Source organism: Ambystoma mexicanum, chromosome 9 (genome assembly GCF_040938575.1).
Source record: "Ambystoma mexicanum isolate Mex_15411 chromosome 9, UKY_AmexF1_1, whole genome shotgun sequence".
Lineage (NCBI taxonomy): Eukaryota > Metazoa > Chordata > Amphibia > Caudata > Ambystomatidae > Ambystoma > Ambystoma mexicanum.
The window spans coordinates 1494635689-1494779867 of record NC_090931.1 but is presented as its reverse complement, the minus strand read 5'-3'; the positions used below and the strand labels follow the sequence as shown (position 1 = coordinate 1494779867).

General features: G+C 48.5%; 1 protein-coding gene across 1 annotated transcript; it reads right to left on the bottom strand.

Moving 5' to 3' along the window:
* Positions 1-60980: 60980 nt before the first annotated feature.
* Positions 60981-142026, bottom strand: LOC138489288 (zinc finger protein 420-like). Its single transcript, XM_069616989.1, has 2 exons — positions 141767-142026; positions 60981-63207 (listed from the first exon to the last, which is right to left on the bottom strand). The coding sequence occupies exons 1-2, from the start codon at positions 141788-141790 to the stop codon at positions 61696-61698; spliced, it is 1536 nt and encodes a 511-aa protein (XP_069473090.1). The 5' UTR covers positions 141791-142026; the 3' UTR covers positions 60981-61695.
* Positions 142027-144179: the final 2153 nt, after the last annotated feature.

The following is a 144179-nucleotide window of genomic DNA, read 5'->3' as shown; positions in this document are numbered from 1 at the left end:
TTGATACATACTCTCAAATAAAGTCAATAAAGGCCCCAACCAGACCTCTGGATCTTGCTTTAGGAACATCGGGGGAATTCTGTCAGGACCTGGAGCTCTGGAGGCTTTGAATTTCCCTATGGGCCACCAAATGGCTTCTACCCCCCATGGACATGCACCCCAATCCCTGTGGCCATTGCAAGAGACGAACACTCAACTTCCCCCTCAGGCAAAGCAAATCTCCCTCAAATATGCCAACCAAATATGTTCTGTTATTTTACAGCTTGTCAGTATAGAGGAGCCATCCACGGCATTCCTAACTGTGGACCAGAATTTGGCATGATATTGCCCACCAGAGTTTGGAGTATAGCTTGGTTCAATGCAATATGCACCTCTCGCTTGATTGATCTAACAAACCCCTTTTAGCAAGCATGGATTTTATTTTTCCCTATCTTATACTCAGAGAATGAGTGTGTGACCAGCCTCAGGTTTCTTAAATCCTACCTTTTTTTACTTTTTACCCAAGCTATTTTACCATCATAACTGTGGCAATTAACGTTATCGCAGATATACTTTCCTTTCTTAGTCAGTAGTCCAAGACAGTCATTAAGTGTGTGATTAAACGCCTCTGCAGAAAAACGTCCTGTCATGTTTCCCTCAGACTTAGCCAATTGGTCTAATATGTTCAGGACATTTCCGTATGCTGTAGCATTCATTTCACCGTCGTTCCACCCCTCATTGGTGAAATGAAAGCCACAGCAGGCACAATCGGGAGGGGTTCAAAGTTTACTCGCAGTGTAAGTATCAAGGGCACGTGGTCGCTACCTAGAGGTGGCCCCCTGTCAAGCGACTCAAAAGACAGCAAGGACATCGACACAAAAAATGATCAGCCCACAATCTCTTAATTCCCCTAAAGCAGGGATTGAACGCTTGACCTATAACACCCACCGCCGGAAAACAGATCTCCAAGTGCCAGTTGTTCAAGTGGGTTACCCACACAATCGCCGAAGACCCCTCTCTCAAGGGGGCGTCCCCTGCTGCCATTGCTTGCCCCTTTGCAATACGTATGGAAACCTTCAAGCATAATAGGACTGGTAGCAATAGACTCCTGAATTAGATGTATACTAGCATCTCCCAAATATCTTTGTATGCTCTTAGCTATATTTATAAAACCACAGACATTCCAATACATTTTAAGCCCCCCATCATAGATAACATTTATTGCTAATTTAATTATGGAAAACATTTGCACAGCTGCTTCCAGCCAAAGGTACAACGTTCTTTCTCGTCATAAAAACACCCATCATAAAAACGGGTGTCGAGGAAATGACATAGAACACCAGTCAAGTCCAATCCTCTAGCGATACCACAGTGAATCCTGCCAGTATGTTTGTACTCAAAGACTAAGCTTCCAGGTGGTGGACAAAAAGTCTGTCATCGCTGTTGCTGCGTTAAGATCAAATAATTTGTAGCCCCCCGATTTCAACAGTTCTCGTTTCTTCTAAACTATTTGTGCAATTAAGTTTGTTGTAAAGTGACACACAGATCTATTATTCCCCGATTTGGGTAAAACCACACACACTATGTCATCAAACCGCAGAGCATGCAGTGAGGGGATTTCCTGGAAACCCCTCAACATCTGCGTTCTGTTCATGGTCTGATGTCCAGAGCCCTGTGCCACAAATTCCCATCCCATGGTAGTACCTTGAAATGTATCTTCCCTACTTTGGTTGCAAGGTTGATTGGGGCCAGGCTCTTGTGTGCGGGACTCTGTAGGCATTGCCAATACCAGTGCTTGTGCCACCTTTGGACTTAGGATCAGACTCTCTTGTGGCACTTGAGCCGGCACTGATGAAGCCTCCTCTTCCACCTGGTCTGGAGGACTCCTTGGCTGGACTAGTGTAGTTGGTACAGAATTCCCCAAAAATGTTGTGGTCTTGCTTTGTTTTGAATGACCCTTTTTCTTAGATCTCCCAATTTGAGTCATGCAGGGATCCGTGAAACCGTTTGGTGCTATGGGCGAATGGGAAAGGCATTGGGGTTGTTGCTCTGCTGCTAAATCCTTAATTGAATCAGTGTCCGATACTGTGCTTATAAAGTTCTGGAACTTTTTTCACCTATTCTCCACATTTTCACACAGTCGCTTGAAAAAGTTATCCAACACCATGGACACCTCCAAGACAGCCTCCTGGACTGTCGTGAGAGCTGACTGTGGGCCACTCAGTTCTCTTTCTTCCACCACCGTGCCCGCTTTGTGCCTCTGCACCCTTCCTTTATCAGGGTCATGGTGCCAGCCACCGGGGAGTGTGAACTTGAATTTTATAGTTCCACCAGCAGTGTAGAACGATGTTTAGACCCAATGGAACTAATCCTACCACTCTTTTCAGGGGAGGATTTACTGCATAAATATATACTTGCGAGGGTGCCAGTGTCTGTTTTTGGACCTTGATTGATAAAGTACCCACCACCTTTGAAAACAAGGGGTGGTTGGACGACTAATTTGAATATGAACATACTCCCTGCCCATCCTAGCTATGTTCCAGCTTGTTGGAATCTGCACTATTCAGTTCCATAGACTCCCGTGGGTGAGGCATATGTCCTTTTTCCCTGTCCTTAAGCGCTGCCAAACCCTTTTCAGTAATAAACAATTGTCCACTCTGCAATTTGGGTATTGACATAACACAGTTGTGCACAATCGTTTGACTAACAATGTCAGTAGCTAACTCACTCCTCACCATGCTTACCGTAACACAGGAAACACAGTCATGGAAAACCTATCAACAAATACTTTGTTTCTGCTTCCCTGCGCCCCTCGAGCCACAAGATCATAAAACCACTTGCCAATCCACTTCAAAATCCAACACTGTCTGTGCGCCCTCCACGCTGTTAAGGGTGTTATAAGCTGCTCGGCAGAACTCCGGCAGCAGTGGCTCCTACCTGTGTGATGAAGAGTGGAAAAAGACTTTGAGCGAATATGCCGTTCTCTGTAAATGTGCCTGTGAAGCAATCTGCCATCATAAGACCACTTGTCAATCCACTTCACATTCCGCCACCATCCGCACGCGCTGGCCGCTGTTTTGGGAGTTATAAGCTGCTTGGCAGAATGCCAGCAGCAGTGGCTCCTCCCCGTGTGATGAAGAGTGGAAAAAGGCTTTGAGCGAGTATGTCCTTCTCTGTAAACGTGCCTGTGAAGCAGTCTGCCACCATAAGACCACTTGTCAATCCACTTCACAATCCGCCACCATCCACTGTTACTATTTCTTTCTACAAAAACACAAAAGGATTCGGCCCTCCCCAAGAATTATAGACCAATTTTCTTAATTAATCTGGAATGTAAAATCTTTGCTAAAGTACTCGCTATTAGGATCAAATCATACATCCCCAGATTGATTCAAAATGATCAAGTGGGTATGTAAAAGGAAGGAATATTTCAGCCAATGCGAGACTTCTACTGGACCCTATACATCTAGTTTCAAAAGATAAAAAAGATAAAAAACCTCCACACATTCAGGGAGGTGGGGGTAATTCCCCACCATACCTGGAAGGAGGGATGAGAAAGATGAGTACCTCCCTGTGCGAAAAGTGGAGTACAAGGGAAATTACCCTGAGAGCCCACAGCACCACAGGGGAGAAGAGTCCAGACCCTGCAATTCTGGGAGGTAGTCTTAGTCTCATAGAGGTAGGGAGCACCTAGAGGACAGGGAATGGACAACCAACAGCAGCTCTGGGTCAGAGGGTTAGTGGACTCAGGTGGAGCGGAAAAGAAAATCTGCCAAACAGAACAGAGGTCTTGTGAAAGACCCAATTCAGCAGATAAAGGCCATAAAGAGCTTTATGACTCCCTACCACTCGAAAGCCAAATATTCAATGTGGGAGCATCCAGAGCTTTATGAGCAAATGATGACTTAATTTGGTATTAAGAATGATAGAAACTCCATTGAGTTTGCCAAATAGACATTTTCCAGTGAATACTCCAGACATCATCATTATTGGCAAATGACGGTCAAACCCCTAAAAAAAAAGTTATACATTGCTCATATCGATTGGTGGACACTGCCGTGGCAAAAATAAAACCACCCACCCACCATTACCTCAATCCCCCTGGTCAGCAGAAAATGCACCAATCCCATATTTTCCAGCTAATTTCTTCAATTTCTTCAACAAATTGGCCACTCCCTTTAAATGTGTTGGAGCCACAAGTATGGCCAAATCTACTGTACTGACCTTTGGCTGAGGTCTGGTCACAGAATGGCGATACTCTCGCTCATACCAACTACAATTACAATGCACACTGCTAAATGTTGGTCCATGTGCTAACTCCTACACTCTGAAAAGCGTGCAGATGATTAAGTGCACATTTTGTCAAATGCACAAACCTGATCGCAGTGTGCTTTGCGTGCATGTGTGTGTCTGTGTGTGGGCCTGAAAAAACACACTGGCCAACAAAACACTGTGTCCTGGGCCTCATTGCATGCAGTGATGTTGCTATCCGAGGTGCTGTGCGCTTTTCTGGTGGTGTCTGCGGCATGACGGAGTGCAATGTTATGCGGTGTACGCCTTTTGCAGCTCCAGAATATGGCGAAAAGAGCTAGAGTGGAGCATTAAGCCAGTACCTGTTTGAGGTCACTACCTATCACTTTCCAAAAACTAAAATGTCAGTACAGAAATATAAGGTCACTCTAGAGCAAGCTACCTACATGATAAATAAAACACATTTTCGCCTATCTTAGTACAAACCACATCCTCCATAGCAATCAACAGGTCCAATACTTATCTGTTCTGCAACAGCATCAGCCTCGCCGCTCTAAGCTCTTCTCGCACTGCATTTAACCCCCTCTCAGTCACTTTAGCTAGCTGAAACAGCTCCCAGCATGTAATCAGGAGCCATTTTGCTGCTGCCTGAATACTAGTTCCAAGAGAGACGCAAAAAGGTAGCAGTCGATGAAAAAAGGTGATACTGTGGCATTTCATTGTCATGTTCATAAGCAGAGTGCTGATACTTAAAAAAGACAGGTATTAATCAACCATTCTGCCAGAATACGATAGTTCTTTTCTGGGTTGCGAGAGTTTGTCCTTATAATTCGATAGTCCCTCAGCTTCGTGCCTAACTCCCACTTTACCAACACTGCTTTCCTTACATGTCAAACGTTTACTTCCCGGATGTCTTGCATTAAACGAGAGCCCAGCAATCTTTTTCGCATGTACTGGAGTCATATCTGTGTGGGGGACGACCAGGGCTGGTGAGTGTAAGGAGACGAGAATACAGACGCCATCCCAACATGGTGGCAACTGGGAGCAGGCATTGCCTTCCCAACATGGTGGCAACTGGGAGCAGGCATTGCCTTCCCAACATGCTGGCAACTGGGAGCAGGCATTGCCTTCCCAACATGCTAGCAACTGGGAGCAGGCATTGCCTTCCCAACATGCTGGCAACTGGGAGCAGGCATTGCCTTCCCAACATGGCGGCAACTGGGAGCAGGCATTGCCTTCCCAACATGCCGGCAACTGGGAGCAGGCATTGCCTTCCCAACATGGTGGCAACTGGGCTGGCAACTGGGAGCAGGCATTGCCTTCCCAACATGGTGGCAACTGGAAGTAGGCACTGCCTTCCCAACATGCAGGCAACTGGGATACGATCTATCAACTCAAGGGCATTAGAGCGGTCCAGAAAGGGTCTGGCGGAGGTAGCATGCAAGTCCACAATTGTTTATCTTATTTGAATTAATGTTAGTAAAATAGAATTCAAATAGGGTGATCAGTTTTAACAAAATAATTTGGCTGTTTAACTGCTACCTCAAATCTTTCAAGCTCATCCCTTGTCTCAGGAAGGTCTGGGATGTTTCCAGGCATGTGTTGGCAAGGAAATTAACCTCTCCCACCCCGCTAGGCGCTTTAGAGTAAGGCGAATCCCACAACTATACTCGCAATGTACCAGAGGGGACGTGGCGTGCTAAGAAACCCTAGGGAGCAAGGGGGGGAGGGGAAACACTTACAGGTGTAGTACACTACGCATGAAACAGACAGTAGTACTTGAGATCTGTATTTTCATTCAGTAGATCACAACCTTTTCTGTATAAATGGGTGAGAAAGCCTAAGTTAAACCTATATGTAAGATGGGAGCAAGCTACAACCATGACATAATAATAAGGCAGTCCTAGTGGCTTCTTGTCAAATAAAAAGGGCCTATATTAAAAAACCTATTGCCAATCCTTACCGCTAGGTTACAATGTTAGTGTGGGATAATGTTCACCAGAAAAGAAAAAAGTGCTCACAAATGATAAGTCAGGATGGTATAACAGGGGTCTCCTTTCCCCACCTTTTTTGCACGGGACAAGGCGGGGCTCTCGCGCACAGCACACTCCTGGGCTTCCCCAGCACAAGCTTACACTTCATTTCCATAATATCAGGGCCTTCTGTCACCAGGGGTGTTGCTAGGTCTGGAAAAGATCTGGGGCTAAGCTAATGTCGGGACTGGCAGGATTTGGGGCTAGCTATAGCCTTTTGGTTGTAGCCCCTGAGCTTCTATCCGGGGCTACAAACAAAAGACCTGGAGCTATAGACCCCTCAGCTCCCCCCCTAGCAACGCTTCTGTCTGTCGCCAAGTCTCTTTTACACCAAGTCTCTTGCCTCAGAGGGCCTGATGTACTATAAACAACAAATAAAAAGTTCCTTTCAGTAATCTTCTCGTCGGGTGATTTCCTTTCACCTGTGGATCCCCCTCAACTGGGCTTCAATTCTTTTGTAACGTTGGCTTCCCTCAGTCGGGTTCACATTTGCCAGTTTCCCACACACAGTCAGGCTTTCTCTTAATCCCCCAGTTAGGCTTTCCAAATTTATCGTTCGTACAGTGCTTCCCTCAGCCGGGCGCACATGCCAGTTTCACAATGTCTAAACTTTGCTAATGGGTTAAGGACTTTGGATTGTACACAGCATTTTGGCTCGACCCTTGTATGACCATCTTAACTCTATATGCTGGCCTTTCCTACGGCCTCTTGTTACTATAATATTCACAAGAAAAGGGGACCAGCTAGAGTCTTTAGAATGGACACCCACGTGGTGCCGGACCACACTGCAGCTGGTCTTTCCCTGGGCTTTAAAAGTTGACTTGTACGCAAGTATTAATAAGTTGCCGTTTGCAACCATTGCTCAACACCATCCGGTTTACTATCGGTTCTCCCTCCGACTCACCGGCTGTGCTGATCTCCTTGTCGTTTCTTGTCTCTGGAGTCAAGGACGGTACCACAGTAGCAAGCACGCCTCCCTGCCTCGGTTATCATTGCGGGAGGGTCCTGTGCACCTTTGACATCGGTTACACCACACGTCAGTTGTAGTTCCCAGTCTTATGATTCCTTTCACAGAGGCTTTGTGGGTTTGGTTCGAAAAGCACACAGGCACTTCCCTCCTTGTTGTTCTTTCTGGTCTCGCCGACCTTTCTTCTCCGTTTGAACTGCTGTCCTGGAATAGCTGCTTTCTTGTGCGTTTGTCCTTGCTCAAAGTGTGCTCTTGTGCTCTGCCTTTTATCCCTCTGGGGAAGGGAAAGGGCTGTCAGGTGTGTGTAGTGATTGTCAATTGCCTGACTCTGCCTGACCCTCGTGTTGGGACAAGTCAGGTAAACAGCTCTGGTGTTAGTCCATTGTCTTCCACGGTGTAAGAAAGTGTGCGTGTCGGAAAGAGGCTCGGGGGGTATAGCTTCCAAGTATCCTACGGAGTAGGATGGGGAAAAGGGATTACAACGAAGGGGGTACTGCGTCTCGACTGTCGGTGTCCCACTTCCACTACCCGAAGACCCCCCCATCCAGGTGATCCTCCCCCACTGGTCCACCCCCAGGAACTGGATCCAATAGCGATGGCTGTGTCCTGGCCACCTGGATGACAGCTCTCCGGGGACTAGCAAATGAGACACATTCAGGTTTCTCACATACCCTTCCTCTATGCAATGTAGCTGCAGCTGTTTCATAGGGGAACTGGGAAAGTAAGTCTACATTCCCCTGGTCTTTTCCTTTTCAGTGGTCCACATTAAAGCAGTCAGGTTGTAGGTCTAGAAACCATTGCATGCCGCAAGGTTTGAAATCTTTGCTTTGGCTAATCCAAACTAGGGGCGAGTAGTCTGTAACAAGTGTGAACTTTCTTCCTAATAGGTAAGTATCTAAGATGGATAATGGCTCACTTGATGGCCAGGGCCTCTAGTTCCAACACAGAGTAATTTTTTTCATGTGGGTAAAAGCTTGCGACTTGCAAATAAAATGGGGTGTTCTAATCCGTCGCACACTTGGGACAGTATTGCTCCCAACCCCATAAGGGAGGAGTCTGTAATATAAACTCTTTAGAGAAGTCTACTACTTTCAGGATTGGGTTCTGGCACAGAATTTGTTTTAGGGTGTTATAACACATATGATCCTCATCATTCCAATTAAGTTCCGGGGATTCAGCATTCTTGAGTTTGTCTGTCAGCCGAGCTGTTTTGTCCAAAATGTTAGGGATAAAACTACAGTAAAATCCTATTAACCTGAGAAAGGCTCTAAGATCTCTTTTGGTCATGGGAGTTGGTGTATCTAAAATGGCTTTTAACTTCTCATGCTGAGGCTGTACATTCCCATTTCCTTTAAAGAAGCCCAGGTATTTTACAGCTGACTGGGCCTGTCTGCATTTAGCTGGATTAGCAGTTAGGCCGGCCTCTCTGAAGACCTTCATGATGGTAAACAGATGGAAGAGATGGTCCTACCAGGTCTTACTATATATGACAGTATCGTGAAAATAAGCCCCACAGAAATCAGGATATGGTTGCAGGATTTTATTCATGAGACGCTGGAAAGTGGTTGGCGCACTGTTTAAGCCAAAAGGGAGGACTTTGAATTGAATCAGTCGTAGGGGCGTTGAAAATGCAGTCTTTTCCTTATCTGGCCAGTGTACTGGAACTTGCCAGTACCCTTTGGTTAAGTCTAGGGTGGATAAAAAGATGGCTGCTCAGAGTTTATCAATTAGGTCATCGATGCATGGCATGGGATAGGCATATCAGTTGGTCTTGAGCAGCGAGAGGAAATGTTAGAAACAATATTGAATGACCCCCTCAGTAATGCCCAAGATGCGTAGGCACTGCTATCTGATATTGTGAAAACTTCGACCCCAACCGCGGTTTGGGTTTGTAAGGAACTCATGTTGTCAACAGTAAAGGCAGACACAAGTGATCACAGTTCAAGGGTGTTTATTAAACTGCATAATGAGTGAGATAACGGCTAATCTAAACCTAAATATAAGATGGGAGCAAGCTATGACCAACAAATAATAATAAGGCCGTCCAATTGGAGTCTAGTCAAATCAAAAGGGCCTATACTAAAAAACCTATTGCCAGTCCTTACCGCTATGCTACAAAAATGGTGTGGGATAATGTTCAAAAGAAAATAACGAAGTGTTCCCAAAATAATAAGTCAGGATGGTATTTTATTTTAAAATATTTTTATTGCCATTTGTAAAATAGTTACATTAGTTGAACAATTTGCATATTGCCGCTTTTATCCATACATGCCTATAATGACTGATTATAAACAATAAACAACATTAACAAACAATGAACTGTCTCCACATTATTAGTAAGTGGACGATTCCCTGTGTCACCCTCATTCTCAGTTGCTTGGGGGTACCATTGATAACAAACACTACTCCTGGCTGGGGAGTGACCTTCGGGCCAACATCATCTTCTTATTGTTTCGATAGTATCATGGTAGTCGTCACTGATGAGTCCTGCGTATGTTCAAGGGAGTTTGTCATCAGATGGATGAAACATGTCCCAAACCAATGATTTCCAGGATTCGTATGTATTGCTCACGTTTTCTTCTGATCTAGATACCCCATCACCCCATACCCTGGTCTCTGCCTCTGCCCAGTGCTCAAAATCTCTGTGTCACGTTACATACTGTGGGCTCCCTGCTGATTTCCATGCCATTGCGATAGATGTCTTGGCTAGTATGCACACCATGTCCATAAATTTTAACACATGTTTAAATTTGCTAATTCTGGGGTATGCGCCCAGTAAGCACTCCTTCGGAGTCCAATCGTACCGTACACTTCTAGCTTTTCTACAAGCCTGTTCTATTCTGCCCCAGAACTGCTGCACTCGTACACATCCCCAGAACATGTGTATCAGCCCTGCCTCCCCCATGCCACGCCAAGGGCACAGTGGCCGTGTTTTAGTACTGAATTTGGCGATCCTGTATGGTGTCATATAGGTGCGATATAAGACGTTCAGTTGGATCCGCTGAAATCAGGCATTTCTAGACACTTCGCGGGGGTACACTAGTACCCTCTGCCATTCCTTCTCTGTTATAGCTACTCCCAGATACATTTCCCACCTCGTTTTTAGTGTTATACTTTTGGGATTGGGTCTATCTGTCAATTGACCATATAACCTGGACACCAGCTTCCAGCCATCACTCAGGTTGCGCATTATGAGTCTGGGGAGCATAGCTCAGCGGCAACATGCTCGCCTTGGAAGCAAGACGACATGGAGCAACATGGGTTCGATCTCCGGGTCCACGCTTAGAAACCCCTGGGTATTAAGCGCGTTATAAATAACCTATCATATCATATCCTTATGGTCATCAAGGGGACTGCTGCCGGCTCCTCTGGCAATTTCTACCATCTCCCTTTTGCCACTTGTCGGACCCTTTGGTACCATAGAAACGGTCCTTTAGGCAACCCCTCCTTCTCCTGCAGAGATTCAAACTCTCTAAAAGTGCCCTTATCATGTACATCACCCCAAGTGTAAATACCCCACATTTCCCAGTACCTCACCACCATTAGGTCAGTCCTGTCTTTACAAACATCAGCAGCGATCGAAGTCTTGGTGAGTAAGGATGTTTGTATCGTAGCAGTGCCGTGGCTCTGTTCCACACCTGCCTTACCAATAATACTATCATGGGGGTGCTCCCCAAGCAGCCCAGTGGCACCCACAACATTTCTTTTAGGCGTGCTGGAGTTACCAGTTGCCATAGTAGCTCTGTTTTCGATGTAGCCTCATGCAAGAGCCATTTAGCCACATAGCTAAGTTGTGCCGCCAGGTAGTATTTCTCCAAATCTGGCAATTGTATCCCTCCCTCCCTGTAAGGCAGACTCAGTGCAGCAAGCAACAGTGCGTGGTGGGTGGTACCCCACAGGAACCCCACAGCAGTATTTCCGAAAGAATGAGGCGTGGATGTAACAGTGCACATTATGGAAGTAGTATAAGAATCTCGGCAGGATAATCATCTTGGCGATGGCTGCCCTGACCGTCATTGATAACGGTAGTCTGGACCAGAACTTCATGGATTTCGGTAAGCCCTTAACTACAGCTACGGTATTACTCTCATGCATCTGCTCTGGCGTGTGCCTGATGTTCACTCCCAGGTACTTAAATGATTCTAGCTGTCACTTAAGTCCCACTTTCGGTAGGTCTTCCACACCCTTCCCCTTCAGGCCCTGAAGCAGATCCCTGGCACCCTCGCATAGTTGTCCAGCACATCTAGTATTACTGGCACATTTAGATGCGGGTCTCTTAAGTACAGTAGTACGTCGTCCGTATATAGTGATATCAAGTGGCTCATTCCTCCCACTCAGATTCCCACATCGAAAAATTGCTTTCTAAGATAAACTGCTATCAGCTCGAGCCCCAGTACGAATAACATGGGTGATAGCGGGCATCCCTGCCTGGTGCCTCTTTGCATATCCCAGATCGGTGACACTACCATCCCCGACTTAACTCTCGCCACTGGTGTGGTATATAATATTCTTATCCACTTAATAAATTGCTCACCAAATCCAAATTCCCTCAGCACTACGAGCAACCACTCCCAGTATATCGAATCAAACGCCTTTATTGCGTCCAGCGAGATTATTGTGTACTGCCGTTTGTGCCATAACATGCTGCAGTCTGCGCAGGTTGACCGCTGTGTTACGGCCTGGTATGAAACCATTTTGATCGTTGTGTACCAGGTCACTGACAACCCTGGATAGTTGCTTTGCCAATATGGTTGTCAATATCTTGAAATCGTAATTCAACATTGCCAGTGGCCGGTATGAGTCACATTCATCAGTGGCTTTTCCTGGCTTGGGTATGGGGATCACTAGTGTTTCCATCATACTCTCCGGTAGCACCCCTTTTTCGTATGCTTCCCGGAATACCCCATGCAGCACCGGGGTCAGAGCCAGTTCGTATGCCTTATAGAACTCCGGGGGGAGCCCGTCACTCCCAGGAGTGTTGCTAGTCGATAGTGATTTTATTGCCTCGCTTACGTCTTCAGCCGAGAAGTCCCTCTCTAGTGCCTTGCATTGTGTCTTGCCTATTTTGGGCAAACCTATTTCCTCCAGTGTTCCCAGTATGTCTTCTTGGGGAACCAGAGTGTCGTGGCCATACAGGCATGAATACAATTCCATGAAGGTATCATTAATTGCCTGCTGTGACTTGTGCACTGAGCCTGCTTCATCTTTCAGTTCCATTTTTAAGTGTCTCGGGTGTTCCCTCTTACATAGCCATGATAGTAGCCTGCCCGGCCTGTCCCCTTCCGCATGCGCTCTGGTGGTTTTTGCAATGTGGTCGAACTTTGATAGTCTCCCCCAGGCATCCTGGCAACTACGCCTAACTTCTGCTAATTTCACTTCCTCCCCTCTGGTTCTCTGGGTGTTAACTTCCATTTGCTTAATCTCCTCTTCCCACTTCTCCAAGTCCTCCCTCAATGTTTTCCTTTTGCCCCCTGCGCCAGCAATGACCTCACCCCTCACCACTACATTCAATGCCTCCCAGACCATGCTCTTGTTTTCCACACTACCCACATTTCTCTAAATGTATTCCCCCAATTTATTTTTGAGATCTTCTCTGAAAGCCTGCTCAGTTAGTGCATCCACAGGCATGCTTCACAGTGGTATGGTGGGCCTGGGACCCTGCATCCTCCATTCCAAGAGTAGAGGCGAGTGGTCAGAAACCAAACTGCCTAAGTACTGTGCCAACTCCACCTGTGACAAGGGGGTTTTGCCTATAAATAGATGATCAATTCTGGTGTACAGGCCATGGGGCAGAGAGAAATAGGAGTAGCCTCGGCCTATAGGGTGCAGCTTCCTCTATACATCCACCAAGTCTAGATTTTCTATCATTGCATTCAGCGCAACCGGGACTGCCCCTGCTAGGTTCCTTGGTGGGTCGTCCTATCCAGATCTAGATCCCTCCCACAATTCAAATCACCCCTCCCCAGATAAAAAAAGCATTCTCAGTATGGCATTATTTTGGCGCATAGTGGGCTGAGGTGCACTGGGATCCCATGATTCGGGAAATAGGAGTTAACTATGCAAATTTCCGTTTGCTCAATGGAGCCTCTCAGTATTAGGTACCTTCCACCTACATCTGCCTGCATCCCCAGTAATCGGAAGGGTACTGCAGCATTTATCCACGTAAAAACACCATGTGCGTATTTAGAGTATGCCACTCCGTATCCCTGTCCCCCCCAGTATTCCTTTACCTTGGCCATAGTGTTTTCCGTAAGATGGGGTTCTTGCAACAGTGCAATCGACACTTTTTTCCTGTTTAAAAAGGATTTAACACAGTTCCTTTGCAAGTAAGTGCCCATCCCTCGTATGTTCCACGTTAACACCCTAATATTAGTTAACATGACTGTGCAATGTTATTTTCCTTCGCTTCCGCTCATCCCCCCACAGCCAACTCACTTTTCCATCCCAGCAAGCTTAGTCCCCTTTTGCTTCCCATCGTCGCAAGTGACAAATTCCCCACTTCTACCATTTCATGTGAAGAACACAAAACATTCCAAACAACAAACAGAACTAAACAACTACGCCCACTGATGCTTCACTCCTGCAGCGTTTGGGTGCCCCCGCACCACTCTGACCCATCCGCGTCTTTGTGTGCGAGTTACGCCGTGCCAGCAACAGGCCGACACTAATCGTCTCGTGGGTTAAACCTATAAGGCCTGGCCAAGTGGCCCAATAGCTCTCCCATCAAATTTAGTTTCTTAACATGGCTACAATAAACCTTAGACACTTCTTAGTTAACTCAAAACAGTCTTGTTGGTGAGCTGCCATATACCCCAGCTCCATCCATCCCCTCTGGACAAGGCACAGCTCATGTAATGGGTCCCTCCCCCCAGCCAAGTTGTTGTGCTCCAGCCACATATTAGCTGCTGTCGGAGTCTCCAGGAAGACAGCCCTTCCATTATAGATCACCTTGACATTAACATGTATTTGAGGTTTAACTGTCTGAGCCTGGCTTTGATTGGGACAAAGGAGTTTCTCGCCCTTTGTACTTTGGGTGTGTAATCTGGTTATATAGCTATTTTGGAATTATCCCGGGTGATCTCTCCTCCTTCCCTTGAGTATTTTAGTATAATTTGTCTGTCCCGGAAGTTCAGAATCTTTGCTATCATCGGCGAGGGTGCGATACTGGTGGCAGTCTCTTTTGCAAGGTTCTGTGGGCCCTCTCCACCACAAATCCCTGAGAGAGCTGGCAGGTGCCAATCTCTTGTAATAGTAGGGTTTCCACGAATCCCGTGGGGTTCGGGCCTACCAACCCCTCGGGAATTCCAAGCAAACACACATTGTTGCACTAGGCATGTCCTTCTGCATCTTCCGACCGTGCCTCTAGTACTTTAGTTCTCTTCTCTAACTCCTTCACTCTCAATTTCAGGTCTTCTGTGGTCTCTGTTGTTTCCTGCAGCCCAGTCTCCGCAGTGGCTACTCTTTCTACCAGGTTGTGCAAGTCTTGCAGCATTAACTGCATGTCAGTTTTCAGCTCTTCAATTTTAGTGTCAATGAATGTTCGCAGTGCCGCTATAGCCTCTAGCACCTGGCCATCTTTGTTTCCGTCCTCCACAGCCCTCTGTTCACTCTGTGCCCCATTGTTGCATTGCACATGTTCGCGGGGTTTGGTTGCAGCAAAGGAGTCCATGATCGTAGACTTCCTTTTCCCTTTAGGTGGGGACATTCCCTTCTGTGTTTATGTAGGAGTAGGCTAGAGTCTATAGACTGATGCTTTATTCATCTTGCCGCTGTGTAGTCGCGCTTCTTGACATGAAGGAGACTTTTACTGGCCGTATCAGCTCTCGGCAGTGTTCACCAGTGCCAGTGGTAAGGGTACCTCTGTGTTCGAGCTTGGTTCCAACTGTGTGTTTGGCAGTGTCTCTTTCGGTTCTGCTCTGAAACCTGTTGGGCCTTGTGTGTTGCAATCTTGTGTGGTTCGTGACATGGGGGTGGCCATGAGGTGAATTAACTGCTCTGCTACCCCTCTGTCAGAGGAGCTCCCCTGGCTTCCTGTAGCGCATTGCCACCATTCTCCCAGTTAGAGCACGAGTGCCCACACCCCTTGTAGGTTCACCTTTCTCTACTGCTTCAAGTGTGTGGCAGTTCAGGTTGTGCGGTTTCACACATCCCTTTCAGGTCTGCTATCCTCATCACCTCAGCTGTTTGTCCTTGCCGTTGGGTGTATCAGTATGTTGCCTCTCCACAGCGCACCTATTCAGTCCTGAGCCGCGTGCGCAATGCGTCTGTCCTAGTATCTTGCATGCCCCTTATTTGCTTTGTCCTTTACCCAGCCTCTGCTTATCGCACAGCAATGCAGCCATAGGCATCACCTAGTGCCCTGCTACACCTTGGGATGGCAGTGCGTCCCCCAGCGCTATACTGCAGCGTACCTGTTTTCCAGCCTGGGGGTGTGTGTTCCCCTGGTTGTGCACGGTCTGAGGCATCTCTCACTCTGTGTCAGGCACGCTCCCTTTCTGCATTCTCCAGCTGCCAGCCACCTTGCCTCACCCTTTGTGCCTCTTGGACCCCACAGTCTGCTGTGCTAAGAGGCAAGGATCTAGTAGGAACTGCCGCGTTGCTTCCTGGTGATGTGTCCACCCCAATTTTGGCCGTCAACAGGAATGTTGGGCTCTCCGTTTTCAGTTTGCTGTTTCACCGCCGTGGTCGCACCATCTAGTGTTCCATTGCGCTGCTCACCTGTGTACCTATGGCGCCGTGCTGCGGGTTGCTTTAGGATCACTGTGTTTAGGTTGCTTCCTCAGTATAGTCCGTGAGTGTGTCAGACCAATCTGGGGTGGACAGTCCTTCAGTGGCTCTGCACCCCTCCCGACATCTCAGAAGCATAGCTTGGACTCCCCCTGCGCTGCTTACCCGTGTGCCCGTGTCTCCGCACTGTGGGTTGTTTAAAGGGTGTCGCAGTGTTCAGGATCCATCTCCTTAAAGTCAATGAGAGTGCCTCTTTGATGTGTGGGGGGAGGTCCTCTCGTGTCGCTGCTCACTGCTCACAGCTGTCCCACAGACATGGGCGAAGGGACACTAATTCAAGGCTGCAAGTCACAGGCACTGCTTCTTGGGGTGGCTCACCATTCCTCTTGTAGGTGTCAATGTCCCAACGGCTGACTCTTCATTGCGCTCCTCTCCAACCTCAGCTATTCCTCATGGACGGCGCGGCCCGTGCTTCGCACTGCCACTGCGTTCAAGTCCCGCCTGTGGCCGTTTGTGTGGATTCCCGGTGCTGCAGTGCAACTGCACTTCTCGCTTCAGTCAGAGTCACCACCTCTTCCGCACACCGCGGTTACAACCGCCTCCGTCCCTCACAAACCCACCTCTCTGTGTCTCAGCGGTCTGGTGTTCCTGTACTCTTTTCACTCTGCACCCTCCAGACTCTGGGTAGCATAGTTTCACTTCTTTTTACCCGATCACTTTTTGGGCATTCTGGCACTATGCGCGGTCCACCCTGCCTTGCCTTCTCCTGGTCGGGGATGCCTGCCACATGCCGCCACTCCTTACTTCGGCGTCACTGTGCACTGGTGCCTATTTCCAACCGCACACAGCACCTGTTGCGGCACGAGCCGCACTCTAAGCTAGGGAGGATCTGGATCGCCCAACTCGGCTGCAGGTTCCGCTAGGTTCTGCCCTGATTGAGGCCCCTCCTCCTCTCTGCTTCAGAATTCCGGCGGCATCCGCCATCTTGCCTGTCCCGGGACTCTCCCTTTGAAGCTCTGATCCTCGGTGCCGGTCTTTCGCAGGAAAAATGGGGAAATGCTTACACATTTGTGGGTGCGATTAGTGTCTCATGAATCTTTGCATGCCATTTGTATTTAGGTTCGTAGCTAGGATCTTCACGGGAGCTCTCTCCAGGCACCTCCTCACTCCATGGACTCAGGCCACGCCCCCTAAGTCAGGATGGTATAGCTGGGGTCTCCCTTCCCCACGTTTTTAGCACGGGACGAGGCGGGACTCCTGAGCACAGCACACTCTTGGACCTCGCCAGCACAAGGTTATAGTTAATTTCCAAAATATCAGGGCCTTCTGTGGCCAAGTCTCTGTCACACAAAGTCTCTTGCCTCAGAGGACCTGATGTGCCATAAACAACGAACAAAAAAGTTCCTTCAATAAATCTTCACAGGGCGATTACTCTTCGCCTTAGGAACCCCTTCTGCCAGCCTTCAATCGTTCTTGCCACATGGGCTTCCCTCAGTCAGGTTCACTACGGCCTTCTTTTCACAATATCACCTTCTGCAAGATTTGAGAGTCTTAATGTCTTTTTAAACAATCATTCACTGTGGACATCTCTCGATCAGGTTCACTCTTGTCGAGACAATGTTCACTGGTGTATTATACTTCACCCCAATTCGCAGATATCACTCAGCCGGGTTCATGTTTGTCAATTACGCAGTTCACTTTGCTTTATCACAATGCGGGATTCACTGCCCTTTACTTTCCTTCTTGTCAACGTGTCAGAGACTTTCGATTGTACAAGGGGTTTGACTTGACCCTTGTATGACCCCCTCTGACTTCTCACTCTGGCCTCTCCTAGGGTCTCCTGGTACTTTAAGTTTCAACAAAGGGGACCAGTCAGAGTCCTTTGAATGAGCGCCCCTGTTGTGCCAGACCACTCTGCAGTCGGTCTTTCGTCTGACTTTCTTTCAAGCTTAAACACACCACGTTCTTTGTTCACAAGTTCATACAATGTTGCCGTACGCAACCTTGGGCTCAACACAGTCCAGTTTGCTATCAGCTCTCTCCGACTCACCGGCCGTGCTGAACCTGTTGGCTTGTCGGTTCCATGTGTTAATATCCCCGCAAAAATTTGCGATACAAAAATATTGCCATATTTTTGCGGTGATATTGACCCATGGACCCTGTGGTTACACAACCCCTGCATTATTTTAAAATGTGTGGGGGACACCCCCGCGACCCCCGCTGCCACAAATTATCCCCCCCAAAAATATTGCCTATGGCGAGACAAACGCCCATATGTACGGCGATATTTTTGGTGGGGATATTTTGTAGGGATACCGGCTTGTCTTGCCTCTGGAGTCAAGGACGGTACCATGGTTGCTCTGTTCGTCCATCTCTGTCTCTACTCTCTCCAGGTTTCCATTTTTGGTGCCAGTGGTAACGACACAATTATTATCAGCATTTTCTTGGCAATCAAGATGTTCTACAATATGCATTTTCAGTTTCTGAAGCATGGTGTGTGCTTGGAGTCAGCTCTCGGCAGCTGTCACTCACATGTCCTGCGCCCATGCTTTTGGGATACACATCTGGCCAGCTGCTGTTAGCTATGCTTGCAATTAGTGGCTAGTAGTAGGAGTATCATATTCTATTTGAGAGGGGTTTTATAGATCGGTCTAATACCCATAGGTCTCTCAGCACTGGAGACATAAGGAAAAGCATGTAAATATGTACATTAGGAGGGCAAGAGACAAGTCCTGAAGGCCTTCTGAAAAGGAAAGTGGTTCTTGATATTTCTGATGGCAAATGGAAGAGACATCCAAATACAGGAGGGGGACTTAACAGAGAAAGTGATTCCACTCATTCCGTCCCTGGCAAACCCGGGAATCTGGAGCATAAGGAACTTTCTGGAACATAGAGAGTGGGAGGGAATGTAGTTCTTCAATTTCTCAATGATAAATGCAGGATCCTTTCCAAAAAAAACTCTGTGAGTGATGCAAAGTGCCTTGCAGATAATCCACTCTCTTACTAGTAGTAAGTAGAGCTGTCTAATTACAGGGGATATGTGAACTCTTCTGCAGGACTTGAGGCGAAGATGAGGGTCCTCATCACAAGGTTGGCGGTATCCTGGCGATAATACCGCCGGGATACCGCCAACGCAAATAGCGTTACCGCTACTCGGTCCGGCACTATTAGTGCTGGATCATGAGTAGCGGTTAAGCGGTTAAGCCCCATTCCCCATTGGGTCAATTGGACCCAATGGGGGTTTCATGGCATTATTAGAGCTGCTCTAAAAGCTGCCGGTAAAACTCTCACTTACCGGCCAAATTATAATAGGGCCAGCCATTAAATGCAGTGGTAATAGCGTTACCACCTTATTTAAGGGCTACCGCCCAACTCGTGATGAGGCCCACAGACTTTTCAACTTAAAAGTCTAGATTATTTACACAAGAGGCTGGAGAAGGGATTCCCCCGTGGAGATTGGCCAGAAAGACCAGTTCCATTAATCTTCGGGGGTCACCTATGACCCATACCCGTCATCTGAGAGTTGAATTTAAGTCATTGTTTGCTCATTGCCTGTAAACTGTGATGCAGCGTCTCAGCCGAGGAAGTGCCTATTTGTAGTAGGAGCACCAGCCCAACACTCCTTATACGTTTAGCCAGATGTTGCATGTAAATGCTAAATACAATGGGTGATAGAGATGAGCCCTGAGGAACACAGCAGTTAAACAGAGTGGGGCTAGAGGTGCAAGGGCTCAACATTACTGATTTATGTTGGTCAGCAAGAAAGATAATCCAAGTCAGTGCTTTGTCACCAATTCCTGCCTCCTGCAGTCCGCACCCCTGGATACCATGGTTGATGTGTCGAAGGCTGCCAAAAGATCGAAAAGCAGCAGCATGACAACACTGCCCCATCGATAATACACCTGAGCTCATCCCAGACTGACATGAGGCTTGTTGTGAGTCAAGGAAGGTGGATGAGTCTATACAACTTTAAGAGATGCAGGTAACTCTACTGAGATGAAATGGGACGTGTGACAGCACAGGGATCATAACTTCCAGAAGCTGGTAGCTATTTAGTTCTTTGCTGTAAGCCTAGAGAATCCTGGTCAGCTTGACACTAACAGCTTCCAGGAGCTACCTTTGACACCAAAGCAAGTGTGCTATGGGACATTAACTCTGTGTGTTTGGGGATGTGACTAAGAGGACTTCGGGAAAAATCTAGAAGAGGGTTACATGGTATAAACAGATTAGGTTTGGGACAATTGGAGGTGCATGCCTGAAATTATTCAAAATGGACTCAAAATACTATTGTACTTTCCTTTTCACAAGTAAACCTCATATAAAAGTGACATGGGTAAATGAATGTCTTTATATTAAAGAGGGTTAAACAGCAATATCCCTGCTGAAAGCTAACCAAGTGCGAGGGGTTCTTCTCAACCTGCGATATAGCAGAGGTGATTGAGAAGTTAAAGAACTCCAGAGCGCCAGGAACCAACGAACGGCAAAAATGATCATGAAAAGATATACTATGGAATGGGTCGAGAGCCTTGCAATTATGTTCTGTAAGATTATGGGCCTCATTATAAAGAAGGCGGTAAGGGTTAACGGTCACTGGTAATGGTAACAGTGACCGTTAACCCTTACCGCCTGATTACGAGGTCCCTTTGCGGGTTGGTACTTTAACGCCTGCTTTTTAGCAGGCGTTAAAAACCAACCTGCAAAGGGACCAGGGTGCTAATTACGGTACCGCAATTTGCGTTACCGTAATTAGCACCTTCCCCATTCCCATTATGCCCTATGGGGCAAAAATTGGAATGGGCAAGGGCAATGGGGGAAGGGGGAATTACCGCCCCGCCAACCTTTGAATAGGGCGGTAATTTCCCTTTCCTCCAAGGCGGTGCCAGTATTTTACCGGCATGGACCAAGGTGCTAACAGCACCTTGGTCCACCGCCTACCGTGTAATGAGGTCCATCTGGCTTAATTCTGCCCGGACCTGGACTGTATCTTTGCTGGTCATGATTTTCAAAAAGGCAAACCAGCGGATCCAAAATGCTACAAGACAATGGCTACAGGCTAGCAGCTACAGGCCAATAGCTACAGGCTAGCAGCTACAGGCCAATAGCTTTTCTAGATGCACAATATTGCATTGCTCATACTAAAGGAGCCAACTAGCTTAGGTAAGACTAATAACTTCACTACAACATATTAAGCAGGTTTTCCACAAATGGCTGGGGACTAATATTAATGGCGCCATCATCAACAAACTGATAGCACAGACTAGTGTGACATTACCAGACATGTAACGCCCCTGGCGGCGCCCAATAACGCAGTAGTAATAGCATGTAAAAGGTGGCTCATAATTAGTGCCCAGTGACTGATGTCTATTAAGCAATATCACACTCAAATTGTGATTCTATTTCAAAGGTAAAGGAGCATCACACGGGCAAGCAGTATAACAGATGTTCAATAGCACCTCTGGTGGGCAATAGCCCATTTCTCTTGATGTAAAACATAGATCCTCTTCTTTAAACTTTATTTTGGTTTTAAGGAACCATAAAAGTACAGAACAGAACAGAAAAAAAGTATTGAATAAAAGACTGTAAAATCTTAACACTTACCGATACTTTTATAGGGCAAGACATGGGCCTCATTATGAGTTTGGTGGTATCTTGGCTTGTAAATCAAACATATTTACCGTAGCCACCACTTGATCTGGCGAAATTACAGCTGGATTACAAATGGCGGTATGGCGGTGTAAGTCCCTATGTATGGCGTCCATATGACTGCAAGGGGATTTCGGTGGAATTACCACCGAGGCTAATTCCACCGTTACAAATTCCACCAACATTTTGTAGGAGGTTCTTCCTCCACCGTACCGCCAAACTCATAATGAGACCCCATATGGTCCCATGGCTAATAGACCGGGTAATCACACCAAGTATCATAATTCATAAGTGGCTATGAAGAGAAACAACATTGAATTGCAGTATTCAAAATACATTTAAATAGATTACTAATTAAACCAACAATAAAAATAACGCCCTAATTGAGGAACTATTTTCCATGTGCAATACCCAATCAATAACACCAATTATTATATTTCATTACTAGAAAACTGCAGAGTAATATGAGATTGCGTTATTCAAGGTACACTTAAATGGAAGAAAAAGGATTAGGAACAGCAGTGGAGAGTAAACCCTTACCGTATAATAGTCTACTATCACGCTGCAAACAGGCTCTATAATTAATTATTTCTTGGATGAGTCCATAATGGCTCATGGCAATGCCAAGATCCTACATCCTATCCACCAGGCCTGGGCCAAATAGGTGGAAATCACAAAGATGACATCTACATTTTTCAATTTCATGCACAGAACTTCTGCCTCATTGAAAGACTGTATTCCTCTATTACTTAAATATACGTTTACATTTTTGTTGCGTGTCCCTTTATCCCTATGGCACAGAAAGAGAAAATGTTGTAAGCTTTCAACCGCTTCAGAAGAAGATGGAGATTGATCTGACTGGTTCTTATATCAAAAAGACTTAAACAGGGCCTTTGGCAAAGTACCCAATCGCAATTGTATGTATAAGGACCTTTCAAATAGATTGTTAATGAAGCACAGATGCGCTTGTGTGATATTTAAGTTAGAATTACAAAAACAAAAATACTTGTTGATGTTCTTCCCCTTGTACCACTCTACATGAGCTTCGATAACAGTTCATCTACTTTTCAGGGTGATCACAGAGGGATTAATCCACAACTCCCACAGATGTACCCGGTGTAAGTGATCCCTTAGGCGTTTACACCATGGGAGGGAACTTCCCTATATTCAATCAAAGGTGGATTGCTGGACCAAATGCGTACCCAATAGAATACTGGTTTCTATTGGATATGAAAGCCAATAGATGGTAGCCCATGTTCTAGATGTAGCAGGATATTTGGTGTGCTGGGGGATGACTGAACAGCTTTTTTATAAAAGAGTTTCAATTACGCTCAATATAGAGATGTTGCAATGCCCCACAATTCTGCACTGAGCATCACCACTGGTAGGGTCTGCATTTCATAGATATCAAAGCAGAGAGGAGAATATTTTTACCATAAGATTCAGAATAGGTCAAGATTGCACTGCTCCTTTTCCTTAGGATCAGGTTGGCTTTATCAATATGGTTTTGCTAATTCATGTTTCACCCAAACCTGATTCAGAGGTAATCAAAGAAAGGGACATCCTCGATTCTCGTTTCCCTTATACATAGTTTCATGCAGGAGCAAAGGGGCCTCATCATGAGGTCGGCGGTAAGGGGTTAAAGGCGCGGGTAAGGATGCCGGTGCCGTTAACCCCTTACTGCCGCATTACGTGGGCCTTTAGCGGGTGCCGCTAGGGGCAGCTGGAGCCGCTAAAGGCCCAGGGAGCTAATAACGGCCCGTTATTAACATGCCTGTTATTAGCTCCCTCCCCATTCCCATTGAGCCCTATGGGGGCTCGAATGGGAATGGGGATGGGTATTTTGAATGAGTAATTACCGGGTCCTCCTAGGTTGGAATGACCCAGTAATTCCTCATTCAAGGAACCTGGACCCGGTATGTGGTATGGGGGTAGCCATGGCGCTGATGGCACCATGGCTACCTCCATACTCATAATGAGGCCCCTAAGACTTTTCCCCACACCTCTGCAATTTGCTCTCATCTTTGTTAGTTGACAACATGCACTTTAAATTCATTAGGCCCTTGGGCTGGAGGTACAGGAAATGAGGACACCATCATCCTCAAAAATGAGCAATTCAATCTTTTCAGCCTGTGCTGGGAATGACAGATGTGTGTGTGTGGGGCGGTACATTCTTAGGTACCCGAATGAAGAACACATTAAACAAGGTGGAGGCTAGAATACACCCTTGACTTACATTCTTACCAACAGAAAAGGGTTTACAGATTCACTGTGTCATTATCCATGCGATTTTGGATTTCAAGTGCTGCAACTAATTCATTTATTTGCTTCATGCAATTCTCGTCAAACCAGGACTCCCTCTTCAATTGGATTGAGGGCACTGGTTAATGACTTTTGGTAAAAAAGGCAGTAAAACTACAGGTGACCCTTTCATATGAACACCATATGACACCAGATCAGGATGTAGAGTGTTAGAAATAATTTTAAAAATGGAAATCAATTTAGGATAAATCAACAGAATAATATTCTTGAGGTCACAGTCTTCCCATCTCAAACGCCTATTATTCATTGATGGACGTAACACCTGGGCCGTCTCAAACAATACAAATTTGCCAAGTCTGGGGATAGGGTTATAGTCAGGGGGTAGTGGGCACTTTCACCTCTATGCACAACTTCTAATGACTCAAGTCCTCCTCAATAGGAACCAACATTTCATGTAAGGGTTCACTGAAGGTTTAGATCTCCCACAATTAACAAAAGGATTTTGTTTAATTTATCGCCAGCCTAATTGGCTAACAAATGTCCTCATACCCTTTAAGTCACAGGGTCTGTTACTGGTATAGATGTGGAATAGCAAACAAGTATCAGCTCATGGGATTTCAATAAATATGTATATCTGGTGAACCTGTAGCAATACTTTTTATGTGGGCATTCAGTTTTACACTAACCCACATACATAGCCCCCCGCTTGGCCATCCTATCTTATGAGATGGACATACTGCAGAACCGTGAAACACATTTAACCCTCCAAATATAGAGGCTATGGGTCCATGTTTCCTGGAAACATATTAAGTCTAACGATCTAATGAAATCAACCCAATTGAGGTCACCCAGATGTTGGTGCAGGCCAGCTGTGTTCCAAGACACCAGAATCAGCTCCTGCATAAGGTCCCTGTCATGTGTTAATTCAATAGTATTGCAAACTGGAATCAGGGAAGGGAATGTCAAACACTGACTCATGCGATGTGAAGGGTATCGGTTCTGGGTTATGTGGCTTGATGGAGGAAGGAGGCTGACAAGGTGATATCATTTTAGGTACACACTTTTATTAAGTAAAGGAAGAAATCTATCTCACCCTACCTCTAAAAAACAGAGTTTCCCAAGCTCAACCTAATATAACTAGGCTAGTCATCAGGATGAAAGTGAAAACAAATGTATAGTCTCTCCAAACCAACAGCTCTATCCCCGAGACTAAGAACGTAAACCAAAATCATTCAGCAAAGTTCTTATACAGATACCAGGAGAATGACTCCCTTTTCCTAGTGAATTATTCCACTCCCAGACTGCTTCAAGAGCTGCTCTTGAAATAGGGTCCGATTTACCAGCCAGACTTAGACCAGGAGAATGACTCCCTTCTCCTGGTGAATTATTCCACTCTCAGGCTGTTTCAACAGCTGTCTCTTTAAACAGTTAATGTTAATGGGTCTAGTACTGTGCAATAGAAGGATGGTGGGGGTATGTAAGTGGGATTCAGAAGGAATAGAGCAAGAGAGCTTTGATGCGCTGTTGGCAGCTTCAGTTTGGAGAAACCGGTCACTGAGCGTAGGTGCATTATCAGTTGGTAGCCGTCATGTGGTGTTGGAGTATGATTGTGTGGTATGGTTTTGTGTTCTGTGCTGTTAAGTGTGTGCGGTTATATATATTAAGTGTTCGATTTACCAGCCAGACGTAGACCAAAAGAATGACTCCTCTCTGCTGGTGAATTATTCCACTCTCAGGCTGCTTCAACAGCTGTCTCTTGAAATAGGGTCTGATTTACCTGCTAGACCTGGACCAGGAGAATTACTCCTGGTCCATCTGGAAAAGTTACATAGATTGATTCTTGAGAGTTCTGGTCACAGGTTTTGAAATGTCTCTATAGTTCATCCCAATGATGAGTGACGAATCCCATGATGTCATCAGTGCTTCTGAAGGGGGAGCCCCTTCCTGTGAGGCCAGGGTGGTCAGGCTGCTACCCAATAGTCCCACTTGGGGGTGGTACTCAGTGGGTGGATCTCATGGAAGGAGAGACCGCCATTGAACCAGTGATGACTACATAAGGAGAATGCGGTATTCCCATCCAGTACATAACCCTGGTACCCCTTTCCAGAGTTACCCCACCTTTCCTTCCTCTCCTCATTCCTCTTCAGAAGAGGAGTACTAGTGAGTTACCATCCCAATACTCACCTAGTACTGAGATGAGGAGGGAATGATATGATATGATAGGTTATTTATAACACGCTTAATACCCAGAGGTTTCTAAGCGCGGACCCGGGGATCGAACCTGTGTTGCTGCGTGTTGCCTTGCTTCCAAGGCAAGCACGTTGCCCCTGAGCTATGTGGAGCAATAGCGAGTATGCATTTGAACCACTTTCCTCAGTCTAGTGGTTCACGAACAGTGATTGACAGAAGTAAGATAAAAACCAAGGAAGGACTTGACAATTTGTAAAGCCCTTCCAGGAGGAACCACAAGAGCTGAGATTAGCCAACCGTGCAAACGGACACTGACCGGGATGGTGTGCAGAAGGAATGACGATGGGAGTACCACATGGCCCAGAAGCAGGTGACTCCAGGTGCCCCAGAGACCAGGGGACAGCAAAAGCACACCAGCAAACCAACCCCTAGCATAAGAAACCTGCGGAGCCGCTGCAGGGGGAAGGAAGCTCCGGAAAGTTATCGGAGTACCGTGAGTGAGCCGAGCCGCCTTGAGCGACCCAGCACTGGCATACGCCATAACACAATGTATACGGGTAGCCACAGGGACTCAGATACCTCAAGGTGGTTGTTGCACCCAAATCGTATATGGACTTGTTCTAAGGCTTGGCATGAGAGTGAACCAAGTCTACAGAAAGAGAGAAAAAATCCGGGAAGTTGAGTCTGGGGCTCGCACCCAAATCGTACATGGACTTGTACTAAGGCTTGGCAGGACGGTGAACCAAGTCTACAGCTTGGAGACGGCATCCAAGCAACACTTCTTCAGTGAAAAACTTGGTGAGATGGAACCAGGTCTGCATCCAAGGGTCAGAGACCCAGAAAGCTTGGAGGGAGCATCCATGCGACGCTTTTGCAGCGCAGCACTTGGTGAGAAGGAACCAGGTGTGGACCAAGGCTCAAGGACCCATGACAGCTTGGAAAGTGTATCCCAGCTGTTCCGCTTCAGCGCAGTAGATGGTGAGGGTAAGCTAAAGCTACCAACCAGGGCCTGGGACCCCAAAGAACTGATTTGTAAGCTGAGGAAGGCTGGGGAAAGAAAGGCATTTCTCTGACAGCCAAAGAGTAGCTGTAGTTAGTGTGATGAATCTAGCAATGTCATCACTCCCTTTCAGGGCAACTCTCTTCCCATATGGCAATGGAATGGCACGTGTTACCTCATCTCAAACCTGGGGGTGGCTGCCTGAGGGAGGACCGTAGGGGGAAAAACCTTGTGGGAGGGAAGGAGACTCACTAGCAGGAACATGGTATTCCCCCTGGTCACAGGTTTCCCCCTTCTCACCTGTCTGTGTTGTTTGTTCGAGTTCTTCGATGAAGTCTTCTTTCGCACCGTTCGGGTCTTGTATAACCCTGTGCGTGGGTCCTCGCTTTCCAGCATGCAGTTCGAATCCCGTCTCCAGGGAGCGTTCAGATGTCTGGGAAAAAAGTCCAGGAAATGGCGAGGAGCACACTCGGAAGGCGAGTGCAAAGGAACTCCAGGAATGCAAGGCGAGGACAAAAAGGGGAGGATGAAGGAGAAGGAAAATTAGGAAACCGGGAAACAGGAATCAGTGGAAATCGCTGTACGAACTACGGCAGCACACGCCTGACTACTGCAAGCGGTAGCGTTGAGACACACAGGGCTGCGGGGGCATGTCTGCTTTGTAGAACGCAGAGAGTACAACCCGGAGATGGGCAAACAGCGTTTCACGTTCAGCAGCCATGTTGGGAGTACTGCTGAGTTCAATCCCCTATGGGACGCGTCCGGTGATTCATGACAGCATGCCTCATCCGAAACCCAGTTCCTCCGGGTTTACCCGGGTGTATAAGGTGGTACCTTCGGAGTAGTCTGGGGGCATTTATGTTTGAGACTGGTTCCCAGGTGCTTTCACTGGGAGGGTACCCTTGCCACTCGACCAGATGCTGCAGCTGACCACATCTGTACCTAGAGTCACATATTCTGGACACTTCGTATTCTAATTGATCATTGACAACCACAGGGGTAGATCTTGGAGCAGTCCGGGAGGACTGGAAGTATGGTTTCAACAGAGAAGTGTGAAAAACTGGGTGGATCCTCTTCCAGGATTCTGGTAGTTTGAGTCTGAAGGCCACTGGGTTAACGATTTCCTTTATGGTAAAAGGGCCATAGTACCGGGGAGCCAACTTATTAGGTCATAAGTGTCAAGGCAGTATTTTCGAGGATAGCAAGACCTTCTCACCCACTGCGTATGAAGGCCCTGGTCTTCTTTTGGAATCCGCATAATGCTTGGTGTTTGTTCGGGCCTTTTCGAGGTGTTCTTTGGCTTCTCTGTATACGTTGATGAGGGTTTCAATCCAGGAGTCAACTGTAGGAACTCGGGTAGGATGTGGGAGTATGGATGGTAGAACCGAAGGGTGGAATCCTTTGCTACAGAAAAAGGGGCTGGTTTTGACAGCCGAGTGGTTCGAATTATTGTATGCGAATTCAGCCACAGATATTAGAAGTGACCAATCGTCCTGGACCTTGGTGGCAAAACAGCGAAGATATTGCTCCAGGGTTTGGTTCACGCGTTCAGTAGCTCCATTGGTCTGTGGATGATAACCTGAGGAGAAGGCACGTTGCATTCCTAGTATATGACAAGTGTTTCCAGAACTGAGATATGTACTGAGGTCCTCTGTCAGATATGTTCTTGGAGGGTGGTCCATGAAGTCGGAATATGTGTTCCAGGAAGATTCCAGTGAGTTCAGAGGAGGATGGTAGTTTATATAAGTGTGTGAAATGAGCCATGTGAGTGAACAAATCAATTTGAACCATGATAGTTGTGTATCCCCTGGAAGGTGGTAGTTCCACAATGAAGTCTGTAGTGATGAATTCCCAAGGTCTTGTTGGCAGCGCTGGTTGGAGCGGGAAACCCGCCGGTTTCTTGTTATCATGCTTATTTTGAGTGCAGACTGCACAGGTTTGGATGTTATTCTGGACATCATCTTTCATTTTCGGCCACCAAAACTGTCTTTGTATTAAATGGAGAGTGTTGGTGATGCCACGGTGTCCTGAATGAAGGGTGTCATGACATAGGCTTGTGATTCTTTGTCACAGTCTCTGCGTGGGGATGACCAGGCCATTATCCTTGAACAAATATCTGTCCTTTATTTTGAGATTCCATCGATTCTTCCCAGTAAACTCCTTCCAGATCCCAGAGGACTGGGTTTGAATCCGAATGTCTTCCAGGAGACTGATTGCTTTGGCAACAAATATTGTGTGGGGAAACATCTTTGGGAAGGATCGGTCTTCAAGAATTTCGTAGTCGGGACGTCGGGATAAGCGTCAGCAATTATATTGTGTGTTCCAGGAACATGATGGATTTGAAAATGGTACTGGGCAAAGAAGAAGGCCCAACGGGCCTGACAACTGTTCCTACATTCCAGGGATTGCAGAACTTGAAGATTCCGATGGTCCGTGCGGACCTGAACAGGATGTTTCGCTCCCAGGAGTAGATGAAGCCAATCTGTGAAGGCTTGACGGATGGCTAATAGTTCCTTTTCTAGAACAGAATAGTGGGTTTCGCTAGGTGTCGGGGTGCGTGAAAGATAGGCAATGGGGTGTTCTAATTTGTCATCAAATTCCTGCTTTAGGACTGCCCCGATGGCGTAGTTAGAGGCATCCATTTCCACTAGGAAGGGTCGATCAATGTCAGGTTGAGCCAAGATGGGGGTTTGTGTAAACTCCGACTTTAATCGTTGAAACGCCTCATATTGGACTGCTGTCCAGTGAAAGGGAGTATCCTTCTTCAATAATGTAATGATCGATTGCACTATCTCCGAAAAGGAAGGTATGAATTTTCGGTAGAAGTTGGCAAGCCCCAGGAAGGATTGAATCTGTTTCACAGTAGTTGGAACAGGCCAGGATAGAATGGAGTCTACTTTCGAGCGGTCCATTCCAATTCCTTCTGGGCTAAGGACGAATCTGAGATAGTGAACAGTAGACACATAGAAAAGGCATTTCTCAGGTTTAGCCAGGAGCTTATGTTCACGTAGACGCTGTAAGACTGCTTTAACATGTTCTTCATGCTTCAGATGGTCCTTGGAGTATATCAGTATATCGTCCAGTTAAACTATGACGAAGAGGAATAGCATATCAGAGAACACCCGGTCCATAAAACGTTGGAAGACCGCTGGGTCATTGGCGAGTCCAAAGGGCATAACCAAGTATTCAAAATGACCAAAGGGTGTTCTAAAGGCTGTTTTCCATTCGTCACCCTCCTTTATACGGATCAGATGGTAGGCACCTCTGAGATCTAATTTTGTGAACACTACAGCTCCTCTCACTGCTTCCAGGATATCTGAGATCAAGGGCAATGGGTAGCGGTCCTTGAGGGTGCATTTATTAAGACCACGATAATCAAGGCAAGGCCTAAGCTCCTTGGTATCTTTCTTGGGAACAAAAAACAACAAAGCTCCCGCAGGGGATTTGGATGGTCGTATAGTGCCATTTTCCAGGTTGGTATCCAAGTATTCTCGGAGGGCTCTTTTCTCTGGTTCTGATAGAATGAACATCCTTCCAAAGGGAATCACTGCTGAGGGTTCAGTATCAATAGTGCAGTCTTCAGGTCTGTGAGGGGGTACGGCCTGAACTATGGCAGTCGAGAACACATCAGTGTAATCCTGATAGGCCCTGGGAACCTGGATGATATTTGAGACCGTGAATGGACCTTGCTGGTCTGTTTGCCTATCTTCAGAGGATCTTGACGAGGAATCCAGGGATAGACAGTGGGACATACAGTGTTCTGAACCAAAGAAACAAGGATCCAGCCGCCCAGTTGATGTAGGGGTTGTGCTTCTGTAACCAGGGCATACCCAATACCATTGGATAATGGGCAGATCTTATGATGTCAAATTTGATCCTTTCTTGATGGTGGTTTATAGAAAGCAGGATCTCTTTGGTTTGCAGGGTTATGGGTCCTGAAGAAAGAGGTATTCCATCGATAGCCTCTACAGGTTGCATGATGTCTTGTGTTTCATAAGGGATGTGGTGGGTAGTGACCCAATCATGATCTAGGAATATCGCCATGGCCCCACAATCCACTATTGCCAGAATGGGATAAGCTTCTTTCTTGGAAGGCGATAGAAAGGCCTGCAGAATCACAAGATTGTTTTGTCCAGGAGAGTTCAAGGATGGAATAGATGTGGAGCAAACATCTCTCTCCCGCAGCTGTGCTCCATCTAGGATCGGGAGCTGGCATTTCCCGAACGCCGTGGAGGGGCTAAAGGACATTCTCTCACAAGATGTTTATCAGAAGCACAGTACATGCACAGCCCGGTGTGAATCCGTTGCATCCTTTCTTGCAGAGTTATGGGTCCGCGGAAGGCTCCTAGTTGCATGGGTTCTGGGTCTATGGTCGGTGAAGGAGCGGGCTCAGGTCTAGAGGAAGGTTCTGTACAGGTCTTTTGGTAGGGCATTTTAGTCTTCTTCTTTTCCGCCTTCCTTTCCTGGATACAAAAGTCTATTTGTAAAGAAAGGTCCATGAGAGCCTGGAAGGAAACTGGGCGAGCTACCCTGGCTAGCTTGTCTTTTATCTCTTCATTCAGCCCTCTTCGAAAGAGGGTAAAACAGGCCTCAGAGGACCAGTCTACTTCCTTGGCCAGTTGCTTAAAGCGTGTTACATAGGTAAGCATATCCTGGGATCCTTGTTGGAAGTCCAATAAGCATTCTTGGGCACTGTAAACCTGTTCTGGGCGGTCAAACATGGTCTTTAGCACCCGTACGAAACCATCATAGTCATCCAGGAGGGCATCACCCAAATTAACTAAGGGCTTTGCCCAAGTTAATGCATTCCCGGAAAGATGTGAAATCATTAAGCCCACCTTTGCCCTGGGGGTGGAGAAGTAGTAGGGCTTAAAGATAAAGTGCACTAAACACGAATCGAGGAAACCACGAAGGTTCTTTGATGAGCCATCATATTTATCCGGCACTCTGCCCAGCAACAGACTTTAGTTGGTCGCAGAATCACGTGACAGGACTAGTTGTTTCAATGCAGCATTCTCGGCCTTAAGATTCTGAACTTCTGTTGTTAACTCCTGCATGCCGCGCATGAGGTCTTGAACTGCAGCCTCCATGTCAGTAACTGTATCAGTTTGTTGGTGTCTCAATCTGTCACAGGTTTCCCCCCTTCTCACCTGTCTGTGTTGTTTGTTCGAGTTCTTCGATGACGTCTTCTTTCGCACTGTTCGGGTCTTGTATAACCCTGTGCCTGGGTCCTCGGTTTCCAGCATGCGGTTCGAGTCCCGTCTCCAGGGGCGTTCAGATGTCTGGGAAAAAAGTCCAGGAAATGGCGAGGAGCGCACTCGGAAGGCGAGTGTGAAGGAAATCCAGGAATGCAAGGTGATGACAAAAAGGGGAGGATGAAGGAGGAGGAAAATTAGGGGACCAGGAATCAGTGGAAATCACTGTACGAACTACGGCAGCACACGTCTGACTACTGCAAGCGGTAGCATTGAGACACGCAGGGCCGAGGGGCGTGTCTGCTTTGTAGAACGCAGAGTGTACAACGGGGAGACTGGCAAACAGCTTTTCACGTTCAGCGGCCATGTTGGGAGTACTGCTGAGTTCAGTCCCCTATGGGTCAGGGACCACGAAGTCCAAAAGGGACGCGTCCAGTGGTTCATGACACCCCTTTCCACTCAGGGTATGACACCAACCCCTTGCATTCCCAAACCTGTATGGCATATTGTGATATAGATCCAGTCCATCCACTTTACACTGACAGTAGGGCTCTTTCCTATAATGTTTGCAAAAGGACTGAATTGAGTAAGAACATGAGAGCAATGCAGAGCACTGAAGTTGCAGAACAAGAGATGCGCTCTATTGGTTGGATGAATCCAATAGGTACCGGGGACATTTAAAATCCTGGTACCGCGAGGAAGAGGGGGAACCACTATAACCGAGGTGGGTCGGGAAGCATGGAAAAAGCCCACTGCAGCAGGAAGCAGGAGAGCTCTAACTGGCGCCGTCACGAGAAGTACAGGTGTTGAAGGTACACCACACAGAGGCCTACAGTAGCAGATGCTGTGGAGAGGAGGCCAAGGCATAGCGAGTACGAGAGAGCAGATGGGACGCCAGCAGAAGGAGGATGTATCCTGCTAGAGAAACTGATGACCGCAAAGAATGCTGAAGCAGCAACAAAAGACTGGTGAGCCCATAAAGGGGAATTGGGACACTCAGGTGCTTCGCAGTGTATACCGCACACCGAAGAGGAACAGTGATATTCACAGAGCGAACCCGAGCAAGAGAGATGGGACGCCGAGTGCATTGTGGAATTCAACAAATGAAAGCTGGTCGAATTTTTACGTGTGGAGGAAATCCTGGCAGGAGACTATACCAGACAACATGTTGCAAGTCTGGGACCGTCACTCAGTCATGAAGTGAACATTGTGAAAGTCCTAGCAGGAGAGGATACTAGGCTGCCTGTTGCAAGTCTGGGACCTGCACCCAATTGCAAATAAACTGTGAGAGTCAAGAAGAGGAAACGCAACCTCTTGAATGTGTGAAATCCAGGGGAGGGGAACCATACCCCCTGGTTTGGAAAGTTGAATAAATTGTGAAAGTCAAGGAATGGAAGAGAACCCCTTGAATGTGTGAAATCCAGGGAATGGGAGTCATAGCCCCTGGACTGGAAAATTGCATATTTTGGTAACAAGAACTGTAAAGAACCTGAGAAACTCAGGGGAAGGGAACCCCTTCCTGGGCATTGTGGAACTTTAATGATGTGTTTCTTTTTCCACCTTTTGGGACTTTGTGTTGGAACTTTAAAAAGAACTACAGATGGCCTGTTAAAAGACTATGGGGCTCATTCCGAGATTGGAGGTAGCCATGGTGCTATTAGCACCATAGCTGCCCCCAATACCGGGTCCGTGTCCGGTCTGGCTGAATAGGGACTTTCTGGGTCATTCCGACCCTGGAGGACCCGGTAAGTCCCCATTGAGTAAACCATTCCCCATTCCCATTTGAGGGGGAATGGGGAAGGCGCTAACAATGGTACCGCAAATTGCGGTACCGTTAGTAGCTCCAAGGTCCCTTAACGGGAACCGCAGAGAACCTGTGGTCAGACCACCCGTTCCTTCCGGGACCCACTAAGGGACCTCGGAATAGGGCGATAAGGGTTTACCGGCACCGGCATCCTTACCGGTGCCCGTAAACCCTTACTGCCCAACTCGGAATGACCCCCTATATCCCTTCGCAAATCATGTTGAGTTTAGCATGTACGGGTAAGGTTAGAATTTTAGACACAAGACGGAGTATTCTTTACTTTTGGATATTCTGACACTGACTTCCTTCAGTTTCGTTGAGGCAGGGAAACCCCTCATTGCAATACGGTGATAGGTCTTTCTCCAACCATCTTTTTGCTTTAATAAACATCTATAGCAACCATCACAATGCGCCTGTGTCCAAGTCTTACTCCTGATTCCTTACATTAGATAAAGAGAATCTGATTAAGACAAGAACTAGCTTTTGTCCAGTGGAAGGGAGTCACCCCTCTGGATCAAGAAAACTTCACCTTTGATTTAGTTAGCTCAGTGTGTAAGGGACAGAGTTTGAATTTTGACACTGGACAGTGGGACTTTTACTTAGGACATTCTGACACTGGTTATTTACGATGAGACAGGGAAATCCCTCTTAGACTTACGGGGGGTTAGGGTTTTCTTATCCTTTTCACCTTTGAATACAAGTTTATAGCCAACATCACATGTGAAGACGTTATGCACTCTTCTCCTTGTATTCAATACTTTAGTAGGAAAGTCCCTTTCAGACAGTTCTTTGTCTCTTTGATATTTCTTATTATATGATATGATATGGCATTTATAACGTGCCTATACACAAGTTTTTCAAGGCGTGCTGAGGCAAGGGTGGGGAACAGAGGGAAGACAGAGAAAACGATCCTACTAGGCCAGGTGACATTGAGATCGCGCAAGTGCAGCCGAAGGGGGAAGGGGATAAGGAACAAGTTACTTACCTGTAACTGTTGTTCTCCAGCATGGGTCTGGCATGGATTCACATGCTCATGAATATTCCCCGTCGTCAGGCTGGGAATCCTCGGTAAAGAAAAAACCAGTATCAGTTTCGTTTCTGATCTGTCTTTCGTAGTAATAACCAATCACTGGTCTCTGCGTCATACTGACCACAGCCAATGACTGCCCTCTACCTAAGCACCGCCTCTGGCAGCCATCTTCAGATTTGGAAGCACGTGAAGTGGCAGTATGACCAAGTGAAGAGCCGCAGAGGGGTAGGCGGGAGGGTTCGCATGTGAATCCATGCCAGACCCATGCTGGAGAACAACAGTTACAGGTAAGTAACTTGTTCCTTCTCCAGCATGGGGTCTGGCATGGATTCACATGCTCATGAATAAAGAATACATAGCAGTACACACATGCACAACCACGGGAGGTGGCAAAGGCTCAACATTAAGCATCACATCAACTCAACATTAAGCATCTTACCTCCTCACCAGGCTCACCTCAGGCGAACAGGTTGCGCAGCACTGCTTGGCCGACCCTGGACTCCTCCCTGGAATCCCGGTCGACGCAGTAGAATTTCGTGAAGGTGTGCGTCGACCTCCACGTAGCAGCCCTGCATATGTCCAGCAGGGGCACACCAGATAGGAACGCCGTGGTAGCTGCGATCGCTCTGGTGGAATGGGCTCTCGGACGGCCAGGCAGCGGTCGGTTTGCCAACCGGTGACAGCACATGATACAGCCGGAGAGCCATCTGGAGATGGAAGCCTTCGAGAGAGCCTTCCCCTGATTGACAGGTCCAAAGTTCACAAAGAGTTGTGACGTCTTCCGAAAACCCTTCGTGCGGTCCACGTAGAACTTCAGCGCTCTAGCTACATCCAGCGAGTGCAAAGTCCTCTCAGCCGGCGACGAAGGCGACGGGAAGAACACAGGTAACACCAAGGGTTCGTTGAGATGGAAGTCCGACGGTACCTTGGGCATGAAGGAGGGGTGCGTCCTGAGCACTACCCTCGTGTCGTGGAAAGTCAAGTACGGGGCCTTGCAGGAAAGGGCCTGGATCTCTCCCACTCGTCGTGCGGAGGTGATGGCCACAAGAAAAGCTGTTTTCCACGATAGAAACTTCAACGGGGCCGAGTGCAGAGGCTCGAACGGAGGTCCCATGAGCTTGGTCAGCACCACGTTGAGCTCCCACGCCGGGGCCGGAGCCTTCACCGGCGGGAACGATCTGAACAGTCCCCTCATGAACTCTTTCACCAGACGATGAGACCACAAGGACGTCCGCCCCGTGGTTCTGGTGTATCGGGAGATCGCAGCAAGATGAATCTTGATGGACGCGTGTGCCAGACCAGCTTTGGCCAGCGTCAGCAGGTACGGCAGTACTTGGGGAGCCGTAATCCGTAGAGGGTTAATCTTCTGTGCGCGGCACCAGACAGAGAACCTCTTCCATTTGTGTCCGTAGCATTTAAGAGTCGAGGACGCCCTGGCCTTTGCAAGAACCTCTCTGCAATCGGCCGGTATGTCGTATCCTCCAAACTCTAGCGCTGCAGGAGCCAGGCCTGCAAGTTCAGCGACTTCGGGTCGTGGTGGAGGATGGCGCCTCCTTCCCTGGAGAGTAGATCCGCGTCCGCCGGCAGCTTGATCGGCGGGGACGCTGACAAGTCCAGCAAGTCCGGGAACCATATCTGCCTCGGCCACGCAGGTGCGACGAGGATCATCCTGCACCGTGACCTCTTGAGCTGGTTGATGAGCCGGATTAGCAGAGGCAAAGGAGGGAACGCGTAGAGGAACAGGCCCTCCCAGGGGAACGAGAAAGCATCGCCCATGCTCCTCGTCTGGGGAAACCTGCTGGCGAACCTCCGGCACTTGGTGTTCGTCGCCGTCGCGAACAGGTCGATCTGGGGTGTGCCCCACCGTCGGAAGAGGCGATCCACCAGATCCTGCCGTAGTTCCCACTCGTGGCACGAGCGCAGCTCCCTGCTGAGTGAGTCGGCGATGGTGTTTTTTATCCCTGCCAGATGAAACGGCACCAGAAAAATCCCTTGGGCGACGGCCCAATGCCACAGGTCCTGCGCCTCCTTGGACAGCGCTGGGGACCTGGTTCCGCCCTGTTTCCTGATGTAAAACATGGTGGTGGTGTTGTCGGTTAAGATCCTCACCACCTTGCCCTTGAGGGACGGAAGGAAGGACCTGAGGGCCCAAAACACTGCACGGAGCTCCAGGACGTTGATATGCAGGGACTTCTCCGTCGGGAGCCAGAGTCCCCTTGCGTGCAGATTTTCGGTGTGCGCTCCCCACCCTTCCAGGGAGGCATCCGTGGTCACAGTCTCCCGGTGGGCTGGGGCCTGGAAGTCCATGCCCGCCGTCAGATGCGCGCGGGTGCCCCACCACCGTATCGCTCGTCGGAAGCTCTCGTCGAGCTTGATCCTTTCCTCGAAGCTGCCCGTCGTCTGGATCCAGCGCGCATCCAGGAATTCTTGCAACGGGCGCATCCGGAGCCTGCACATGGGAATGAGGTAGATGCAGGAAGACATCATCCCGAGGAGGGACTTGATGGACCTCACTTTGGCCGCGTCGGCCACCAACATCCGTTGCACCTTGCCCAAGATGGTCCTGGTCCTCTCCTCCGACGGGGAGGCCAGAAGGGACACTGTGTCGAGCCTCGCTCCCAGAAACAGTGCGACTTGCGCGGGCACCAGGTGGGATTTGGCGTAGTTCACGGAGAATCCCAGGTCCGTGAGGAGTTGGACGGTCCTTGCCGTGTGGACCACGGCGAGCTCCCTCGTCTTGGCGCGGATGAGCCAGTCGTCCAGGTAGGGGTAGACGTGAATCCCCTCGCGGCGCAGCTGCGCCGCCACCGGTGCGAGGCACTTGGTGAATACCCTGGGTGCCGACCGTAGTCCGAAGGGAAGGGCTTTGAACTGGTAATGACGCCCTTGGACCACGAACCTGAGGAATTTCCGGTGCCCCTTTAGGATGGGAATGTGGAAGTAGGCATCCTCCAAATCCAACGACGATAGGAAGTCTCCTTCCTCCAGCTGACCCAGGACGTGCTGGAGGGTGACCATCCGGAACTTCTGCGCCTTGATGAACTTGTTCAGACGTCGCAGGTCTAGGATGGGGCGCCATCCTCCCGTCTTCTTCTTCACGAGGAAGTATCTCGAGTAGACTCCGGAGCCCCGAAGCCCCTTTGGGACGAGTTCGATGGCGCCCTTCCTGAGCATCGCCTTTACCTCCAGGAGAAGTTGAGGGGCGTGAAGTTCTTTCCTGGCCACGGGGGGGACGCGCGGGCACCTTCTTTGAAACTCGAGCGCGTGGCCCCGGGCCAGGGCGTCCAGCACCCAACGGTCGGTGGAGATGGACTCCCACACGCTGACGAAGCCCGCCAGCCGGCCTCCCACCGGGGTGCTTCGGTGGGGGCCCGACCCCACGGCCGGTTCAATCCTGCTTGGACGCGGCCTTGCCGCCCTGACCTCCTTGGCGACGACGGCGGGGTCCGCTAGACTTGCCTCGTCCTCTGTAGGCCTCTTGCGACGACGAGCGGGCCGCTTGACGGTAGGAAGCGAAACCGCCGCCGGAACCTTTGGAGGCGCCCTTGCCTCCGCTGCTCCGAAAGGGCGTCCGTCGTTGCTGCAGAACTCCAAGGGCCCGGGCCGTCTCAGTATCCGCCTTGATGGCCTGAAGGGAATCGTCCACTGTCTTCCCAAACAGATTGTTCCCGTCGAAGGGCATGTCCAGGACTCTGGTCTGGACGTCCTGCCGGAAGTCCGTAGCTTTGAGCCATCCACGACGTCGAAGGCAAACGCCGTTGCCCAGCTGGCGGAACCCAGTGTCGGCGATGACCGTCGCCACGGTGATGGCGTGGTCCGAGGCCACCTCACCTTCCTGCAGGATCTCCAGGGCCTCCGCCCTCTTGTCGTCCGGCAGAAAATCCAGCAGGGGAGCTATCTTGTACCAGAGCTCCCTGTCGTAGCGAGCCACGATAGCCAAGGCGTTGGCCGCTTTAATCGTCGTCGCTGCCGACGAGATGACTCTACGTCCCATAGCATCCAATTTCCTTCCCTCGCCGTCCGGCGGGGAAGTCGATGTGGAGGCCGCACCCCCCCCCGCTTTCTTCCTGGCTGCCGCGGAGACGACGGAATCCGGGGTAGGCTGCGCCCGGAGGCACAGGGGGGCCGTGTCCGGGACCCGGTACTTTTTCTCGTACCGGTCTCTTCTAGCTGGCGTCGTGGAAGGGTTCTTGAGGAGGGAAAGGCCCTCATCCCAAATGTCGTCCAACAGAGGCACTGCGAGGACCGTCTTCCTCTTGGCCTCGCGCCGCTGATAAAGGAAGCCTTCCTTTTTCTTCTCCTCAGGGCAGAGTTGGAAAAGCTCGGAAGCCCTGGAGATCATGGAGTGGAAAGATCCGATCTCGTCGGGCGGAGAAGCCCTGGCGGGAGGCGACGACGGAAAATCCTCGTCGTATGCCTCGTCGTCCGTACCCGTCGCTGCCGTGTCAGTCCCCGTATCATCCCCTCGGGTGGACGGGGAGGAGGGCTGGACGGGGCGCGACGGTTGAAAAGGAGGTGGTGGATGGATCCTTCTTTTCTTGGTAGGGGGAACACCAGAAGGTCCCGGTTCTGGATCCCCCGACGGGAGAGGTTCCTCCGTCGGTAACGGTAGCCTCGTCCTTATCTCGGAGCATAAGGACTGTATGGCCAACAAAATGGCCGCCGAGTTGTCTTGCGGCGCTGGCAGAGGGGAGTCCGACGGGCGAGCAGGGGCCCCGTCGGTATCCTCGACGATGTCGTTGTCGTCACCTGCGTCGGGGTCCATTCCGACGGGCTGGCCTTCTTCCACGCCTAGGCCGTGGCTTAAGACCTCGATCAGCTCCTCTTCTGAGGTTGAGGCCGAATCTACGACGACGCCCTGCCCCCCCTTCTTCTTCCCCACGGAGGGTTTCACGGGGGTCCTATCGATGGGCACAAAAGAAGACTCCCTCCGAGGAGGCAGGGAGATTCTGGGCCCCGAGGTCGCCACCACTGGTGCAGCCTCCACAGGCTGAGCCAGGGCCGCCGCGACCGTTTCGATAGAGGGCTTGGTCGGATGGATCAAGGCCTTCACCACCTTAGGTGCGCTCACCGCCTTATCCTTGAGGGAGGGGGCACTGCCACGCTCCTCCTCTGCCTTAGAGCTCGACCGGGGCCTCTCCAGGAGCTTCGCCGGGTGCTCGGCCTTCCTCTTACCCGACCCAGAGCGTTGGCTCGTGGTTGATGGTGCCGGGGAGGGTGCGCCCTGCCTGGCGCCCGTAGAGCCCGACCGTTTGGCGCTCCCGGTGCCAGCGGACTCGCGGTGCTTAGCCTTATGTTGGGCCCCCGTCGCCGGGGCGCCCTCAAAGGTCTTAGAAGACCGCTCGGATTTCTTCTTCTTCTCGCCAGACGGGCTCTTACCCTCCAGCCAGTTGGCGAGATGTTGATGGCGGTCCTTATTGGTCCGTTCCGACATGTTGCCGCAAAACGCACAGTCCTTCTCCACGTGCGTCTTGTCCTCATGAAGGCAGTAAAGGCAGAAAGAGTGTTCGTCCTCCTTAAAGACGTTCTGCAGCTGGCATCCAGGGCAGACCCTGAACAGCTTTCCGGGCGTCGAGCTTCCCTTCTCCTGGGCCATCTCCGAGACCGGGCCTGAGAAGCTTCTGGAGTCCTCCGAAGTGTAGCTCGACGAAATCTTCACCCTTGAGGGGCACAGACGAATCCGACACGGGTCCCCGTTGATCGGATGTAGGATCGGTGGAGCTTGAGGCTCTTTTGACCGAAAGAATCGAAGTTTTTTGTGAAAAAGCGCGAAAAATAGCACTAACGCTCGAGAGCAATAGCACGAGGATCCCAACACATGAACGTGCGGTAAAAATCTGAAGATGGCTGCCAGAGGCGGTGCTTAGGTAGAGGGCAGTCATTGGCTGTGGTCAGTATGACGCAGAGACCAGTGATTGGTTATTACTACGAAAGACAGATCAGAAACGAAACTGATACTGGTTTTTTCTTTACCGAGGATTCCCAGCCTGACGACGGGGAATATTCAGGAGCATGTGAATCCATGCCAGACCCCATGCTGGAGAACAGTAAAATAAATAAAGACAGTAAATAAAAGTGCAGCCAGCTGGTGGCAAGTGCAAGGTAAGTGCAGACATCATGTGTCAAGTGCCATTAGGGGCTTTAGGGATACAGAAATAGTCCCTGAGTGAAAGGGTTCCCAGGGGGGCAGTGCAGGTGTGCAACTGGCGGGGGGGCTTGGGCACGAGAACAGGGGGTAGCCAGGTAACCAGTGCAGTATCAGATTCAGCCAGGAGATCAGCCGGGGAGAGGAGGAGAGAAAGCAGAAGAAAAGAGGAAGGTCTTGAGGTGCTTCAGGAACCAGAGATGGTTCTCCTCAAGTTTCGTAGAGGCACGGAGGCTGTTCTAGAGGGAGGCCCGGCAGAGGAAAGAGATCTAGCACCAACTCGCTGCTTGGAGAAGCGACTAACCCCGAGGGAGTTGGAGGAGGATGAGCGAAGAGCTCGAGAAGAAAGATATTTAGGAAGAGAGAGTTGCAGGTATTGAGGTCCCAGGCCCCAGAAGGCCTTGTGGAGAATGCAGAGGGTTTTGAACTTAGTCCTCGCCACCACTGGGAACCAGTGTAGAGATTTCAGTCCTGGAGAGATACGACCCCTGTGCTTGAGGCCAAGGACAAGTCTTGCAGTCCTATTTTGGATGAGTTGCAGATGGCGGATAGTAGAGGCAGGCAGATTTAGATAGAGACTGTTGCAGTAATCCAGCCTAGAGAGAACCAGAGCTCTGGAGACAGTGAGCTTCTGGGGGAAGGAGAGGAAAGGAAGAATACCTCTGAGGAGGTGCAGCTGGAAGTGTGACTTCTAAGAGATGTCAGAGATGTGAGGAGAGAAGGAAAGTGTGGAGTCGAAGAAGACACAGAGGTTTTTAGCCTCACAGGTGGGAGCAAGAAGAAGGCCAAGTGAGGCCGGCCAGAGAGTGACAGGAAAGGAGGGAGCAGATGTGCCGATGAAGAGAATCTCAGTCTTATTGGCATTAAGGCAGTGATCATTGGCGGCACACCACTCCTGAATGGCGGACAGTCAGTCAGAGATGAGAGAAGGAGAAGAGGTGGCTGAAAGGAGTCTGAAAATGATCTGAATGTCATCCGCATAGCACTGAAAGTTGGGGCAGAGAGCAGCAATGTGGTGGGCAAGAAGTGCCAGGTATTGGTTAAACAGACAGGGAGAGAGGTCCTGGGGAACACCACAGGTAGAGATAGATGAGAGGAAGGACCCAAGTTGGAGTTGGGAGGGTCGATCAGAGACGAAGGAGGTCAGCCAAGCCAGGGCCTGATTGGTGATACCAGGTTATCACAGAGATGGTTGAGCAGGAGTAATACAAGTATTAAAGCTCTCACTGTGACAAGGGAGTTCACTTCCAAGGCACTCCTCTAATTTTTGGCTTTTTATGTTCGTACTTCCACAAGGAAACCTATTCCCAACGAAGACTTGATTCTTGGTTTCCTGTGTATCAGTATAGTGATAAGGGGGAACACTCCCAAAGACCACTTGACTCTTGGTTCTATGGGTATCACTACTGTGATGAGTGACACCACTTCCAAAGAATACTTGAGTTTTGAACTGCCCCAGACCCCACCCGGTGCTTGCAGAGCTCCTGTTACCTCTTTTTAATAGTTGCAACATTGCCAGTTCTTCTGTGAGGTCTTATCTTGGGGTTGCTTCAACACGCATCCTCTGCATGTACCTCTCTGGCCTCTTCCTTCTCCGTGCATCTCCGCAGAGCTGATGCAACAGTCTCAGCATTGTTCATAGACACGACGATCCAGCTCCTAGAGGTCATGCCACAGTCAACTCTCTCTTTAGGCTGAATTTCCTAACCTAGTGAGTCCCCCAGCAGCTTTGCGGGATTTCTGGAGTTTTTTTTTCTCCTGCCAAGAGTGAGACTCTTTTTCTCCCACTCATGGACATGATTTATGGTGTTCCTTTGACTGTTAATGTGTTTTATGGGCTATGGGGTCCTTTACTCCATAGGGTCTCATGTGTTTTTACTATGTGTGTTACACAGCACCCTCCGTGCAGTAACACAGGGGTGTCATAGTGACACCCCACTATAGACTCTATACCCTGGGACTGACTACTGTCTCCCAGGGCATGTAAAGTCACCATTGGCTTTACTAGTCCCAAATTATTAACAGAAACCAGTACAAACCGTCATATTGTGGATGTACTGGTCGAGGCAATTTGATTGTCCCGGGGTCTGTTAGTCGAGGGGGCACGTTGCCGTCCCCCCTGATCGAGTTTTGGCTGGTGGCAGTGGAAACTACTTTCTATATTCGACCGCAAATATTTCCCTATGCGATTTTCCCATTGTTCGAGGCTACCAACTTTAATTATTTAATTCTCATAGCCTCGAACATACCGCCAGTTTATTTAATTAATATTAATTCACTGGTTGGTATTTTTTGCCAAGACTCGATTCTAAAATGGCGTTTGTGTTCTCTTCTGTGACTCCAACCCAAGTCGAGCCCTTTGTTCCACTTTTTGGCGGGCTTCTCCACAGAAGCCTCCAAAAGTGGTGACACTCTGTCTGGGTACCACAGGGGGTGTGGGAGGGGGTTTAGGCACCCTGGACTGAGTTACCTTGGTAACTCAAGTCGCAATCTTGTGTGATTGGCCCCAGTGTTGAGCCGGCCGGCTCACCACTTAGCATGTTTGATTGACAGCTAGGCTGAGTGAATGGGGGTATGCTGCATAAAAGCAGGGCTTTGGGGACTGGAACTTCAGAAGTCGCCACAGGACGGACCTGAGAATCTGACGAGGGAGAAGCTGAGCCGACCTACCACGACGACACCACCGGTGGAGCCCTGCGGAACCGACTCACCACTTCCCGACGACAAAGAAGATCTCCCGGCTGGAGAGGCTTCTTCCCCTGACTGGTGGCCACAACCAGTTTACCTTCTTCTCTTCGCACCCCAGACCGGTTTGTGGTCGAATTGCCCGTGCCAAGCACCCCGGCAGCTGGATAGCCACTTACCACTGGACCGCGAATCAACAGACCGCTCCTTGTACCTGAGAAACTCCGCAGCTGGTTCTTCCCTGGCAGTACAACGGACTCCTGTTTTCCTCCCCGACGAGATCCTCTCTTCCCCGGACGAAGCACCGACTTGCATCCGCTGCCAGGAACAACTGCCCCCGCTGGAGTAATCTCACCACTTTAAGGTACCATGTCCGCCGGGCCTCCCTTTCTAAAGATTGCTACAAAGTAATAATAACCCCTTAACCTTCTGGACTGGGCTGGCCGCCTTGACCCTCTAACTGGTCCCTTTCTTTGGTCCAACTCCTTTTTGAACAGTTACAAGTCTTTTGTGCACTGAAACCATGTGACCTTGGACACATTTAGTTTTGATCCTCTTAAAGCAGATCCGGCCTACTGACTCTGAATTCACGTTGTTGCTTTGCCTTCCTCTCTTGTTGTATTTGTGAAAAAGTGTTGGGATCTGTTTCAATTTATTCTCTGCTTTTCTCTCCCTTTTTAAAACAAATTATTAGAGTACCATCTACGTTAAGCGCTCACCGCTGTCTGAAAATAAGTGGGGCTTTACTTAAGACTTGTCTAATATTCTTTTAAGGGAGTGTATATCTTTTAGTGACCGTGTTTTTGAATTTCTTACTATTAGTGCCTGTGTGTTTTTTCTAGATGTGGTTTTATATAAATAATTATATCTCTTTTACACCAAGCCCTGGTCAGTGTTTACTTGTTCTATTGTGTTCTCTTGACCTATTGTGAATACTCTGTATACTGCCTAACTCTTCTTGAGGGAAGTCTGACTGCTCAACCACAGCTACCAAGTGAATCTGTGTGGTACAGTCTGCTACCAAGTGGGTTTACTGCCAAACACCTGTAGTCCTAAATCTTTTGCAGTGGTCCAAGAGGGAACTGCACAGGTTTCTGCCTAACAAGGCTGCACCCCAGATTCTCTCAGTGTTCTTCCTGTTTCTCCCTCCTATTAGTCCTCACTTGCTGCTTGCTTAATATGGCTGGGCCTGCCCTAGCAAAGCGTCAACTTTCAAAGCTAATATCTTTGGGGTGATCTTCATGTCTTCCAATGCCCACTTCGTCTCTGTTCTTAGATGACTCCTTCCCCCTAGGAGGCCTATTGGGTAACAGCCTCACCTCCCTAGGCTTATAGGAAAGGGATCCCCACTGGGGAGAAGTGACAAGATACAGGGAATCTTCACAGTTGGGCAAGGGTTGTTGATGAATTGAATCGATTGAGGATTAACATCTGCTCTCAATGTGAAGGCCTGCTGGAGTAATAGTCTGAGGTCAATTGAAAGAAGACCCTATGCAAGTTCCGCATTACGGAAGGTAGTTGTGATATAAACTTGTCTACCTTACCTTAGAGCGTGAAAACACCTACCTTCAATATTATCATCTCTCACAATTGACAAGCAGTGTTTCTGATAGCTTATCCAATAGATACATTTATTGATAAATAAAAATGTATTGATTTATTGATTGGGGAGGAAGGATAGCTCAGGGGCAACACATTTGTCTTGGAAGCAAGAAGACACAGCGCAACACACGTTTGAATCCTGATCCTGCACTTTGAAACCACTCATCAGTATTAAGCGTGTTATAAATTAACAATAAATAAATAAGACTGTCTTTCCCCTCCTATTTTCCTGATACTAATTTAGGTACATTAATATTCCTCCTCTATGGTTATTATCAGGAGATGTTAATAGGGATTTAAGTCTTTTTAAAACGTGGTACCTAATCTCCCCAAGACCGATAACCATTCCCGACAGTATGGTGCATCATCTGAGGTTTGGGGCCTTTTACCACATAATTTCTAGGTGGAATATGCCCCATGTTTGGGGATGGATGGCTTTTAATATGATTTTCAATCACCTGGAAAATGGGATTTGGTTAGCAGGCATTTGATTAGTTAGCGGTAAATGGGCAGCTAAAGCGATTCTAGGTTTTGACCTACCCACTGGTGGATTCATCAAAGTAGTAAGGTTTTTCAGACGTTGCTTGACTATGTCAAACTCCTTTTATAAATAACCCATAGATTGAAACAAACCTCTAATTTCAGCCAGTAACAAAAAGCAATTGAAAAAATCCCCCAATGTGTGCACAACGTGAGGGATCTGGGACTTGATTTCCATTTGGCTCATCATGGTTCAACATTGGGGTGGCAACAATATTATCTGGGTTAGGGGCCGCTATTCTAGGTCACCGCTCTTTGACCAAGGAGTCCTGATTGACCAAATTAGTTAGTGGATCAAAATGAATGGACATTGTGATTCCTTCAGAGATAACAAAAGGGACTTGCAAGGAGTCTTCCGCCTCCGATGGTCCAATTGATGGTTGATTATTGGACAGTTGGTCACTTAAAGGAATCCCTGGGCCCAGCCTGGTGCAATGCATCTCAACTGGAAGGACATAATTACATCTGGCCATTTGGTTAGACAGTCTGGGGGTCAAAATAGGATTACAGTCGAAGAATAATGTCCTTTGGTGGTATCTTTATGTGGTTTAGATATAGAAAATTGTAACTGGTGGGTTTTCACAGAGTTCGTGCATGCTGTGCCCTTTGGTGCTTCTGTTTATCGGACACAGGGAGTTTGGATGCAGGTGCTCCAGGCTGGACTATTAATATTGTCTAAGAGGCACGCAATCTTGTTTATTAACAAGTGTATCTCTGTTAAGGGTGCCACTAGGAAGGCCACTTTCTTTGAGCCATTGATGTGAAATGTGTGGCGTAGCCTGATGCTTCAATATCATCTTTGAAGTAAAATTCCAAGTGTATCATAACATATGGTACGAAGCTAGTAGGGCACGCTCGACTGGCTCAAGGGGCAGCTTTAGTCTGTCTCCCCCGTGCCACCCCAAACAATGTACATTTTTTTAAAGTAAAAGCAGATGCGCATATAGGCCACCCCCACTAAAGATGGGAAAGATATGAGAAAGTAATTAGATGCAAATTCACAGATGTATTACTACAAGTTAAAAATAAGTTGCGATTGGTCAACCAGGTTTCAGATCACACTATAAATCTGTAGCCGAGTCAAGACAGCAAGAAAAAAACGAGACTTGAATTTCATTGATATTACTATTACAACTGAAAAAGAGAGTAGAACACTGTTTGTGAAACCCTTTCACAAACCGACAGACCGTAACTTGCTACTCCACTATGACAGTTTCCATCCACGTCACGTGAGAGATAACCTTGCCCTAGGACAATTTTTACATCTCAAGAGGAATAGCACGAGGAAACAACATTTTAAAGAAGAAGCTGTTGATCTAAGAGAAAGACTACCCCAGTAGGGGGGTACCCTATGAATCTAACTGCTCAGGCCCTCAAAAGAGCGATTAACAACAACTGAGACTCGCTCTTGGAATACAAAGTGCCACAGAGAATGAACAAAGGAGAAGAGAAACTGGTGTTCGTCAATACATTTAGTCACCTCTCGAATTCTATCAAAAAGATCATTAACAAAAATTGGCAGACCCTGTAAATGGGTGTAAATCCACTTAGTAGACCAATAGTGGCATTTAAAAGAAGTAAAAATCTGAAAGATCAGATCACACACAACAACATCAGTATGAAGTCAGCGACACAGTTAAAGGATAGTTCCGGGACTATTTTTTTATTGTCCCTACGGTTCGGCCATGTGTTTTTAAGCATAAATCGGTAGATCGTAGAAAACTTTCCTATGGACCTTACCCGACTTTTCGTCCATTAACGCACTCGAAATCAGCCGCCATTTTATGATAATCCTATCATTTCCCCCCATCGCCCTGGCTCACCTGCTTTTGCAGCACTAAATCAAATCCCCCGCCCCTGAAACAGACTTTATCAAAACATTCATATTCCCCGCCTCTATCCGTGACGTGACTGAGCTGCGTAGGCAAACGCGCCCAGGCGTCTTCTACGCGACTCTACACAGAACCCGGAAATCAACACAGATTAGCTCACAACACAGCGCGCCACAATTCGGAATATGAAACTGTACTTTTAAATCAAACCGCAAGATTGTAAATTTGGTAAAGTACATTTATTTGACATCAAATGTTTAGAGAATATTCAGCGATTTTCATTTTTATTTGCTCACGTTCCAAAATGTTCGTTTTGAGGCACGCGATGTTCCTTTGCTGTACACAGGGTCTTAGATCATCTCACAATACAGCGCCACAATTCGGAATATGAAACTGTGGTTTAAAAGCAAACTGCAAGATTGTACATTTGGCAAAGTACATTTATTGGACATAAAATTTTTAGAGAATATTCAGCGATTTGCATTTTTCTTTGCTCTCGATCCAAAATAGTTCGTCTTGAGGCAAGCGATGTTCGTGTGCAGTACACAGGGTGTTGGTTTACGATAAAATAAGCTCTTCGGTCGCACTGATAATCGCATGGCTGTTCCAACAACGAGGCACTAGGCCACCACAACGGTCTGTATGTTGCATCTAGCCGTTAGTACCGCGTAAGGGCATACTTGTACTTGGCGATCGTCCCACAAAATGGTCAGGGTGCTAACGTTGTTCACGCGGATAAGCAATTGGCGATTATAGAAGCCATCCGCCGGTGTCTGGTACTCGTGACACAGACAGTAATGGATGAAGTACCTGTTTGAAAAACATAAAAAATGAAATTAGTCTCACCATCAGATCTTTATTAAAATTATTCATTTTATATATTAGGTCGGGAAATTATTTCATAGCTAGGACAGTGCAACTGGGTTTTATACGTCAAGGGGGGGCTGTAGGATACTGAGACAGTCCCCCAGTGCAGGGGTTGACAGGGAGTGCAGGTGGAGAGTGGAAGGGCCCAGGACCGAGATCGCAGACAGTGGACCAGTTGTAGCAGGGGAGAGGGGGAGAGAAAGCAGAAGCAAAGAGGTAGGTTTTGAGGTGCTTCCGTAAAAGGAGACGGTTCTAGTGCGCGGTAAGCTACTGTATAGTAATTAAATTGCGGTATAAACTCATCTAAAGAGTTACTTACATTATATTTGCATTTTCCATTGTGTCTGTGCGTAGGGCAGCCCCGAAATACCACTCCTTCTATGCCGACGTTATTTCTTCTAATGAACGAACATGAAATGGCTTTCGTTTCTGAAATTATATTCATTATCGTTTCTTACGTGGTCCCGGCCTGTCAAGGTCAAATAACAATAGAACCTTATACTGAGTCGTGGGCCATTCTGGCACCCGAGAAAAAATCAAAGCAGCTGACCTTCACTTTGAACGAGCACACATTCCTAGTTAGCTACATTCAGTTTAAGGCCATCTCACAGGACTTGAAATTTACACTCCATCTTTGCATTTTGTCTGCGTGCTTTGCAGCCCAACAGAACCATAAATACGGAGACATTCTATATTTTTTGAAAAATGATTTATATTACTGTTTGGTTTAATTTAATGCGCAAATGAACAAGGTTGGAGAGACACATTGCATGTACACTGAGCAATCACTTTTATTTACACAATACATAGCTACACATATTCAATGGGCCTGCGACATGAGGAGACTCCAGAGCAAAGTCACAGGTGACACCCGGGTGGTTCGCACAACTGCACAGTGAAGGGAGGGGCAACGGTGGAGAGACACATTGCATGTACACTGAGCAATCACTTTTATTTACACAATACATAGATACACATATTCAATGGTCCTGCAACATGAGAAGACTCGAGAGAACAGACAATCAAATTACAATCATTTAAACCGTGATGTGTATTTCTCAATGAGCTCTTCTTTAGGTGGACATGGAACACAGGCAATGTTGGGTGGCAATGCAGTTGTCCCCTGCACAGGTTCGTTCACAACTCCATTTATGTGCCTATCTAGGACGTCAACAATAAGTCTTTCAATAAACTCATATTGCATATCCTCAAACACTGGTTTGATCACCCATTGTTTACTTCTTTTAGTGAAGGCCTTATTGTAGCGAAGCGTCCCTAAAGTTCCGGTCGTCCTACTTTGTTGACGGCCAACATTATGGTTATGTGTCAAGACCGCTAGAAGAGTCCGATTTATCATGCCCTCCATGCCAAAATGCAATCGTTTTGGCCTGTACTTTAGGCACATATTGTGGAACACCTCCAAATCTCCTGTGTGGCAGAATTCCGTGAGTCCCCTCAAAGCTTTTGTTATAGTTTTATCAAATACAATCTTTTCAATGGCTTTGTGAGTGGGTGATGAAGGAATCAACCACTTCTTCTTCCGTGCCTCCTCTGTGGACAAATGGCCATGTTCACAATTGTGGAAATGTTGGTTCGTGTTCCATCGGTGAACGTTTGTACAGTGTGGCATTACTGACCGCCATTTTTCCAGTAGGATTTCCAACGACCCTCCACATGTTTTTGAGCTCCACCAAAGATGGTTGCTGATTGACTTGGACCACTGTGAAATACCTTGCGTTTCTTTTTTTTTACCTGCAGCCGACAATTTTTTATTGATTGTTTTTGCAAGATGCCAAACGTCAAATTGGTGATTTATATTTTTGTACTGTTCTCTCATTGTCTTGGCAATTGAAACGTGTCTGTCCGTGGCTATCAGGTCGATCACCATTCCCCGCGATTGTAGTTCTTGCAATGATGCTACAAAGCCAACTTTCTCCATGGCCACTGAGGATGTACTTTGTGACACCTGCACGACCACCGAACTCACAATTTTCTTACTTTCCATGTCCTGAAAGTGGTAGGTGCAGTACTTGGCTGAAAATCCTGGGCTGTCGCACTGTCCATCACCGGCTAGCCTGAACCGTTTGCCCGCGAATGTACTATCAATAGACATTTTTTCCATTCTCCAAGCTTCGCTAATGGCTGGAAATAGATAATCGGTTTGGTATTTGTAGAACTGAGTTTTCGCAATGAAATGGATTCCCACAAACTGAAAGAAAGACTCTAACTTTTTAAAACTTGAACCACTGAAAAGTGCAGCCGCTGCACAAAGTAGATTGCCTGCTGGCAGTTGCCCCAGCATGGGTTGTGCAGACCATGAGAAAGGATGATATTTTGTACAGGTGGCATGTATTTTAAGGTTAGTGCCTCGAATTGCACGAGTCACATTAATCAATGGCTCCCCACATACTTCCCCACCAACCGAATGCCCACATTTCATCCGAATAATAATATCAATCAAACAACTATCGAATACAATGAATTTGGCCTCTTTCCTTATACTGTCACTCTGCATCCCAGCTGGTTCGGCCTGTAACGTTGAGGACATGTCACTCACATGAAAGGTAGAATCTCTGATATCATCTTCCGCTATGTTCAGTGATATTAATGGTGTTTCATTGTCGTCCACTTCATTCTCTTCCATTGCAACATCTGTTCCTTCTCCGGCGATGGGTGAATAAAACAATTTCTTCAACTTTCTCGCGGTCTTAGTTTTCGCGGGTGTGGATTCTGTGAATTGATCTCCGACTGCATCCGAACTACCAGGAGGACATTCACTATCAATGGCTGGTGGTGGTATAGCTCCGTTGTCAATCACTTCATATTCTTCCCATTGGCACGATGCATCTCCAGTCTCAAGTCCCTGCCAAAAGGTTTGACAAGCAACATCTCTCGTTCGCTTCACTGTCTGTGTAGATCTAGTTCGTACACCCACTCGCAACTAGAGGACAGATTGGAAAAGGGATGTTCAGTTTAAACACAACTTACAGTATTGAACTATTAACAGTGAAAAACAACATAATATAGTGACCAGGACACTAACCTTCTTTTGCTTTCTTTTCTTTGAAACTTTCTTGCCTCGAACTTCAACATCAGGACGCTGTTGCTCCGACTCGTGTGTGCATGTCTCCACTTCCTCTTGCACTGCAACGACTATATTTTCCTGATAAGCACATCCATCACGCACTGACGCTCCATCGACTCCCTGAAACATAGAACTTTCATTAGTATGTATAATAATATCGAAAACACAAAATGTACTTGGGGACCAATACCCACGTACATCTCAATAGCAAAACACGAATGAACGCTTTGTGTAGAACATTCAAACGACAATTATTCACGCATTGTTGATCTAGTTAGATGGAACTGTCAAGATCCATACCTCGGGCTCCTCATAGTCTTCCATTGATGATATTATTGAAGATGATGCTTCAGTGACTCCCTGAAACACAGTAATTGCATTAGTATGGTTTTCTATTTTGATAAAAAGAACAGAAACTTTGTGCAGGCGTGAACGGCTCATCTAAATAGACCTGCACAAACGATCAGTTGTCTAAAATAAATAATGGATATGTAAATATGATTCGATTTGCTCGATCGTTGGAAGTGTCACCACCCAGAGATCTGCATCAACTACTAGGGGTGATGTTCTTGTAGAAGAAGCTCCGTCATCTCCCTGAAACATAGTACTTGCGTTAATAAAGAAGGAAGTATAGCGGATGTAATCACCTCATATGATTTCGCTTGATCGAACTGTCAGTATCCATACCTCGAAATGCATAAGAACATCAAGGGACGATGTAACTGCGGTGCACACTTCTGCAAGCTGTTGCGCCGACCCGTAACTGCACGCTCCCCCATATTCTTCTTGGACTAATGCTCCATCGACTCCCTGAAACATAGGACTTTCATTGGTAATGAACACAATATTGAAAAAAGAAGACACATAGGAGGGCGACGACAGAAGGACATATCAATGGCTAAAAACTAAAGAAACATTGTGTGTAACAATCACGCTACAAGAATGCAAGATCTGATGATCTCCATCGATGGAACTGTCCTGAAACGTACCTCGAGCATCTGAGTGACATCAACGGTAGTCGTCAATACGTTGGACTCCTCAGCATCTCCCTGAAAGACAGTACTTGCATTATTTTGGATAACAATAATTATAACTGAAAACAAAGACTAGAGGACGAGTACAAGGGTGTACCATTAGGTAAAATAATTACACGATAAATTAAAACTATTGATTTACATGCCTAAAACAAGTCAGTGGCAGAATAGCCAAGTAAGATTACCCGATAGGCGCTTGAAGTGGCTGATGACTGCAATAACGACACGGATGGAGAATCTTCCGCCTTCATATTGAGTGGATACATAAATGGGGAAATTATTGTTAGCTAATGCTACACACTACCGCAAGGCCGAGAGATAAATACATAAACTTGACTCACCAGTGGAGGGATGTGGACGAATAGAGTGGGAATAGCGGTTGAGAGCAATTTTCGCCTCGCTCGCGGTGTGTTCTTCTTTATTAGCAATGATGTGGAGTACATGTCTGAGCTAAAGTGCCTGCTGCAGATGCGGTATCGATCACCCCTCTTGTCCGCAAAGACTTCTAGGACTCTACTTTCAAGCTCAGACGGTGGATATCCGCAATATCGGACCCATTCTCTTATCTGATCTATTGTCTTAGGGAAAACATGCATTATAATACCTTCAGATTTATTATGGGTCTTCGAAGGGCAACCGCCAATGGAACAGGCAGGCATTGTGGAAAGTTCTGAAAAGTAAAGATCAACAATTCTCTATGAATACCAATGTGTTAAAAAATTAAATGACACATAAAAAGTTCAATGCAAGGTTCGTTTTGGTTCTTGGAACTATACACGTTATTCACATGCGGATAAGTATTTGAATAACTTTAAAAAAATAGAAAAATAATTTGACTAAACTCAGAACATGTGACTAGTTACTTGCATGTACTGTCTTGAACGAAAAGAAATTGCACGCAAAATGATTATGGTACATGGCCTTACCTTGACGAACAAACAGTTAGATGCAGGGATCAGAGTAGTTTCTTGTCGTAGAACAGGGAGCAGTTCACAGGTTGCAAACTGACGAGTTTCCTCGAAGTGGTCACGGAAGTTCACAGAGACGAAGAGCAGATAACCAGCACCTTCACGGGTTGACTAGCAAAGCGCAAAGTAGTTCTCATTAGAAATATGAAGTGGGTTATAAAGAATTCGAAACAGGGGTGTGTTTGTGAATGAATGACGTGTATATGTCGTGGCATTATGCGGTTTGCAGGGGGCCGTCCAGCGTGAGGGGGGAGGCTTGGCAGGAGACACGGGGTCTGGAGGTAGACATGGGAACAACAACCCATGCTCTATAGACCACTTTGAAGTGTACATGGTCTTTGGCACCTCTTGGCCTTTATCGCTCCCTGACAGCTCCACTTGCCAGCACAAGTACCCCGGTGCGAACTGCCTTTGATAGGGCGGGGGGGGGGTGGATTGGGGCGGTGGTCGTGCAGACAAGACACAGGAAGACTCGTGAATGGAGACACACTTATGTGGATTGCAGGGGGCCGTCCAGCGTGAGGGGGGATGCTTGGCAGGAGACACGGGGTCTGGAGGTAGACATGGGAACAACAACCCATGCTCTATAGACCACTTTGAAGTGTACATGGTCTTTGGCACCTCTTGGCCTTTATCGCTCCCTGACAGCTCCACTTGCCAGCGCAAGTACCTTGGTGCGAACTGCCTTTGATAGGGCGGGGGGGGTGTATTGGGGCGGTGGTCGTGCAGACAAGACACAGGAAGACTCGTGAATGGAGACACACTTATGTGGATTGCAGGGGGCCATCCAGCGTGAGGGGGGATGCTTGGCAGGAGACACGGGGTCTGGAGGTAGACATGGGAACAACAACCCATGCTCTATAGACCACTTTGAAGTGTACATGGTCTTTGGCACCTCTTGGCCTTTATCGCTCCCTGACAGCTCCACTTGCCAGCGCAAGTACCCCGGTGCGAACTGCCTTTGATAGGGCGGGGGGGTGGATTGGGGCGGTGGTCGTGCAGACAAGACTCGTTTGCCGCAGGGCCTCACCAAGGAGAGGCCATCTAACTGCATGTAAGAGGCAGGCTGCAGGATGCTGGCCGGAGACATGTGGTGTGACAAGACAAGGCACAGGAAGACTATTCAATGGAGACACACTAGATTCATTTAAAAAATCCAAACAACCATTGTTAAAATATATGTTGGGTTTTATTTTAGATCTTAATTTCAATTGAACATAAATAATAAACATTACACATTGTAAAGTTCCGGTTGCAGCACATCCAGGGAAAATCCGCGGTATTGTCCACTGTCGCTGGGGAAATGTTGTCTAATGGCAAGTACCGCACAGGCAGGTATTACTCTCCGAACGCGGTGTCCGAGCCTCCCGTGAAGCCACCAAGTGAAGCAACGATAGGCCACCAGCCTGTACCACCTGTGAAAATGAAAGATGCAAACTGTATTAAAATGACAAAACTTTCTTATCACTGTCGATTCAGGTAAAAAATGTCATTCTGCTTTGAAAAAAATTCTATCTAGAAAATGCACAATATGGAACCAGTTTACATGCATTCGAATGATATGTAGATGTAATTTTATATGTGGGAGACGACCATGACATAGTAGTGGCATCACTGACATCAAAACCAGAGTATACTTACTCGTTACTCGGATTACGCGGACGAACAGTGCCGCGAAGTTCGTGCATAAGCACCATCATCATCCTCAACACGGTCCGTGAGAGGCAGGCTTCCCTGAACTCTGGCAGCTCGGTGATGCATTGCGGACTTGGCTCGCCTTCTGAAATGTAGGCCAAGCACCCGGAATTTTCACGGCAGCAGCAGTTCTCCTCCTCAGTTGGCATTAGCTCGCACCGATTGCACGTGCACCAGGTGGAGACGCCGTCCATGCGACATGGTCCAGGCTCTTCATCCGTTGACTGGTCCTCCCAACTGCCGTCCGAATCCCCATCGTTTTCGCGTGCTTGCCTTTCCAGTAGTTCTTCCTTGGTGTACTCGGGCTCGTACATATACGGCATTATTGTAGCCATTGTGTGGTAAAGAAAGTAAAATAATTTACAGAGATGGTACAGGTGTTCACAAGGCCTAGAAGCGGCGAAGGTAGCTGACCAGAGCACAGAAACGAGTCACAGAATACTCAAAGTAACACAGAGAGAGGAATGGAATCGAAAATCTGCTGCTGTGTGTTGTGAAACGGTGTGTTTATACTTATTGAGGAAAGAGGCGTCCTGCCATTTCCATGGCGACACTTCATTAGCTGAGGCGCAGCGATTGTTGACACGAAACGTGCTTTGGCGTTGGGAAATGGGCGGTACGCGTCTGCTGATGTCAGGCTCAGGGGCGGGGGATTTGATTTAGTGCCGCAAAAGCAGGTGAGCCAGGTCGATGGGGGGAAATGATAGGATTATCATAAAATGGCGGCTGATTTCGAGTGCGTTAATGGACGAAAAGTCGGGTAAGGTCCATAGGAAAGTTTTCTACGATCTACCGAGTTATGCTTAAAAACACATGGCCGAACCGTAGGGACAATAAAAAAAAAGTCCCGAAACTCTCCTTTAACATTACCAGAGAAATGGGGCATGCCCAAACTTAATGAACATTACCCTTGTGGAACGTGTTCCTGTTGCCAATCAAGAACTAAACGTATTGATGTAGACATTGTGTTACGGCGGGTCTTCGGAAAACCTCGCTCTTGCATCGTTGGCGGCTACAGCCAAAAACAAGGGTCTGTAGCTACAACATGGAGCCCGAACCGCGAAGGAGCGGTGTAGCTTATCGGAAGGAGGACGAGAGCGAGGCTCCTCCTCTCTCTCCGGAAGCACTATATGAATCAGAGTCGCCAGGAGTGCTGCGCGTTGCTTCTGTTTTCGACAGCTACGCGAGTTATTGTATCTGCGATACGCGTTTCACACTGTTCTGTATTTGGTTCGTTATTCCTTACTCACCTTTGCCTACATTTCTCTTTAAGGACATTCTGCCTTTCCATCCCTATTTCGCAGCCCCACCATCACTCACCGGCCTGACTACACGGACCAAATCCTCTTCCGACCATAGTAAGCAACCCCTTTCCCCTGACGTTGAATTCACCACCAGTTTGCACTTTCCTTCTACTATTGTTTTGCTTTCTCTCCTGGCAATATTCAGCACATACCGGTCACGTCCTGGTTCGGTCACTATTTCCCAAGGTTTCATCCTCATAGCCCATCCACCAGTATACTCCCAGGTAGGATCCTCTAGCAGTTTTTTCTCCACTCTGAATACCTCCGCATTTGTACTTTCTACAGAAACCCCTTTTTCTTTTCTTTAAATCTGTACAGACTGGACTATGTTTATAGCTACCGGATTCTCTCCACAATAGCCCTCGGGAAATCCCCTCAGGTATCTTCCCCGCTGTTTCTCAACATATTAAAAGAGTTGTTATTCACAAAGACTTCTGGGGTAACACTATTCTTTCCAACCCTCCAGAAAGGGCTGTTCGACTAGACCATTCAAGTCGACTTACCACGACACTCCCCTGCAAGGCTTTGTAATTCATCGCGAAGGATCAGCGAGACCAGTCACTCCTTCAACATTCGACAACCGGGTTTTTTCCCCAGGAGGGTTTCCCGGAGGCCTCCTTCCGGCAACTGTGATGGAAGGTGTGGCAAGGGGGGTTCCGGTAAACTTTCACACTCTCCTACAAACCGAAGACAAGGTAGGAAGTTTCTTGTTGTTGCCTGCAAGGTTGTTTTTGTTTTTCACCAGAAAAAAAAGGAAACATGGTTAAAAAATAGCGTAAGTCTTTGGCAGACATTACACATTGGCCTCCCTAAAGAGTGGAAACAAACAAGCCTCATGAACTGCAACTCTGCTATGGTTATATATGGGATATGGTGCCCTTGTAATAAACTCTGTGTTGGTAAAAACCGAGAGAAAAATCAAAACCAGTATAATTGAACACAAAAGCTGCATCAGAAACCGGACTCTGGACACTCCACTTGTAGGCCATTGGATTGAATTCATACATAGACCTGAAGAATTAAGGTGGACAGTAATATTCCAACTTAAAACAGAGAGAGACATAAACCTGGATAAAAGGAAACTACTTAGAAAAGAACAGCAACTCATCTTTATGGGCAAAAGCGTAGAAAGAGGCCTAAACGAGAAAATTGACTGTCAGAACTCTAACTCTTTAGAGAGCCTGCAGCTATCCTACAAGACTGCAGAGATATGATAACGACCCAGTCATAAGAGTAATGTGTACCAAACCAGTGCATTTGAATTAATCTAATTAACGTATTCGAGTCATCACAGAGTCCAATACAAAAACGCTGTCAGTTAATGGCTCGGAATAATAACATTAGAACAATAATGACAATATTATTAGAGATCTTATGGTGCGATTCAGGGTCTACCAATAACGTGGTAGCTAGCAAAACACAATCGTGTGGACTAGATGTTCCGTGCAGTACTAAAAAATGGACGGGCAATAACAGTGCAGTGTCCACTGGTGTCATTGATCTCCTGCTGTAAGTGAAATTAATTCAGAGTTGCTTCAATTATTTAAACAAGTGCATCTTATCTTGTCAGATGTCAATTCAAAAAACATTATTAGCCAATAACACTCTGGATGCAATCATGTGATCACACTATGGAAAAGAATTTCAAAGAATTTAAAATGTTATTTAAACTTTTATAACAATAATTGAAGCAACTCACTTACAGCAGCGTGGACCTTTATGTTATGTTCGTAGTTCAATGTCCCAATCCACAGCTGCCCACTAGGGACTTTCCCCATTTTTTCTGTATGAATCATTGATCTCCTTGGCAACGTTGTTGAGACACGGGTCCATGCTGCTGTGTCCATAGCAATCGAGACAATCGAGACAGAAAAATAGAAAGAGGACTTCCGGAAATCCTGTCCCTGTCTGGACAACGTAGCACTCCCATCCCTTTAAACAATGAAACTGGACTGGGAGCACTCATTTAACAGCGACGCAGCTATTTAGATTGGATGGAGACTTGTAGCCTGAGCACGCTTTAAGCTCATCAAATTATAGACCAGACCATCTAGCTATGATAACACGAGATCCAGCCAAGGGAGCCATTATGCTCGAGGACTGGAACGGTGAGCAAGGCAATTTTTTTTAAGCCCCCTTGGCATAGCTCATGACAACGTCCCACTAACCGCCATCGCCCTAAAACGGAACTAATGTGTTTTCATTTCTAGTGTGAGTAACCTCGGCGAGGCCCCCGCGCTGAAAACAATCACAGCGGAATCAGGCTCAATTTCCTATCAGTAGAACTAAGACGGAGACTGCACAGACACATTTACTTGGTAAGAACGCTGCTACCCCCTTGGGTTACAAAGTGCTGTTTTAGGTGCTGTGTATGTTGATTTAATCCACTGGGGCCTAATATTAGGGTTTCAACCATGTTTTTCTGCATTATTTTTCACTATACAGACTGTTGCAAGTGACCTGACCGGTGGTGACATTGGGCTACGACGGCAGCATTGTCTTTACCCCTATGGACGAAATGTCCGCACATGCTGATTGAGTGCTTTTAGTGACGACACAATATCGAATTTGAATTTTGATACAGTCCAGATAGACATAATCCATGTTTGGGTGCATTTATGAGGCCGCGGCTGTAAAATAGACCAATGGCTTTGTGTGAAAGTAATGGTTGCTGTTGACAGAAATGCAAGCCATAGTAGAGGCTGGCGGAATCAGAATGCTAGTAGTCTGACCCGGCATCAGCACGCTAATAATCTAGCTCTGTTTAAATGTTTTTGCTACACATGGAGGAAATCCGACAGGCAGGAGTATGTAGTGCTAATTCCCACACGTGTCATAGAGCAGTACTCTGGTACAGTTTGTACTGCCGATTAATAATGTTACAAATACATTGAATTAAGGTTACATTCTTTGCATATTGTTTTCATGATCAGTGGACATTTGGTACAACTAAACCAATGTTCCTACTGTTTCAGGAGAGTACTTTGGGTCAAGCAGAAGCATTCAGAGCTTTTAGCAGTACAGAGAAGAGAATGGAGTCCGTTCAAGAATAAAAGAAACTGAAGGAATTGTACAGATATTGCTACATTGAACAGAATATGACAGGTACCCACTGATGAAATTCCGACTATGTCATTGGAATAACAGACACTAGGGAATGAAACATGTTGGGTTTTGGCCTGTTAAAATAGTATGAATGTGAAAGACTGAGTATGGTTATTGATTGATTGACGTGTGTATTTGTTTACATATTATTGCAAAGCACATAGCACTTTATTAACCATTGACGTGTTGTAATCCTGTGATTGTCCTGCAATGTGTGTTATGTGTTATTTGAAACTGTTTTTAAATTTAAATATATCAATAAAATGTGCATTTTTTAACTGCTGTTGTTACCGGTTGTATAATTAGAGTTTGTACATGATGGAAACATGCTTGAATTAACAAGAATCAATTGTAACTTTTGACCTTCATTCCCCTGAAACAGTACAGACCCAGAAGCACTTTGTTAGTCGAAGAATGATGCCATTTGGTGGTATCTTTACATGGTTTAGATTTAGAAAAAGGAATATCTGGACCCTGCCTGGTGCAATACATCTCAACTGGAAGGACATAATTACATCCCCGACTTGGTTAGACAGTTTCGTGTCACAATTGGATTGAAGTTGAAGAATGTTGCCATTTGGTGGTATCTTTACGTGGTTTAGATATAGAAAAAGGTAACTTTGTGTGGTGGGCTTTCACAGAGTTCTTGCATGCTGTCCCCTTTGGTGCTTGTGTTTATCTGAAACAGGGAGGTCTGATACAGGTACTCCAGGCTGGACTATTAATATTGTCTAAGAGGCATGCAATCGTGTTAATTAACGGGTTTGCCTATTTTAAGGGTGCACCAGGGGAGCCACTTGACAGGTGAAATGTGTGGCGTAGCTTGATGCTTCAACATCCTCTTTGAAGTAACATTTAAAGATTATCATAACATATGGTACGAAGCCCGTCTAGCTGCAAGGGCAGCATTAGTCTGTCTCCCCCATGGTACCCCAAACGATGTTAATTTCTTAATTAAAGGCAGATGCACAACATAGGCGACTCCCACTCAAGATGGGAAAGATATGAGAAAGTAATTGTGATTGCTCGACCAGGTCTCAGATCACACTTTAAATCTTTAGTTGGGTCAAGACAGCAAGAAAAATAATCTTTTAGAAATAAATGGACTTCTAAGTACTTTTACTGTTAATTGTCCAAAGATCTGTATGAAACGAAGTAAGGCGGCAAAGCAGGGGCTGTATAAAAAACATACAACCTCGGAGGCTCACACTCCTTCGCAGAGTGACATGGACTCCCTCGCCGTTGTCCTCTGGCTTTGCTGAGTGCTTGATATCCAGTGTCTTTTGGAGCAGGGTTGGTCGGGCCAACAGAACAGCAAAGCTGCGGGACAGAGTCCTGTGGATGTGGCAGACTGCCTCACCTTAGTCCTCGGGCTTCGCTGAGTGCTTGATAGCCAGCGTCTTTTGAAGCAGGGTGGGGAGGGCCAACAAAACAGCAAAGCAGCAGTACAGGATGCTGTTGAGGTGGCGGGCTGTTGCAGACTGCCTTAGTTTGTCCTCTGGCTTTGCTGAGGGCTTGATATCGAGCCTCTAAATTTCTAATGCAGTTAGACAACCTGCTGAGCTATATCACCACCAGACTTCGAATGGAACACTTCCAGAACTGTTAGGAATATACACGTTTCTCTGTGCAAAATATCTCTTGATTTTCTTTACATAAATAATGCACCGTTGTAATGGAAGTCCTTGTCCAACATACACATGGCTTTTAACTATATGAATGAAGCTTCTCCTGCTCTGTACACTAGTATGATCAGTCTCCATTATGGCAACTCTGATGACTTTGAAGACATGTTCTCTGAGTGAAGCTCTTCTCACAATCTGTACACCCATAGGGCTTCTGCCCTGTATGGATTCTTTGATGGCACCTCAGAGTTGATTGGTCACTGAAGCTTCTATAACATTCTGTGCACACATAGGGCTTCTCCCCAGTATGGATCCTATGATGGTTGCTCAGGGCTGAGGGGACACTGAAGCTTTTCTTACATTCTGCGCATTGATAGGGCTTCTCTCCTGTGTGGATCATTTGATGCAGGTGCAGGTGTGAACTCTGAGTGAAGCTTTTCTCACACTCTGTACACTGGAAGGGTTTCTCTCCGGTGTGGGATCTCTGATGAGTCATCAGGCTTGATGCACGATTAAAGTGCTTACCACATTCTATACACCCATAGGGCTTCTCTCCTGTATGGATCCTTTGATGCAGGTGCAGATGTGAACTCTGAGTGAAGCTTTTCTTACACTCTGTACACTGGAAGGGTTTCTCTGCAGTGTGGGATCTCTGATGAGTCACCAGGCTTGATGCACGATTAAAGTGCTTACCACATTCTATGCACTCATAGGGCTTCTCCCCTGTATGGATCCTTTGATGCTTGCTTAGGGTAGAGGGGTCACTGAAGCTTTTCTTGCATTCTGTGCACGCATAGGGTTTCTCCCCTGTATGGATCCTCTGATGCTTCGCCAGATCTGAGCTACAAGTGAAGCTTTTCACACACTCTGAGCAGTGGTATGGTCGCTCCCCAGTATGGATCCTTTGGTGCTTTTTCAGGGCTGACGGGACAGTGAAGCTTTTCTTACATTCCGTGCATTCATACGGGTTCTCTCCTATATGGATCTTTTGATGACTGCTTAGGGCTGAGAGGTCACTGAAGCTTTTCTTGCATTCCGTGCACTCATAAGGCTTCTCGCCTGTATGGATCCTCTGATGCTTGACAAGATCTGAGCTCTGAATGAAGCTTTTCACACAATCTGAGCACTTATAGGGTCGCTCTCCTGTATGGATCCTTTGATGGAGGTGCAGATGTGAACTCCTAGTGAAGTTTTTTTCACATTCCGTACACTGGTAGGGTTTCCCACCAATATGGCACCTCTGATGCTTTATCAGAACTGAGATACAAGTGAAGTTTTTCACACACTCTGAGCACTGGTATGGTCGCCCCTCAGTATGGATCTTCTGATGCCTCAGCAGATGTGAGCTCTGAGTGAAGCTTTTCTCACACTCTGCACACTGGTATGGTCGTACCCCAGTATGTATCTTCTGATGCAGGTGCCGATGTGAGCCCAGAATGTCAGTATGGATCCTCTGATGCTCGACCAGAGCCGAACTATAAGTGAAGCTTTTCTCACACTCCGAGCACTTGAAAGATCTTTCTCCTGTGTGAGTTCTTTGATGTATTCCAAGGTGTGACGCCCAATTAAAGTGCATATCACATTCCATGCATTCGTAGGACTTCGCTACAGCATGCATCCTTTGATGGCTGCTTATTCTCTGTTGAAAGAAGCAGAGGTACACTTTATTATTGTATGTCATCGTACAGCCTAAGAAACAATAAACAATAGTTCTATCGCTGAGCTGTTAATTCTCATTGTGCACCCTGCTCTGCCATGGGTGATCTTGTGAACCTTCACCAATCAGGAGAGACCAGATCTGAGCTACAAGTGAAGCTTTTCACACATTCTGAGCACTGGTATGGTCGTTCTCCAGTATGGATCCTTTGATGCTTGTTCAGGGCTGACGGGACAGTGAAGCTTTTTTTACAATCCTTGCATTCATAGGAGTTCTCGTGAGAGAGACATGGAAAAAATGTACTTGTTGAGAGAATCTGACACAGACTTACATGTACAACTTTTAGTACAAATCTAGTCCCCCGTACATGAACAGATGCGACCTGGGCATGAATTTCACTTTCACTGTTTGATGCAAGCATTTTGTAAAACAGGAAATTCATTGGGGAAATAGACTTATCAATGAGTAGCTATCTACTATGGGACTATATTCCATCCGAGGTTCTGAGGGAAAGCTGGTAGACAATGAAAGCAGAGCTCGAGTTTATGATGCCATTAGGTACCCAGATATGGAATATACCCCATGACTTATAGCTGCCCAATCATAATGTTATGTCGTCTATGCAGTGGTGTATTTAGGATTTGAGCTGACCTAGGCCCAACAAAGTGCTTGTGCCCCTGCTTTACTCCACCCCATTTACCAGACTCCGCCCCTTCACAAAACTCTACCCCCTTCAGCCCTGATTACCTTAAAAGATATAGAAGGATGAATAAAATGTAACATATTACCACCCAGCCCTCCAGATAAGGTGTGTATAAGGCCTTTTAAGCACAGAAATGTTCTCAATACAGCCCTTGTAATTCTTCATTGCGTACCACTTACACAGGCTATTTGTGGCAGCACCCCCATAAATCATGGATCTCACTGGAGACAGTCTGGCTAGCAGCAGCTTGCAAACCCACTCTTTACTTTAGTAACAGACACAGTTCCTTGAAACAAGCAACTGGGATGAGTCCTGGTCTGTTTAATTTTTTTAACACTCTCCTCTGTTAATGATTCTATCAAGAAAATACTTTCTGAGTAATGTAAAAGGGAATTTGTGTTGTGTTCACTTTGTTCACCTGCCTGCATTTTGTAGCTTACAGTGTTATTAAAGCATCTCGAATCATGAACATGGTTTTCATTTTGCTTTAGGAGACAGGTACTATTGTATATTGGGACAATTGTCTTAAACAAGGGCCGCATTTCTGCTTAATTGGCTTTAATAGAGGCAGTGCAGTTGCAAAAGCATGGGCATGTCATATTTGTTTTCTTTTCATCACAGAAGCACTCCAATTATATAGCTAGTCATGTGGTCTGAAATGTAACTCCCTTTCTGACCACCCACTGCAAGCAGGTATAATGGATACAGGTAGAAGCAGTGGTGTATATGTTTTCAGTGGCACAGATTGCATGTACATCTCATCAGGACTGCTATATATTCAGGCAAAGCAGCCTAACTTATCAAGAGAGCTGCTATACCATACGCATGTCATAGCACAATACCAAATATTCACATCAGGGCTGATTGCATCATGCCCACATGTCTTAGCGGAACTGCTATGTTTTGGGACAGTACGTGAATTTCTTAACACAGCTGCTGTTAAGAAAGCACTAACATGTGTTGGCATTGTCTGCAACAAGCTAAAGTATAGAGCAAGAACAGTGTCTGAGCTATTCCCACCAACCTCCGATAGTGTGAGAAGATGGCATTGCTGTCATATCAATCCCTTCTACGCAGTCTTGTGCTTTTCAAAACTTCTGCTTCTCCCATTTTCGATTACTGAATCCCACTGCCAAAAATCTAGCACATTTATAATATTTTGCCAGTTTCTGCTGGTGCCCTGCTTCCCGACCGTCTCCCCGCTTCCCTTCCCCTTCCCTCCCTCATCCCGGGCCCCCAGCCTGCCCCCTACCGTGATTGGATAAGCAAGTCCTCTGTTGCCTGCCTATACCCCGCACTGCTCCCTGCTTGCCGCTATAAACCTTGGCAAGCGTAAGTGTGTTTGTTTGGTGACCCTCCTGGGCCTTGTTTTATAATATTTTGCCAGTTTATGCTGGTGCCCCGCTTCCCGACTGTCTCCCACTTCCTTTCCCCTTCCCTCCCACCTCCCGCCTCCCAGCCCGCCATCTACCGTGATTGACTAAGCAAGTCCTCTGATGCCTGGCCTATACCCCGCACTGCTCCTTGCTCGCCTCTTTAAACCATGGCGTTGCAGGTGAGTGTGTTTGTCTGTTGACCCTCCTGGGCCTTGCTTTATAATATTTTGCCAGTTTCTGCTGTTGCCCCACTTCTCGACCGTATCTCTGCTTCCTTTCCCCCTCCCGCCTCCCAGCCCGCCCCCTACTGTGATTGGCTAAGCAAGTCCTCTGTTTCCTGGCCTATGCCCCGCACTGCACCCTGATCGCCTCTTTAAGCCTTGGCGTTGCAGGTAAGTGTGTTTGTCTGGTGACCCTCCTGGGCCTTGTTTTATAATATTTTTCAGGTTTCTGCTGGTACCCTGCATCCCGACTGTCTCCCTGCTTCCTTTCCCCTTCCTTCCCTCTCCCGCCTCCGAGCCCGCCATCTACCGTGATTGGCTAAGAAAGTCCTCTGATGCCTGGCCTATACCCCGCACTGCTCCCTGCTCGCCTCTTTAAACCATGGCGTTGCAGGTGAGTGCGTTTGTCTGTTGACCCTCCTGGGCCTTGTTTTATAATATTTTGCCGGTTTCAGCTGTTGCCCCAATTCTCGACCGTATCACTGCTTCCTTTCCCCCTCCCGCCTCCCAGCCCACCCCCTACTGTGATTGGCTAAGCAAGTCCTCTGTTGCCTGGCCTATGCCCCGCACTGCACCCTGATCGCCTCTTTAAGCCTTGGCATTGCAGGTAAGTGTGTTTGTCTGGTGACCCTCCTGGGCCTTGTTTTATAATATTTTTCAGGTTTCTGCTGGTACCCTGCATCCCGACTGTCTCCCTGCTTCCTTTCCCCTTCCTTCCCTCTCCCGCCTCCGAGCCCGCCATCTACCGTGATTGGCTAAGAAAGTCCTCTGATGCCTGGCCTATACCCCGCACTGCTCCCTGCTCGCCTCTTTAAACCATGGCGTTGCAGGTGAGTGCGTTTGTCTGTTGACCCTCCTGGGCCTTGTTTTATAATATTTTGCCGGTTTCAGCTGTTGCCCCAATTCTCGACCGTATCACTGCTTCCTTTCCCCCTCCCGCCTCCCAGCCCACCCCCTACTGTGATTGGCTAAGCAAGTCCTCTGTTGCCTGGCCTGTGCCACACACTGCTCCCTGCTCGCCTCTTTAAGCCTTGGCATTGCAGGTAAGTGTGTTTGTCTGGTGACCCTCCTGGGCCTTGTTTTATATTATGCTGCCGGTTTCTCCTGGTGCCCTCTTCTCGACCGTCTCCTCGTTTCCTTTCCCCTTCCCTTCTTCCTCCCGCCTCCCAGCTCGCCCCCTATCATGATTGGCTAAGCAAGTCCTCTGTTGCATGGCCTATACCTCGCACTGCTCCCTGCTCGCCTCTTTAAACCTTGGCGTTGCAGGTAAGTGCGTTTGTCTGGGGCGCTAGAGAGCCCGCAGCCAAGATGGCCGCACCACTCTGAGCTCAGCGCTGGCTCTTTAAAGAAGGGAGGCGAACACATATCCCATCGGGGGCCGAGGGTAACCAAAAGTCACTGAACATCTGCTTAGTAGCCCGACATAAGAAGGCTTGAGTGTTGGGATCAATCGTGCCCCAGAAGTATATGCAGGAGGTGGAGACGGCACAAGCAGCGGAGGCCTGGGAGCGCGGCTCAGTGCAGCTTGCACGCGAGTGCATGTGCGCAGCTCGAGTGACGGAGGCCGAGTGAGATTCAAGCCTGACGAGGACCTGCAGTGAGGTAACCGTGTCCGCGATGAGAGGCGTCCCTATACCTGGCCCGGAAAGTGCTGCAGGGGCCAAGGACAGCACACTATAATTGCTTTGATTCCGCCCCCAGCCTGAGAGGTAGAGGACAAGCCGGAGGGAGGAGAGCGAGTGGCGGGAACCAGTGATACGCCGGGGGTAAGGGAGCAACTGGCTTGACCCCGTTTTGCTAAGAGGTAAAGAACCAGAACAGCAAGTGTTGGGTCTGCAGAGCGGAAAAGTGGCGGGCCCGCCCCTGGTGACCACCTGAGGCCCCGGACAGCAGTGCAGGCGGCTCCGGAAAGGGAGAAGATCTGTGTCCCCTCCCCGGCCTACACTAGTGAGTATGAGGCATTGCTTCCAGCAGCACCCAAGTAGGTAAGGAGCACCCACTGTGGGCAGTCCAGGAGCACCCCGTAGCTGGCATACTCCCTGCCCCCAATGCGAGACTGCTGGTAATTGCCACAAGGTTAACGCTGGCTCCCCAGTGACAAGGAGGGATAAAGCAGCGAGCCCCATGGTTAGAGATCCAACAGCCCTGCTACATGCTGTGTGCAAAGCCAAGAGAGGCATAAAGGCTGTCACCCGGGGCCTCCCTGTTGCAAAAATGCTACCTCCCCTGCCTTCAGGAGATCCCACTGTGGGGCGCCCTTGGCCCTCAAACCGGGCAGGATCCCGCGTCCAGCACCGCAGTTTTAAACTGAGCCCATTTTGAAGGACATTATCCCATAACGGGAGGATAGCTCGGCGGCAACGTGCTCGCCTTGGAAGCAAGACGACACGGAGCAGCACAGGTTTGATCCCCGGGTCCACGCTTAGAAACCTCTAGGTATTGAGCATGTTATAAATAACCTATCATATCATATCATATAGCGGGCAGCAAGCCCGGACTCACGGAACAGGGGGAATAACAACCCCGAGACTTGGCAAGAACACTTAGGAAGGGGCAGCATCCCAAGGTACGTAACAGGTAACAATCAGAAGCGCCCTACAGGTACCAACCTAAACTGCATAGAAATAAACGGGGGAGAAATAGCCTATCATAAGCAACAACGTCTGGTGAGGTTTCCATGTAATAATGTGCCCTCAAAAATATCAGCATGCAAGAAAATCGCTGAAAAATTGCCATTTTTTGTGGGGAAGTTTTTACATGGAACATGCGGGGGACACCCCTGCAACCCCCAAACCCTTTTTTATTTTTCATGGGGAGCAGGGGACACCCCCACAACCCCCACTTTCACTGTCCCTATATATATGGATATATGGTCACCTATATAAAGTCGCCACAACCTTTTCCGGGCAACATTATATACGGCAACCATGTATATAGGGATATTATTACATAATACCCTGGTGAGCAGTGGGGCGCCCTGGGATGGATAGGGGCTGGGACAACTGAACACAGAGGCCCCTCAGGGCCGGCAACTGACCCTCAAGCTGCAGCAAGACTAGGGCATGGAGGCTGGGCATCCGATAAGACCAAACGCCATATTCCAGTCAACGGTGGGGCATGAAGGGTCATGAAAACATTGCAGGACATACAGGATCCAGTCCAGACAATGCCCAGGAGTGCCCCCTTTCAGCAAGGAACCCAGGCCGGGGGACAAATATAGCAATCCCCATCAGAAGCTATATGGCGAAGGGTAACAAGCGGCAGTGCCGCTTACCGTTTACCCCAAAGGAAAGTACTGGCAGGGGCAGTAGCACATCGACAGTATCAAAAGAAGCTCCTACAATGACGACCACAGAGATCAGGAGGAAGCGACAGCTGGACCGAGCGGGAGCAGCCCACCTTCAGAACAGAGTCAGGTGTTGGCAGAAATGCGATCGGGCTTCGCTTCCATTAACACAAAGCTGGACGGGATGGCTTCCAAAGTGGACAGGATGCAAGAACGCATTGACAAGGAAAGCAGCAGTACATCCGAGGTTGAGACCAGGGTTAGTGTGCTTGAAGACACCGGTAATGAAACAACGCAAGCAATCAGGGAAATGCGCGGGGAGATGAAGTCCATTAAAGACAAGAACGAAGGCTTGGAAGCGAGGTCAAGAAGAAATAATATCAGAGTGGTGGGAATTCCTGAGTCAATCTCGCAACAAAACATGGAGGTCTTCATGGAAAATGTTATCAAGGAGGTGTTACAAAGGCCACCACTATCCTCCCAATTCCTCTGGTGGAAAGGGCTCAACGGTGGTCACAAATCACCCCGAGACCAGGACAGAACCGTCGCCCGATCATTGCACGAGTCCTTAACTATCTGGACCGAGACACCATACTGCGATTAGCCAGTGAACTCAGAGACCTTACCTTTCAGAACGCTAGAGTGTCTTTTTACCCGGACTTCACCCCAGCAGTCCAGAAGGCCCGCATGTCCTTTTTGGCGGCAAAAAGAGCGCTCTGTGATCGGGAGATTCGCTACTCAATGCAATATCCCCCCAAATTAAGGGCCCAACACAACAGGCAGACCCATTTCTTCACAGAGCCGGGGGCAGTGCATGACTTTATAGAATCCCTTCCGAAATGATTTGCCAGGATCTACAGAATGCTCCCGCTGAGCAGGACGATGGAGGGGCACCACCATGGAACTCTCGAGAGCTCTGCTAGGTGTAATGTAGGCCAAACAAAAGTTATCAGCGGGTCCTCCCCTTCGAGATCTGATGCAGTGGAGGTCACTTGGGTGGAGGCGTCTGGTGCCCACGGGCTGTAGCCCATGATATTGTGTTTGTTGAGGGGTTTTGGATGGGGGATCTGTTCACTGCGGGTTGTGGGAAGGCAGTGTGGGAGGGGGACTGGGGGCATGGGGGTGTTGAGGAAGAAAATGGGGGTACAGCGGGGTGTTGCCGGGGGAGTTGGTTTTAGTTATTTCAAAATGATTTGCATCGCTCAGACTTAGCCAAGAGCCAGACCATCGATCAGTTGAGTGGGCAGGGGGAAGCTGCCTTCACTTACAGCTCTCACCCAAGTAATGACGCATAAGATTGTCAGCTGAAATGTTCAGGGACTAAACGAACCGCGCAAGGCACGCATGGTAATTGAAATTCTGTGAGAGACACAGGGCCAGAATCGTCATGCTGCAGGAAACCCACCTCATGGGAAGGAGGAATGAAGGGGTCGCAAGAAGCTGAGGAACCGGAAAATATTAGACCTCGTTTTCAGCATACTCGGCAGGGGTAATGACACTTGTGCACAAATCATTGGTATTCCGCATGAATGACATTGTCATTGATCCACGGGGAAGGTATGTTATTGTATCGGGATGTTTGGGAACCACGATGCTCACACTTGGCAATATATATGGTCCAAACGTGGACGACCCTTTTTCAACTCCTTAGCAAGGCAATGGGGGTCATTCCGAGGTTGGAGGTAAGGGATTACCGGCGCCTGTAAGGGCACCGATGGCGGTAATCCCTTACCTCCGTATTCCGAGTTCCCTTTGCGGGTCCCTCTTTACCTCCTGCTTTTAGCAGGAGTAAATTACGGGAACCGCAAAGTGACCTTGGAGTAAATTACGGCACCGTAATTTACGGTGCCGTAATTACCTCCTTCCCCATTCCTATTGAGCCCTATGGGGCCAGAAATGGGGATGGGGAAGGGCTAAGGTGAATGGGGAATTACCGGTCCATTCAACCTTGGAATGGACAGGAAATTACTCCATTCACCATGCCGGTATTCCATGGAGTAAATAGCTCCATGGTTGCCAACCATGGAGCTATTTACTCCATGGTGTAGTCCCAACTCGGAATGAGGGCCAATGTCAGAAATACTTGCATACCAATATTGTGTGGGCTGGGCACATAAACGTGATAGTAGACCCAAGGAAGGACAGAACAACCGGGGGCGATGCTCCAGAGCAGTAGAAGAAATCCTGAGTGGTATGAATGTGTTAGAATTGGATGATGTCTGGAGAGTGGTAAAACCGTAGGGAGAGAAATGTTCACACCACTGGTTGGCTCACAACACCTCATCCCGGTTAGATTACATCCCGGCATGCCCGTATCTAATACATCGAACTGATGATTGCGTGTTGCTCCTGAAAACGCTTTCTGAACACTCCCCAGTGATGTAGTCCCTGCTGCTTAACCTGACACCACCTCGCCCACACTGGAGGTTTAAGTCAGCGGCAATGTCAGACGTGGTGTTCAGGAGTAAGGTTCATAGCCTGATCAAGTACTACTTTAGCACAGGGGTTCGGTATCAAAAATGGGAACTATGTGGGAGGCCTTCAAGGTGGTGCTTCACGGGGGTGATTGCCCTTAGAACTGGGAGTGCTAAAATTGATACGTAGGCTACTGGGCTATACTGAGCATGAAATCAAGAGGTGGGAAGGGGAAGTGGATAAGGGAGGCATGCCGGGTGCACTAGCCAAGTTAAGGGAAGAGCTAGACCGCTTCAATGACTTGGCTGAGAGGGAGGTCAAATACCTTGCCCAACCGACAATGGCCTGTCGATATGGGGAGGAGGGCAGACCGGGTAGATACCTGGCAGCTATGGTGAGACATGAAAGGGGATACAGGGAAATAACAGCCATCAAAACAACAGTGGGGGTGGTGGTGAGGCCGGCCACGATAGCTGACGCCTTTCGGAAGTACTATGAGTCACAGTATCCCTCACGCTGGGCACTGACAGGATGACAGCAGAGTTCTACAAGGAATGGGACCCTGAGATTTCTCGGCACATGCTTGCGGTGTGGGAAGAAGGGCTGACGGAGAGGCACCTCCCCCCCTCGATGTGTGAGGCAGTGATAACGCTCATCCTTAAACCGGGTAAGCACCCTCTTGAATGCTCCTCATGTCGCCCGATATCTTTGCTGAACCTGGACACAATAATATTTGCCAAGGTACTAGCGGACCGATTGCTTCCGCACCTATCCTAAAATGTGCATATTGATCAATCTGGGTTTATCCCAGGGAGGTCGACCTCATTAAATTTCTTGGGACTATTTGCAATATTAGCCACTGCTGGAGATGGAGAAGGCTTTTGACTCTGTGGAATGGAATTACCTGTTTGTGGTACTAGTCCAGTGCGGGGTCCCAGAATATTACCTAGCGGTGGTACAGCTCCTATACGCTGGCTCAAGTGCCCAGATAGGCATTGGCAGCACACGTTCCTGTGTCTTTAAACTGGGAAGGGGAACCAGGCAAGGCTGCCCACTCTCGCCCTTACTCTTCGCCATGGCGATCGAAGTACTAGCAGCCAGATTACGCAGAATACATGGTCATAGGGGCCTGGCGATGGGGGGCGGTGGGGTTTAAGGGAGCTAATATCCTTGTACACGGACGCGCAATTGTACATATCAACAATCCCACTAATAACCTAGCCCCAATAACACAGGAGGTTGAGGGATTCGGTGGGGCCTCTGGCCTCAGAATAAACAGGGCCAGGTCCTCCCTTTTCCCCCTAAATGAGAAAACGACTCAGCCTCTAAACACGGAAAGATACGGGTGGCAACAACGGGTGGTCACATATCTGGGGGTGCGGGTGAACAGAACTGCTTGAACGCTGCTAGAAGATAACCATAACACATACCTACAGTTCCTGAAGTCCAGTGCGGAGAGGTGGTGCAGGCTCCCCCTCTCGCTTATGCGGAGGGTTGCAGTAGGCAAAATGGTAGTGATCCCCAAGCTTCTTTACTTCTTCCAGAACATCCCGGTGTGACCGGGGGTGGAATACTTCAGGGAGATACGCTCCCTACTACTTAACCTCGTCTGGTACCCGAAGAGCCCACACATAAACTGGGAAACGCTGTCCCAGCCCTGGGAGTACGGGGGAAATCAATGGACTAGATGTTGAACTGTACTTTCTGGTGGCACAGTTGTCCTTTGCAAAATTCTGGATGCCTGGAGCTCAATTGACTCCCCATGTGCTTATAGAAAGGCGATCGGTCCCTCCGTCCTCACTCCAGGGCCTGCTAATCTCTGGCCAATCACTAGACAAATGCAGATTTGACCCAGGCACGTGTACAATACATGCTTGGAGGAGAGCCCTGAAACGGCTGGGGGTGGACTGCCCGTTTGACCCAGGAATCTCACTATGGAATATAAAAACCATGGCACCTACCTGTCATGAGGCAATCATACGGGACTGGCGGGGGGCGCGCATTATCGGTATGGCCGATATGTACCCAAATGGGACGTTTGTCACTAGTGAGCTATTTGGGGAAAAGATGGATAGTGGTTTACAGCGCACATTACAATAACTTAGACACATCGTGGTGCCTTTAACTCTTGGCTACAATTAATCCAACTCAAGACGCTGCACAGAGCGTACAACTCCCCAGCACACTCACGCCAATACGACACCACAAGACCTGCCAATTGCCCAAGATATAACGCTGATGGAGCCGATCTGAAACACATTCTCTGGGCCTGTGCTAACTTACGCCCCTTTTGGGTGCGAGTGGCTAGCCCCATGTCGAAGATACTGGGGCAACTAATGCTGTGCGAGCTAATGTGCTGCATGTTTGCGTGGCTCCCTGGGACTCAAAAACAGTGCCGAAGGTTGCTCTCGACCTGCATGATAGTGGCAAGAAGGTGTGCCTTGATGAAGTGGACGAGTGCTACCCCCCCGGAGGTAAACGGGTAGGTGAAAGATCTGATATGGTTAAGTGACATGGACAAAGAATATGCAAATGTGGGCTGCAAAACCAGCCTAAAAATATCTGCAACCCCTTTACTACATACCTGCTAACCAGAGAGGGCTCCCCGGACGGGCCATCCAGTGTACTGTGATCCCTATGCCAATTGCAAAAGTTCTCAATGTGGGTCTTTGGACTGCTCGAGTAATGTACTTGTAAAAATGGAAATTACATGCTGTTATTTAAAGGGTAATTATGACGCAAAGCTTGATAACTATGTTTGGCTGTTACTGATGTGATGCGAACTGATCAATAAAGACATACCTGTTAACCAGAGAGGGCTCCCCGGACGGGCCATCCAGTGTGCTGTGATCCCCCTGCCAATTGCAAAAGTTCTCAATGTGGGTCTTTGGCCTGCTCGATAATGTACTTGTAAAAATGGAAATTACATGCTGTTATTTAAAGGCTAATTATGACGCAAAGCTTGATAACTATATTTGGCTGTTACTGATGTGATGCGAATCGATCAATAAAGAAATTTTTTTAAAAAGTGCGTTTGTCTTGTGACCCTCCTGGGCCTTGTTTTCTAATATTTGGCCAGTTTCTGCTGGTGCCCTGCTTCCCGACCGTCTCCCCGCTTCATTTCCCCTTCCCTCCCTCCTCCCAGCCCACCCAGTACCATGATTGGTTCAATCAATTGTCTTAACTGATCTTCCCAGGGCAGCCCTCTGCCCGTGCAGCCCCTGCGGCTAAGGGCCCCAAAGCAAAGGGCGCCTCCCACAGTGGTGGCTCTAGGGTGTGTCTGCAGGTGTCAGCAGGGGAAGCCAATGGCCAGCCGTCAACCAGCAGCAATTACCACAGTAGGTGTGGCCTGGGTATGGAGTAGAACAATCACTGTACTCCGGGTGCTACCTACCCTCTGAACTTATCAGGTCAGGCTACTAATACTAGTTGGCCTCACATTTCGTGAACCCATCACCATTTCCGAGCAACCATTAAACAGTACTGCATCGCACTCTCGAGAATTGTTAGTATCGTAATGCCTCATACCTAGAAAGTACCACACTGTGACAGTACTGTGAATTTTTGGCCTGTGTCACACACTTGAAGACTGTTAGCATTGCATTGCCTCTCACCTAGAAGGTGCCACACTGTGATAGTACTGTGAATTCTTAGCCTACGTCGCACTCCTCGAGAATGTGTTAGTATTGCTTTGATTCACACCTAGAAAGTACCACACTGTGATATTACTGTGAATTCTTGGCCTGCGTCACACACCTAAAAATTGTTAGCATTGCATTGCCTGTCACCTAGAAAGTGCCACACTGTGATAGTACTCAAAATTCTTGGCCTGCGTCACACACTTCGAGAATTTGTTAGTATTGCTTTGAATAACACCCAGAAAGTGCCACACTTTGATAGTACTGGGAATTCTTGGCCTGTGTCACACTCTTGGGAGTTGTTGGTGTTGCATTGATTCACACCTGGGGGGTGCCCACTGAGATAGTGCTGTGAACTATTGCCTTCGTTGCACACTTGCATATTGTTAATATGTTATTGATTCACACCTAGAGAGCGCCGACTAGATGGTACTGTTAAATATTAGCCTGATGTCGCACACTTAAAAGATGTTAAGGTTACATTGAATGACACCTAGAAAGTGCCACTTTGAGATAGTGCTGCGAATACTAGCCTGCATTGGCCTCTTGGTGATCTGTGAATATTGACCTGTGTCACATGCCCTGACAATTGTTAATACTGCATCGTGTCACATCTATAGAATGCCATTATAGAGCTCCCCCCTATTTTAGGCCCTGTCTCCCTCTGTCCAGGCCTCTTAAATCTATAAACTGCTACTCAGCTACGGTTTTGGATCTACTGTTACCTTTCCTGCTGCCCCTGTGTTCTGTTAGGCCTCTCTCCCTCTCTCCAGGTGTCCCAGGTTTAGGCACAGCTGTTACATCTAGGGTTACTGTATTCTCTATTACTGCATTTTCTTGTGTCCCCTCTTAAGCATTCTCCTAGATGGTATTACAGCAACGGTTTTGCTTATACTGTCACTTTTACTGGTAACCCCTGTGTTAGGTATCTCTCCCTCTGCCCTGGTGTCCCAAGTCCAGGCGCTGCTGTTGCATTTAGGGTGATTGTATATTATTTGCGACTTCACTCCCTCCGCTCCCAGCCTCCACCCCCGCTGTTGTCTTGACTTCTCACCCAGTACACGTATCCCCCAGCACCCTCCAGACTATAAACAAGATGCATCCCGCCTGAACCCCCACACCTCAAGTGCTCCACCCACCACCCTCTCAATCCCCCCTGATCCTCGCCACCTTGTCTCTCACATACCTACCTCGCCCGCCTACTCTTCCAGCACCCCATTGATGTAAGCCTCTCACCTGACACTCAAAGTGCTCAGACATCCAGTCGCCCCTCCACCCCCCCTCAACCAGTCTCAACTACCCAGAATGATCCTACCACATCCCCCACCTCATTGGGCACCCATGTCCACCGAGCACTCCATGGGATGAGCGTCACGAAAACCACCTCCCCTCACAAAGTCACATGCATCCTCTTTAATGCCCGCTCCTTAGCAAGAAACAAACACAGCGTCTTTGACCTCCTATCCTCTGACAATTCAGACCTCATTTTTATCACCGAAACCTGTTGCACCGACTACCTTATCTTCTCTGACGATTTTGCGCTAGTCGCCCATGAGGCCTTCCCCCCTGGCTACTCGCTTATCGCCCACAATAGACCCTCCAGTGGTGGTGGAGTTAAAATCCTCTACAAACCCCATTTCTCCATCTCACTCGTGGAATCCCAGACATGCAACACTTCATGCAAATCCCTTCTGGTAAAACTCTTGCTATCATCGACTCTCATCCACAGCTTCCTACTCATCGACAGACATATTGCCAACAATCTCTGTGACTCAATAGCTACCATTCAGGTAAATCACCCACCTCTTACTCTCCTGGGAGAGTTCAATATCTGGGTTGATATGCCCAAAAACCCCATGACCCATCCTCTTGTCGACAGTATTGATGCACTCAACCTCTGCCAACATGCCACTGATCCAACTCACTCAGATGGGCACACCCTTGATGCGATTTTCAGCTCCTATGACCAGGTCTATATTTCCAGTCCCAAACCACTTATCTGGACAGACGACTTTGCCATCCCTTTCTGTATCCACAGACCAGCCCGCCTCCTACAGCTCCCCCTGCCTCCACCTTTGATAACAAATGCTGGAACAAAGTCAAGATACTTCCCGACCTAGCTGAAGCCCTCGTCCTCCGTCCCCCTTCAACACTGTCCTGTGGCAGACCCTTAAACATCGAATCCTTCGACTCTTGGCTTAAAGAATCCCTAATTCCTCTAATCCCCTTGCGCCCCGCAACCTCGCGCATTGAACCGTCCCCCAAATAGATCACGCCCCACCTGAGGACATTTAAAAAACAAAATAACTCTCTTGAATGCAAATGGCGAACATCTAAAACCGATCCCAGCAGATCCATGTTCGCCCTCCACCACCTTAATTACAAATCTGAGATCCGAAAGGCCAAAAAAGCATATTACAATAATCGAATTCCGAACTGTGGCAGCAGCAGCAAAGAACTCCACAAGAGCATCTCTGAATTCATGAAACCTACTTGCACCTCTGCCCAATCCACCCCCACACAACCACTCTGCGACTCCCTCTCACTACATTTCTACAACACTGCACTTGACAGGATGGCAACCCTTAGCACCAAATTGTCCTTGCTCGCCCCGTACCCTACACTGACCCCTCCTGATCCCATTGCCCCGATGCCCACTTTACCAACCTTCGACTCTTTCAAACCCATCTCCAGAGACTAGTTCCTTGACCTACTATCAGCCAGCAGATCCTCTGGGTCACTCCTCGACCCCTTCGCCGCCTCTTTTCTGAAACAATTATTCTCCTCTACCTGCGCAGGAGAACATGCAAGAACCATCCTAAATGAATCCCTAACCTCTGGCATCTTCCCTGAAGCCTGTAAAATAGCGCATTTCAAGCCGCTCCGAAAAAAGGCATCACTCGACCCCATTGAACCCAAGAATTACAGGCCAATCTACAACACCAGATTTCTCACGAAACGCATTGACTGGACTGCATACTCCAAGTTCAACTGCTTTGTCTAATCCAACAAACTCCTCAACCCCGCTCAATCAGGCTTCAGACCTCGACATGGAACAGAAACCACTCTGATCTCAATCTGGGATGATCTCAAGGTCACGGCAGACTGTGAGGGTTGCGCAGCCTTGATTCTCCACTATCTCTCTGCAGCCTTTGACACCGTTAACCTTTCAATCCTCCTTAACCGCCTCCACTCCCATAGGAATCCGTGGCTTGGCACACAAATGGATTGCCTCTTTCCTCTACAACAGGAAACAAATTGCCTTCCTCTCCCCTTTTGTCTCAACTTCTCGTCCTGTGAACACTGGAGTACCCCAAGGTACTACTCTCTGCTCTCCTTTTCCGCCTCTATCTGATCACTCTACCAGGAATCATCCGTGTGCCCAACCTCTCCTGTTACAACTACGCTGACAATACCCAAATTATCGTAAGAATCCCCGAGACAAGGACCGACCCACGTCCCGACCTTGTAGCTTGTCTCCGTGATATTGACCGATGGATGACAAGTAACCACCTCCTTTTGAACCCTGAGAAAACAGAAATCATGGTGTGCAGCAATACTGCTCTTCTCCCACAACCACTTCCATGGCCCCCCTCCCTCGGCCCACCACCCCATCCGTCCAACATAGGCAAAAACCTAGGCTGCACTATGGACTCAGACCTAACCCTCTCCCGTCAGATCAACAATGTTTCAAAATGCTGTCACTACCACCTCAAACTTCTTCGATGTATTTTTCCTTACCTCTCCTACCCCAACATCGCAGCTGTTATGTCTATTGGTATGTTGAGACTGAACTACGCCAACTCCTTATACCTGGGAGCACCGGCATACTAACTGAACATACTCCAAAGAGCCCAAAAAGCTGCCGCCAAACTCCTCTTTGCCCTGGAACACAGAGACCGAATGTCACCCGCTCTCCATACCCTCCACTGGCTCCCAGTGGGATGAAGGGCTACCTTCAAGACGGTGTCCAGACATTTGGTCGACCTAAAACTGGTCGAATGACATTTGGTCGACGCAATTTGGTCGAAAACCAAATGGTCGAATTTTTTTTTTTAATTATATATTTATTTTTCGGGTTTTCGTTTTTTACAAAAATGGGTTTTTAGAAAAGAAAAGGGGGTTGGGGGGGACCCCCCCAAAAAAAAAAAAAAGGTGAAAATAAAAAAATAAAAAATTCGACCATTTGGTTTTCGACCAAATTGGTTCGACCATTTGTCTGGTCGACCAATTTTTTTCGACCAAATGTCTGGTAACCCTTCAAGACCCTATGCATTACCCACCGCGCAGTACACAAGCCCGGCCCAATGTACCTACAAGAGAAGATAATACCCTACCTCCCATCTCGCACCCTAAGATCAAGCACTGCCCGCTTTCTAGTGATTCCAACCTCTAACTCTGTCAGGATCGGAGGATACGCCTTCTCAACCTTGGCACCAACTCTGTCGAACTCACTCCCCCCACATATTCGACACACCCAAGACTACATGGCCCTCCGCAAGGCTCTAAAAACCTGGCTCTTTCCATAATGCCACTAAAACCATCCAAGGCTGCTGAGACCCTGCAACCTAATGACAAATGTTCAAAGAGATCCCGAGCAATGACGCCACCGAAAGTGCCTATTTAGTCACTAATAAGTTTACTCTGTACGCAGAACTCGCAAACGCCCCCTTGGAATCCGGAATCATGAGCTCGATTAACCAAAACCTCCAACGAGACGCTGACCTCTCCTATCACTATGCTCATTCTCTAGTCTACACCAACACACAATTAGAGTGCAGCTACACCCCTCAATCTATTTGGCCTAGTTGCTCAGATACAAACAATACTCCATGAACGCATCAACATTCGGATAAAACACAGCTATACCCCAGTAAAATCAGCCTAGCTGCACACATAAGCGTACTACAAAGGCCTAATGCAGCCAGAACCCAGTCTTGGTGTCCATCCTCCAGACTGCAAACATTCAACGGATATCAAATAGCACCACACCTACTGCTAGGATGCAGCTACTATCAAGCAATCACATCAGCTGTGCACATAATCGGTGCACCCATGCACACTAGGACACCTTACTCTCTCAACTGACCTGGACTGCGGTCTCCTAGGGCGTTCAACCTACCAGCGCTTTGAGGTCATACCAATGATATATAGAGCGCTATATAAATTCCAAATAACATAACATTTCAAAGCCTCATTATGGATCTCCTGACTAATGTAGGATAGTCCAAACAGGCTTAGAGCTTTTGACAAGCCATTTATGTCAGGCAAGCCTCACATGGAACTGCCAATGCCCTGACCCTATGTGCCTTTCGGTGTCAACAGCCTGTTGGGAAAGGCATCTGAGTGGGTCAATAACCCTGCTGCAGGGATTATTGTGTAACCTGTTAGTTCAAATTCTGTTAAACGGTGAGTTAATGAGTCTGCATCAGAGATATGCATTTAAGATGCAGGTAACATTAAATTTTAACACAGTTGACTTAACTTTCGACTTATTAAAAGGACTACTAAATGTTCATTCAGAACACACACATTTAATCCGTGATGCTCTACTTGTAATGGCTCATAACACACAACTCATCAGGGCTGGTATGCTTGTAATGGCTCAGAACACACACCTCATCAGGGCTGCTATACACGTGATGGCTCAAAACAGACACATCTCATTTGGGCTGCTATACATGTAATGGTGCAGAAGAAACACATCACATGAGGACTGATATACGTGTAATGGCTCAGAACACACACCTCATCAGGGCTGCTATACCTGTGATGGCTCAGAAGTAGACAACGTATATCCCATGAGGACCACTATACTTGTAATGGCTCATAACAGACATCTCCTTTGGGCTGCTATATTTGTAATGGCTCAGAAGAAGCACATCCCATGAGGACTGCTATACTTGTAATGGCTCAGAACAGACACATCTCATCAGGCCTGCTATACTTGTAATGGTTCAGAACACACATCTCATACAAGCTCTTGTACTTGTAATGGCATACACTGTTGTTAAACCATCTACATTCAAGAAAGTGCTGCATCTGGTCAGAAAAAAAACTCTAACTCCATAATTCCCAGCCTAATGGCCAAAAGGAGGTGTGCACACATCTAAAAAGGAGAACCCAATGGTAAAGCTGCACTAGATGTTTAAATAGAAAAGGCATTTTCAGCTTTTTAGATATTAATTGGTGCTATGTTAAAAGACAAACAGAAAAACAGAAAAACAGGAGAGGAAGAGCAACTCTGAACCTAAGCAACACAGAAGAAACAAGGTGTGGCAGGGAGCGGGGGCGAACAGACAGGAACATACTAGACAATCCAAAACATGAATTCGAGCAACAGGAAGAGAGAGAAGGGAAACAGAGTTAATAATAGGACAAACACACAATAGGAGTGAGGGATAGAAGCACAGTAAGGATATTTGGAGACAGTTAAATGAAACACAGATCAACAGCCGGTGGGGAGGGATAAGAGAATTAAGAATTGGGTACTCCCTTTTTTTGATGACGGGGGTCAGATCTGTGCAGCTGGGAGAGTATTAAAGTACAACACAAGAATGACAGATCGACTACCCTGCTCTATAGTCCCTCAATGAACATCAGGTAGTTAAATCGTTAAGCTACTTAGTGATTTTGTAGATTATACACCTCTTTCAACAAAGACACCTTTTCTACGAAGCATTCATTGATAAAAATGTTGTATATTGGGGGAGGTACATCGATGATGTACTTATGATATGGAATGGCAACAAAACTGAACTTGACAAATACATCATTCATCTTAATGATAACAACTGTAACATCAAATTCACAGAAAAAGTCAGTTCAACAACCATTGAATTTCTGACTATTCAGAAGGGGTGAGTGAATTTAACTATAAATATACACATTAAGTCCTCTTTCTTCAATCTTTCAATATCGTTTTTTCTTTCTGAACCACATTTTGTCAAAAATCCACAGACCTGGTTTTCTAAAAAAAAAGCCTTCTTTTTCTTTGATTTTGGTGCAGAATCTCTTCTGAGGAACCGCGGCTAAATGCTGTGGGGAAACACGTGTTGGGAGATTTTATGTGCATAATGGGAAAGCGAAACATGCATAAATGTATGGAGTTAATACAAGAAAATGAATGCGTAACCACTACGAACTGCACAACAAGCATATGTTTAATGCTATGTATGAAATCAATACATGGAGAATATATTCATATTTAATTTAACAATAAACTAAGAATTGTTTTTCATCATACTTGGACTACCGTTTGACATTAATTTCTGGGATCGCACAGATTACAAGTGCCAACACAGGAAGAAAAATATTCAGGTTCATTATTGTTTCAGCCACAATAAAAGGCACTTGGAGTACTGAAAGTACTTGCCCGCCGTGAGGTGCGCTCGAACGCCCCACCACTGAATCGCCCGCCGGAACACCTCGTTGAGGGGGACCCTGTCTTCGAAGGTGCCCGTCGCCTGCATCCAACGGGCATTGAGAAATTCTTGAAGAGGGCGCATCCGTAGTCTGCAGAGGCGCACCAGGTAGATGCAAGAGGACATCATCCCCAGGAGGGACTTGATGGACCTCACCCTGGCCACGTCCATGGCTAGCAGGCGCTGCACTTTGCCCAGAATGGTCTTCGTCCGTTCTCCCGACGGTGCCGCCAGGCGCCTCACTGTATCGAGCTTCGCTCCCAGAAACAGGGCCACCTGCGACGGCACCAGGTGGGACTTTGGGTAATTTATGGCGAATCCCAGGTCTCTGAGTAGCTGGACGGTCCTCGCAGTGTGTTCGACGGCGAGTTCCCTCGTCCTTGAGCGGATGAGCCAGTCGTCCAGGTAGGGGTAGACGTGAATCCCCTGCAGGCGCAGCCGCATCGCCACAGGTGCTAGGCACTTGGTAAAGACCCTGGGGGCCGACTTCAATCCGAACGGCAGTGCTCTGAATTGGTAGTGGCGTCCCTGGACGACGAACCTGAGGAACTTTCGGTGACTTTTGAGGATGGGAACGTGGAAGTATGCATCCTCCAGGTCCAACGACGATAGAAAGTCGCCTTCCTCCAGCTGTCCCAGCACATGCTGGAGGGTGACCATCCTGAACTTTTGTGACCTGATGTATTTGTTCAAACAACGAAGGTCCAGGATGGGGCGCCAGCCGCCCGTCTTCTTCCTGACGAGGAAGTACCTTGAGTACACCCCGGAGCCTCTTCGGGACGAGCTTGATGGCGCCTTTCCTGAGCATCGCCCGTACTTCCAACAGCAGTTGCGGGACGTGATTTTCCTTCCTGGCCACAGGTGGAACGTGAGGGCACTTCTTCAGGAATTCGATAGAGTGTCCTCTTGCCAGGGTATCCAGCACCCAGCGGTCGGTGGAGATGGACTTCCACACGCCGATGAAATTTGTCAGCCGGCCTCCCACCGGGGTGCTTCGGTGGGGGCCCGAGGACACGGCCGGTTCAGTCCTGCTTGGAGGTGGTGGCCTTGCCGCCCTGGCCACCTTGCCGATGGTGGCGAGGCGCTCCCTGCTTGCCGCGACCCCTGTAGGCCTCCTGAGACGAGGAGCGTGCCGCCTGGCGGTAGGATGACGAGCCACCGCTGGATCCCTTGGAGGCCCCCTGTCTGCCTCCGGAGCTCCGAAAAGGGCTGTCGTTGCTGAAGGGCTCCTAGGGCGCGGGCCGTCTCTGTGTCCGTCTTTATGGCTTGGAGGGATTCGTCCACCGCCTTCCCGAACAAGTTGCTGCCGTCGAACAGCATGTCCAACACCCTGGTCTGGACGTCCTGATGGAAGTCGGTCGCCCGGAGCCAACCCCGTCGTCGTAGGCAAACTCCGTTGCCCAGCTGGCTGAACCCAGTATCGGCAATATCGGTTGCCACCGTTATGGCGTGGTCCGACGCCACCTCGCCTTCTTGAAGTATTTCCAGGGCCTCGGACCTCTTGTCGTCCGGTAGGAAGTCCAATATGGGGGCCAGCTTAAACCAGAGCTCCCTGTCTTAACGGGCCATGATCGCCAGGGCGTTGGCCGCTTTGATCGGCGTCGCCGCCGACGAGATGACCCGTCGCCCCATGGCGTCCAACTTCCTACCCTCGCCGTCCGGAGGGGAATTCGACGTTGAGGCTCCTGACCCCGCCGCTTTCTTCTTCGCCGCCGCCGAGACAACCGAGTCTGGTGTTGGCTGGGCCCTGAGGCACAGGGGAGCGGTCTCGGGGACCCGGTATTTCTTCTCGTACCGGTCCCGTTTGGCTGGTGCCGTGGAGGGGTTCTTGAGCACCGACAGGCCCTCCTCCCAGATGTCATTGATTAGAGGCACCGCGATGACAGTCTTCCTCTTGGCCTCCCAGCGCTGATAGAGGAAACCTTCCTTTTTCTGCTCCTCCGGGCAGAGCTGGAACAATTCGGACGCCCTGGCGATCATGGCGTGGAATGAGCCAATCTCGTCGGGCGGAGAGGCCCGTGCGACGGGAGACCCGTACCGTCATCGTCGCCGTCGCCCTCAGAACCCGTCGTCGAGCCCACCGCACCGTCATCTCCTGACTCGTGGGAGGATGAGGAGGGGACTGTAGGCCTTATGGGGGCGAGTGGAGGAGAGGGTTGGGTCCTCCGTCGTTTGTTCTGAGGACTTCCCGATGGGCCAGGTTGCGGGTCCTCCGGCCTGGGCCGTGGTAATCTCGTCCTTATCTCAGAGCATAAGGACTGGATCGCAGACAAAATGGCTGCTGAGCTATCCTGAGGCCTAGGTTCCGGCTGCGCCGGAAGGGAAGGCTGCTCTTCCTTGCCATCGTCGTCTTCCTCAGCTCGAGGCTACCGTGCCCCCCCTCGCTTCTTCCATCATGGTGGCCATGACAATGGGCTGAAAAGAGGATTCCCTCCTTGGCGGCAGGGAAACTCTAGTCCCGGAGGCAGTCTCCGCTGGCGGGGTCTCTGCCGGCTTGGCCAGAGTCGCCGCGATCGCCTCGATAGAGGTCTTTGCCTGCTGGGTAGGGGCCTTCACCACCTTAGGTGCATCCCGGGCCTTCTCCTTAGGGGGAGGGGTGACGCCTCGCTCCCCCTCTCCCGAGATCAGACGGGGCTTCTCCCGAAGTTTACCTGGGGTCTCGGACTTCCTCTTCCCCGAACCGGAGCGCTGGCTCGTGGTTGACGGTGCCGGGGAAGGTGCACCCTGCCTGGCGACCGAAGAGCCCGACCTTTCGGCGCACCCGCAGCCAGCGGACTCGCGCCGCTTGGCCTGGTGTTGAGCCCCGTTGCCGGGGCGCCCGCACAGGACTTAGAAGCCCGCTCGGACCCTTTCTTCTTCTTCTCACCCGTTGAGCCCTTCTCCAACCAGCTGGCGAGACGGGATCGACGGTCCCTCATGGTCCGCTCCGACAAGTTCTTGCAGAACTGGCAGTCCTTCTCTACATGAGTCTTGTCCCCATGAAGACAGTAGAGGCATCGCAAATGCTCGTCCTCCTTAAACACATTCTGCAGCCCGCAACCAGGGCAGCTGCGAAACAGCTTGGGTCCGGGTGACAAACTCGTGTCCTGGGCCATCTCGAAGTAGGCCGCAAATCTTCTGGAATCCTCCAAAAGGTTGATTCGACGAAATCTTCTCCCTTGAGGGGCGTAGGAAAATCCTGCAACGGGTACCCGTTAACGGGAGTAGAAACGGTGGAGCTTGAGGCTCGATTAACCGAAAAATGTGAAAATTCACCTGAAAAAGCGCGAAAACGCAGCAAAAGCTCGAGAGCTAAGCACGAGGACTCCCAACACTTGAACGTGCGGTAAAAATCTGAAGATGGCTGCCAGAGGCGGGGCTTAGGGAGATGGCAGTCATTGGCTGTGGTCAGTATGACGCAGAGATCAGTGATTGGTTACTACTACGAAAGACAGATCCGAAACGAAACTGATACTGATTTTTCTTTACCGAGGATTCCCAGCCTGACGACGGGGAATATTCATGAGCATGTGAATCCATGCCAGACCCCATGCTGGAGAATGGAAATAAATCTACAAAGCATGCAAATCCCTGTAGCTTTGAAAAAAAACATGTTTGTTTAATCCGGCCATTCAGCATCATTATCAAAGATAACATGTTTCCGTCTACATTTAACAGTGGAATTAGCAAGTGACACCTGCAAAGTGCTTTGACCTTCCTTTCTTCCTGAAACACTACTATCCTGCTTGGAGAAACTGATTTTTTCCAAACATGATAAGGTTCTTTCAAGAGTTCACAGACACATGACGCCAGCCGTCCACGTGGGAGCGAGAGTCCTTGTCACTACCCGAGCCTAATGCTGGACTCGGTTGTGTGGAGTCGGACTGGCCTCTAGAGAAATCGGGGGATGCACAAGACTGGTGAAGAAAAGCAGGCCACTGTGTCTAAATTGTTGCTTTGCCTCAGGAGTCTTTAACCCCAGGTTGGCCACTTCTTCAGCAACCGTTTCATTGTGTGATCCAGGGCAAGTCAAGTGTGTTGATGCCCACAGTGCCCAAGTTCTAACGTTTGTTACCTAGAATTCAAGAGCAGACAGATTCCAATAGGGCGTGCTTACGGGCCCCCTGCAGTATGAGGGTTTGCAGGATTTCTGTCCTTCCAGGCAGAAGTTAACCATTTCTCAAATGGAGAGCTGTGCATGACAGAAGGAGTGATGGCCTGTGTATAATAGATGGTGCTGCTCCCCAAGAACCATTGTGCACTGCCACTGCCTACTACCTGTGCAGTTATTGGTCAATATAAATCAAACATTTCTGCAGCAAATAGGAAGTACGGGGCCAGTGGATGTCCTGTGCCTTTGCAACACAGGTGGATGGAATGTATTTTATTTTGCATGTTGACATAAAAACATGAGACTAATGTTGAAACCTACACTGCCCACCCACGCTTATTGAGGACACCACAATCTGTGATCTAATGTGTGGGAAGCGTTGCATGCATCAGTATCTATCATATGTCAATGTTTATGCAGCAAATAGCAAGTCACGGACATGGGACATGCTTTGCCTGTATGTCTCTGTATGGGTTTAATACCTTGCTAAGGGTCATTCAGAAGCAGAGTATGTGGCATCAATTAGCAGTTATTTTGTTGTTGTTATTTTGGTGCATGTTTGATGGACACTATTGCCAGCTTGTGCTTGAAAATCCTATCATGTAGAACGTGGCCTAAATTGGCAAACGTCAGCACTCCAGTCTAAGCATTAAGTATCAGTCCACTTGCTGGCCAGACACTGATGGCCACACTGCCTGGCAGAGCACAGGGGCAGCACCATTACTTTGGCAGCGAGTAGACGGAGGCCTCCAGCAGCCATTTGACAGTGAGTGTAATGGGTCTTTTGCGCCTCCCCTTAAAACCAGGCATGTCCAGAGCAGTGAGGGTCCCTCAAGTGAGCTTCTCTGAGCAGCCAGCAGAGAGGGTCTCTCAAGCCACACAGGTGCCAGGGAAGCTCATCTGATGCAGCAAGAACAAGGTGCTGAAATCAGATTTCCTGAAGCTCTGCCCGTAGTGAGCAATTCCATTCCACTTTTAAGGGGTCAATGGAAAGATGATGGCGACCTTAAATCCGGTCTGGTGACTGGTTTTGTAGGTGTCTGGCGCCCATGTAAACCCTGAGGGCCTGCTGTGACTTGGCGTTGTTGGCAGCAAAACAGTCACTAAGGAACATGTGCAAGAGTCAGCAAGTATAGGCAGGGTTCGATAGCTCAGTGGGCTAAGTGCTGGGATCATATATGGGGCGATAACAGCTACTTACCTCGGTCCAGGGCATGGGACACAGTGATGATAGCCGGTGCATCATGACGGGTGTGTTTCAAAAGCGTCCTGCCGCGTGCATGACGTGAGTCGTGTGCCGTGATGTCACGGGATGTCACGTCACGTGGCTGCATTCTCGTTCAGGTAAGCAGCCCGAAATCCATGTCCATCATGTTTTAAAACATCAGATTTCAAAATGTGAAGCATTCATTGTGCATTCAATTGGGCAATGTATTGACTTTTTGTAGCCACCAACATTAAATACTGAATGCACATAAAAATAGTGCAGCCTTCTAATAATTTGCTGCTCTGGCCGAGGCCTAGTCGGCCTTGTTGTAAATACATCACTGTGTCCATGGTCCCCATTTTTTTCTCACACTCCATGAGCTGCCCCCAGCACCAGCAGAGCCAAGGGTGGGGTGGAGGGGAAGGCATGAGGGAAATAGACACTACAGCAAAAAGAGAGTTAACCACACCCCAATGGGAAACAAGTGCACCACCAACCAATACCCACTGACCATCGCCATGACAGTTCCCTAACAGAACCATAGCTCCTGTGCAGTCAAATGCAGTGTGGCCTGTGGCAGCACCAGAGACAAAGCTTTCACAAACAGCCAGAATCACAGCTCCTGTGTGGTCAAATGCAGTGTGGCCTGTGGCAGCACCAGAGACAAAGCTTTCACAAACAGCCAGAATCACAGCTCCTTTGTGGACAAATGCAGTGTGACCTGTGGCAGCACCAGAGACAAAGCTTTCACAAAAAGCCAGAATCACAGCTCCTTTATGGACAAATGCAGTGTGACCTGTGGCAGCACCAGAGCCAAAGCTTTCACAAAAAGCCAGAATCACAGCTCCTGTGCAGTCAAATGCAGTGTGGCCTGTGGCAGCACCAGAGCCAAAGCTTTCACAAACAGCCAGAATTACGGCTCCTGTGCAGTCACATGCAGTGTGACCTGTGGCAGCACCAGAGCCAAAGCTTTCACAAACAGCCAGAATCACAGCTCCTTTGTGGACAAATGCAGTGTGACCTGTGGCAGCACCAGAGACAAAGCTTTCACAAAAAGCCAGAATCACAGCTCCTTTATGGACAAATGCAGTGTGACCTGTGGCAGCACCAGAGACAAAGCTTTCACAAAAAGCCAGAATCACAGCTCATGTGCAGTCAAATGTGGTGTGGCCTGTGGCAGCACCAGAGCCAAAGCTTTCACAAACAGCCAGAATCACAGCTCCTGTGCAGTCAAATGCAGTGTGACCTGTGGCAGCACCAGAGCCAAAGCTTTCACAAACAGCCGGAATCACGGCCCCTGCACTGTCAGGGAAGCTATTGTTATATGTGGCCTGGATGCTGTGCTTTTCCTGCTTCCCTCAGTTCTTATATGACATGGGGGAGGTAGAGAGAATGCTGGAAGCCTTGCCCGTGACATCACAGCTATTGATTATTAATTCCATAATCCTCTGCTGTGATATTACAGCGGGACGATATGGCACTGAGAAATGGAAGAAACTGCCTTTGCTATACACAACACCGCTATAATAATTATGTCTTGGGGCGATGGTGTGCTGAATGTGTGTTCTCTCCCATCTGCTACCACTCATGTTAAACTGTGTAACTCCTGCTAAATTCATGAAACCACAAATAGACATTACACGAGTGCTGGTTCATGTGTTATCTCAGAGGGGACAAACAGGTCCAGTAGCCGGTGGATACAGGGGAATGTGTGCCTCTAAGGTGAGGGGGGTGCAGTGTATACAAGATGGGAGTGGCAGAAGTCGATGGAGACTCATTCATTACTTTATAATAAGCTAAATTGCGGTAACAAGATCATTTGGGGTAATATATATTTACCTTCTCCCCCTTTCCTCTTCTCTGTCAACATCACTTGGGGAATAGGTTTTCTCGCAACTCACTGAAATCATTCAGCGGTAGTCCAATTCTTGCTGCCGCCAAATAGAGGTAATTTCCTCGTCTCTCTCAAAATATATCCAACACATCTTATTTAGTCCAATGAAGGATCGAAATACAGAAGACACACTAGCCAGTCATGTATAATAAGAGTCCAACAATACTTAATTCTTGAGAATTTCTTTTCAGCCTAATACTCGGAGGCTCGCTCTGATGTTTGACTCTTAGAGTATAGAATCTCATACATTATATATAACTAAAACATGTTACAATTAGTATGATTCACCAAATACTGTTCCAGCCGCTACACATTAAAACAAAGACAACTAAAACCAATGCATGTTTGGCACAGTGGTCTTTGATTTATAACATGTGTTCCCAAGGCCAAAGGAGAGCAAATGGAACATAGAAGACAAAAAAAAACAATAAAAGAAAAGATACAGAAACATTCTTACAAGATGCTTGGAAATCACTACATATCCACATACTATGTCAGAGAAATGTAGATGAACTCTGACCTGCGCAAACAACATACTCCTGTGAGGTGGGTCTTATTAGTAATCCAAGGCAAAGAGATTTATCCAACACGGCTGCAGACAAACATACCCAGAAATAGAGAATAGCTATGATCAGGGCCCCAGAAAAGATTCTGAAGTTGGAGGAGATTAGTCATTTTTGTAAAATTGGGAGTTAAATAAGAATTCACATTCCTGAAGGATTCTTTTTTTTTTTGCAGACAACAAATATATTTTAACCTTACAAAATTATAACTTTTTGTAATTGTACCTCGTGATTCATGGAAAATAAAAGATGCATTTTTACATAAATGTTTGTCCTCATATTTGAAAGGAATCATATTGCATCTTCCTGTGGTGCTGCTCTGCTGGTACCCCTGGTCTGTGTGGGTGGAAGCAGGGAGCAGGCTCCTGTGTGTTGGGGGTATTAGGAAGGAATAATATCACAGCATGTTCCTGTGGTGCTGCTCTGCTGGTACCTCTGATCTGTGTGGGTGGAAGCAGGGATCTGTGTGGGTGGAAGCAGGGAGCAGGCTCCTGGGTGTTGGGAGTATTTGGAAGGAATAATATCACAGCATGTTCCTGTGGTGCTTCTCTGCTGGTACCCCTGATCTGTGTGGGTGGAAGCAGGGAGCAGGTTCCTGTGTGTTGGGAGTATTTCGAAGGAATAACATTATAGCATCTTCCTGTGGGGCTGCTCTGCTGGTACCCCTGGTCTGTGTGGGTGGAAGCAGGGAGCAGGCTCCTGCATGTTGGGAGTATTTGGAAGGAATAACATTACAGCATCTTCCTGTGGGGCTGCTCTGCTGGTACCCCTGGTATGTGTGGGTACCCTTGGTTTGGGTGGGTGGAAGCAGGGAGCGGGCTCCTGTGTGTTGGGAGTATTTGGAAGGAATAACATTACAGAATCTTCCTGTGGTGCAGCTCTGCTGGTACCCCTGATCAGTGTGGGTGGAAGAAGGGAGCAGACTCCTGTGTGTTGGGTGTATTTGGGAGGAATATTAAAGCATCTTCCCGTGTTGCTGCTCTGTGGGTACCCCTGATCTGTGTGGGTGGAAGCAGGGAGCAGGCTCCTGTGTGTTGGGTGTATTTGGGAGGAATATTACAGCATCCTCCCGTGGTGCTGCTCTGCTGTTACCCTGATCTGTGTGGGTGGAAGCAGGGAGCAGGCTCCTGTGTGTTGGGTGTATTCGGAAGGAATAATATTACAGCATCTTCCCGTGGTCCTACTCTGCTGGTACCCCTGATCTGTGCGGGTGCCAAGGGACTGAAGGGATGATGGGTGTGTGATACAGTTTTGATGGGCAGCGGCACAGTCTGAACATCATCTGAGCCCCCCCTGACCTGATTGCCATGGACGGATGGAGACTGGGAGGTGTGTAGGTGGTTGTGGGTGTGGTTGTGGTTCTCAGACCTGTCACAGTGGCATGCACAGAAAAGCTCATAAAGCAGTGCAGGTGCGATGTAAGCCTCTGTCCAAGGCCCAGGTATGCGCACAAACACCCCCCAGGTCTTGACATGATTAACCACCCGAGAACCTGAATAGGGGTTACGTCAGCACTAGGGGTATTATCAAGCCTTATTACGTGTATTTTAAAGATCCATGAGAGGTGCTGGTTTAAATCACATGTGCAGGTCAAGCAAAACTGTACACGCTTCAAATGGTGCTGTAAAGCCATCATTGCTAGTGGAGGATGCTCAGTTTGAAAGTTAATTGTTAATGTAACCAACTAACAGGGTTGGAAAATTGGGGGAGCTGGGAGTGATTTAGCTCCTGCTCCTAGACTAGAAGAGCCTAGTTGGCTTAAAACCAACAGCCAGGGCCTTACGTGTATCAAGAGCTAGCTGTGCTGAGCCCCGAAAGGCTCTGAACATTGTGTTTGAGACAGGGCCCTTCCGGGTCCACTGAAGTCTCCTGCTAACTACAGCCCACCAGGCTGGTAATAGGCAATGCTTGTTTTGTAAAGTCTGAAGCTCTCGCGTGTAAGTGAGAGCTTCAGGCTTTAGAAAAAAGCCTTGCCTTGTCATTGTGTCGCTGACCTCGCTGCATCTCTAATGAAAGGAGTGTGTGGTGGGGAGTCGGCGTCACAATCAAAAGCCAAGCTTGTCATTGCTTCTCCAACTACCTGCCAGGTAACCCTGTCTTTAGAGATGCAGGGATCATCACCCTCAGTGAGAGTGTGATGATCCCTGCATCTCCAGTGAAAGGGGAGCCTGGCAGGGGGTCAGTGCCGCAATTAAAAGACAATGAAACACTTACCTGACCTGAATGGTGCCTGTTAGGCCACGGCCCCTGCCCTTTTGCACAATGGGGCTGGTGGTCTTATGGCGGCATGGCCTAACAGGCAGCATTTAGATGAGGTAAGTTTTGCCGCCTAACTGCGGCACCGACACCCTGCTAGGCCACGCCCCCTAAGAGCCATGGCTCCAGTGTCCCGGCCACTTAAAGCACTGCAAACAGCTACTTTTGGCTCCCCAGGCCAGTTGGTGCCTTAGAAACATACATATATGACAGTATAAGCATTCTCAAATACTGAAAGTTAAAGAGGAATTTGGGCACATCTAGTCCACATTTAAACGTAATGAATGATACAGACTGGTTAAAGTGTGCATCTCATGTGGAAGTGAGGTTTGTGGTGCACTGGGTACTCACTCCTGGCTTCCCAGTTGTAGCTACTGCCTGCTGGGTGATGCACGACACCCAGGAGCTGATTTTAGTTCCTGCTCATTGAATCTTAATGTAGAACCCTGAACTAAATGTATCATACTGACTCTTCTACAAATACCTTACTGTGTAAAACCTTGTAACAAAATTAAAATATTTCTGAGGGCAACATTTTCTAGTAAAAATCTACTCCATTGCCATGTTAAACAGAATAAATATGAGTGAATAAAGGTAATAATATCCTATCACCCTTGCAAACAGGTTTTCATGCAGGACTTTCTATTTATATTAAAATCAATGAGCGGTCTGCTTTAAGACCAGGAAATATGACTATTTAGGCGGCGTTATTAGATTACTCCTTAGCATTTGATAGTGTACATAGGGGTGCATTTTTGAATAAATTGAAAAATTGGAATATAGACACCAGCATTTTCAAATTCTTGGAGCTGTTCCATAAAAATACAAAATGTGAGAACGAGGCTGTACAGAGGTCGAGCATGACCTTAAGATGGCTTCATACCAGCACCTTTATTACTCAATCGGTACGCGGCCGATTTGGGAAGGGAAATAAAAAGGCCGAAAATCTTTCGGCAGAAGATCGGTTCCAGACATATCCATTGGTTGCCCATGGCAACGAGGTCATTCTTTTTGATCATATGTAGAGCGATCTGCGGAGAAGTCTTAAAGATATGGGGGAATTTTCAAAGTAGCATCAGTTGGAAGTAAATTGTTAAATTTCTAAAATGATGGGGTTTACAAAGAGAACAATAAGGAAAAATGTTAATTGGCAAACTAGAAAAACAGCAATAGGCACTTGCTCAAGTTAACTATCTTGGAGTTGAAATTAAGTTAAATCCAGTAATGGCATCACTTAGGGGCTTTGAAAGAAGATTTGGGTTATTTTCGTTATCTCCACATTTAATACCTTATATGTACAGAATCTCCCCTATAATTGTATATGAAGTTGTAGTGAGAATGGGACACATAGATAATTAGAAAGACAGCCGGAAATGTATCAGGTGCTAGACAGGCAGTAACAAGACCACCCTGTAACATGAATAAGGAATTGTAAACATAGGAAAAAAGGCACTCTGGTAAAGCTCCCTGAAAGCAGTGGGTTTCTGTGGATTAATAGGGACACCTGGAAAGTATGGTTGTCACGATAGTAAGACTAAGATCCAAAACCAATCCAGTGTTGAGTTAGACCCAGGCTGAAATGCTAAAAAGGGCCACTACACTGAGTGACCAGCTGTGTGTAAATGGGGAAGACCTACACAGTGTGAGTGATGTACAGAACAAATGCAGCTTGCTGGCGAGAGCCACCAGGGAAGATCTAGACGTAAGGATAGAAGGGGAGGTGGGATGGGCACTGAGTGGAAATCCATTAAAGTAGAGAGAAGCACACACCAAACGGCAGGAAGAGGGAACATTGAGAAACTATTGCAAATGGGCCAAATGATGTGGAGGTAATTGTGAAACCTATCAGGTTTACGGGAGAATCTCAAGTACTCTGGAAGGTGACCACTCACAAGGTGACCAAAATACTGAGATGGTTGCAGCTTCAAAAGGATTACAACAGAACAAGTCCTTACAGCAGAGCATAGATGTGTACGAATAGAATACCTGGATGAGCCTTGCAGACCCTACACTGAGAGGGGATTAGTGGCAGACAGGGCTGCAGTCAACAAAGCAAGACTATCTCCTCTTACCTGACCATCCCCCGCTGGGTCCCTCATAGTGCAGAAAAGATGAAGGGAAGGGGAATCCATGCAAGGGCAAATAAAGGCATCAAGTGGGGAAGCAATAGGTAAAAGGCCACACCACCCTTGAGAGGAAACTCCCCAGCCTCGTCAATCACCCTTCCAGCCGAATACCCAAAGGACAATGGGGTGACACCCCATCCTCACTCTACAGAGACTTCCGCAGAAGTATGAAACCCACAACCACACAACCCTCAGCCCACCCAAGAATCTCTTCAATGCCAATGCAGTATCCTAAGCCTTCTGGAAACTCCGGCAATCCACTTCCCATCTACCGAACAAGACCCTGAAAAGCTCCCTCACAAACCTAAGATCCTCCAAGGTATGTCCACAAAGGCCCACTTAGTACATCCACCTGTCAAATCAAGAAGTGCCCCCTCCCCGCTAAAGCCCCAACGTGACCCAATCATAATCTCAAGGGGATCCAGGATCCCTCCAATCCAACCCATCAAGCCGCACAGTGACCGAGCAAAAGAACATCCCTCATGCAGGTCACCTTGAGGAAGGAAGGACGCTCCCACCAATCTTTAAAACACGGCCCACCATTCACCTCTGACAAATAGATTGCCTCTGCCACTGAAGCATCTAAGAGGAAGGAGGGTGCAGCCAAGCTTCCTCCCTCCTCCCTCCCCCAGCAGCTCTCAATTCCATTTAAAAGATGGGGGCAGAGGCCAATCCACTGAATCCAACATCCCGTCGCCACATATCAAACCACCACTCTCTGCGTAAAGATGAGACTCATGAGTGTCAGCAGAACCCTTCCCAATCTTTATTGGGCATTGCCAGTGAAGGTGCTGGAGAAGGAGCCTAGAAGCAGCTGTAGCGATCACAAAACTTTGACCTTACCTCTCTAAAAGCGTGAGGTAAGTAAATCTGAATGTAATGTAATAAAAAAAATAAAGTTTATGAGTGCAAGGGAAAGGGGTAAGAAGAGGGCAAAGACAGAGAAGAGAAGGGGAAACACTCACTACACTGAACCGTAAGGACGAAACTGCTCCCTGTGCAACTGCTCTGATGGACATCTTGCATCAAGCCATACATAACATATATTAGGGCACTGCTTCAAAGCACTTGATGTGAAAAGATTTGGTAAGAGTGGGGGATAGACAGGTTCCTGGGAGTTTTCCAACATGTTAAGTGCACTTGTTCAGGCCAAGCCAAGGATGAGTTCAAGTGCTCCACTGTCAATTGCTGGATTTCTTTGGGATACTTAGAGTGAATAAAAAGCAATAGCACATATAGGTCGGTGGCCTAAGGCTAGGGAAAGGAGTTAATGCTCTTTCTAGCCTATAAGAACCAACGCTCATGGGGGGCGCTAGAGAGCCCGACCAAGATGGCCGCAGGCCCATGAAGCTCTCCAACACCCATAAAATCCGATCTTATCTTCGGCAGTTCCTGCTCACCGTACAACGATTGAAAGGGGTTATATGTGAGGCGAAGGTGACGTGCACTGTTGACAGACGTCCTGAGGAGAATCGGATTCGGTGAGCCCACGAACCATCCGTCTCGCGGAGATCTGGTGTTAGCACAGACACATACTACGCAGTTGCTTACTGCGCAGGGGGTCGGAGAACGCCCGTCCCTGGGAAGAAGCCGAGCGGGGTCCCAGCTCCACTCGCCGGACCCACAGACCTTGATGTCCCCATCGGGAGCACCCATCAGAAGAGCCTGGGACAGATCTGGTACTGCGGCGGCGATACAAGGTGAGCCTCTGGAGCAGACCGGGCCTGGGAAAGCAGTCACACAGCGCCCTGTACCAGGGCCACGTGGATTTACCGAGGGGGCGGACAAGGTTAGCTCGGCAGTCCAGCCTTGGTGGCAGAGGCTCAACCAGCAACTTACGGTACACTCCGAGCAGTGCCCAGGGGGGCGACTCATTGGTGACTTGTCGCTCGGCATGGACAACGGGACCCCCGAATCCCTGGACGGGCAGCTGCTTGGACAGCCTCCTTCTGCTGCCCACGGGGAAGCTGGGAACTGGCAACTGCAGCTCGAGCCCCGGTGGGGAGGCGACATCTACGCTTCCCACGGATCCCGACTGGTGCACATCATTCTCCCACAGGAGCCGGTTGGACACATAACATCGGCCTATGCACAATACACACTGGGAACCAGTATCGGGCTTATCACAAGGCAACGGGCTATACTCAAACTACACTTCCCAGACCGTGTCAGGACCTCGGAAGAGCCGATTTGAGTGTAAGGGGCCAGTGGCGACCACGTAAGATCTATCACTGGAGGTAGTTGGGGTAAATACCCCTTTGCATACGTGGGGGGCGCACCCCTCTGGTGGCCAGCGCTGACTCACCCTGCTGGCCCCACGGCAGCACAAGGCTCCTATAATAACAGGAGCTTCTGGGGTGGTAGCGCAGTGGGACACCCGTTGCGGCTGGGGACGTCGGTAGGGAACCCTCCCCAGTGGCAAGGCGGGCTATTGGGCTAGGAGGCCACAACTGCACCCGGCCTGACGTGTCTGCCCAGAGGATTGTGGCCAGGTACACAGCGAGAGAGGAGGGCGGACTCCTGGTGAACCAGAGGGGGACTGCATCCCTCAACATGTCCAAATCCAACAAGAGGAGCAAACAACAAACAAAATTGCAGTTTGAGCCATCAGCGCAGGAACTCCAAGGCTATGGAGGAATCGGCTGAGCTCATACCATCGGGGCCCCCTCCGATGCTTGCACAGCTCCAAACCGGCATACAGGCATTGGATGGCAAGTTGGACCCATTGACCTCTAAAGTGGATTTTATGCAAGTCCGGCTCGACAAACATGAAGAGAGACTAGATGAGGTGGAGGGCAGGACCTCGAGGGTGGAGGAGGAGTCTGCCTCCACCTCTAGAGACATGAGCGATGTCAAGAGAGCCCTCAAAGAACTCTCGGAGAAGCAGGATGATCAAGAATCGAGGTCAAGGTGTAATAACGTCAGAATTGTGGGCATATCGGAATCTACCGATCAGAGGAACATGGAGACCTTGGTGGAGGAGATTCTACGGGAGGCATTGGGCCCGGAGGGGTTCTCTCCGCTCTGCATCGTTGAGAGGGCACCAAGGATCCCCAGTGGAAGGAAACCGATCCCAGGCACCCCCCCCCGGCCGGTGATCACATGCCTATTAAACTATCGGGACAGGGACAGGGCTTTGCGTAAGGCCTGCGAGAAAGGTCTGGTCACCTATAAGGGAGATACAATAAGGTTTTTCCCAGACTTCTCGGATAAAGTACAAGCCGCCAGGAAGACATTTATCGCCGTTAAGAAGATGATGCGGGACAAAGGCCTGAAATACGCTATGATGTTTCCTGTTAAACTAAAGGTGGAACATGAGGGGAGGGTTCATTTTTTTCATTCTCCGGATGAGTCCTCCTTCTTTCTGGAATCATTACCAAGGTCTCCACGTCGGCTTGGAAATAATGACTGAATGGCTGCCGAAGTGAGCTGCGATTAACAAGGTAGCACGTCACCCGGGGTCCTGCATTGGGGGAACCTATCTATCCTGGGGTGTATTGTATTGTAGCGTCGGACCTCTAGCTGCCTCACGAGCGGAAGCATTGTTCATGGTTAAAGGAGGTAGAACGCCGCTGGGAAGCTGTAGTGTCCATGGGGGAAGTGGGGTAGCTATGGGATTTAGTTGGGGGGTAGGGAGGGTGCCTATTACTGGTGAATTTGGGTTGTTGGTAAAGGGGGGGGCACTGATACAGTCAACACAAATTTTGATCACACGGTAGGAAGGTCGAAACACATCATTAGGCACAAATCAACCGTGCCGGGGCTATGGAACATACTATGGTGCGGGAGGGAGCCGCAAATTTCTAATGCGACACTTAGGTTCTTAACTTGGAACGTGCGGGGGCTTAACTGCCCCTCTAAGAACCGGAAGGTCCTGCAATATATGAGGCGTCACCAGGTGGATGTGACTTTCATCCAGGAGACACACCTGACGGCCGGGTCAGAGTCCAAATTCGGTAAACCTGGGGCTGCCATAGGTATTTCTCCTCATTCTCTTCATACGAGAGGGGGGTGGGCCTTCTGATACACAGATCTGTGGGTTTCCGATTGACCAAGATCCTAAAAGATCAAGAAGGAAGGGCCCTAGTGGTCCAAGGGGTTATCCAATAATAACTATACACCATGATTAGTTAAGATGATCATAACCAGTATACTACCCAGTCTCTGGAATAGATTGAGAGACAGCTAGGAGACATACCCGAGGGGGAAATAATTTGGGCCGGGGACTTCAACATAGTATTGGATCCTGCCAAAGATAGCACGAAGGGACCCCTGCACCTGACAATGCGAGGTTCCAAAAAGCTCTGCGGGATGCTCGAGGTCTGGAGGGTGGGGGATGTTTGGAGAATTAGGCACTCAGAGATCCATCAATATACTCATCACTCTGCCCCCCACGGGTCGGCAGCGAGGTTGGATTTCTTCCTCACGTCCCAGTCGATTTTGGGTCGGACCACCAGTGTGGATATTTTAGCTCAGGCACTGTCTGACCACTCACCAGTACTACTTACATTTTGGATAACTGGCCATGGAGGGGATAGACCCCCCTGGAGGTTTAAAAGTGAGGGGCTTAAAGACACGATTTTCTGGGAAGGGCTGACTATAGCCATAGACTCCTATTTTGAAAACAATGAGGGGTTGGTAGGCACCCCATGGGAAGGATTTAAGTGTGTGATTCGGGGGGAATGCATAGCAAGGGGAGCCGGGATTGTACGGCAGATAAGGAAAGAACTGGCCATTAAAGAGGGGATCATTCGAGGCCTACAGGCGGCTGCTCCTAGTCCGATACCCACCCAACAGGTAGCTTTGATGCAACATATTCAAGAATTTCATACCGTGGTGCAGATGGAAGTCAAATTCTGGTGGGACAGGCAGCGCTGCGTCAATACGGAGAGGACCATGCACCTGGCCGCACTCTGGCCAGAGCCACCAGGCTTGAGGGTCAAGGGAATAGAAAAGTTGTGATCACTGATACTAATGGTGTCGACCAATTTGAAGATAAGAAAATAACTCATGAATTCCACACATTTTACAAAGATCTGTATTCCTCTCAGTCCCACGCCCCCCAAGAGGATATCAATTCGTACCTGGACCAGATAGGGCTTTACTGGTGCACGTTTGAGCAGCGAGAATGGCTGAGTCGACCGGTGACACAGTCGGAGGTTATAGATGCTATCAGGACTCTGCCGTCTGGTAAATCCCCCGGACCGGATGGTTATACGGCCGAATTTTATAAACACTATGCAGAGAAACTGGCCCCTTATTTGCTGCAAGTTTACCAGGAAGCTGTAGAGGTAGGGCGACTCCGCGATTCTCTCCGGGGGCGATAGTGGTAGTACTATTGAAGCCCGGAAAACCTAGCAATGAATGCTCATCATACCGACCTATATCGCTTATCAATCTTGATAATAAGATTTTGGCCAAGATCCTCGCGACTAGGTTGTCGCCGTTGATGCCGATGATGGTCCGGGCGGATCAAGCTGGCTTCATCCCAGGCAGGTCGACATCTTATGGCCTGAGAAACCTGAGAAAAATGTTCGGCTTAATAGCTGTGTTACCTAAAGAAGAACCAGTGGTGTCAGCGTTGTTGGACGCCACTAAGGCGTTTGATTCGATTGAATATCCGCTCTTGTTCTCAGTTCTGCATCGCATGGGCTTGGGGAACTCATTAATAACCCTGATATCTCTATTATATAAAGACCCGGTGGCTAGAGTGAGGGTGAATGGACAAGTGACTGACTCGATGAATCTCGAAAGGGGAACACGCCAGTGTTGTCCGCTCTCTCCCCTCCTGTTCGCTTTGGCGATTGAGCCGCTGGCAGAGAAGGTTCGCGAGTTGCATATATATAGAGGGGTCAAGTGTTTAATCGTAGGGTGGTGATATCGTTGTATGTGGACGATATGGTCCTGTTTATCCGAGACCCCATCGTCAATCTAGATCCTCTCATGCGTGACGTTCAGCAGTATGGTGAGGTGTCGAGTCTGAAGGTGAACGCCAGTAAATCAGTCATCTTCCCTCTTACCGAAGTGGTCGGCTACTTTCAGGATAGATGGGGCTTCCAGTGGGAATTGCACCACATGAATTATCTGGGGGTGATTATCGCTAGGGATGAGGAGAGAATATATCGTTGTAACTATGTCAAAATGCTAGAGTCAGCCACATTGGCCATGTCTCACTGGTACAATCTCCCACTCAATCTTTACAGAACGATTTCTGTGGTTAAAATAACCATACTACCCAGATTTTTGTACATTTTCATGAACGCTCCAGTGGTGGTACCTAAGAGCTATTTAAAAGAACTCAAAGCAGCCGTAACACTATATACATGGGAAGGTAAGCAAGCAAGGGTTTCCTGGGAGAGGCTGACAGCTCCTGTGGGCAAGAGCGGCCTGGGACTTCCGGAATTTGAATTGTATTACTGGGTGGCATAAGCCAGATTCTTGTTTCATGGTATGCAGGAGATAGGGATAGGCGGCACGTGGAGGTAGAGAGAGCACTGGCAGCCCCGGCGCTGCTAAAATCTATAATCCACGCAGCCACTTATCGGCCGCGCAAACCAGAACATATGGTAGATCTAACGGTGGTCGGTCAAAAAACCGAAAACAAAATATCGAATCACAAAAATCCTGAATCCAAAACCTCGAAAAAAAAAAATCTCGAATTATTTATTTATTTATTTATTTATATGTATTTGTGGGTTCAGGTAAGTATAAAAAAAGGGTAAAATAAAAAAATAAATAAAAAAGGGGGGTTGGGGGGGAACCCCCCCATTTCGAAATAAAAACGTATTAAAAAAAAATTCGAGATTTTTTTTTTCGACATTTTGGATTCGAGATTTTTGTTTTCGATATTTTGGAATTCGGTTTTTTCACTATAAACCAGATCTAACATGTAAGGCGTGGACCTGGTTGGAACAAAAGGACAAGAGGGACATACTTTATTCACCCGAACTCCCCACTATACACATACCATACATTCCCCTGTCTAGTGAGGCGGGATATGTGGCATTAATGAAAAGACTGGGATTACTGAAATTTGAACAACTGTTTCCCGGAAGTATGTTTATAAGGTTGGAACAGCTTAAAGAAAAAGCGTTAGTAACTGCGTTGGATATTTTTCAGTACTATAGACTATGAGCTGTTCTGCAAAGTTTGTTCCCATCCTTCCTGGTACAAGCCCAGACCACGCAGATACTTGATAGTGTGATGCAAGGGACCATAGGTCATCAAATTGTATCCGAGCTTTATGCAGAGGTGCTTAACAACAGGTTAACACGCTCCCTCAGCGCCAAGACACCTGGGAACGGACACTGGGGAGAGAAATATCGGAAGAGATATGGGAATACTGCTGTTCAATGACTCGGAAGGGGGCTGTTTGTGCACGATTCAAATTGGTCCACTTCAAGTATTTGCACCAATACTACTACGCTCCGGGTCAATTGAAGGGATTTTACCCACAGGCTTCTGGGAAATGCAGGAGATGTGAGTATGACGAGGCAGGCTTCCTTCATGTAGCATGGGAGTGCGGGTCATTAGACAGTTTTGGGAACAGGTGTTTGAGGTGCTGGGGGGGTGTCACCGGCTTGGAGCTGGCGCCCGATCCGGTACTTGGCTTACTGGGTTATACCAAGGGGATACCTAAAAGTGCCATGAAGCTGGTGGGGTTGCTGTTAATATTAGCCAAGCCTAGAGTTGCAATGGTGTGTGGAGGTGGACGGCGGCCTATGGTTGAACAATGATCCAGGGATATCCTGTATTGTAATGACATGGAAACTAGATGTGGTAATATGCAGGGCAGCCGATGGGGAGCTAGACAAATGTGGGACTTATATACGCAATATTTGTTGAATTTGCATGATAACAGGGATGATATACCGCCATCTCCCACGAGGAATGATTTCATAACCCCATTGGGAAGTTAACTTGTGACTTAGAAGGTTCTCCTCCATGGCGTGCAGGCTGCAGAATTAATAGAGTCTGGGCTGAGAGTGCACAGGAATGCCTTTGGCGTATGATGTAACATCGGCAAGGAAACAATTGCTCAATCCGACGTCGGAGTTTATGAACTGGCACCCACAGTATGCTGATAACAGGGATTGCGAGATGTGGATAATCGGATGATGCTGTTGGTATATAAACTATGTGTTTGACTGTACGGGGGGGAAAGACGGGGGGGTCGTTTTTTTGCGGTTATTGCTGTTTACCATGTTAAAAATCAATAAAAAGAAATTTTAAAAAATCATCATGGTAGATGGAGACTATAAACAGTAAAGGATTAATGTGCGGTTTTAAGAGTGACACATCATCTTTACACATGTGTGTTCCCATATTTAGCTAAGTAGAAAGCCATGGTGGGAACTTTCAATACATGGAACTTCAACAGTACGAAATGCAGAAGGGCTGCTCCATGATAAAGGCACAGAAATGGACTGTATCATGAATCGGTGTCTCTATGCTGGTAATGTGCAGGGAGCTCTCCACAGAACTGAACATGTGCCTTTCCAGAACAACATTCCTATGCACATGCCCAAAACAATAAACAGACGTCCTCCATTTTACTATGTTTGCATAGCAACATGGAGGACAGCATAGCAAAATGGAGGACAGAAGCTGGTCTACCCCCAAATGGTCCGCATACTGAACTTGTTGGCTGACTACACAACCATCAATCTGGATTCCGAGCAAACAGAGGCACCGAAACTGCTCTTCTGAACACCCGTGAAGAACTGCTCGCATCTCCTGATTCTAATTCCCCAGCTGTTCTCGCTCTACTTGATCTCTCCTCTGCATTTGATATGGTCAACCACTCCATCCTCATGAAATGGCTGCACGATACCCTAGGTATCTCGGAGCAGGCACTGGACTGGCTGACCTCCTTCCTCACTGACCGTCCAGCCCAGGTTATCCTGGGCTCTTTCTCCTCTCCTGCAGCTTTCACCAACTGTGGCATTCCCCAGGGCTCCAACTTCTCTCCCTGGCTCTTTAACATCTATCTTACTCCGCTTGCACACCTAATTTCCACTTTCTCCGTTTACTTCCAGTGTTATGCAGATGACACACAACTCTTCTTCAAACTTCCATCTGATCCTCTCCTTACTTCCTCCATCAATCCCAACTGAATTTCTGCCATCCAGTCCTGGTGTGCCTCCAATGATCTCTGACTCAATCAATGCCAGCAAAACTGAGATCCTTCCCATTGGGACTCATGCTCCCTCTTTTTTCCCTTCACACTGGCCTCCCTATAGGGGCTCTCCCCTTCTCCTTCACCCGTCGCCAGAAAGCTTGGAGTCATCTTCGATGCCTCTCTTTCCTTCCTCCCTCACATCCAGAACCTTGGGCCTCATTACGACCCAGGCGGTAAGGGGTTAACGGCGTCTTAAAAGGTGTCGGCGCCGTTAAACCCTTACCGCCTAATTACGAGGTCCCTTTGCGGGTCCCGACCTTAACGGCTGGCTTTACCAGCCATTCAGGAAGGAACCCGCAAAGGGACTTTCGAGGTAATTACGGTACCGCAATTTGGGGTACCGTAATTACCACCTTCCCCATTCCCATTGAGCCCTATGGGGGCAGAAATGGGGAAGGGCCAATGGTGAATGGGGAATTACCGCCCCGCCAACCTTGGAATGGGGCGGTAATTCCACCATCCACCATGGCGGAGTTGGTAAAATACCGGCGCCATGGTTAACGCCAGGGTCGTAATGAGGCCCCTTGCCAAGTAGGCCCACTTTCAACTCCACCTCCTCAAAGGAATCCTTCCTTTCCTTACTTTCTCCCAGAAGCTCTATGTCTCTAGAGCTCTGGTACTTTCTAGGCTGGACTACTGCAACAGTCTCTTCTTTAACCTACCCTCTTCCTCGCCTACGTCCCCTCCAGCATATCCAGAATAGGGCTGCAAGACTTATCCTTGACCTCAAGCCCAGGGACTGCATCTCTCCAGCCCTAAAATCTCCCCACTGGCTCCCGGTTACGGCAAGGATCAAATTCAAATCCATCTGCATCATCCACAAGGCTGTCTGGGTCCGGGGGCCATGCTATCTACAACTGGCTCTCACCAAATACTCTCCCTCCAGATCTTTATGCTCCTCTGGCGCCAACTCTCTGCGTGTCAATCGCTTCTCAAAACAGCGAGCTGGTGGCCAATCTCTTTCCTCAGCTGGATCCCTCCCTTGGAAGCTCCTCAAGACTTTCCTTTTCACCTCCTCCTTCCCCCTCTGCCTGCCTTGCTAAACACCACAGTCACTGAGATTGGTGACCAGAGCCCTCATGTATCCTTCTAGGTCCTTCCCCCCACCCCCAAAATCGCCTCCAGCCTCCACCCACTCCCACCACTTGCCTTTGGGTGCTGTGAGAAACCAAAGGGTGTCTCACCAGCTAGTCCCAGGAGACTTGTCATCTAGGTAGCCAGGACATGGCCATCGCTTTTGGATCCAGTTCATGGGGGCGGACCAGTGCGAGAGGATCACCTGGGCAACCAATGGTGAGACGCGGTATTCCCCCATTTCCCATACCCACGCCCCATCCTATTTTATATGATCCTCCAACCTCCCAACTCCCCCATCCCCCTTTCTGCTCAAATCTGTGCAGAGGAAGAGGGTGACAGCGTAAAGAGGTTAACCCTTATATTATCTCATTGGAAATGTCCCTCTAATCGGGTCAGGCAAAGTCAGGCACTTGACTTTGACCCATTAGCTCTCCCCACATGGCTAAAAGGCGGAACATAGAAACACACTCTGAACACTCTGAGCAAGGTGGAACACGAGAAGGAGCAGATCTCCTGGAGCAAAGGCGAACCTACTGGAGTATAACGACCAATCGAGGGACTAGAGCAAAGGGTAGGGAAACCCTGAAGTTCCCTGCAGAAGGTGGTTGCTTCCAGGAAACCATGAAGGAGATGCTGAGAAAGCCAAATCGCAGGCAAGAAGAAACCTGCATTGTGTTTCAAGGATGCTAACAACCATCATGGGTGACCGACAGAGTTGGGGAGGCAAGACCAAGTCTGTGGTATTAACCTTGATTTGTGAATCAAAGCCACAGAGACAAGAAAAAAACACACACAACCGGTGAGTTAGTGAAAGACATGAAAGGCCGAGTTGTGTCAAGGAAAGATTGAAGCCGCCACAATATATGTCACAAGGGAAGGTTGCGCACGTGCGTATGACACGTGGAAGAAAGCTAACCGGTGAAGAAATTTAAAGTGGCTGATAACTGTGAAGCCAGTGAAACAAAGTAGCGTAGTGGTACTAGGGACCAGCAATCCTCCTGATGTGGGTCTGGTAAAGAGTGTTGGAGCAGTGCAGATAAAATGTAAACCTGCTGCGATATTACTATGGGTTAAGCAGCACCCCAAGTCTAGAGAGGCGGAAAAAGGAATTTATGAGACCATTATGGCGTTGTTGAAGTAAGGCATAATAGGACCTTCTGTTCAAAGGACCTTCTCCACAGTTCAAACAATGTCAATGTCTTCAATTCCTTGGGGTCCCCTTCCCCAAGCTTTAATCCTTTCCAGTTCAAAACATAACCAAAAAGCACAGTTCCTCGTCCAGCATCTCAGTGTTGTCTTCCCCAAGATTCAATTCCTTCAAGATTCCACTTTGCTAGGCCTCTTAGGGTTCCATTCCCCAAGCCGAGGCCCCTCTTGTATTCAAACACAAGTTCAGCTCTTGGGCTTTTCAGGGATCCCGTCCCCAAGCTTAGACCCCTCTTGAGTTTCAAACACAAGTTCAGTGGTCAGGATGTACCTTTATTTAATATACAGTTCTTTCACATATAATTCCTTCAAGGGGTAGCATCAGAGTCTTTCGAAAACGTCAGGTTCTTTGCTCCTCCTAATCACCACCACTTCGATCTTTAACCCCTCCCTTTCCCCTCCATTTAATTCCTACTCTTCCTTCTTTTATCCTTTTGCCCTCAGGTGCTTTCTGCAACTCTTCTTATTCCCCTTTGGTTTCTTTACTTATTTCCCGTGCCCGCTTGCACACTTCTTTACCTTCTCATGCACACTTGCACCTTCTTTTCCGTCTTACGCCTACTGGCACCTTCCTTAGCTTCCTCCATGCACACTAGCACATTTTCTTTTCCTTCTTGTGCCCACTGGCGCTTTCTCCAGCTTTCCTGTGCCTGCTTGCATACTTCTTTACCTTCTCATGTCCACTGACATCTTCTCCAGCTTTCCTGTGCACACTTGCACACTTATTTTGCTGTGCCGGGTCAGTTGCGCCTTCTCTGTACTGTGCTTCACTTCACGCCCCTTGCGCGTGCTACTTTTCCTTGCTTTCACTTGCTTTTTCTTACCTCTGTCACTTCTTTCACTCTATATTGCTTTACGAGCTTTCTGTTGTTTCTTTCTTCTTTTCTGCTCTGTGCTGCTTTACACATTGTCCTTCTCCCACTCCGCTTCAGTCAACCGCATGCTCCTGAGTTTCTCTCTCACTTCCACAAACCTCACCCGGGCAGCAGCATGTTGACAAGCGGTCCCTTCTGGTTGCACAGGGCTGAGGTCAGGGCATCACCACCTGCCCCTCAGACACCCTTGGGACAGGCACACATCCCAAGGGGACAAGAACTTTTCAGACTGCCAACAGCAGCAGACAGGGTGCTTTGCTCCGGCTCCCTGTAGACATGGCTCCCTAGCCACACGGCAGTCCCTTCCAAACTCTGGGCTCGCGTTTCAGCACGCCACTCTCCTCCAGGCTGCAGATCCCGCTGCTCCATGCTTCTTGGCTTCTCTTGTCCAGATAATGTCCCCTGCTTGCCCTCTCACCTGTGAAGAACCACACCTTTTATAGTTAAAGAAACAGTCAAGTGGAGTCAGGTGTGATTGATAATTAGTAAATGCCTGACTCTATCAGTGGGACAACTTAAGTTCTTTTTACACTCTCCATGTTATTCCCATGTGGAATCTTATTACTTCCGGTTGCCTCTTCCTCGTCCCAGCATTTATTGGAAATGGGGAGCGGGAGATGGAAGGGGTTTGGAAATACCCCCTGAAAGCTGAGGGAGAGGGTTTTGAGGTAGAATGAGATTGGAGAGGAGATTGAGTTCTTGTTACTTTTCTAGCGAGCTGACTTTGATCATAGGAGAATCTTTTAAACTTGTCTGCCAATTGATTATAGGAACAGGGGCCTGTAACTTGGACAGGTATAGGATGAAGAGATCTCAATTGAGGTACTCTCTTCTTGTTTCATTTGGGTCTTCTTCCTGCCCTCTCTGGGGTAACTCACTCTTTTCTTTCTCCCTCTTGGGTCATAAATGATAGGATAGGAATCACAGTCCATGACTCCTGAATAAGAGTTGTGGGGATCAACGTACCCCATGAAGGTGTCCGGGACTTCCTTTTCCTCCCCTATTGTCCTGTCAGGATACTGTGTCTTGCGTGGCATATCTCCCTTCTGACAACCCTGGATTCCCCTACCCAGGTGATCCTCCCTCGCTCGTCCACCACCAGGGTTGAGATCAAAAAGTGGGCACCTGAATAAAGGACTCTCGGGGTCTAGATGGGAGAACACCCCTAGGTATCTCACACGGTGCTATTCTAAATACTTTGTATTTATGTGCACATTAAGTGTGATGCAATGGTGTAAAATTCACAACAGATATCTTTGAAGTTGTCTCCCTTGAAATGGAGATCTATTGTTGATCTCCATTTCAAAAATAAAAATGGAGATCTATTGATCTATTGGAGATCACACCCAGGGCAGAACACTCGACTGGATAGCACAGCACAACTGCCCACTCATCATCACAGGAAACAATCCCACCCCATGGTCTGACCACCACATCATCACCTTTAGCATCCTCACCACTAGCTCCCCTGCTGCCCCCTCACCTCAACCGCTCCCACCCTGCCTCGCCAGAAGCTCCCGCCAGCTCACGAAGGAAAGGCTACTGCCCTTCCTCCAAGGCCCAGCCTTCAGACCACCTTTTTCATCAGACCCAGAAACACTTGCAACAACCTATGATGTTGCCATTAAAGCAGCTATCAACTCCATTGCCCCTCTCAAACCTTGAAAATCCAAACCCACTACCCACTCCAACTCTTGGTTCACCCCTGACCTCCTCACACTCCAAAATGAGAAAAAAGCCGCACTCACACAGTGGCAAAGGTCCCACTCTGAAAAAGACAAGATGATCTTTAAAGCCCTATCCACCAAATACAAAAAGGCAATCACCCAAGCAAAGGCCAAATCCTTTGAATACAGAATCTCGGAAGCCCAATCTAGCACAAAAGAAATCTTCGCCATTTTCAGGGAGCTCGAGACACCCACTCCCGCCCCCCAGAATTTCACCAAAGACAAAGACTGGTGTGATGAAATACAAACGGCCATGCTAACCAAATTAAGCCTCCTCAAAAACAAAATACTAGCCACTAAACAAGCCTTACCCAATAAGCATATCCCCATCCCACCACCTGCCCCGGATCCCCCCCTACCCTTCTCCTTCAAACCCATTCAGGAAAAAGACATCATCAACATAATGAGGAACATCAAACCCTCTAACTGCAAAGGTGATGCAAGCCCAGCCTCCATTATCAAAGACTGCACGGAAGCGCTAGCTCCCTTCCTAACAGCCTTTGTGAATGCCTCCTTTACCACAGGGAAAGTCCCCGCCTCCCTCAAGGAAGCTTGGGTACGCCCTCTTTTGAAAAAGCCAACTCTCGATCCCACCTCCCCCAACAACTACAGACCCATCACCACTGTCCCATTCCTCCTCAAAATATTGGACAAAGCAGCCTACCTGCAGGTCCAGCACTTCATTGAAGAGAACAAACTCCTTGGACTCCGCCAATCTGGCTTCCGCCCCAGACACGGGACCGAAACCGCCCTACTTGACCTGAAAAACCAGATGGACGATGCTAGAGACTTGGGTAAACCAGCACTTCTCCTACTCCTTGACCTATCCGCGGCCTTCGACCTCGTGGATCATAGTGTCTTATGCCACCACCTTTCCTCCACGGCCAAATTCTCCCCAGAGGCCACAGCCTGGATCACCTCTTTCTTACAAGACAGAACCATGCAAGTATTCTCTGACCTAGCCACCGCATCACCAACCATAATACTTTGTGGTGTACCCCAAGGCTCCTGTTTCTCCCCCACCCTATACAACATCTTCACACGACCCCTCTTCCTCATCCTCGACGCTATGGGCATATCCTACACCAACTACGCCGACGACACGCAGATCCTCCTCACTCTCACAGGGAACTATGACACTGACTCCTTGACCCTCAACAACCTCTACAGCACCATCCAAGCCTGGCTGGCAGACAACGGTCTATGCCTCAACTCTGACAAGACGGAACTCCTCCTGGTAGGTTCCCCCGACACACTAAAAAATCTAGATGCCCAATTCAGCCACTTCACCATTGACTCCATTAAAATTCCGGTCTCTGACTCTGTCAAAACTCTGGGAGTCTACCTGGACTCCAGCCTATCCATGGATAGACAAGTCAGCGCAATAGCCTCAGCAGCTGCATATCATGCCAAACTTATCAACGCAGTCAGACCCTTTCTCTCCAAAGAGAACTGCACCAACATAGCCAGAGCCATCACCGACTCTAGGCTAGACTACTGCAACATACTCTTTCTAGGAACCTCCAACAAAAACTTAGAGAGACTACAAGTAATACAGAACAATGCTCTACGGGCAGCCCAAGGCATTGCTAAAAGAGAACACATCTCTGAAGCCAGAAAACTAGCCCACTGGCTCCCAATAAAGGAAAGGATCGTATTCAAAGCCCTAACACTGACCCACAAGTGCATTCACCTCACTGCTCCAGCATACCTCTCTCAAAGGATCCACCCCGTCTCCACTACCAGGCCAACCAGATCACCGTACACCAACATGCTCTCGGTGCCACTAGTAAAAAGAGTAAAAGCGGGCGGATCCAGCTTCCCCTATCACGCGCCCACTCACTGGAATGCCCTACCTCCCACTATCTGAGGGGAGGCCTCCCTCACCACCTTCCGCAAAACTCTGAAAACTACCCTCTTCACATAAAACCTGACACACCAGCACGAATACTTATCGTATATGTTGTAATATACGTCCCAATGCAATATCTGTAACAACAGTATGATATCTTGTAGTACTCATAGGGCCTCATTCCGAGTACGGCGCTAACCAATGGCGCTATTAACGCCTTGGTTGACGCCGTACCCGGACCGGCAGCGCCTTGGTGGATGGCGGAATTACCGCCCCATTCCAAGGTTGGCGGGGCGGTAATTCCCCATTCACCAAGGCTCTTCCCCATTCCCAAATGAGCCCCCATAGGGCTCAATGGGAATGGGGAAGATGCAAATAACGGTGACCGTTCATTACGGTCACCGTTATTGGCTTGGAGGCCCCTTTGCGCCCTCGACTTTAACACCTGCTCAAAGCAGGCGTTAAGGGCGAGGGCGCAAAGGGAACTCAGAGTATGGCGGTAAGGGATCACCGCCACCGGTCTCGTTACCGGTGGCCGCTATCCCTTAACGCCATACTCGGAATGAGGCCCATAATGTGTTAACAATCGCTTTCATGCCTGTACCATGTAACTAAGTTATTGCAAGTAACAGCGCCTCAATGCCCCTGGGCTTCTTGCGCGCTATATAAATATAAATAAATATTGTCATTTTAAGTAGGCCACGTGTGGCGAACACATTCTCTAGGCTTCGATTCAGTTCCGGGATGCTGAATATCCATTGAACTTGACCTCGGTGTATCTGTACCATTCATCAATTACTCCGACGAAACATTGATCTTCATGGGTGGTACCAAAATCTGTTCTCAGGTGGGACCATAGCTTCTCGCTCCTGGTGGGTGACTGTATGGTGGTGGCCTGAGGGTAGGTGCATACTTTGGCACCACCCGCACTTATGTATGAACTCATCGACTTGACCCTCAAGCTTCAGAAAGAACACCTTTTGCTGAAGCATTGGTTTTGGCTGACCCTTGATGGCCACAATGGGCTAATACTAATATCCTGGGCACCGGCAAAGTGGGAACAATGATTCTTACATCCAGTGGCAGTCCTTCTTGGGAGATTGATAGTTCATGTCGGATCCTTCACAGTCCTTGTAGAACTCCCTTCACTGAGGATGTGTGCCTGTCAAGGCATTCTATTATCTCCCTCAACTTTCCCATTTGTGTGCCTTCAAAGGCCAGCTGGAAACATTCATCAGTGGCCGATGCTTCTCTCAGACCTGTACAGCGGTCTTGCCTACCCCTCCCCCATTAAATCTTCTATCATCTTATTGGGTGGTTGCAACCTTCCAACCATCGCCAATGCCCATTGATTTGAGCTTGACTCACTCCTATCTGACCACATCCTGGTGCCCTTCACCAATAACCCATCCACAGTCATGGCATCTCTCTGGACCTGGTCTTCATCTCATCATCTCTCTATGCTAGTCCCTGCTACATTGATATCTCCCTTGGGGGGGCCACTGCCTTCTCTTTCTCGTCCATCCTCCACTCTACCTATTCCCCCTTTACTAAATACAAATTAACACGCGACTCTAGGGTTGTCTATCTACCCAAGATCCAGACTTAACTTAGCCCAGTCCACACTCCACTGAGCAAACACTCAAGGATTTTAACTCTGCACACGTCTCTCCCATAGAACTTACTATACTCCTCTTGCTCCCTCTACTGCCCTGGATTCAACAAAGTACAGGTACTACACTATCTGCATCTCCACTCTTTGCTCAGGTGTGTTTCCCTTCAGTATCAGCCATCTGGAGATCAAAAGACTCTTTAATCTCCTGCAATATGGGCTTCTGCAACAGGCACTAAATGGAACCAGCTCGCACTTACATCTCCAATGATGGGACCAGATCCCACTTACATTTCCAGCCATGCGGTCAGCTCACAATTACATCTCCATCCATGGAAACAGCTCCCACTTACATTTCCATCCATGGAGCCAGCTCCCACTTACATCTCCATCGATGGGAGCAGCTCCCACTTACATCTCCATCCATGGGACCAGCTCCCACTTACATTTCCAGCCACGGGGCCAGCTCCAACTTACATCTCTATATATGAGACCAGCTCCCACTTATATTTCCAGCCAAGGAAGCAGCTCCCACTTACATCTCTATCCATGGGACCAGTTCCCACTTACATCTCCATCCATGGGACCAGCTCTCACTTACATCTCCCTCCATGGAACCAGCTCCCACTTACATCTCCATTCATGGAAGCAGCACCCACTTACATCTCAATCTATAGGATCAGCTCCCATTTACATTTGCATCCATGGGAACAGCTCCCACTTACATCTCCACCCATGGGACTAGCTCCAATTTACATCTCCATCCATGGGACAAGCTCCCACATACATCTCCATAAATGGAACCAGCTCCCACTTACATCTCCATCCATGGGAACAGCACCCACTTGCATCTCAATCTGTGGGATCAGCTCCCATTTACATGTGCATCCATGGGAACACCTCCCACTTACATCTCCACCCATGGGACTAGCTCCAATTTACATCTCCATCCATGGAACAAGCTCCCACGTACATCTCCATCCATGGGACAAGCTCCCACTTACATCTCCATCCATGGGACGAGCTCCCAGTTACATCTACATCCATGGGACAAGCTCCCAGTTACCTACATCCATGGGACAAGCTCCCACTTACATCTCCATCCATGGGATGAGCTCCCACATACATCTCCATCCATTGGACAAGCTCCCACTTACATATCCATCCATGGGTCGAGCTCCCACATACATCTCCATCCATGGAGCCAGCTCCCACTCGCATCTCCATCCATGGAGCCAGCTCCCACTCGCATCTCCATCTATGGGACCAGCTCCCACTTACATCTCCATCCATGGGACCAGTGCCCACTCACATCTCCATCCATGGGACCATGCCCCACTTACATCTCCATCCATGGTACCAGCGCCCACTTACATATCCATTTATAAGGCCAGCTCCCACTTACATATACATGCATGGGACCAGCTCCCGCTTACATCTCCATCGATGGGACCAGCTCCCACGTACATCTCCATCCATGGGGCAAGCTCCCACTTACATCTCCATCCATGGGACGAGCTCCCACATACATCTCCATCCATGGAGCCAGCTCCCACTCGCATCTCCATCCATGGGACCAGCTCCCACTTACATCTCCATCCATGGAACCAACTCCAACTTACATCTCCATCCATGGGACCAGTGCCCACTCACATCTCCATCCATGGGACCAGCTCCCACTTACATCTCCATCCATGGGACCAGCTCCCATTTACATCACCATCCATGGGACGAGCTGCCACTTACATCTCCATCCATGGGACCAGCTCCCACTTACATCTACATCCATAGGACCAGCTACCACTTACATCTGCATCCATGAGACCAGCTACCAATTACATCTGCATCCATGGGACCAACTACCACTTACATCTCCATCCATGGAACGAGCTCCCGCTTACATCTACATCCATGGGGGAAGCTACCACTTCCATCTCCATCCACGGAGTAAGCGCCCATTTAGATATTTGTCCATGGAACCAGCTCCCACTTACATCGCCATCCACGTGACAAACTCCCACTTACATCTCCATCCATGGGACAAGCTCCCACTTACATTTCCAGCCATGGGGCCAGTTCCAACTTAAATCTCTATCCATGGGGCAAGCTCCCACTTACATCTACATCCATGGAACCAGCCTCCACTTAGATCTCCATCCATGGAACCAGTTCCAACTTACATCTCCATTCATGTAACCAGCTTCCACTTACATCTCCATCCATGGGACCAGCTCCCACTCACATCTGCATCCATGAGACCAGCTCCCACTCACATCTGCATCCATGAGACCAGCTCCCACTCACATTTTCATCCATGGAGACAGCTCCCATTTACATCTCCATCCATGGGAACAGCTCCCACTCACATCTCCATCCATGGAGCAAGTTGCCACGTACATCTACATCCATGGGAACAGCTCCCACGTACATCTCACTCCATGAAGCCAGTCCCCACTTACATCTCCATCCATGGAGCCAGTTCTCACTGACATCTCCATCCATGCGGCCAGCTCCCACTTACAGCTCAGTCCATGGAGCCAGTTCTCACTGACATCTCCATCCATGGGAACAGCTCCCACTTATATCTCCATCCATGGGTCCGCCTCCCGCTTATATCTCCCTCCATGGGACTGGCTCCAATTTACATCTCCATCCATAGGACCAGCTCCCACTTACATCTCCATCCATGGGACCAGCTCCCACTTACATCTCCATCCATGGGACCAGCTCCCACTTATATATCCATCCATGGAACCAGCTCCCACTTACATCGCCATCCACGGGACAAACTCCCACTTACATCTCCATCAATGGAACAAGCTCCCGCTTACATTTCAAGCCATAGAACCAGCTCCCACCTACATCTCTATCCATTAAACCAATTCCCACTTACATCTCCCTCCATGGAACCAGCTCCCACTTACATCTCCATCCATGGGACCAGCTCCCACTTACTTCTCCATCCATGGAACCAGCTCCCACTTACATCTCCATCCATGGAACCAGCTCCCACTTACATCTCCATCCATGGGACCAATTCCCACTTACATCTCCATCCTTAGGAACAGCCAGCACCCACTTATATCTCCATCCATGGGAACAGCTCCCACTTACATCTCCACCCATGGGACGAGGTCCCACTTACATCTCCACTCATGGGACGAGCTCCCACTTACATCTCCATCCATGGAGCCAGCTCCAACTCGCATCTCCATACATGTGATCAGCTCCCACTTACATCTCCATCCATGGAGCCAGTTCTCACTAACATCTCCATCCATGGGGCCAGCTCCCATTTACAGCTCAGTCCATGGAGCCAGTTCTCACTGACATCTATATCCATGGGAACATCTCCCACTTACATCTCCATCCATGGGTCCGTCCCCCGCTTATATCTCCCTCCATGGGACCAGCTCCAACTTACATCTCCATCCATGGGACCAGCTTCCACTTACATCTCCATCCATGGGACCAGCTCCCACTTATATATCCATCCATAGAACCAGCTCCCACTTATATATCCATCCATGGAATCAGCTCCCACTTACATCGCCATGCACGGGACAAACTCCCACTTACATCTCCATCCATGGGACAAGCTCCCACTTACATTTCCAGCCATGGAACCAGCTCCCACCTACATCTCTCCCCATGGGACCAATTCCCACTTACATCTACATCCATGGAACCACTCCCACTTACTTCTACATCAATGGGACCAGCTCCCACTTACATCTCCCTCCATGGAACCAGCTCCCACTTACTTTTCCATCCATGGAACCAGCTCCCACTTACATCTCCATCCATGGAACCAGCTCCCACTTACATCTCCATCCATGGAACCAGCTCCCACTTACATCTCCATCCATGGGACCAATACCCACTTACATCTCCACCCATGGGACGAGCTCCCACTTACATCTCCACCTATGGGACGAGCCCCCACTTACATCTCCATCCATGGAGCCAGCTCCCACTCGCATCTCCATACATGTGACCAGCTCCCACTTACATCTCCATCCATGGGACCAGCTCCCACCTACATCTCTATCCATGGGAACAGCACCCACTTACATCTCCATCCATGGAGCAAGAGTCCACTTAGATATCTATACATGGAACCAGCTCCCATTTACATCTACATCCATGGGACAAGTTGCCACTTACATCTCCATCTATGGGACCAGCTCCCATTTACATCTCCATCCATGGGACGAGCTCCCACTTACATCTCCATCCATGGGACGAGCTCCCACTTACATCTCCATCCATGGGATCAGCTCCCACTTACATCTCCATCCATGGGACCAGCTCTCACTTACATCTCCATCCGTGGAGCAAGCACCCGCTTAGATATCTATCCATGGAGCAGGCAGCCACTTACATCTATATCCATGGAGCAAGCTCCCACTTACATCTCTATCCATGGGACCAGCTTCCACTTACATCTCCATCCATGGTACCAGTGCCAACTTAAATCTCCATTTACAAGGCCAGATCCCACTTACATCTCCATCCATGGGATCAGCTCCCACTTACATCTCCATCCATGGGTCCAGCTCCCACTTACATCTCCATCCATGTACGCAGCTCCCACTTACATCTACATCCATGTAACCAGCCTCCACTTCCATCTCCATCCATGGGACCAGATCACAAATACATCTCCATCCGTGGAACCAGCTCCCACTTACATCTACATCCATGTAACCAGCCTCCACTTACATCTCCATCCATGGAACCAGCTCCCACTTACATCTCCATCCATGGGACCAGCTCCCGCTTACATCTCCATCCTTGGGACCAGCTCCCACTTACATCTACATCCATGGGACCAGCTACCACTTACATCTGCATCCATGGGACCAGCTACCACTTACATCTCCATCCATGGAACGAGCTCCCGCTTACATCTACATCCATGGGGCAAGCTACCACTTCCATCTACATCCATGTAACCAGCTTTCACTTACATCTCCATCCATGGGACCAGCTCCCACTTACATCTCCATCCACGGAGTAAGCGCCCATTTAGATATCTGTCCATCGAAACAGCTCCCACTTACATCTACATCCATGGGGCCAGCTCCCACTTACATCTCCTTCCATGGAGCCAGTTCTCACTGACATCTCGATCCATGGGGCCAGCTCCCACTTACAGCTCAGTCCATGGAGCCAGTTCTCACTGACATCTCCATCCATGGGACCAGCTCACACTTACATCTCCATCCATGGGACCACCTCCCACTTACATCTCCATCCATGGGACCAGCTCCTACTTATATATCCATCCATGGAACCAGCTCCCACTTACATCGCCATCCACGTGACAAACTCCCACTTACATCTCCATCCATGGGACAAGCTCCCACTTACATTTCCAGCCATGGGGCCAGTTCCAACTTAAATCTATATCCATGGGGCAAGCTCCCACTTACATCTCCATCCATGGGACCAGCTCCCACTTACATCTCCATCCATGGGACCAGCTCCCACTTATATATCCATCCATGGAACCAGCTCCCACTTACATCGCCATCCACGGGACAAACTCCCACTTACATCTCCATCGATGGAACAAGCTCCCGCTTACATTTCAAGCCATAGAACCAGCTCCCACCTACATCTCTATCCATTAAACCAATTCCCACTTACATCTCCCTCCATGGAACCAGCTCCCACTTACATCTCCATCCATGGGACCAGCTCCCACTTACTTCTCCATCCATGGAACCAGCTCCCACTTACATCTCCATCCATGGAACCAGCTCCCACTTACATCTCCATCCATGGGACCAATTCCCACTTACATCTCCATCCTTGGGAATAGCCAGCACCCACTTATATATCCATCCATGGGAACAGCTCCCACTTACATCTCCACCCATGGGATCGAGGTCCCACTTACATCTCCACTCATGGGACGAGCTCCCACTTACATCTCCATCCATGGAGCCAGCTCCAACTCGCATCTCCATACATGTGACCAGCTCCCACTTACATCTCCATCCATGGAGCCAGTTCTCACTGACATCTCCATCCATGGGGCCAGCTCCCATTTACAGCTCAGTCCATGGAGCCAGTTCTCACTGACATCTATATCCATGGGAACATCTCCCACTTACATCTCCATCCATGGGTCCGTCCCCCGCTTATATCTCCCTCCATGGGACCAGCTCCAACTTACATCTCCATCCATGGGACCAACTTCCACTTACATCTCCATCCATGGGACCAGCTCCCACTTATATATCCATCCATGGAACCAGCTCCCACTTATATATCCATCCATGGAATCAGCTCCCACTTACATCGCCATGCACGGGACAAACTCCCACTTACATCTCCATCCATGGGACAAGCTCCCACTTACATTTCCAGCCATGGAACCAGCTCCCACCTACATCTCTCCCCATGGGACCAATTGCCACTTACATCTACATCCATGGAACCACTCCCACTTACTTCTACATCAATGGGACCAGCTCCCACTTACATCTCCCTCCATGGAACCAGCTCCCACTTACTTTTCCATCCATGGAACCAGCTCCCACTTACATCTCCATCCATGGAACCAGCTCCCACTTACATCTCCATCCATGGAACCAGCTCCCACTTACATCTCCATCCATGGGACCAATTCCCACTTACATCTCCACCCATGGGACGAGCTCCCACTTACATCTCCACCCATGGGACGAGCCCCCACTTACATCTCCATCCATGGAGCCAGCTCCCACTCGCATCTCCATACATGTGACCAGCTCCCACTTACATCTCCATCCATGGGACCAGCTCCCACCTACATCTCTATCCATGGGAACAGCACCCACTTACATCTCCATCCATGGAGCAAGAGTCCACTTAGATATCTATACATGGAACCAGCTCCCATTTACATCTACATCCATGGGACAAGTTGCCACTTACATCTCCATCTATGGGACCAGCTCCCATTTACATCTCCATCCATGGGACGAGCTCCCACTTACATCTCCATCCATGGGACGAGCACCCACTTACATCTCCATCCATGGGATCAGCTCCCACTTACATCTCCATCCATGGGACCAGCTCTCACTTACATCTCCATCCGTGGAGCAAGCACCCGCTTAGATATCTATCCATGGAGCAGGCAGCCACTTACATCTATATCCATGGAGCAAGCTCCCACTTACATCTCTATCCATGGGACCAGCTTCCACTTACATCTCCATCCATGGTACCAGTGCCAACTTAAATCTCCATTTACAAGGCCAGATCCCACTTACATCTCCATCCATGGGATCAGCTCCCACTTACATCTCCATCCATGGGTCCAGCTCCCACTTACATCTCCATCCATGTACGCAGCTCCCACTTACATCTACATCCATGTAACCAGCCTCCACTTCCATCTCCATCCATGGGACCAGATCACAAATACATCTCCATCCGTGGAACCAGCTCCCACTTACATCTACATCCATGTAACAAGCCTCCACTTACATCTCCATCCATGGGACCAGCTCCCGCTTACATCTCCATCCTTGGGACCAGCTCCCACTTACATCTACATCCATGGGACCAGCTACCACTTACATCTGCATCCATGGGACCAGCTACCACTTACATCTCCATCCATGGAACGAGCTCCCGCTTACATCTACATCCATGGGGCAAGCTACCACTTCCATCTACATCCATGTAACCAGCTTTCACTTACATCTCCATCCATGGAACCAGCTCCCACTTACATCTCCATCCACGGAGTAAGCGCCCATTTAGATATCTGTCCATGGAAACAGCTCCCACTTACATCTACATCCATGGGGCCAGCTCCCACTTACATCTCCTTCCATGGAGCCAGTTCTCACTGACATCTCGATCCATGGGGCCAGCTCCCACTTACAGCTCAGTCCATGGAGCCAGTTCTCACTGACATCTCCATCCATGGGACCAGCTCACACTTACATCTCCATCCATGGGACCACCTCCCACTTACATCTCCATCCATGGGACCAGCTCCTACTTATATATCCATCCATGGAACCAGCTCCCACTTACATCGCCATCCACGTGACAAACTCCCACTTACATCTCCATCCATGGGACAAGCTCCCACTTACATTTCCAGCCATGGGGCCAGTTCCAACTTAAATCTCTATCCATGGGGCAAGCTCCCACTTACATCTACATCCATGGAACCAGCCTCCACTTAGATCTCCATCCATGGAACCAGTTCCAACTTACATCTCCATTCATGTAACCAGCTTCCACTTACATCTCCATCCATGGGACCAGCTCCCACTCACATCTGCATCCATGAGACCAGCTCCCACTCACATCTGCATCCATGAGACCAGCTCCCACTCACATTTTCATCCATGGAGACAGCTCCCATTTACATCTCCATCCATGGGAACAGCTCCCACTCACATCTCCATCCATGGAGCAAGTTGCCACGTACATCTACATCCATGGGACCAGCTCCCACTTACATCTCACTCCATGAAGCCAGTCCCCACTTACATCTCCATCCATGGAGCCAGTTCTCACTGACATCTCCATCCATGCGGCCAGCTCCCACTTACAGCTCAGTCTATGGAGCCAGTTCTCACTGACATCTCCATCCATGGGAACAGCTCCCACTTATATCTCCATCCATGGGTCCGCCTCCCACTTATATCTCCCTCCATGGGACTGGCTCCAATTTACATCTCCATCCATAGGACCAGCTCCCACTTACATCTCCATCCATGGGACCAGCTCCCACTTACATCTCACTCCATGAAGCCAGTCCCCACTTACATCTCCATCCATGGAGCCAGTTCTCACTGACATCTCCATCCATGCGGCCAGCTCCCACTTACATCGCCATCCACGGGACAAACTCCCACTTACATCTCCATCCATGGAACAAGCTCCCGCTTACATTTCAAGCCATAGAACCAGCTCCCACCTACATCTCTATCCTTGGGACCAATTCCCACTTACATCTCCCTCCATGGAACCAGCTCCCACTTACATCTCCATCCATGGGACCAGCTCCCACTTACTTCTCCATCCATGGAACCAGCTCCCACTTACATCTCCATCCATGGAACCAGCTCCCACTTACATCTCCATCCATGGAACCAGCTCCCACTTACATCTCCATCCATGGGACCAATTCCCACTTACATCTCCATCCTTGGGAACAGCCAGCACCCACTTATATCTCCATCCATGGGAACAGCTCCCACTTACATCTCCACCCATGGGACGAGGTCCCACTTACATCTCCACTCATGGGACGAGCTCCCTCTTACATCTCCATCCATGGAGCCAGCTCCCACTCGCATCTCCATACATGTGACCAGCTCCCACTTACATCTCCATCCATGGAGCCAGTTCTCACTGACATCTCCATCCATGGGGCCAGCTCCCACTTACAGCTCAGTCCATGGAGCCAGTTCTCACTGACATCTATATCCATGGGAACATCTCCCACTTACATCTCCATCCATGGGTCCGTCCCCCGCTTATATCTCCCTCCATGGGACCAGCTCCAACTTACATCTCCATCCATGGGGCCAGCTTCCACTTACATCTCCATCCATGGGACCAGCTCCCACTTATATATCCATCCATGGAACCAGCTCCCACTTACATCTCCATCCATGGAACCAGCTCCCACTTACATCTCCATCCATGGGACCAATTCCCACTTACATCTCCATCCTTGGGAACAGCCAGCACCCACTTATATCTCCATCCATGGGAACAGCTCCCACTTACATCTCCACCCTTGGGACGAGGTCCCACTTACATCTCCACTCTTGGGACGAGCTCCCTCTTACATCTCCATCCATGGAGCCAGCTCCCACTCGCATCTCCATACATGTGACCAGCTCCCACTTACATCTCCATCCATGGAGCCAGTTCTCACTGACATCTCCATCCATGGGGCCAGCTCCCACTTACAGCTCAGTCCATGGAGCCAGTTCTCACTGACATCTATATCCATGGGAACATCTCCCACTTACATCTCCATCCATGGGTCCGTCCCCCGCTTATATCTCCCTCCATGGGACCAGCTCCAACTTACATCTCCATCCATGGGGCCAGCTTCCACTTACATCTCCATCCATGGGACCAGCTCCCACTTATATATCCATCCATGGAACCAGCTCCCACTTATATATCCATCCATGGAATCAGCTCCCACTTACATCGCCATGCACGGGACAAACTCCCACTTACATCTCCATCCATGGGACAAGCTCCCACTTACATTTCCAGCCATGGAACCAGCTCCCACTTACATCTCCATCCATGGGACCAATTCCCACTTACATCTCCACCCATGGGACGAGCTCCCACTTACATCTCCACCCATGGGACGAGCCCCCACTTACATCTCCATCCATGGAGCCAGCTCCCACTCGCATCTCCATACATGTGACCAGCTCCCACTTACATCTCCATCCATGGGACCAGCTCCCACCTACATCTCTATCCATGGGAACAGCACCCACTTACATCTCAATCTATAGGATCAGCTCCCATTTACATGTGCATCCATGGGAACAGCTCCCACGTACATCTCCACCCATGGGACTAGCTCCAACTTACATCTCCATCCATGGGACGAGCGCCCACATACATCTCCATAAATGGAACCAGCTCCCACTTACATCTCCATCCATGGGAACAGCACCCACTGTTCTTCTTTCTTCACATCTCAATCTGTGGGATCAGCTCCCATTTACATTTGCATCCATGGGAACAGCTCTCACTGACATCTCCACCCATGGAACTAGCTCCAACTTACATCTCCATCCATGGAAAGAGCTCCCACGTACATCTCCATCCATGGGACAAGCTCCCACTTACATCTCCATCCATGGGACGAGCTTCCACATACATCTCCATCCATGGAGCCAGCTGCCACTTACATCTCCATCCATGGGACAAGCTCCCATATACATCTCCATCCATGTACGCAGCTCCCACTAACATCTACATCCATGTAACCAGCCTCCACTTACATCTCCATCCATGGGATCAGCTCCCACTTACATCTCCATCCATGGGACCAGCTCCCACTTACATCTCCATCCATGGAACCAGCTCCCACTTACATCTACATCCATGGAACCAGCTCCCACTTACATCTACATCCATGTAACCAGCCTCCACTTACATCTCCATCCATGGAACCAGCTCCCACTTCAATCTCCATCCATCGGACCAGCTCCCACTTACATCTCCATCCATGGGACCAGCTCCCGCTTACATCTCCATCCTTGGGACCAGCTCCCACTTACATCTCCATCCATGGGACCAGCTACCACTTACATCTGCATCCATGGGACCAGCTCCCATTTACATCTCCATCCATGGAACCAGCTCCCGCTTACATCTACATCCATGGGGCAAGCTCCCACTTACATCTACATCCATGTAACCAGCTTTCACTTACATCTCCATCCATGGAACCAGCTCCAACTTACATCTCCATCCATGGGACCAACTCCCACTTACATCTTCATCCACAGAGTAAGCGCCCATTTAGATATCTATCCATGGGACCAGCTCCCACTTACATCTCCATCCATGGAACCAGCTCCCACTTACATCTACATCCATGGAACCAGCTCCCACTTACATCTACATCCATGTAACCAGCCTCCACTTACATCTCCATCCATGGAACCAGCTCCCACTTACATCTTCATCCATCGGACCAGCTCCCACTTACATCTCCATCCATGGGACCAGCTCCCGCTTACATCTCCATCCTTGGGACCAGCTCCCACTTACATCTCCATCCATGGGACCAGCTACCACTTACATCTGCATCCATGGGACCAGCTCCCACTTACATCTCCATCCATGGAACCAGCTCCCGCTTACATCTACATCCATGGGGCAAGCTCCCACTTACATCTACATCCATGTAACCAGCTTTCACTTACATCTCCATCCATGGAACCAGCTCCAACTTACATCTCCATCCATGGGACCAACTCCCACTTACATCTTCATCCACAGAGTAAGCGCCCATTTAGATATCTATCCATGGAACCAGCTCCCACTTACATCTACATCAATGGGGCCAGCTCCCACTTACATCTCCATCCATGGAGCCAGTTCTCACTGACATCCTCATCCATGGAGCCAGTTCTCACTGACATCTCCATCCATGGGGCCAGCTCCCACTTACAGCTCAGTCCATGGAGCCAGTTCTCACTGACATCTCCATCCATGGGACCAGCTCCCACATACATCTCCATCCATGGGACAAGCACCCACTTACATCTCCATCCATGGGACGAGCTCCCACATACATCTCCATCCATGGAGCCAGCTCCCACTCGCATCTCCATCCATGGGACCAGCTCCCACTTACATCTCCATCCATGGAACCAACTCCAACTTACATCTCCATCCATAGGACGAGTGCCCACTCACATCTCCATCCATGGGACCATTTCCCACTTACATATTCATTTATAAGGCCAGCTCCCGCTTACATCCACATGCATGGGACCAGCTCCTGCTTACATCTCCATCGATGGGACCAGCTCCCACGTACATCTCCATCCATGGGACAAATTCCCACTTACATCTCCATCCATGTATCGAGCTCCCACATACATCGCCATCCATGGAGCCAGCTCCCACTCACATCTCCATCCATGGGACCAGCTCCCACTTACATCTCCATCCATTGAACCAGCTCCAACTTACATCTCCATCCATTGAACCAGCTCCAACTTACATCTCCATCCATGGGACCAGTTCCCATTTACATCTCCATTCATGGGACGAGCTCCCACTTACATCTCCATCCATCGGACCAGCTCCCACTTACATCTCCATCCATGGGACCAGCTCCCACGTACATCTCCATCCATGGGACGAGCTCCCACATACATCTCCATCCATGGAGTCAGCACCCACTCGCATCTCACTCCATGGAGCCAGTTCTCACTTACATCTCCATCCATGGGATTAGCTCCCACTTACATCTCCATCCAAGGGACCAGCTCCCACTTACATCTCCATCCATGGGACCAGCTCCCACTTACATCTCCATCAATGGGACAAGCTCCCACTTACATCTCACTCCAGGGAGCCAGCTCCCACTTACATCGCCATCCATGGGATTAGCTCCCACTCGCATCTCCATCCATGGGATCCTCTCCCACTTACATCTCCATCCATGGGAACAGCTCCCACTTACATCTCCATCCAAGGGACCATCTCCCACTTACATCTACATCCATGGGGCCAGCTCCCACTTACATCTACATCCATGGGGCCAGCTCCCATTTACATCTCAATCCATGGGACCAGCTCCCACTTACTTCTCACTCCATGGAGCGAGTTCCCACTTACATCTCACTCCATAGAGCCAGTTCTTACTGACATCTCCATCCATGGGACCAGCTCCCACTTACATCTGCATCCATGGGTCCAGCTCCTGCTTACATCTCCATCCATGGGACCAGCTCCGCGTACAACTCCATCCATGGGTCCAGCTCCTTCTTACATCTCCATCCTTGGGACCAGCTCCCACTTACATCTCCATCCTTGGGACCAGCTCCCACTTACATCTCCCTCCATGGGACCAGCTCCAACTTACATCTCCATCCATGGGACCAGCTCCCAGTTACATCTCCATCCATGGGACCAGCTCGCACTTACATCTCCATCCATGGAACCAGCTCCCACTTACTTCTCCATCCATGGAACCAGCTCCCACTTACATCTTCATCCATGGAACCAGCTCCCATTTACATCTCCATCCATGGGACCAATTCCCACTTACATCTTCACCCATGGGACGAGATCCCACTTACATCTCCACTCATTGGACGAGCTCCCACTTACATCTCCAGCCATGGAGCCAGCTCCCACTTGCATCTCCATACATGTGACCAGCTCCCACTTACATCTCCATCCTTGGGACCAGCTCCTACCTACATCTCTATCCATGGGACAAGCTCCCACTTACATCACCATCCAAGGGACGAGCTCCCACATACATCTCCTTCCATGAAGCCAGCTCCCACTCACATCTCCATCTATGGGACCAACTCCCACTTACATCTCCATCCATGGGACGAGCTCCCACTTACATCTCCTTCCATGAAGCCAGCTCCCACTCGCATCTCCATCTATGGGACCAGCTCCCACTTACATCTCCATCCATGGGATCAGTTCCCACTTACATCTCCATCCATGGAACCAGCTCCCACTTACATCTCCATCCATGGAGCCAGCTTCCAGTTACATCTCCATTCATGGAACCAGCTCCCACTTACATCTCCATCCATGGGACCAGCTCGCACCTATATATCCATCCTTGGGACCAGCTCCCACTTAAATCTCCATCAATGGGACATGCTCCCACTTACATCTCAATCCATGGCACCAGCGCCCACTTACATCTCTATCCATGGAACCAGCTCCCACTTACATCTCCATCCATGGGACCAATTCCCACTTACATCTCAATCCATGGAGCCAGCTCTCACTTACATCTCCATCCATGGGATTAGCTCCCACTTACATCTCCATCCATGGGACCAGCTCCCACTTACATCTCACTCCATGGAGCCAGTTCTCACTTACATCTCCATCCATGGGATTAGCTCCCACTTACATCTCCCTCCATGGAACCAGCTCCAACTTACATCTCCATCCATGGGACCAGCTCCCACTTACATCTCCATCCATGGAACCAGCTCCCACTTACATCTCCATCCATGGGACCAATTCCCACTTACATCTCCATCCTTGGGAACAGCACTCACTTATATCTCCATCCATGGGAACAGCTCCCACTTACATCTCCACCCCTGGGACGAGGTCCCACTTACATCTCCATCCATGGGACCAGCTCCCACTTACATCTCCATCCATGGGACCAGCTCCCACTTACATCTCCATCCATGGGACCAGCTCCCACTTATATATCCATCCATGGAACTAGCTCCCACTTACATCGCCATCCACGGGACAAACTCCCACTTACATCGCCATCCACGGGACAAGCTCCCACTTACATTTCCAGCCATGGAAACAGCTCCCACCTACATCTCTATCCATGGGACCAATTCCCACTTACATCTCCATCCATGGGACCAGCTCCCACTTACATCTCCCTCCATGGAACCAGCTCCCACTTACATCTCATGGGACCAGCTCCCACTTACTTCTCCATCCATGGAACCAGCTCCTACTTACATCTCCATCAATGGAACCAGCTCCCACTCACATCTCCATCCAAGGGACTAATTCCCACTTACATCTCCACCCATGGGACGAGCTCCCACTTACATCTCCACTCATCGGACGAGCTCCCACTTACATCACCATCCATGGAGCCAGCTCCCAATCGCATCTCCATACATGTGACCAGCTCCAACTTACATCTCCATCCATGGGACCAGCTCCCACCTACATCTCTATCCATGGGACAAGCTCCCACTTACATCTGCATCTATGGGACGAGCTCCCACATACATCTCCTTCCATGAAGCCAGCTCCCACTCGCAGCTCCCACTTACATCTCACTCCATGGAGCCAGTTCTCACTTACATCTCCATCCATGGGATTAGCTCCCCCTTACATCTCCATCCAAGGGACCAGCTCCTACTTACATCTCCATCCATGGGACCAGCTCCCACTTACATCTCCATCAATGGGACAAGCTCCCACTTACATCTCACTCCAGGGAGCCAGCTCCCACTTACATCGCCATCCATGGGATTAGCTCCCACTTACATCTCCAGCCATGGGACCAGCTCCCACTTACATCTCACTCCATGGAGCCAGTTCTCACTTACATCTCCAACCATGGGATTAGCTTTCACTTACATCTCCATCCAAGGGACCAGCTCCCACTTACATCTCCATCCATGGGACCAGCAGCCACTTACATCTCCATCCATGGGACCAGCTCCCACTTACATCTCCATCCATGGGACGAGCTCCCACATACATCTCCTTCCATGAAGCCAGCTCCCACTCGCATCTGCATCTATGGGACCAGCTCCCACTTTCTTTTCCATCCATGGGATCAGTTCCCACTTACATCTCCATCCATGGAACCAGCTCCCACTTACATCTCCATCCATGGAGCCAGCTTCCCGTTACATCTCCATTCATGGAACCAGCTCCCACTTACATCTCCATCCATGGGACCAGCTTGCACCTATATATCCATCCTTGGGACCAGCTCCCACTTACAACTCCATCCATGAGACCAGCTCCCACTTACATCTCCATCAATGGGACAAGCTCCCACTTACATCTCAATCCATGGCACCAGCGCCCACTTACATCTCCATCCATGGGTCCAGCTCCCACTTACATCTCCATTTATAAGGCCAACTCCCAGTTACATTCCCATCCATGGGACCAGCTCCCACTTACATCTGCATCCATGGGACCAGCTCCCACTTACATCTCACTCCATGGAGCCAGCTCCCACTTACATCTCCATCCATGGGATTAGCTCCCACTTATATCTCCATCCATGGGACCAGCTCCTACTTACATCTCACTCCATGGAGCCAGTTCTCACTTACATCTCCATCCATGGGATTAGCTCCCACTTACATCTCCATCCAAGGGACCAGCTCCCACTTACATCTCCATCCATGGGACCAGCTCCCACTTACATCTCCATCCATGGGATTAGCTCCCACTTACATCTCCATCCATGGGACCAGCTCCCACTTACATCTCACTCCATGGAGTCAGTTCTCAATTACATCTCCATCCAAGGGACCAGCTCCCACTTACATCTCCATCCAAGGGACCAGCTCCCCCTTACATCTCCATCCATGGGACCAGCTCCCACTTACATCTCCATCAATGAGACAAGCTCCCACTTACATCTCCATCAATGGGACAAGCTCCCACTTACATCTCAATCCATGGCGCCAGCGCCCACTTACATCTCCATCCATGGGACCAGCTCCCACTTACATCTCACTCCATGGAGCCAGTTCTCACTTACATCTCAATCCATGGGATTAGCTCCCACTTAAATCTCCATCCAAGGGACCAGCTCCCACTCGCATCTCCATCCATGGGTCCAGCTCCCGCTTACATCTCCCTCCATGGGACCAGCTCCAACTTACATCTCCATCCATGGGACCCGCTCCCACTTACATCTTCTTTCCATGGGACCAGCTCCCACTTACATCGCCATCCATGGGACCAGCTCCCACTTATATATCCATCCATGGAACCAGCTCCCACTTACATCTCCATCCATGGAACCAGCTCCCACTTACATCTCCATCCATGGGACCAGCTCCCACTTACATCGCCATCCATGGGACCAGCTCCCACTTATATATCCATCCATGGAACAAGCTCCCACTTACATCGCCATCCACGGGACAAACTCCCACTTACATCTCCATCCATGGAACCAGCTCCCACTTACATCTCCATCCATGGGACCAGCTCCCACTTACATCGCCATCCATGGGACCAGCTCCCATTTATATATCCATCCATGGAACAAGCTCCCACTTACATCTCCATCCATGGGACCAATTCCCACTTACATCTACATCCATGGGACCAGCTCCCACTTACATCTCCCTCCATGGAACCAGCTCCCACTTACATCTCCATACATGGGACCAGCTCCCACTTACTTCTCCATCCATGGAACCAGCTCCCACTTACATCTCCATCCATGGAACCAGCTCCCACTTACATCTCCATCCATGGGACTAATTCCCACTTGCATCTCCACCCATGGGACGAGCTCCCACTTACATCTCCACTCATGGGACGAGCTCCCACTTACATCTCCATCCATGGAGCCAGCTCCCACTCGCATCTCCATACATGTGACCGACCAGCTCCCACTTACATCTCCATCCATGGGACCAGCTCCCACCTACATCTCTATCCATGGGACAAGCTCCCACCTACATCTCCATCCATGGGACGAGCTACCACATACATCTCCTTCCATGAAGCCAGCTCCAACTCGCATCTCCATCTATGGGACCAGCTCCCACTTACATCTCCATCCATGGGACGAGCTCCCACTTACATCTCCATCCATGGAACCAGCTCACACTTACATCTCCATCCATGGAGCCAGCTTCCAGTTACATCTCCATTCATGGAACCAGCTTCCAGTTACATCTCCATTCATGGAACCAGCTCCCACTTACATCTCCATCCATGGGACCAGCTTGCACCTATATATCCATCCATGAGACCAGCTCCCACTTACATCTCCGTCAATGGGACAAGCTCCCACTTACATCTCAATCCATGGCAGCAGCGCCCACTTACATCTCCATCCATGGGTCCAGTTCCCACTTACATCTCCATTTATAAGGCCAACTCCCATTTACATTCCCATCCATGGGACCAGCTCCCACTTACATCTGCATCCATGGGACCAGCTCCCACTTACATCTCACTCCATGGGACCAGCTCCCACTTACATCTCCATCAATGGGACAAGCTCCCACTTACATCTCAATCCATGGCGCCAGCGCCCACTTACATCTCCATCCATGGGACCAGCTCCCACTTACATCTCACTCCATGGAGCCAGTTCTCACTTACATCTCAATCCATGGGATTAGCTCCCACTTAAATCTCCATCCAAGGGACCAGCTCCCACTCGCATCTCCATCCATGGGTCCAGCTCCCGCTTACATCTCCCTCCATGGGACCAGCTCCAACTTACATCTCCATCCATGGGACCCGCTCCCACTTACATCTTCTTTCCATGGGACCAGCTCCCACTTACATCGCCATCCATGGGACCAGCTCCCACTTATATATCCATCCATGGAACCAGCTCCCACTTACATCTCCATCCATGGAACCAGCTCCCACTTACATCTCCATCCATGGGACCAGCTCCCACTTACATCGCCATCCATGGGACCAGCTCCCACTTATATATCCATCCATGGAACAAGCTCCCACTTACATCGCCATCCACGGGACAAACTCCCACTTACATCTCCATCCATGGAACCAGCTCCCACTTACATCTCCATCCATGGGACCAGCTCCCACTTACATCGCCATCCATGGGACCAGCTCCCATTTATATATCCATCCATGGAACAAGCTCCCACTTACATCTCCATCCATGGGACCAATTCCCACTTACATCTACATCCATGGGACCAGCTCCCACTTACATCTCCCTCCATGGAACCAGCTCCCACTTACATCTCCATACATGGGACCAGCTCCCACTTACTTCTCCATCCATGGAACCAGCTCCCACTTACATCTCCATCCATGGAACCAGCTCCCACTTACATCTCCATCCATGGGACTAATTCCCACTTGCATCTCCACCCATGGGACGAGCTCCCACTTACATCTCCACTCATGGGACGAGCTCCCACTTACATCTCCATCCATGGAGCCAGCTCCCACTCGCATCTCCATACATGTGACCGACCAGCTCCCACTTACATCTCCATCCATGGGACCAGCTCCCACCTACATCTCTATCCATGGGACAAGCTCCCACCTACATCTCCATCCATGGGACGAGCTACCACATACATCTCCTTCCATGAAGCCAGCTCCAACTCGCATCTCCATCTATGGGACCAGCTCCCACTTACATCTCCATCCATGGGACGAGCTCCCACTTACATCTCCATCCATGGAACCAGCTCACACTTACATCTCCATCCATGGAGCCAGCTTCCAGTTACATCTCCATTCATGGAACCAGCTTCCAGTTACATCTCCATTCATGGAACCAGCTCCCACTTACATCTCCATCCATGGGACCAGCTTGCACCTATATATCCATCCATGAGACCAGCTCCCACTTACATCTCCGTCAATGGGACAAGCTCCCACTTACATCTCAATCCATGGCAGCAGCGCCCACTTACATCTCCATCCATGGGTCCAGTTCCCACTTACATCTCCATTTATAAGGCCAACTCCCATTTACATTCCCATCCATGGGACCAGCTCCCACTTACATCTGCATCCATGGGACCAGCTCCCACTTACATCTCACTCCATGGGACCAGCTCCTGCTTACATCTCCATCCATGGGACCAGCTCCCATTTACATCTCCATCCATGGGACCAGCTCCCACTTACATCTCCATCCATGGTACCAGCGCCCCACTTACATCTCCATCTATGGGACGAGCTCCCACATGCATCTCCATCCATGGAGCTAGCTCCCACTCGCATCTCCATCCATGGGACCGGCTCCCATTTACATCTCCATCCATGGGACCAGTTCACACTTACATCTCCATCCATGGAACCAGCTCCCACTTACATCTCCATCCATGGGACCAGCTTGAACCTATATATCCATCCATGGAACCAGCTCCCACTTACATCTCCATCCTTGGTACCAGCTCCCACTTACAACTCCATTGATAAAACCAGCGCCCACTTAGATATCTATCCATGGAGCAAGCGGCCACTTACATCTGCATCCATGGGACCATCTCCCACTTACATCTCCATCCATGGGACCATCTCCCACTTACATCTACATCCATCGGACCAGCTCCCACTTACAACTCCATCCATGGTACCAGTGCACACTCACATCTCCATCCATGGGACCATCTCCCACTTACATCTCCATCCATGGGACCAGCTCCCACTTACATCTCTATCCATGGGACCAGCTCCCATTTACATCCCCATCCATGGGACCAGCTCCCACTTACATCTGCATCCATGGGACCATCTCCCACTTACATCTCCGTCCATGGGTCCTGCTCCCTCTTACATCTCCATCCTTGGGACCAGCTCCCACTTACATCTCCATCCATGGGACCAGCTCCCACTTACATCTCCGTCCATGGGTCCTGCTCCCTCTTACATCTCCATCCATAGGACCAGCTCCCAGTTACATCTACATCCATGGTACCAGCGCCCCACTTACATCTCCATCCATGGGACTAGCTCCCACTTACATCTCCATCCATGAGACCAGCTCCCACTTACGTCTCCATCCATGGGACCATCTCCCACTTACATCTCCATCCATGTAGCCAGCTGCCACTTACAGCTCCATATTACTCACAACTGCTCACCACTCAAAAAAAATCTCCTTGATTCTCATCCCCTGATCTCTGTGCTGCCTTTGACACTATCTGCCATCGTACCCTCCTACACACACCTTCTCTAACATGGTCATCCGCTCACTGATCATCAGTAGATCATTCTCCAGACCTAATAGACTGGTCCTTCCACACCAGCCCTCTCTCAGTGGGTGTGACACAGGAACCTGGAATGTCCCCACTTCTCTTCACACTGTACACCTCCTCCCTCCACAAACCAATCTCTTCTTTTCACTTCTCAAACCATGTCTCCTACTCACCAATAACACCCAAACCTTCCTTCCTTTCCCATCGTTCACCTCTGAGCGATGCATTCCTATATATCAAACTGTCTCACTGCCACCTGTCACTGGATGGCACTCCAGTACCGAATGTTCGATTGATATAAAACCAAAAGGTGTCTCACAGCTTGCAGCCCCTCCAGAACCCCAATATCTTTTCTCTCCAAACTCCTCACCAAAGGGCCCAAGGCTCACAACCTTGGGGTCCTCTTTGAGAATGAGCCAAAGCTTCAATAATGCATTACCTCTACAGTGGCGGCCACCAGGATCAAAAAGAAAAATAGAGTGGATAACTCTATTAAGACTGGTGCTCTCAGTTTGCCCTTATAGTAGGGACCTTCCAATTCCGTGCTGTAATTACTGTATTTACGTAAAAATTAAATTTAGACATAGTCCGTCATTTTCTCAAAAAAATATAATATTTATTGCACATCTATTCATGTTCTCATCACTCCTGAATATTCATTCTCATATTCAAAGTGGATGGGCTTAAAGATACTGGATATAATATTGTGTACGTTAGCCAATGCATTTTGGTTAATTTAACCTTCGTCAGTGCCGTACAATGATTTTAATATGCCCAATCTGTCACCATTACAAAACAAAAATTCAACACAATGTAAGAACAGCCATTGCACAATCAATTCAAAATCAAACGTATATAGACACACATACCAATTCCAAGATGTGTTTAAGTGTTCTAACGGTATATTAGGGGTTGTCAGGGTGGAAAGAGAAAGAAACAAGAAACATAATCAAAGATATGCAATAGGACGGTTATAGATGTCCTTTGTGTAACGTCTAAAAATATGTGTAATCAATCAAAAGTACCTTATAATCCATAGGACACTAATGTTCGTTATGGACTAGTCCAGTCTGAGTAATCAATCTTGTTAAAGTTATGTGAAAAAGGTATCAGAAAGCAGTCAATCTTTGAACATGTTCTGATCTCGAGCGCGAAAAATCCGCTTACCGTTACTCAGCAGAAACGCTCCTTCTATGTCAGCTGCTGTCGCAGGAGTGCGAGCGCGAATGACCAGGGCGGTATTTATTGGTTGCCACGGTGATACCAAGGTGTCGCGTGGATGCACGTATGCCTTGGGTCCCGCCTCCTGTGCTTCCACAGGAGGCGGGACTGTCACCATGGCTACTAGACGCTTGTTAACGTAGTGTCGGGTTATTCAAGAACAAACGCTCTGTGCGTCAAGGGGAAGCCTAGTACCTGTGAAATGAATCAAAGTATGTGGAGGATGGTCTGAGAATGTCTCGCCTGTGTTGGCAGAGAAACCTATTATCTACGTGATTAGTAGCCAAAAGTCAATGCTGGGTGGAAAGTGAGTGCAAAGTAAAGTATTTAAAGAGATACACTACTCGAAAATACGGGTGCAAGTTGCACTCGAACCTCACATAGGCGAGCAATAAAAACGGTTGTTTAAGAGGAAAGTGGTACTTGTGAAGTACTTACTATCATGTACATACTCATTTAACTGTGGTATGGATGTCTGAGTGCATTGTGTTGTCACATGTGCAAATCAACTAGGGTAGATTATACGTGCGTAAGGGCCCCCACCCAAGGTAGCAGCACCTAAAAGGGATTCCAAAAACATTCTAAAATAATAGGATAAAAATGAATAAATAGAAGAAAAATTCAACATCAACAATCAAAATTCTGGATGATGAATTAGCTAATACAGGGAGATGGCGGCGTACTAAGGAATGTATTGTGCGTCATTTCAATGCATGTACAAATGTTGCAGAATCTGGCTCCTGGGGAGACTCACTGGATACAAGTGTCCCTCGGGTACATATCCTGAGGGCGGAAAAGTCCTGTCAAACGGACCAGAGTTATGACAAGGTTAACCAACATTGCCAACCAGATCTAAATTATCAGGGAAACTGTTGAATCCGTGGTACATCGGGCAGTACAATCCTGTCCCGTCCTCAGAACAGTGTTAGCCCCTTCCCATGGTGTTCTTTCGTCATCTTTAAAGATTGCTGAGTCTGTGGCTAGCTCTAACATTATACCTTTCTCTTCACTCTGAAAGAATATTCGCATCAGAAAGTCCCAAATGACGAAGATTGCTGACCCGACCCTAAGGGGGTTTATTATGGACCCGAGGAACATTAAACTTACCAACGTTGATAAGCGTAGGGACCGCGAGACAAGGGAGGAGCTCAGAAATAAAGTCCTGGCTTGGCTTCATCAAAGAGTGGGCAAAAGTTGTATCAGAACATAGGACACGAGAGTCCTCAGTAGGGTGCACATTAATAATTGGTGTTATATGGGCAATACAGATTGCATTGTTACAGGATGCAGTCAAAGTAACGTATCATTGATTTAGAGTCGATGTTAACACCTGCGTAACATGTCATCCCATACCAAGCTGAGAATTATTTGGAACTGATATTTGGTTTCATTTGTAGGAATCATGGACCTTCTTTCTGGGTTTTAACCTTTGGTTGTTCGATGTATTTTATGTTATGTCTTGTTGTATGTTATGTCAGCACACTGAGCCCTATGGGTGTGTTGTGCTTATAGAAGAAATAAATACAAATACATAAAGGCACAATGGACTCTGTTGGGGTAGCCATCCTTCTCCTCATGTTTCTTCTGCCATATGAGGAGGATCTCACTGTGTTTGAGAGACCCACAGAACTTTAGAAGTGGATAGGCCGGGGCTCAGGCTATTCATGTATGTGCATTTGGGTATCTGTACATGCACAGAAATCCTCTGAGTACGTTACACTTAATATGATAGAGAATACACAAATAGTGAATAAATCACAATGCTGTTGGACGCTTAGACTTTGGTTTTATTGGGAATGTTAAACCTACTTTTGTAGACCCCTAGGCAGGTACCAGGTACAAGTGGGCCCTGGAGCGACATATGTGAGCCTCACAACCAGTAGAGAAACGTGGCATGTGCGGTGCTCAGCACAACACCCCACCCATCTCCTCGGTGCTGCCCTGCAGAATGCCTGAGGGAGTGGTTCCCAGACAGTGCATTTATTGTCATTATTAAAGGCAATAGCAGAGGCTGGGAGACAGCGTTTTTTTTTCCTGGAGACTCGCCTGAGTTGCAGGAGACTATAGTGCCATCATCTCTCCCTACTAATCCCCAACGTCACCTTCCTTTACTGGGGATTTTAAGTGCGTATAAATAATGTACATGGTGTACTGGCAATCTATAATGCCCTTTGCCCCAAGGTTTTCCACTTGTATGTTCCTCCTCTGCCACCTCCATCATGTCCTGCTCACTATTCTCTGCCATTGTAAAGTGCCCTGTGAGGCCATTGGTCCACTCACCAACCTTATAACTTATGCACAGTGTTTCTGAAAGAAGCACTCAGCTTCCTCTCCAATAAATACAATTATACGTGTTGCACACCTGGAAATGGGCCCCATGTCATAAAGGGCCCCTTTTGCCAGTGCTGTGTATCTAGACAACAGCACGCTGCATGCTGGGAATTCTAACAACTTAAAGGACCATTTTTAACGCGACACGTGAAACTACAACTCCCAGAATCCAACCTATTGTTGGCTAAAATGCCAGGAATGGCTGAAGATGAACCCCACTGTAAAGATATCGCGAGAGCCGCAACTCTCGCGAGATCTCGGCCGCGGCCACTAGGGCCGCCCCCGCGCGCTCGGTGCGCATTACGGGAGCAGCAGAGGACGCGTTAGGACGTGCCCTCCCAGCTCCTCCGAGAATTAGGCCTTAGGCCTAACAGGAGACAAGACAGCCTCCCAGCTGCAACCCTTTACTTAAGAGGCAAGCTGCCCAAGTGGATTTACCACATATACATCCATATGTGACAACTGATGTCGTATGCTGAATAAAGGACATCACTATAACTAAGACGCCTCCTGTCATCCTTACAACTATTATACAACATAAATTGGCGACGAGGATCACCGTTACAACCCACGTGAACCATGCAAGGCGCGACACCACCACCGCCCTTCCTACAAACTCCAGGTAAACCTGCCATGCCGTGGCCGCAATGGCAACCCTTATTTACGACATACGTAGAGGCTGTGGGCGGTGCAGGATTCTCGGCGGCACGGCGCAGGGCAATGTTACTTAACGCCCTAGGGGTAGAAGGACAGAGGGTGTTTGAAAGTCTCACCCCGAGCCTGGTGGTTGGTGACAACGATGACGTCTTCAAGGAAGCTGTAAGAAGAATTGTGAAAAGGTTTGCCAGTAAAGAGAACACGGTTCTGCACAGAATACGTTTCTATAGCCGCAAACAAGAAGCCTCGGAACCCGTTGACGACTACGTTACAAAGCTGCGGGAATCGGCAGAGCTGTGCAGCTTTGGTAATAATGCCGAGAGCCTCATCTGCGACATGCTGGTAGTTCACACCAACAGCAGGAAAGTGCAAGATAAATTAATTATGGAGAAGGAACTGCTGCTAGAGAAAGCGATTGAGATTGCCAGAGCAGTCGAAGAAACAGCTGGGAGACGAAAAGAACTCACGGGAAGCCATAGTTCCACTGAAATACAAGCAGTGGCGTTTCGCCCGAAGAAAGAGAGACAAGTATCGAATACGAAAGAAGAAAAATGGAGCACGAAAGAACCACTGAAATGCCAAAGGTGTACAAGCACGAAACATTTGGCGTTTGACAGGGAGTGCCCAGCCAGAGATAAAGAGTGCTCTATCTGCAAACGTATTGCCCATTTCTCGATTGTGTGTCGGTGGAGAAACAAGAAAGTCACAAACGTTAACATGGGTCGCAACACGGAGAGAGATTCGTCCTCGGAAGATGAAGGGAGACCCACAGTCATCATGGTGAACAGTACACGGGCCAGGAGAGAAAAACCCCATTGCATAATCAAAATCGACGGGGTGGAAACAAAAGTCATGGCGGACTCAGGTTCTGACCTCACCATAATACCCCTACGCACATACAAAGAAATGTTGGGGACGGAAAAGGTTCGAGTGCTCACTACACGGCTCAAACCCACGGTTTTTGGAGGGGCGTCAGTTGACCTACTGGGCTATATCAATGGGAAGGTGGAGTTTAAAGGAAGAGAAACCACCACCAGAGTCTATTTCAGCCAAGAAGGCCCAGCAGTATTAGGATGGGACGACCAAGATAAATTGAAAATCAAACTGGATCCCAGCACAGAAGATCAAGTACTCTCTGTCTGCGGGAGGAGTGTGCCAATAGTCAAAGGTGATTATCCTAAACTCTTCTCGGAGGATCCGGGGCATATCAAAGGCTTTGTCCACAAAATAATGCTTAAAAGGAATGCGGTCCCAGTCAAACATCGCGTGAGACCAGTACCAGCAACCGCGAGAGACACACTCAGGAGTCAATTGGACAAAATGAGGATGGATGGCGTCATTGAAGAAATTGAAGCTTCGGAGTGGCTGAGCCCAGTCGTGCTCACAAAGAAACCCAACTCACAAGAGCTAAGGGTTTGCATTGACCTTCGCAGTTTAAACTTGGAGGTCATTACGGACAGTTACCCGCTACCGAGCATAAATGAACTGATTCTTATGATGAAATAAGCCAAAATATTCTCAAAACTGGATATGAGAAACGCGTACCATCAAATACAATTGCACAAGGAATCCAAACCCCTCACAGCATTCATCACTCCGTTTGGCACCTATCAGTTCACCAAGATGCCATTCGGCTTATCTTCTGCTGCATCGGCTTTTCAACGAATGATGGATGTCCTACTACGGAAAGTCAAAAACGTGGCATATTTTCAGGATGACATCCTTGTCTATGCAAGGGACGAACAGACACACGATGCCACATTGAGAACAGTCCTAACTAAGCTGCAAGAAGCAGGGGTGAGGTTACGCTACGAGAAATGCGTATTCAAAGCGAAAGAAGTTGAGTGCTTAGGGTACAAAATATCCGAACAAGGGATAAGTCCCAAACAAAATTTAATGCAAGCCATAATTAAAGCACCGGAACCCACCAGCAAAGATGAAGTAAGGTCATTCCTTGGACTGGCGGAGTACTACGCAAAATGTATCCCCAAGTTCTCGGAAACCTCAGCACCCCTCCGCGAACTCCTCAAAAAAGTGTCGGAGTACTCGTGGCAAGAACCCCAAAAGAAAGCAGTAGAAAGCATAAAACGCCACATAATGGAAGCGCCGTGTCTTCAACCATTTAACCCCGAATGGGGTACAGTTATCACCACAGACGCCAGTGCGTACGGATTAGGAGCTGTCCTAACGCAGAAGAAAGGTGACACGGATCATGTGGTAGCCTTTGCCTCGAAAGCTTTATCCTCGGCCGAACAGAACTACTCCACCATAGAAAAGGAAATGTTAGCGTGTGCATGGGCGGTAGAACATTTCAGAACATATGTGTGGGGCACAGAATTTAGGTTGGTAACCGACCATAAACCCCTCATCCACATGCTCAGCCCAGGAGGCACTAAAATGTCAACACCCAGATTAGCACGCATAGCAGCCAAACTGCAGGAGTACACGTTTGAGGTACAGCACATCTCAGGATGGAAGAATTCGCAGGCAGACTGCATGTCATGATTGCCAGAGGGTAAAGGCAAGGCCACCACGTTTCTACAAGAGGAATGCATCGTGGCATCCATCACAGATCTCAAAGCACCAGACTACTTGGAACTCAGTGAGAAGCATTGGTTGGAAGAAGACGGAAAGGACCCAACCATGGCGAGAATACGAGAGTGGATCAGGGAAGGGTGGCCGAATGAAAAAGCGATGCCAGAAGGCATGAGGCCCTATTGGAAGGTGGCAGATGAGATATCAGAAACCAATGGAATAATATTGAAAACGGACCAGATAATCCCACCCGTAGGTATGAGAAAGACCATTCTCTGCAGAGCCCATGCGGGCCACCTAGGGAACACTATGACCCGTCGCAGAGTGAGAGAGGCCTACTGGTGGCCGTCCATGGATCAAGAGATTCGCACCATGATAGAGAGATGTCATGAATGCCTCAACAGTGACAAGCGCTTAAAGGTCAGACAGGCGCCTCTGATTCCCACAGAAGTACCAGAAGCGGTGTGGTCAAAAGTAGGTATAGACTTTATAGGACCCTTGGAGGCGATGGCGCCTGAACATCGCTATGGCATAGTGCTAGTGGACTACTTATCAAAGTGGGTTGAGGCTGAGTTTGTCCCAAACATCACCACCGCGACAGTAATCGAAGTCCTCACTGAAATTTTTCAAAGGGAAGGACTCCCCAACGAAGTAGTAACGGACAATGGGGTACAACTAATTTCAAGGGACATGGAACAATTCCTGAGGAAGCACCACATACACCAGAAGAAAGCAGCTTTGTATCATCCCCAAGCCAATGGACTGGTAGAGAGAGCCAACAGGTTTATAAAAGGTGCTATCCAGCTAGCAACCGCTTCCGGAATGGACCCGCTCAAAGCAACCAAAGAGGCCATAGCGGCCCACAGACTTACTCCCAACGGGATCACTCAAGTATCCCCGTTTCGAATGTAGAGAGGGAGGAGAGCAGCTTCAACGCTTATACCACCATGGTTGACCAAAGTAAGAGAAGATGAAGAAGTAGACATGTCAGAGGTGGTGTGGAGAATTGAAAACAGCAAAACACGCATGAAAACATGGAGTGACAGAAGAAGAAGGACTAAACAAGCGTCAGATGTTAGAGAGGGAGATTGGATCAAAATACGACTACCGACAAAGGATCAAATCACAAGCTCTCGGTTCAGCAGACCCATAAAAGTGATCCACAGAGGAACCAACCACGGCCGCACCGAAGACGGGCGCACTTGGAACCTGGAAAGAGTAGCCCTATTCCAGAAGAGACAAGAGAGAGCAAGGACCCCGGAGAGATCAGAAGCGGAAGGAGGAATGAACTACGAGCGAGAAGAAGAACGTGAGCCAGAGAATGATGACAGAGAAAGGGAGGAAACAGAGATGGAACCGGATGCGCCCACAGCAGAACGAGAACTGGAACATCAGGATGCCCACAGCGAGAAAAGCGACCGGCCAAGAAGAGAACACAGAAGACCGGTGAGATACAATGACTATGTATTGCAATGAACTGCCTTTGCATTATCAGGGGGAGGTGTGTAGAGATATCGCGAGAGCCGCAACTCTCGCGAGATCTCGGCCGCGGCCACTAGGGCCGCGCTCGGCGCGCATTATGGGAGCAGCAGAGGACGCGTTAGGACGTGCCCTTCCAGCTCCTCCGAGAATTAGGCCTTTTAGGCCTAACAGGAGACAAGACAGCCTCCCAGCTGCAACCCTTTACTTAAGAGGCAAGCTGCCCAAGTGGATTTACCACAAAATCATCCATATGTGACAACTGATGTATGCTGAATAAAGGACATCACTATAACTAAGACGCCTCCTGTCATCCTTACAACTATTATACAACACCCACGACATGGGCCCAGTGTGCAGTAATGAATCCTGTCCCCAAATAAATAACCCACGTGGTGCCTCACCTCATCTTGCTCTTGCCCAGTCATTTCTCTCCAGTGATCTGGGGTGGTCTCCTCTTCAGTGATCTTGGGTGGATTCCTCTCCAGTGATCTTGGATGGATTCCTCTCCAGTGATCTTGGATGGATTCCTCCCGAGTGTTCCAGGGTGTATTTCTCCCTAGAGATCCTGAATGGATTACTTACTCTAGTCTACAGTGACCTCTTGCCGGATTCAGAGCAAACCCATTAAGGAGGAGAGGAAGGTCCTGGGGGACTAAGTGCCGTGAAGGTTCCCAGGTCTGCACTGAGGCTGTGCAGAGCAGGAGGCGTAATCACCAAGATTAAGAGACACTAATCACGAGCCCAGGAGACTGCGTCCCCTGAGCATGCGCAGAGACTCTCACTAATGTAGCTCCTCTAAGGGCATGTTAATTTGTATTTGTATTTATATTTATTTTATTTATAAAGCGCAGCCAGGCCCAGGGGCATACGGGCGCATAAATTAGGTTTCTAGAGCACCCCACGCCCCTGTGGCCCCTCAGGAACCACTTTGAGGAAGAGTGAGAGTAATCCCATTGGCCGGATATCAGTTAAATGCCTTATTCTCCTGACCGTGGCTTCGTTGGATTTACAGAACTTTTTTTTGGACTTGACTGGCTGATTGCCGTATTCAAGGACAGGGCACTGCTGCTTTAACAAGCAGGTGAACGTTGCGTTCCACTCTGCCGCTCGCACTTGTGTGTATTATCGAGCTGCCTGCAACGGACCCATATTCCCCTTTAATTTGCTCGCAGGCACCTCCCTCCTGCTTTGTGATTGACGGTTCTACTAAAAAAGAGCGCGCACCCGTAGCAAGTGCCGCTTAGCAAGTGTCGCTTAGCCGAGACGGCGGTGCTTATTGCGACCTTCTTCAATTCCCAGACCAAGTTCTGTGCTTGCGAGTGCTGTACAACAGTGAGTGCTTGCACATTTTGGCCATGGCCACTAGAAACCAAATATATTCCCTTAAATCAAATATGCCTGTTTCCTTAACCAACCCCGTCTTTTTTCTTAGTACACCTTTGAAAACGGCCTCCTGTGTCAGTCACAAATCTATTGTGCTAACGCCAGTTTCACGTGCATTATCCGAGGCCACCATTTTGCAAGCCACTGAAACTAGATTTGCTCCTGTTGAAAAAAGAAACGTGTCCCCAATAAGTGACAGGTCAGTCAGTGATCGCGATGACTTAGACATATCGATCTATGCTAACCAGTGCGATTCACCGACCTCTTCACAGCATCAACACGAGGCTTCGAGGTGATTGTTCAGCAAACTCAGTGAATTATTCTCAGTCTCTATCCTATGCCCAGCCAACACCTCGTCGACCTAATCATGCTCCTTCTGTAGACGCTACAAACATGTCGTCTCCCACGCTCCAAGTGGCGCTCACAGCCACCAATACTACATTGCAAACATTGTTTAAACTGTTTGAATCACTAGAGTCCAAACTAAATGATCAAGGACTCCAGATTGAACAATTATCACAATGGTTGGAGCGTAAGTGCCAATAAGTACCCCCTAGGCATAGCTCTCAACCATTTGTGCTGCAAAGGCGGGTGAAATACCCCAATTTTGTTTTTGGCGGGTGAGACGCCCATTGGAATGAATGGGCGTGCAGGAGGCTTGGCGGGTGAGTCAGCCTTTTACAAGGTGGGTGACCCCCCTAAAAGCGTGTGAGTTGAGAGCTATGCCCCTAATGTTCCAACACAACTCACTACTCCTATAGCACAAGATGTGTCCACAATTGAAATCAATGGATCAACACATGTTATATCTCCAGCACCTGCTCTACCAAGCTTCCAAGATGTCATTCGGCCCATCACGGCTCCTATGGCATCCCAGGCGATGCCAGGTACAAATGATTCTTGGGTAGCTGGGCCAAATACTATGGCTAGCATTAAAAAACCTTCCCAACTTAGTGAAAAGGTTTCTAGCCAAAGAGACAAGAACTTCAATGTACATTTCAAACGAAAACCCAGAGGAGCCTGCAATTTCGTCAAAAAACATGCCGACTATTTGACATACTAAGAATTCGCTAAATTCTTTTTTCAAAGCAATTGGGGCAGCATCACCAAAACCCTGTCCTCCCAAGGTAATGCCAAATTGCTCCTCCAAAGACAAGACCTTGTGGAAAGTATACCTCTGTCCTATCCGCCTCTTAATGATTTGGTTTGTGAGATACAGGACCAACAAGCTGTTAAAATACTGCCCAGTAAACAGAGTGATCAAAGTCCCCGTAGAGAAGATTCTACCAGTATATTGTCAATTGACAACTTGAATCAAGCAGTGGATAAATATCTGGCACAGCGATTAGTGTCCACTTCAACCAATTTAGGAAGCACAAATGCAGAACAATACCCCACTCAGCCCTCTGAATCTCCAAATCATGATCCGGT

What these genes read in the sequence shown, in the direction of transcription:
- LOC138489288 (XM_069616989.1), bottom strand. Translation starts at nt 141,790, where the DNA reads ATGACTGGGCAAGAGCAAGATGAG. An exon ending in CTGGGCAAGAGCAAGATGAG is followed by an intron (nt 63,208 to 141,766) that starts GTGAGGCACCAC and finishes TTCTTTCAACAG; the next exon opens with AGAATAAGCAGCCATCAAAG.